Source organism: Mustela nigripes, chromosome 6 (assembly GCF_022355385.1).
Source record: "Mustela nigripes isolate SB6536 chromosome 6, MUSNIG.SB6536, whole genome shotgun sequence".
NCBI classification, from domain to species: domain Eukaryota; kingdom Metazoa; phylum Chordata; class Mammalia; order Carnivora; family Mustelidae; genus Mustela; species Mustela nigripes.
This window is the reverse complement of record NC_081562.1, coordinates 47,654,664-47,782,564: the sequence shown is the minus strand read 5'-3', so window position 1 is coordinate 47,782,564 and position 127,901 is coordinate 47,654,664. Positions and strand designations below refer to the sequence as shown.

At 37.8% G+C, this 127,901-nt stretch overlaps 2 protein-coding genes, 2 long non-coding RNA genes and 2 pseudogenes across 7 annotated transcripts; 3 read left to right on the top strand and 3 right to left on the bottom strand.

The window, feature by feature from the left end:
- Nucleotides 1-9,751, top strand: part of LOC132020268 (mitochondrial import inner membrane translocase subunit TIM14-like) — a 33,174-nt pseudogene extending 23,423 nt beyond the window's left edge.
- Nucleotides 9,752-19,825: 10,074 nt separating this feature from the next.
- LOC132019432 (uncharacterized) lies at nucleotides 19,826-23,693 on the bottom strand. The gene is made up of 4 exons (XR_009404763.1): nucleotides 23,006-23,693; nucleotides 22,802-22,866; nucleotides 22,605-22,668; nucleotides 19,826-19,900 (listed from the first exon to the last, which is right to left on the bottom strand). It is a non-coding gene; the product is annotated as an uncharacterized LOC132019432 (long non-coding RNA).
- Nucleotides 23,694-23,779: 86 nt separating this feature from the next.
- Nucleotides 23,780-58,023, top strand: CPSF6 (cleavage and polyadenylation specific factor 6). Of its 4 annotated transcripts, none has more exons than XM_059402490.1 (11): nucleotides 23,780-23,912; nucleotides 31,679-31,888; nucleotides 33,279-33,382; nucleotides 36,721-36,866; nucleotides 37,722-37,895; nucleotides 38,026-38,136; nucleotides 38,616-39,120; nucleotides 41,481-41,596; nucleotides 42,070-42,223; nucleotides 46,262-46,454; nucleotides 53,125-58,023. In XM_059402490.1, exons 1-10 carry the CDS (start codon nucleotides 23,853-23,855, stop codon nucleotides 46,446-46,448), a joined length of 1,767 nt encoding a protein of 588 aa, XP_059258473.1. In that variant the 5' UTR covers nucleotides 23,780-23,852; the 3' UTR covers nucleotides 46,449-46,454; nucleotides 53,125-58,023. The 4 variants fall into 4 exon arrangements, with proteins under 4 accessions (XP_059258473.1, XP_059258472.1, XP_059258475.1 ...); XM_059402489.1 differs by having other exon boundaries at nucleotides 46,259-46,454; XM_059402492.1 differs by lacking the exon at nucleotides 38,026-38,136 and having other exon boundaries at nucleotides 23,782-23,912.
- Nucleotides 58,024-84,033: 26,010 nt separating this feature from the next.
- On the bottom strand, nucleotides 84,034-111,888 carry LOC132019430 (uncharacterized). Its single transcript, XR_009404762.1, has 4 exons — nucleotides 111,799-111,888; nucleotides 110,527-110,683; nucleotides 89,309-89,485; nucleotides 84,034-87,442 (listed from the first exon to the last, which is right to left on the bottom strand). It is a non-coding gene; the product is annotated as an uncharacterized LOC132019430 (long non-coding RNA).
- On the bottom strand, nucleotides 95,541-97,300 carry LOC132020566 (RNA transcription, translation and transport factor protein-like; annotated as a pseudogene).
- Nucleotides 111,790-117,152, top strand: LYZ (lysozyme). The gene is made up of 4 exons (XM_059402488.1): nucleotides 111,790-111,983; nucleotides 114,160-114,324; nucleotides 115,317-115,395; nucleotides 116,169-117,152. The coding sequence occupies exons 1-4, from the start codon at nucleotides 111,848-111,850 to the stop codon at nucleotides 116,233-116,235; spliced, it is 447 nt and encodes a 148-aa protein (XP_059258471.1). The 5' UTR covers nucleotides 111,790-111,847; the 3' UTR covers nucleotides 116,236-117,152.
- Nucleotides 117,153-127,901: the final 10,749 nt, after the last annotated feature.

Below are 127,901 nucleotides of genomic sequence, written 5' to 3'. Positions count from 1 at the left end.
ACCCACTGGGAGTTCTATTCCCAAGGAATATTTGGGTAAGCAATGGCTATACCCACTTTAGGCAGTCTGAGAACAGAGGTTCCTACTCTTCTTACAATATCTCAAGTGCATTCCCTACTTAGCCTCCAAAGAAAGAGGGTTTCAGGAGCACTCTCCTAGGACATCTATCTAGAAAGCTGGTGTAGTTAGAGTTCTGGGAGCTCAGAATTCTAGTTACTATTCCTCCAATTGTTACTTAGCTTGGTGCAGTGGTGTATAAAAGGAAAGCAAAAGGATCAGATGGGATTTCTTCAAATTTAAACCAGTGCCTAAAATTCAATTTCATGAACATTGTAGGAGGCCTGGGTTTTTACTGTCAGAACCAGTAAAGAAGATAGATCTGGAGACATCATTATTTATGGTCAGCACAAATATACACAAATCTCAGTTGGTAACTGGGGGTCTCCCTTTCTTCCTGTTAGTTTCATGCTAAGACTACATTGAAATTTATAGTTTCTAAGGTTGGTACCCAGGAACATCTCCTCATGTATTCCATTTGGCTAGAAGGCTTAATTTAAATAAAGCAGCAGGTAAAGACTTTCTGCTATCAAAATTATGCAAAGCTTGTTCTAAATTACTTCCTTCAAAATATAGAGCCATCTGTTTGTTAAACATTCCACTTAAACTTTATGCCTATTTCTTCCTTAAAATATGTCAGACTGAGGATTTCTGGATTGATACTTTATACAAGATTCAATAGCATTGCAAGCACAACTACTCTACTATTACTTAATGGAAAAAATTATTGAAAATAATAGGTGAAAGGGATTAAAAGTACACTCCTTGTGATGAGCACAGAGTAATGTATAGACTTGTTGAATCATTATATTATAAATCTGAAACTAATATGACACTGTATGTTAATTATACTTGAACAAAAATATATGTAATGGGTTATTAGTGACCTCCCATTCTTGAAATTAAAAAGTATGACTTTAAAACTTAAATAAATGAATTACAGAGTTGATTTTTCCTGTTTGCCCCTCCTCTTTTCTGACTTTAGTCCTTTACTCTAGGCAAAGCTTCCTGAACACAGTATTAATTCCTAGTTATTGATTTTTTTAAAGATTTTATTTATTTGTTTATTTATTTATTTATCAGAGAGAGAGAGTGCACAAGCAGGCAGAGGCAGAGAGAGAAACAGGCTCCCTGCTGAGCAAAGAGCTCAATGTGGGACTCCATCCCAGGACCCGAGAACTATGACCTGAGCCGAAGGCAGAGGCTTAACCGACTGAACTACCCAGGCCTTCCCTAGTTATTGACTCTTAACAAAAGCTGCATTTTAACATCTCAGCAAGAGTCAGTATCTGTCTTCAGATAGATCTATCTCCTGGAAAACCAGATAACTATACTGAAGGGCCTAAAGCAGGATGACATTTTTCCTCCTTCCCATACTTTCCTTTTAACTGTTCTTTGTATGATAGAAAACCATTCAGTGATCTGGCTGCATTCCCTTCCTGCTGGAGACATGAATTAGGAATGGCTTTCATGTTCAAAAATGAGCTTGCCACAGGAGCATTATGTAGCTTTTTCTCTGTCTGTGGTGAGTGACTGGAAAAAGCTTCCTTGAAAATCTTCCATGCTAAGTCACTTTGCCTACATTCTATGATTTTTAAAAAAACACCTTGAAAGACTTTGATTTATTCACTTACTGAAGGCTCAGAATGGGATCCTTAAGAAAAATTCTGTCTTGGTTATAGGTACTCCCTTAGTGGACCTTTGAAATGAGGAGGGTGCAGCAGATCGTATTTGACAAAAATGGCTACAACAATACTTCTGGTCCCACATGCTCTTCCAAACCCTGCCACTTCCCCATCAAGGTCTCTTGGAGTCTATTTCCCCTGCTCTTGAAACTGGGCAGATTTTCATGCATGCCTCAATGAATAGAATGCTGTAGAAATGACAGTGCATGACTGACTTCCAACACTAGGTCAAAAAAAGATAACATGCCTTCCATCTGGTTCTCTCTCTCTCCATCTTTCTCTTTCTCTCCCTCTTCCTGAATCCCTGGGTAAGAAGTCCGGCTATCCTGAACTCATGCTCTGGAGAAAACATGTGCAGAGTTGAGCATAAAGACTTGCCCACGGAGCCTCACTATTCTAGCTCCCGCTCATCAAGTCTTCTTAACCTGGTACCAGATGGGTGAGTGAACGGGCCTTCAGATGATTCCAGCCCCAGTCACTGTCTGTAACTATATGAGGAAAGCTGATCAAGAACTGCCTAGTTGAGCCTACTCAGCCCCTATAACCATTAAAGATAATAGTAATCGCCATTGCTGTCTTAAGCCACTAAGTTGAAAGATAGTTTGCTAGGCAGCAATAGATAACTGGAACAGAGTGTAGCTGATCGACCATCCTGAAGGTTTTGGTTAGATACCTCCATTTTCATAAAAGCTTGTAAAAAAAATCTCATCTAATGATGACAGTATATATTGCTACTTTAAATGAATGACATAGAACAAGGAACTTTCAGGCCTTGAGAGAAGACACAAAGTCCAATGATCTGCTCCCAACCCTTGTGAAAGGTCTGGTTCAGAGAGGGGATCTCAGTGGGGAAGTGTCTGAAGGACTTGAATCCTCTGGGTTTCCTAGATGTGTTATACTTTTGATTTAGCTAAAATTTTAGAAAGTTTCAGTCTGACACCATATTTCCTTGATCTCCTATAAAATTACTTCTGTGAGTTGCACTATAGGACAAACCTCAGGTCTTTGTGCTATAAGACACAATTTTTAAAAAGCCCTATAGGATTTGCTGTAAGAATGTCATTGAGGACACAGTTTACTACATTACTCACTGTCCCAGATATAAACCTCCACACCAGAAACTTATTTTAGAGCTAAGTTCTAAGAAAAGCTTGAAAAACTAGAATGTTTTGCCTTTGTTGTCAAGAGAATCATTTTTGGTCTTCATTTTTTTTGCAGAAAACTCAGCTCTGACCCTGTGGCTCGGATAATTACACGGAGCCCTATTGCTTGCATACTCGTTCTACTCCACTGACTTGTCTTTTCCTAATGCATGTTTGTAATGACCTGGCTTTATTTATTATTTATATTTTCTACTTGAACATATGTATTCTTATAAGCTTTTGCAAATCCCTTGTGGAACAAGACATAACAGAAATAAAGTGAGAAGTAAATGAATATATAAGTAAATTACCCTTCTGGGACATCACCAAATTATAAACCTTCCACTGGCTTAATGATTCATCCATTTACTTCACAAATATGGATTGAGCATCGGCTAGGAGCCAGGCATTGTATTAGGGAGGGTCAGAGCTGAAAAGATCTTTAATTTTTTAGAAGATTTATTTATTTATTTAAGAGAGAGAGAGAGAGAGAATGGCAGGGAGAGGGAAAATCAGAGGGAGAGGGTAAGAGTCCCAAGCCGACTCTGTGCTGAGCATGGAGCCCAACTTGGGCTCAATCCTAAGACCCTGAGATCATGACCTGAGCCAAAACCAAGAGTCGGTCACTTAACCAAACCCTGCCACCCAGGAGCCCCTGAAAAGACTTTTTAAAAAACCACAGTCCTTGCCCTCGGGAAATATAATGCTTAAGGGGTTCAGAAATTTGGGGCCCAGTAGCAGCAGTCAGCAATTTCAAATACTGACCTCTTTGAGGTTCTGTTGGTCATCATAAAGCCAGAGCTCTTAAGCTTTTTGGTAAATAAGTCCAGGGGCTGGGGGGAGGAAGGGAAGGCTTTGGGAAGGTGGATAATCAATGAATACTCACCTTTAGATTCCTGGCCAGGAACTTGAAGACACCACCATCTCAAAAACTTCCTGTTTTGGAGAAATGGTTGGCAACATTTGCCCCTCAGATCCCAATCGCCACTTGTACACTAACCGATTGAATTCTCCCCTGTGAGACCAACGCTTGTAACTCTAGTTTGTGACTTGGCTTCTGGTTTCCCTTCTTTACTGAGTTTCTGATGCCTACTCAGGTCATCTATCTTTCTATCATCTGGGTAAACTTTTACACCTGTCTCCCAGGACACACCAAGGTCCTCCAGCTCTGCAAGTTCTTGGCTTCTCCGGCCAAGGATGGCAATAAATCTGATCTGCCTTGTCAACCTTGAGCCTTCACTTTTTGACTCATTATTTCTGACAGCGCTACCTGAATGCCTTCATTTTGGTCTTTGCCCTTTCTTGCCAGCAGGGGGCTCTGTACTCTTGTGTCCAGGAGTCTTCTTACCAGTCTGGGTACTTTGTGGTCTTTTCCTAAAAGAGCAGCCCCTTCTTATCCCAACAGTGGGTAATGCGGTTACTAATCCTATTACCCTAGAATCTAGATTCCAAAGAAGATGCTTGATTTGCTAATGCAAATACTTATAAGTATTTTATAATTAAATAATGAATCTCTTCTGGCCTTAGGAAACTCCCAGTTCTGGGTATTTAACAATGAAAATAAGCCTGTTTTTCTACAGCCCTTCTCTATGGAGTTTGAACAAACTGTAGTACTCTGAGATAAATTTAAATAGGTTAAAATATGCTTTTTAAAAAATATTCATATGCTGCCTTCTTTTATCTAATAAGAGATATGTGACCTCAACTAATTTCCTAGGCAAATTGCTTGTCAAAAAGGGTGAGTGTGGGGCACCTGTATTGCTCAGTTGGTTAAGCGTCTGCTTTCGGCTCAGGTCACGATCCTGGGATCCTGGGATCGGGCCCTGCATTGGGTTCCCTGCTCAGTGGAGAGTCTGCTACCACTACTTGTATTCTCTCTCTCTCTCTCTCATTCACTCTCTGTCCAATTAATTAGTTAATTAATTGAAAAAACATGTGAGTGCTCTTCCTGACAGAGTCTTCATGGCTGCCATTTTTTTCTCAGTGGAATGGAAAATGGAAATAATATTCTCCCTTCCACATAGAAAAAAATCATTTAGGGGTGACTTTAGTTATTGTCCACATCATCAGCCACTGAGCACTCTTTGTTTAATGATTACTTAAAGAGTCAGCTGCAGAATGAAACCACATTTAGGTGATGATGGCCCTATGACTTCAACACAAAACCTGAAGGCTGAAGCCATCCCTCATCAGTATGGTACACTTCATCCTGCTTAGGCCTCTGTTAACACCATCTACCCTCCCTCCCTCTAAAGTTTTGTCAAAGAAATATCTGCCTGTAAGAATCATTCACCCCAGTTTGGCTGCTGTTTTGAAGGATGAGGTTCGAAAAAGGCATTATTTTACATCCTCCTGTCCACCTGGTTGTGCGTAGTAAGTCTTAGAGCAAGACCTTCATGTTGTGCTTCTGCAGAGAATAAGTAGATCTATCTCATAAACAAAGCGTATTTTATCTGCAACTCTCCGCATTTCTCTACCCAGAACACATTCTTTCACAGCAGCTGCTTCCACATTTGCTATTTACCCATACCTTTAAGCACTGCCATTACCACCACCTGCTCCCCCCATGGCCCTCCACCCCGTGGCCAACTGGCCAGTACCTATAGAAGCCATTGACAGAAGCTTGCAGGAAATCTACCTATCTGTCAAAAAGCAACATTTTACTGCAGTGAACACGAAAGAAATGTATTAAGGGGAGAACAGCATCTAGCTATTTTTCTTATGCAAATATATCATCTGCTCAGCTAAAAATGAGATGACCAGCACTGGGGTTCCTCCAGGTCTGGAAAAACATTGACCACATAGCCTACTCTTATCAGTCAGAATGTCTTCTATTGCAAGGGATGTGAAATTATTTAAATGATTTAAATAACAAAGGCAAATTAGCTCATAACTCATGTAACTCAGAGGTCCAGAGTGAGGCTGGCTTGAAGAGGCTCAAAGCTGCAGTGCAACTCATGTCACTAAGGACTGGGTTTCTCCCTTGTCTCCACACAGTGTTCCCCTCATTCTCAGTCTCTATAGCAGGGCCCTGGGGTAGTTCTAGAATCCTCTCATGATAATGAAATGACTGCAGCAGTTCTAGCACATTCCATCACACCGCACCATCCAGCCAGATGCAAATAGTTCCTGAAAGAATGAGAGGCTTTCCTAGAAGTCCCAGCAAACATTCCTTGGGTCTCATCAGCTGTGACTAAAATACATGACCAACCCTGAACAAATAATGTATCTAAAAAATGAGATAGGAGCTGAGGAAAGAAAACAAGATGAAGACTGGATTTGGGGGGTAATGGAAACAATGTCTATAAAAACTTCCTACACATGTGCATTTACCCTGTCTTGCATAACTCCCCACACTACTTGATACCAGTGAGAGAAAACTTTGTTCATCTTAAATTGATGTAATTTTTCTGTTTTCAACTCAGGTGACCACTCTCCCCAAGTTAGCTCATCCACTGCCAAGGCCTTAAATATCTTCCACATGAGAGTTGACTATCAGAGCAGTACCTTCAAGCCAGGAAGTTTCTCCTGAAAGTTAGAGATATGTTCGACTCAACTGTCTATCTACATTTGTTTTGTTCAAAAACATTTCAAACTCTCATTTAAAAAAAAAAAAAATCCTATCTCTCAGAGATACATACTGAAATAGTTAGAGAAGAAATGATACGACATTTGGGATTTGCTTCCAAGTCCTCCAGTGGAGACAGGAAGTAGCTCAGGTTGAGCTGAAATAAAATGAAATGGTAGCTGTTGAAGCCAAAGGTGAGTATGCATGAAATTATTATATTATTCTTTCTGCTTTTGTGTATGTTTGATGCTTTTCATAAGAAACTTCCTAAAGGTACTTCAAACTCAGCCTGTCTGTGAAAGTTGAGATATAGATTCAGCCACACAAATAGAGACCAAAAATAATACTGGCTCCACAGAAGAAAAGGTTCTATTTCTCCTCCATGTAAAAGTCTGATATCACTCCACAGTGTCTGGGACCCAAGTTCCTCCCATCTTATTGCCCCACTATCCATCGTATGGAGTTCTTTTGGACTCCATGGACCCAGGTGGTTCAATGTCATCACATTTTGAGCAGCAAAAAGGAAGAGAGGAAGAGAATATGCCACTCCTTTAAGAGTTCACCCCAGATGGGGCACCTGCGTGGCTCAGTCAGTTAAGCTTCCGATTCTTGAATTTGACTCCGGTCATGATCTCAGGGTTGTGAGATGGAGCCCTACCTCAGGCCCAGTCAGGTTCCGTGCTCTGCAGGGAGTCTACTTCTCTCCCTCTCTCTCTGCCCCTCCCCAGGCGCGAGCATGCTCGCTTGCTCTCTCGCTCTCTCTCTCTCTTTCTGTCATAATTAAATAAATCTTAAAAAAAAAAAAATTGTTCAGCCCAGAAGTCATGAACATTACTCCCACTCAGGTCCCATTGCCCAGGACTTAATCATATGAAAAACTGAGCTGAAATCAAGCTGGGAAATTTATTATCTTTCTGGAGAAACATGTGCCAGGCTAAAGACTTCTAATACCAAGAAAGAAGAGAGAAAGATATTGAGGGGAAACTAACAGTCTCTGGCACATTTTCCCCACTGAGTCTCCCGAACTTCCTCTCTAGGGAGACAAACCACCGAAGTTCCGTCCAGTTTCTGCATCCAGCTCTGGGTAATTCTCAGTCCTCTTTATCACGGTCCCGTCATGGTCCGGTCGGCTATAAACTAAACTATAAACTAAAAGACAAGAGGGCTGCCCTCCAATCTTCCTGTTATAAATTGTAGAGCAGGAATGGGGTAGCCAATATGCACATACACTTTAAATCTAGTTGAAAAAAGGAAGAATGGGAAGAAAACAGCAGCCTCTAGTTCATACCAATCATCAAATCCCATAGAGCAGTAACTGCAAAGAATTCCTACCCTACTAGTAGAGTTAAGTTCTGAGGTTATCCCTAGGAACATCTGGCAGTTGGTATTCTTGTTGCCTGGGGGTGGGCCGTAAGGGGGGCGGTCAGTGGAGACCTCTCTCCCTCTCTCCCTTCCTCTCCATGACCCCAGTTTTTGCCCTACAGGAGGTTCTTCTTGTCCGATTGTCTCCAGTGCCACCCCTGAAATACAATTGGCAGAATGTGCCCTACTTAGGTCTCTTTAGTTTTCAAAAGGGATTTCTGCATACAGGAATGGGGGCTTTTATGCAGTAATCAAACAGCCTGGGGGCACCTCAGTGGCTCAGTGGGTTAAAGCCTCTGCCTTCAGCTCAGGTCATGATCCCAGGATCCTGGGATCAAGCCCTGCATCGGGCTCTCTGCTCAGCTGGGAGCCTGCTTCCTCCTCTCTCTCTGCCTGCCTCTCTGCGGACTTGTGATCTCTGTCAAATAAATAAATAAAATCTTTAAAAAATTAAGACACAAACAGCCTGTGGTTTCCTCTAGACATTTAAGTCTACAGACTGATCTTTTATGGAAAAAACATGGAAATAGACTCTTTCCTAAAGCCAGGCAGGCCTATTTCAGACTTCTGACTTCCAGTACTCTAAGAAAATACATTGGGGTTGTTTTAAGTCACTAGGTTTGTGGTCATTGGTTAGAGCAGCCATTGGAACTAATACATGAGCCTTCTATTTATTAACATAGGGAAGCTGTGATCCTACTGAACCGAGGGGCGAGGAAGGTATGTTGGTGGTGCCTCAGCTCCAGACGACCTGAGCACACCTTCTCGGGCAATATGGAGGTACATGCAATAAAGCCTGCATTAAGAGCTTCCAACCAGGTATATAGACAGGCCCAGACTGCAGGCTCTTCATCAGATCTTTTTTCTCCCCTGTTCTGTCCCCTGGCTTTTCAATTCCTGGCACAATTCTCTGACTTCTAATATCTGCCTCTGACCTTCACCCTCAGTCTGAAGATCCAGAATTCTCTTCTGCAGCTCACTCAGCTTGGCAATGCATATACCTCTGTGTTTGACATGCTCCCTTGATTCCTGTGACATTTACAATTTCAGGAAACAGACCTCTCCCCGCAGCCCGCTGGTGCTTATGACTTAGGGAAGCAGGGATTCGGGGAAGAACAATGTTGTGATTGGGGTATCATGTTATGAAAGACTTTGCATCAGATAAATCACAAATTTGACCCATTAAATATAAAAAAATATATAAACAACTAGAAAAGCCTGTAGCACCTAGAAATTGTAATAAGCTGTTCAAGTATTATAAAAGAGAAATAAATGTCCTATCTGCATAGATTTCCTAAGAAGACCAACTACACTATGAAGAATATAATCAGAACATTTAATTCAACATTATTAAATCATACATTTGACTTACCCGGGGCAAATATGCTAATTATATACATTTTAATAACTAATTAGACATTCAATTAATGCCTTGCTGATGACATCCTTGTATTTATAATAATTTCGATGGAAAATCCAGGGGATCCGAATGTCATTAAAGATTATTCTAGAGAGGCGTGGAATGGGCGGCCGTGGCTTTTGGGCTGGGACGAACTGCACTCTCCGTGGAGACCAGGGAGCTGAGCCAGAGCTGTGGCCAGTACAGTGGGAGCAGCTGGACTGATCACAGCTGCCACTGGATTTGCAGGCCATTATATTTTCCAAGCCATGAAACATATGAAGCCTCAAGTAAAACAAGTTTTTAAAACAAAATCTGTCTTCAGTGGTGGCTATCATAAAGGTGGGTTTGAACCCAAAATGATGAAACAGAAGCAGCATTAATAGTAGGCATAAACCCTACTGCCAATAAAGGGGAAATAAGAGATGCTCATCAATGAATTATGCTTTTAAATCACCCACACAGGGTTGGATCTCCTTATTTTGCAGCCAAAATCAATGAAGCTCAAGATTTACTAGACAGCCAAGCTAAAATATGAAGTAATCATGTGGTGAATTTTAAGTTCTTGTTAGTTTATGTATACAAGTGCCAGCTTTTATAACAAAATGCCTCAAAGATACATGCTTTAAAAAAATTATTCTGAAATATGATTATTGTTATAGCAGCTATAAGCGAAACAACTTAATACCATGAATAATTTAAATATTCAACAAGAGAACAATAGCTAAGATGGTTATGCACAGCCATAAAATATCATTTGATCATTCAAATTTATCTTTAGAAAAATATCTAGTAATATGAGAAATAGCTAATTTTATAGTAAATGAATAAAGCAAGATGGGAAATGATATACGGTATCATTTCAACTTTGTAAAAATATGCATTGAGAAATAGGGTAAGGTCACACAAAGGTAATATATACCCATAAAAGTGATATAAAAGGATATTTATTGATATAAAAAGACAACATTATATCCTTGGGTGAAAAGGGGGCACACATCATGACACCATTTTTTAAAACAAATGTATATTTCTACATGTGCATCAGAATATCTGGAAAGATATACATGAAATGTAATAGGATTATCTCTAGTTATAATGCTAATTTTTACTTTCCCCTTTTTACTTTTCAGCATTGTCTACATTTTTCAATAATTACCATACATCAGTTTCCTATGGCATATAAAAAATACACAGTTACTTCCAGTCAGGGAAAGAAGCAAAGGAAAATACTCAAAGAAAATACCCAATATGTTGTTAGTAGTTGCCTCTACACAGTGATTCTTCCTTTTACTTTTTTCTTTTTTATGCATTCCAACATGAAAGAAGATACATCACTAGGTACAGATTTCCAGTTATAGGGTAAGTAAGGACTGAAGATGTAATGTCCACGATGACTAGAGTTAACACTGCCTCTTGGTGTATTTGAATGTTAACAGAGTAGATCCTAAGAGCTTTTTTGTTTTGTTTTGTTTTAAGATTTTATTTATTTATATGACAGAGATCACACGTAGGCAGAGAAGCAGGCAGAGAGAGGGGAAGGGAAGCAGGCTCCATGCTCAGCAGAGAGCTTGATGCGGGGCTCGATCCCAGGACCCTGGGATCATGACCTGAGCCGAAGGCAGAGGCTTTAACTCACTGAGCCACCCAGGCAACCCCTAAGAGTTTTTATCAAAAGACACAAACACTGCTTTTATTTTTTTAATATCTATAAAAGATGGTGGATGTTAACTAAATTTATTGCGGTAATTATTTTACAATCTATGGAAGTCAAAGTATGATGCTGTACACCTTAAACTTACACAATGTTGTATGTCAATTATATCTCAACAGAACTGGGAAAAATAAAAAAAGAAAATACTTTGCTGTCTTTATTTTTATTAATTGTTAAATTCTCTTAAATTTTCTTGTCTGATACTAACATCACTATGCCAGATTTTTTTCAGCTACTCTTTGCTTGTCACATCTTTTTGTATCCATTGATTTTTAACCTGTGAGTCTTCGTATAGGTGTGTCTCCTATGTGATGTCAAAATCATTTTGATTCTGATAATCTAGGTCTTTTAATTAATGAGGTTTTTTAACATACATTGTTTGTGTCCTGTTGTATTTGGACATAAACTACTATCTTGTATTGTGTTTTCTATCTATACTTCTGTTTTTCTTTCTTTTCTCCATTCCTGGCTCCTGTTAGATGAGCAAAAAATTTCCATCTCCCCACAACCTTTCTGGTTCCTGATGTGAAGGCTATAGATCATGTTTCTCTGATTTGGGAGGCCAACTTTAACTTTTTAAATAACATATCTAGCATATATAACAATTCAATATATTTTTTTCTGACAGTGTCTGAAGTTATTCAATAGTTCTTTTTAAAAGATTTTATTTATTTATTGAGCGAGAGAGCATGTGGGAGAGAGCACGAGCAGGATGAGCGACAAAGGGTGAAGCAGACTCCCCACTGAGCAGAAGTCTGATTCAGAGCTTGATCCTGGGACTCCAGGATCATGACCTGAGCCAAAGGCCAATGCTTAACTGACTGAGCCACCCAGGTGACTCTTTAATAGTTCTATCATACTCCAGAACAGAATCTTAGCACAGGCTATTTCCAGCATTCCAGCTTTATCACACTGGCTTTTGCCCACGTTTATTGATTCACAGTGGCAATACAATAGCCCTAACTCCATTAGGTATCAAGTTTACATTCAAAACAGTAAAAAGGAGAGGGGGAGAAAGATTATAGCTATCCCGTTTATTAAGAAAGCAAAAGTTTTCCCATATTCTACTGTGGAAATTTCAACTAAGTTGCATTGGCCAGAACCAAGTCATGATCCTATCCTTGCTGCAAAGGAAGTTAGGAAAACTAAGGCAACAAAGTGTTTGCCAATAGATCAGGATTCTAGTCTTACTTTAGGCAAAACTTGAATACAGCTCTTAAAGGAGGAAGAAAATGCATCCCTTATACCATGACCTGGAGCAAATCACTTTCCTCCATTGTAAAATTAGCACATTGGATTAAGTTAACTATATTGGATATTGGATGATGAAAATTTGCATAAGGATAATAATAGCAGAATAGAAGATATTTGAGAAACATTGAAAAGAAGCAGAGCCTGGGTAACTCAGTCAGTATGGCTCTTGATTTCAGCTCTGGTCGTGATCTCAGGGTTATGAAATCAAGTCCGCTGTTGGCTCATGCTCAGCTCAGAATCTGCTTAAGTTTCTCTTTCCCTCTCCCTTTGCTCTTGCTGCGCTTGTGCTTCTAAATAAATAAATAAATAAATAAATAAAATCTTTTTAAGAAAAGAAATATTTAAAGGAAAATTCAACAAGTCTGAGATTGAATGAACCTAGGCTTTTCAACAATTTGTAGGCTTTCAACAATTTTTTTCAACAATTTATATTTTTTCCCTTTCATTTTTGTTTCAACACTACCTAGTAAACACTTATATCTCAATTCCAGTTTATTTCACTTGCTTATTCAAAGATTTGTGTGGTGGGACCAGCATTGTTTTACTACCAACCTGTTTAGCATTAGGTTTCTCCTTCTGTGGGGCGGAAGGAAGCAAGCAAGCAAGACAGACAGACAGACAGACAGACAAGCAGAAATAGAAAAAAAGGCTGGGAGGGAGAGACTTGGATTCATGGGTCCTTCTTAGTTCTGAAATTCATTGACTCTTTTTTTAACAATTCAATTCAGCCAATATTCATTAAATACCTTATTCAACTAAGGCATTCTTCCAGATGCTATGGGAATATAAAGATGAGGAAAATGTGTTCCTTGACCTCAAGGAATTCAGAGTATAGAAGTTATGATATAAGGGTTTGTCATCATTAGTATCACTACTACCATCTTCATCACCTATGTTCTTTTTCTTCAGACCTGCTTCCTCCAAGGCCAATCTTAACATTGTTGGAGCCTAGTGTAGAGACAGTTTGTAACTTCACCCCCAGTATTTCTGTTCCTGGATCCATGTCGTTGGGGTTGTTTCTTGATGAAGGGAGACAGGGTACAGAAAAAGGAGTGAGTGGCAGAATTAGCTTCATTTTAGGAGTCTATGATAATGAGACGAGCTGGGGATACAACAGCCTGCCAGTCAGAACCCAAGCTCCTTAATAATAGCTTACTTAATGCATGAGATGAAACATTTCTTCTTGACTTTGAGTGAGGAGAAGACATTTTTAAAAACTGGTAATGCTCACTATTGAACAATTTAATCACTCAATTGGCCATGTGGAAAGCTTAACCAGAGTTGACTAATACATTTTAAATCTTATCTCTTTTGAGCTTAGAATTTAGAACAAGGCTGGTTCTGAAGTAAGCCTGGCTTAGAAAGAAGCCTTCTCCAAAGTCCCTGCTCTCCAAAAAGGTGGATGACAGCTTTTTGATACCACAGGTGAACATCTACGGGAGGCAACATTCGCTCATTTCTATACTTTCTGTGCTGGGTATTCTCTTTGCTTCTCCAGCTCTATTTACCACCCTTTCCACCCTGCTCTCTGCTCTAGTAGGTGACCTTTATTGGCCCTAACAATGGTACCTCCTCCCCTCTGACTTCCAGTTGAGCTGAACCAGTGGTAGGCCCCACCAAGAGATCTAAGGTCAAGGGAGATGTAACATTAGAATTTATTTTCCAAGATCTCTCCACTGTATGCATGAAGGCTACAGCTGATTCAGGCAGTCTTCTCCAACAGCTACAAATCTCTCTCTCTCTCTCTCTTTCTGAGTTTTAGTAATTGGTTTTTCCTTTTACCCCTCAGACTTGCCCTACAGTGCTTCATCATCTTCTGTTAGTTTCTCTTAACCCTGTCTAAACCCCCATAAATGGTTACTCTATTACATATTCCATTTCCCCACTGAGTGTACCATCTCTTCCCTGCCAGGTTCTGACTGACACATATTCCCAGAGATTCCAATGTAGTATCTGTACTTCTAAGGATTATCAGCTCCCCCATCTCTCATACTGTATATATACTTTCTAATTTGAGTTGATGCTTATAAAGCATGTATCTCAGGGGCTGGCGCATAATACTATTGCTCAATAATTGTTGGCTTCTTTCCATTCCTCCATTTGAGGTAAATACTATCATCTCTATTTTTTTCAACAGGTCCCATTGAAGTTCAGTAACTCTTGCCCAGAATGGCACAGTTGAGTCTCAAATGACAGAGCTGGGTTTCAAACCAAGATCTGTCACACTACACCTTACCATGCCACCTCTCACTACATGATAATGAATTCTTATTAACATTTGTCTTACTCATTCCTATTTACTACAGTAACACCCATGCAGTAGTTGCAGTAAAAATATTTGTTGGATAGGAGAATAATAAATTCTGTCATCATCGATACATTTATTTAGTTGCTGTGTAAGTTGTTGGGAAAAAGGGTTAAGATTACTAATTTTGAGTCCCATTAGCTCCATAAAAAGCAGTTTTTGAGGTTGCGTGGGTGGCTCAGGTGGCTAAGAATCTGGCTCTTGATCTCAGCTCAGGTCTTGATCTCAGGGTCCTGAGTTCAAGCCCAGGTAGGGTTTCACGCTGGGCATAGAGCCTACTTAAAAAAAAAAAAAGCAGTTTTTGATATTGAAAAATGCTTTCACGCATATTAATGTTATTGTATTTTGCTGAAGTCCAGCTCTTCACATGGATTTTATATTTCATCTTCAGTAATTTCCAGAATGAATCATTCAAAACACAAAGATAAATGCATTTTACATAGCACAGAAAAAGATCACTTGTATCAAACAATACACCTTAAAACCATGATGAGAAATGTCTGTTTTTTAAACACAATTCACACAAGTGCTGAAAAATAGTTCATGGCAAACTACAGCTTAGCCTTCGAATGTTTTTATTTTTCAGTCAGGTGTGTGACTCATTATTATCACAGGTTTCTAAATATCAAGTTCCATCCTGAGTCCAAAGTATGGCTAAACTGCATTAAAAAAATCTTAATTTTAGGCTTTCTATTTCTTAAACATTTAATTTATCATTATTATTATTATTATTATTATTATTTAGTAGGGCATGGAGTCCAACACGGGGCCTGAACTTACAACCTGAGATTGAGACTTGAGCAGAGATCAAGAGTTGGACCCTCAACCAACTGAGCCATCAGACGCCCCTACTATTCTGGTTTTTTTTTTGAGTAAGCTCTATGCCAATGTGGGACTTGAACTCACAACCCCAAGATCAACAGTCACATGTTCTACTGACTGAGTGAGCCAGGCATCTCTATGCTTTCCTATTTTTAAAAATAAAGTTGAAATTCTGTTGTGATAATAAAGTTAATAAATACATGCTGTAGCAATATTAAAAACAGAGAAATGTATATATGAGAAATTAAAATACTCATAATCCCATTATGAGTTCAAATATTAATATATCATTAATATCATTCAAAAATGATATTAACATTTGAACATGTTTCTATGCAGTATTTTGTCTGTACATAATTGAGATGAACTTTTTTTTTGGCCAGTAGCTAATCACCCTGGAAGTGTGTGCATGACCCTGTGCTATAATTTTTTTTAAGATTTTATTTTTTCATTTGACAGAGAGAGAGAAAGCACGCGCATGACCAGGGGGAAGGGCAGAGAGCAAAGTAGATACCCCGCTAAGCAGGGAGCCTGATGTGGGGTTTGATCCCAGGACCATGGGATCATGACCTGAGCTGAAAGCAGATGCTTAACCAACTGAGCCACCCAGATGTCCTGACCATAGGCTATAAATTTAATGTTGCAGCTCTGGACTTTGAATCTCAAGGGAATGTATAAAAAAAGAGCAACACTTCGAGTTGGTACGAGGTGACTGCGCTTAGTCAAAGATGTGGCATCTAGCAATGAGCTGAGCAACCATTAATGGTGGAGTTCAGTAAAGTGACAGCAAAGGTCTAGCAGCAACAATGCCAGCAGTAGCTTCCTAAGTAGTTTATCTCTGCAGCATGATCCTGACTTATTTTGCCTCCTTTGGCTTCTGCCTATTTTCCAAAAGGGGTTCTCAAGGCTTGAGCCAATTTTCTGAGTTCACTGATATTCTCACAAAGCATATCCTTATTGTTTAGGTCAATTTGAGTTTTGTTTCTTTTACTTACAGCCAAATGCAATCCAAATGATACAAAAACAGGGTAAATACCATATACACAATGCCAATGATATGCCAATGTTATACAATTTATGACTTATAAAACCTGTACTTTTATACGGTACCGTTGAAAAGAATTTGGTAACAGGAAGTGCACTGTTTGAAATGTGGAACTGGGGGCACCTGGCTGGCTCAGTCACAGAGCATGCGACTCTTGATCTCAGGGTTGTGAGTTCAAGCCCCATGTGCATGGAGCCTACTTAACAAACAAAAAAATGTGGAACTGACTGATTCAATGAGCGGCAATCAAGGGTGTAATGCCCCATTTCTTTGGCATTGCAATAAGTCTTTCTTATTTAGCCATAGCAAATTGGTTTAACTAATTATTTGGTTTAAACCCATTGGTTTAAGTAATTATTTCTGGAGAGTGCATATGTATTCATTGGGATATGGAGAGATAGCAGAGTATATATTTTTATATTTTTTTTAATTAATTTATTTTTTAAAGGTTTTATTTATTTGATACAGAGATAGAGAGCACAAGTAGGCAGAGCAGCAAGCAGAAGGAGAGGGAGAAGCAGGCTCTCCGCTGAGCAGGGAGCCCAATGTGGGGCTCCATCCCAGGACCATGGGATCATGACCTGAACCAAAGGCAGCCACTTAACTGACTGAGCCACCCAGGAGCCCCTATATATTTTATTTAAAAAACAGAAAAGTTAAGAGTAACTAATATTCAATATAGGAATAGTGTCCCCACTCAATTCATGTCAAATGACTTCATGTTATTAAGGTATGTGGCAGGCATAAAAATAGGTTTCCTGGGGGTTGATATATCCATATTTTGGGAACTTTCTTAAAGAAAAATAACAAAAAATTATGAACACAAAATAACGTATAAAAGCAAATTGTTATTTAGAAGAAGAAAAGAAACAAAGGAATTTCAATTTCATGTGATTTTCTCTTTAAAAGAATATGTAGCAAGTTGAGGGACACCCGGGTGGCTTAATTAGTTAAGTGTCTGCCTTCTGTTTAGTTCATAATTCCAGGGTCCTGAGATTGAGTCCCATATCAGATGCCCCGCTCAGCAGGGAGTCTGCTTCTTCCTTTGCCCCTCCCCCTGCTTATGTTCTTTTTCTCTCTCTCTCTACCATGCTCTTTCACTCTCTCTTGAATAAATAACAAAATCTTTTAAAAAAGAATATATAGCAAGTCGATAATTTTATATGCCTCATTATGTAGTATATTCCAGCTGGTAGAGAGTTCCATTTTGACAAAGCATTAATGAGAACCCAATTTTTCACTTGCAATTTTGCATGTTTCTTTACAGACTAATTTTCGAAAGAACAGTATCTAATTCCTCACATTTCAAACCTTGTTTCTCCTCCAGTACCCATATACTTCTATTGCCTAGCATGGTTGGACACACTCAGATCACCATATGACCTCTGGCTTTGCATTTTCCCATCACAGAAGCTGGATGAGTTGCAAAGTGGGAATAAAAATATTTCTGGAAAGCATTCCTGTGTCAGGATGGTTAACAATAACTTATACACAAATATTTTCCATTAAATCCAAATTAAATGTAATCCCTCATTCAACTTCCACTCAGATGCAAAAATATGGCTGTTGCCGCTCCAACCCCTATCTAAAACAAAGGGGAGTATGTATGAAAGAGAGGAAAGTGGCGTGGAAAGGAATAGTGGTTTTAGACAAATTATGGAAGGGGCCCATGAAAGCAAGGGATTTTGAATCATTAACATTTTTTACTTCCCATGTAATTGCTCCTGTTGGAGGTAGTCCTGAGGAAAGACGGGGACTCTCTCCCCAACACAGAGGATTCTAAAGGGATTCCTTTACACAGGTATTCAGTACACTGTGCTGGCTGTGTATTATGATACATGGCAGCTTATGAGAGCCCAGTTACATAGACTTAGTGATTTTTATTTTCTTGCTTTAACTAAGTTGACCACTACAAAATGCCCAAGTGTTTTAAAAATCCTAAGAAACCATGGTTCATAACTAATACTAGTAATGAAAGTACACGTAAAAGACAAGAAAGTGTCAGAGCCAACACTTAATTCAGATATGAATTCCTGTCAGTCCCATAAGGAGATGAAAACAAGAATGATGTAATGAGATTTGACAAGAGCAGGACCAAAAATTTCAAGGCTATTTGAAATATGGATTTATATCCACTAATGATAATATGAGGCCATTATAAGAGTTATGCATTTAAAAAATCTTATTTATTGGAGTGCCTGAGTGGCTCAGTTAGTTAAGCAACTGACTCTTGATTTCAACTCAAGTCATGACCTCAGGGTTGTGAGATCAAGCTCCACATCAGGCTTCATGCTCAACACAGAGTCTGCTTGAGATCTCCCTCTGCCCCTCCCCCGCTCATGCTCACTCTCTCTCTATTAAATAAATAAATAAATAAAATCTTTTTTAAAACCTTGTTTATTTCGTCCTTCAAAATTATATATTTGTATGGGTGTTTATGGTATAAAAATGTTAATATAAAATGCTTTACAAAGTGATATTTACATTTACATATACTATGGATGCATGTTTAAAATGTTAAGGGTATTTTTTAAAGTTTGGGGAGCAGGGGCACCTGGGTAGTGAAGTTGGTTGGGTCCAACTCTTCATTTCAACTCAGGTGGTGATCTCAGGGTCATGGGATCAAGCCCTGTATCTGGCTCCACACTCAGCACAGTCTGTTTGAGATTTTCTCTCCCTCTCACTCTGCCCCTTTCACTCATGCTCTGCCTCTCAAATAAATGAATAAATATATTTTTAAAAATTTTAAAAATATAAATTTGAGGAGCATAGAGCTAAACTATGACCTATAGTATGTTAAAACCAAAATCGTATTTCTATGGAGATTACGCCATTGACTGACTTGAAGTAAGTCACAGTGATATATATGTGTCAAATATTTATGGATTTGGATTTGCCTTCTCCAGCCATCAGGTCTTTTTCGATGTGTTGTCATCCAATAGGTGGAATGTGTTGGACAAGACTTGGGGTATCTGCTTAGTTCAGAGCAATTGTCTTTTACTGACAACTGTCCACTCTTTCCTAACTCACAGAGTAGATTTTGTAAGCTGTGTTTTTACTCTATGACTCCATCTCCTTAGACTAACTTGATTGGACTAAAAGTAGACTCCTATAAAAATTGAGCTAATCAGTTGCTGTCTCTTTAGATTTTGTGATTGAAACTCAAAACATATAGCCATTTTCCTGAATGGTGCTTGTTTGAACTCTGGAGCTGAGGTTGCCACTGTTGCATAGACATGTGCATGGAAAAGGAGAGAAAGTTCTTCTGTATAGAGAAGGACATGTACAGAAGACCTTAGAACATTATTTACCTCCTCCCAACCTCTTTGTTACTCTTCTTAAATATTTTGATTTTATATTGTTTATATCGTTGGAATGATGTAATTGTGGAAAGGACAGGGTCGCAGACAAAGAATGTGGGCAGCCTCTAGAAGATGGAAAAGGCAAACAACTGTACTTACCTCTAAAGCTTCCAGAAGGAATGCAGACCTGCCGACATCCTGATTTTGGCCCAGTGAGATCCATTCTGGACTTCTGATCTCCAGAACTATAAGATAATGAATTTCTGTTGTTTCAACCCACTACCTTTCTGGTAATACCATTGTCAAGTTGCTCTCAAGGCACTGTGGACTTTGAATTCTGTGTAGATTTGAATAATAGAATTTCAAAACTGAGGGGGACCTTCATGAAGTAAAGGACTTGCCTAAGGCTACCTAGCTGGTCAGTTGTAAAGTCAGGATAAAAACCCAAATCTCTAATCTTTCATCTATGTACATTAATGACTTATAAGATGTCTAACAAAGAGGGTGGTATGTAGAAGCACTGATGAATAAGTGGAGAGTTTTTACTTTTTGTTGTTATTATTATTAAGCATTTTCTTTTGTAAACTACAATATTTCATTTCTTGAACATTGCTAAGTAAGCAGGTACCCTATAACAACATTTTATTTTTTATTGTTATTTTTCCTCAGAGAGAGAGCTAGGGAGGGAGAGAGAGAGAGAGAGAACAAGCGAAGGGGTGGGAGGGGCAGAGGGTAAAAGAATTTTAAGCAGGCTCCATACCCAGCCCAACACAGGGCTCAATCTCATGACCCTGAGCTGAAATCAAGAGTCAGATGGTTAAGGAACTGAGCCACCCAGACACCACTATAACATTTTAAAATCATCAAAAAGCCAGCCAGGACCTGGTGATTCACAGACCTGTACCCCTGGGGATAAAATTATATGTTCATAAAAAATAAAAAATTAAAAAAAAAAACTATTTAAAAAAAATAAAAAAACAAAAATGGTAAAAATAAATAAATAAATAAATAAGCCAGCCAGGGAGTGAGGAATTACCTGGGCAAGATGTAGAAAGGATAGGCCTATACATTCAGAGTGCTTTTGCATTTCAGATTCAAAAGAGATGGCTGAGAGGTTACCCTAATCCAGGGTGATCCATGAGATACTAATACTCATTAGTATCTGGAGATGCCTTGCAGAAAATAATGAAAATCCTCTATGGAAAAAAAAAACTATCCTAGGACTCATATTATTTCTTCAAGTATTTCAATTATCATGTCCTGCACACAGTGATAGGTAATAAGACAACATGAGTGAGAAACAGCATAAGGAACACAACAAATAGGGTTGCCTCAGTGGCCCAGTTGGTAAAGCGTCCAACTCTTGATTTTGGCTCAGGTTGTGAGATCTCTGGGTTGTGAGATTGAGCCCCGTGTTGGGCTGGACATAGAGCCTGCTGAAGATCGTCTCTCTTTCCCCTATGCCTGCCCCTCGCCTCTCTCTCTTTCCAAACAAAACAAAACAAAAAAACCACAACAAATACCTAAAACAAAGAACCAACAATACACTCAATAGGACTCCAGATATTGGAATTAGCAGAGACCCAGATTGTATACCAACAATGACTACTGCACTCAAAGAGATGAAAGCCAGGACTCACTGTTTTGATAGAATGCTATAAAAATGAACATTAACAGGGGCGCCTGGGTGGCTCAGTGGGTTAAAGCCTCTGCCTTCGGCTCAGGTCATGATCCCAGGGTCCTGGGATTGAGCCCCGCATCAGGCTTTCTGCTCAGCAGGGAGCCTGCTTCTCCCTCTCTCTCTGCCTGCTTCTCTGCCTACTTGTGATCTCTGTCTGTCAAATTAATAAATAAAATCTTTTTTTAAAAAATGAAAGTAACAGATTTTAAAAAGAATCAGATAGAAATTCTAAAGCTTAAAATTACCAAAAAACCCCACCCCCAAACCAAAATTAATAGCTAAATAGATGTTTGACATCATGGGAGAGAGAATTAGTAATCTATTTTTTTGTTTCAAAAAATTTTTTTTTATAACACAAGGTCTATACCCCACGTGGGGCTTGAACTCATGACCCGGAGATCAAGAGTCACATGCTCTACTGACTGAGCCAGCCAGGCAACCCAATTTTTTAAAATTTATTTTAATTTCTATTTGAGAATTAATCAAATATATTTTGATTAGAAAATATATCAGAAAAAAGCTATTAAAAATGAAGCATGAAGAGATAAGAAAGAGAAGGTAAGAGAAATAGTGGGTAGTATAGATTTAACATACATTTGTTGAAGTTTTAGAAGGAGAGAAGAGTGGGGCAGAAACAATATCTGAAGAGGTAAAGGCTGAGTATTTTCCAGAACTCATGAAAGGCATCAATCAACATATTCAAGAGGTTCGGTGAGGCCCAAGAATCATAAATAAAAAGAAATACACTTCCAAACATACATAGTAAAGGAGCAGGAAGCCAAAGTCTAAGAGAAAAAAATCTTAAAAGCAGCCAGAGTCGGGGTGGGGGGGAACCCCCCAATGACCTCTAAAGAAACCGTCACACCTTTTTCGTGGGCAATGGTAGAAGTCAGAACCCTGGAATGATTTTTAAGTGTACTAAAAAGAACATAAACTGCCCCTACATCAAATCTCCCCTTTCCTGCCTTCCTTTTTCACTTACAAGGACCCTTATGATTACTTTGGATCTATCAGGAGATGAAGGATAAGCCAAACTCCTTAATTTAATCATACCTGTGAAGCCCCTTTTCCAATGTGAAATAATAAAGTCAGAGGTTCTGGGGATTGGGATATAGACATCTAACATGGGCCTATGGTGCCCACGCCAATCTAAAAATGGGTCTCGCTCCTTATCATGAGTCGCTTTCGTCTTCTATAAAAGCCCCACGGAAAAAAGAGAATCAGTATTTCCAAGAAGTAGAAGAGGATGGGGGCATTTTGCATATTACCTCATTTAAACTACCATGAACCTTCAAGCTTGGTGATGTACGTTTTATTACAAGTCTGAAGATTCTGAAATTGAACACGAGAGAGAGGTTAGGTAACTCGACTGAGGCCATCCAGCTGGTAAACTGACGGACTAGTAATTGGTATCCACATCACCATACTGGTCTGTAAGACTCCAACGAAGCTTCTTCCAACATACCAAGTACAGGTGGATCTTCTTTGGCTTATCATTGTGTGAGCGATTTCTGCATCTTAGCCAACACTCTAATTTGGTGGTTTTTCAAATGGGTGAAAAAGAAATAGAGAAGGAGTGAGGTTTCTAACCGGAGAGACATCTTTGAATAAAATATTGGTGGCAGAAAGCGGTCTCAATTGATCACGTGATCCCGGTTAACTCACTCACCTTCTATTTGGCCTCAGTTCCCTCATTTGAAAAATAGATATTTGGAGCTAATGACGCCTTTTCCAGGTCCCTTCTCGCTCAGACATTCGATGGTTCTAAGAGAGAAGCCCCTTGCCTCAAGATGCCTCTATCGTGCCGGGTGGGCTCTAGGATGGCTGCATTCAAGTTGGAGGCGTTTGAAGTATTCAGAGAAAAACCAACTGCGATCTAAGGGGGTAAAACTGAAGGGCAACGGACGGGGAAAGAGGAGATGAAAGGAGAAGGTGACGGGAGGTAGAGAAGCAAACATAAATGGCATGCAAATAACCTAAGTAGCTTGCAAATTGCCTAAGATAACAAGCCACGGGAATCCAGCGTTTACTAGGCAGATGAAACGGTGGGTCTCTGAGGATGCGGGGATAAGAACATCGTTTTCGCTCTCAAGGCGCTCCCAGAATGCTGGGTTACACTCCGTATGTAATCACGGACATAAAACTTCCACCTCTCTAGAAGCCTTGGCTGTGAGAACCGTGAGAAAAACTGAGAAATGAAAATAGTACAAAACGTTTGAGTGTGCCAGAGGCAACGTGAAAACCCCGTCTCTGGAAAGAGCTGGGATGTGCCCCGCAAACCCCAGGCCTAACCTACACACACAAAAGAAGCCGTCTCCGCCAGCAGAGACGCAGGCTTTTTCTCCGCGCCCGCCGAGCGGCCCGGCCGCTGAGAAGACCGCCGCCCCCGGCCACCCCCGCCTCGTCCCTCGGGCCTCGGAAGTGACGCAGAGCGCCCCGCCCCCGCCGCTAGATCCGCTGCTGCTGCCGCGGCGGGCAGACCTGCAGGAGGCGGCGGCGGCCTCGGCCGAGAGAAGATGGCGGACGGTGTGGACCACATAGACATTTACGCGGATGTGGGCGAAGAGTTCAACCAGGTACGTGAGGGCCCGTGCCCACGCCGCCGAAGCGGGCGGCGCTGCGGTCCGGACGCTGACCCGGGGCCCGCCGCAGGCTGCGAGCCGGCGCCGCTGCAGACCGTGCGCCCTTGCCGCCTGTGGGCCGCGCCGTCCGACCCCGGCGCGGCGCCCCCCTCGCCCCTCGTTCTACCGCGTCGTTTCGCGGGCCGCGGGTGATGCGGCCCGCCGCGGGGCCCGGAGCGCGGACGCGGGCCGCCGTGCAGCCGCCGCCGGCCCCTCCCTCGCCGCCGCCACCCTCCCCATTGTTGGCGGCGGCCGGCGGGCGCTTCCCGCCGCGCTAGGCCCGGGCGGTGGGGCCGCGTGTGCGCGGCGGGAGAGAACGGGCCGCCGCCGCCGCCGCCGCCGCCGCGCCCCCTCCCCCGCTGCCGGGCCAAGCAGGAAGCCCGGCGGGGCGCGCGCCGGCCGCCGCCTCTCCCCCGGCCCTGCAGCTCGGGCTCCGATTCCTCTCGTCGCTCCATTTTGTCTCCCCGGCCGCGCACGGTCGCCTCATGGAAGGCCGCATTCATGGCCCTTTGTATCCCGCGCGCCCAGTTTCCTGGGCTCCTGCTCGCGTTTGCGACAGGTTTCGGCGTGGCGTCTTCTTCCTCCTCTCCTCACACTTTCTGAAGGCGGCTTCGGTGTGGGCACGTTTGCAACAAGTCCTTTGACTTTTGCACCAGCGTTCGTGCTTAAAAGTCGGCGCGCGGGCCTTGCCTCGGTGGTCGAGGTCTTGCAGTGCTTTTGAGGCCCAGTTGTTCTTGGCTTTTGTGATGAAAATACCTGTGAAGGTAGATGGCCTGAGCCGCAGGAAGACTTGGAAGCGTGTTGGTTGGATGGGGGGGTGGGGGTAGCTCACCAAGAGATAAGAGGGGTGATTAAAATAAAAGAACGTTGACCCGAAATTCTTTTAGTATAGTTTAAAGGGTTGTAATTAAGACCTGACTTTCGGAAGCGAATGTAAAATGCCTTCCGAGGGATCTGCTAATTTAGGTTTTGGAAGGTGGAGAAAGTGAGAATGGAAGGTTTTTCCGGTATCTCACAAGCCACAGAAGAACTAGCCGCGGAGCTGTGATGTCTGATGTTGGACATCCTTGCAAAAGATCTCGTTCGTTACTAGAGTAGTGACGTGTAAGCGCTAAGCCTGGTGTTCCCATCTTTACTGCCTTTATGTAGTAACACATTTTTAAAAAATTAAATTGTGCCTAACTGTAGTGCACCTAAATGCTTTATTTTTTTATAGTCCAGGTCCGTAAGAGAAGCTTGATATAAATTTAGTGGTTAATGTGTTTTTCTTTTTTTCCACCCACAACATTCAGGACTTTATTTCTGACCAGAGGCTCAAGATTTTTCTTTTTTTTTTTAAAGATTTTATTTATTTATTTGACTGAGAGAGATCACAAGTAGGCAGAGAGGCAGGCACAGTGAGAGAGGAAGAAGCAGGCTCCCCGCTGGGCAGAGAGCCCCGTGCGGGGCTCGATCCCTGGACCCTGAGATCACGACCTGAGCCGAAGGCACCCAGGCGCCCCAAGGCCTCAAAGATTTTCTTAAAAAAGAGAGAAAGCTAGAATTCCTTAACAGTTCTTATTTTCCGGAATGACTTTGTGCTTTTCTGATTTAAGTATTTTGAAAAAGAAAAATATTTTTCAGGTAGCTGTAAATTGTTCCTACTCTGTAAAAGACTGGATATTGTAATCAAATGCTAAGTTTTAAATTTTTCATTATTTTTATTGTGTTTATATTTTGGATCGGTGAAGCCTGAGTTGTGTCAATGGCAAATCAGAAAATGATCTTGGGCACTGCAATCAGATTGTAATGCTTTTAAGATCAGTAGACAAAGACCTCTAGGAAATGTCTTTTTATTTATCAAATGGGTATAACATTCCATCCAAAAGAGAATGTTCAAGACTATCTTCATCAGGTTTTCTTATAAGAAAATACATTTGCTTTGCCCTTTCCCCCATGATAAAAGAAGAATTTGGGTGCAGTTTTAGAGTTGGAGCTTTCTTCAGGACCTCTTCATTAAAGAGGTTTTTTAAGGCTTTCCCATACTTAATTTGGGATGGCCATTTCTTTAATACATATAGCTGGAAGGAGTGATACTTGTTTATCCTTGTGCAGTAACTAGTGCTGACTGAGCAGGAGGTAAGAAGAGATTAAAATTTTGTGGCCCAGATAAGGAACTATTTTATAGGGTTCTCTTAAAAATGTAGCTCTCTGTTGATGTAAACTTAACAGCGTTTTGTTAACAATATTATACATATTGTATATTAACAATATTACACATATTGTATAATTTTTCCAGTAAAATCTCTATACTTTTGAAAAGATTAATGGGATTAAATAGAGGCTTTGTTTTTGTTATTATTTTGCTTTTATAATCTGCTTGCTGTGGTAATTCCTCTACAAAATATGTCCACAAAAAGATAGTTGGTCGTTTTCAAGGTCCATCCTCTTTATAAAAACGTTACTGTTACTGAAATATTTTTCTGAAAATTGATCAGAATTAGAAGCAACTACAGAATTACTGATCTAATTTTCACTTTATTGTGAGCTGGTGACCTTATTTCTACTGGTTGCTATAGTAAACTATGACTCTTACTGTAGTTGGGTTTTACTAATTATAACCAATCTTGACTTATTTTGGCTTCTAAACTGCTGTAAACCTTCATAAAAAAATCCTTGTTCTTCACTGTGAGCTGCAGATTTAATTGCATTTGTGCACTTTGAAATTCTCTATAGTCTGTATTTTCCATTTTAATTGGTACTTTATGAAGCCCCCCCCCCCCCAGGTGTGTATTTTGGTTAAGGACAGATTAAACTTACATCAGAAAGTATGAGACAGTCAGCTCTCTTAGGAGAAGAGAATTGGGAAATGGGGTGAGAATAAATTTAGTGAAACTGTAGGGTTCCTTTCTTCACCAGATGGATTTAGAATGAAGAATAAAGTTGGAGAAAGAGAGAAGGCACAAGGGACTTGGCTATTCTTTATGGGTGCTCTTTAATTCTTAAAGTAAAGGTCTTTGGATATAACCAAATTGAGAACAGTTAGTTACTCCAGTGGAAGGAAAATTTGAACTACTTCCAAACCTCTACATTACTTGAATTTGGAGTTGAGAAGAAAACAGTTCTGTTTCAGCCTCTGTAGTATGTCTCAGTACAGCTTGAACTGGGATTTGTACTCTCACGTGGTAGTTGGCATCCCTACTATTTAACAAATACAGACTTTAATTTTGACCAAGACCAAATAAAAAATTTTCAGACTCAGTTGTTCAAAATACATTTCTTGATTATCTATTATTATATGCCAACAAAGAGGTTTACTAAATTCAGATAGTCTCTACTCTTAAAATGCGTTGTAGTTGGGGGGTGAGATACATCTACATAACTAAAACACTCTGACAGGTCACATATAAAACTCCTCCTTTGTATCCTTGTAGAATTTTTATTGATGGGGAAAGTAAAAAATACTAGGAACCTGAGGAAAGTTTACACTGTATACATTTAAGTGTGTGTTTTGCATGTTTGGAGATGAAAAGCTCTTACTATAGAATTTAGTTACTGATCTGTCTAGTGGTAGGTCACTGGTAACACAGTGCTTAGTACTTTGACTACTGAGTTTTAAAATGAAAATGTTATATAGGTGTTGCTGGGAAAAAATTCCTTCAGAAATTAAGGACCTAGCCATCCTCGTAAGTCAGCTTGCCTTTATTTCGTGAGTTCAGTATATTTTATATTTAATCATTTATGTATCTACTCAAGCCAGTTGTCTAGCTGACTTTGGAAAATAAGTTTCTTGGGCAAATGTCCGTGAAAACCTTATTTTTAGTAAATTTATATTTAATAGAAAATCCTCTGAGATAAGGCTGTAAGGTTAAGAATGAGATTGACTCAGAAACTTAGGTAGGAATATTTAGGGGAGTAGAGCTCTTCCCATTCAGTTTTACAGTTTATGAGTGTAGTTTATTCAACTGCCTGTGAATTGTCCACCATTTGTGGTTCATGTGGCATATTTTTAGTACCAGGTTGGCTTCTTTACCATTAGTTGACCTTTTTACAGGGATTGAAAACTAATTTTCAAATGTACTCAGAACACAAGTAGATAAAAATAAGAAAATGATGTATTTTCTCTAAAGGTAAATATGAATTAGATGATCTTCTACTGGATATTGCATGCTGGTATTTTTCTTCCTTGGTATAGAATACATTTTGTAAATGTAAATGCAAAATGTAAACCTACCCTCTTTATATTTCTCCAAATGGAAATGGCTTATACGTTCCTTTCTCTTTTTTCTTCTCCTCTTCCTCCTTCTCTTTTAAGTAGAGGGGCTTTAAAACAAGTGGCCCTTGCTGTACCATTACTGGTACTCTTCTTGTAATGCAGGGATGCTATTATTACAATTTAGGATCACCAAAAGCTATGTTGGGCTTGTCAGGGAGATTGAAGAGTTTTGTATGGTTTTTCCATGGTCAGCCCAGTGGTGGTATACAGAATGTATGTATATACAGGACATCTGTGATACTAAAATTTTGTGGGAAGTGATTAAGAAAAATATGTCTAAAAACAAGTGCTTGGAGGGAAGAAGAAACATTGCCTATAGAAGGGAGCTAATGGTTATTTTACTATCTATGTTGTTTTAAACTGTTTTTTCTAATGTGGCAACAGCTACTTGTATATCATGTAGAACATAATCTTGAAGTGTAAAATCTTAAAAGAATGCCGTGCGATTAGAATGATTATAGCAATTTAGAATGTAGGGAAGGAGAAATATTACTGTTTTTTTTTTTTAACGAGCCCCGAGAACTATTATTTTATTGGAAGTTACATGTTATGTGCAGCTCTATCAATAGATAAGTTATTATGAAAAGCAGATAGTTAGACTGAGCAGCATTTGGCATCTAAAATAGTTAGAGGGGCAATGTTGGTTTTTGTTTGTTTTTGAATGCCATTAAAAGTTCCTAAAGATGATAATTGAGAAGATTCTTTCCACAGTAGAACTTGACACTGTTGACCATTTCTCTCTGACACAGTAGAAGCTATTTCCTTTTTGTTCAGTACATGTTCAGAGCTCACCTTCTTTGTATATGACCTGTGATATACATTTTGCATAATTTCAGAATATGTGTTTTTCCCCTTTTAAAAATAAGAACAGAAAGTAGATGTGTTCTGTATCTTTTTTTAATATGGAGGATAGATGTGATATGCTGAAGCTGAAAAGGAAGATTACTGATACCTCAAGAGTATGTGCTTTGAATTGCATTTTTTAGTAATGGCAGCAAATGTATTCAGATTCATTAATATTTTTTCACCACGTCCAAATGCATACCGTTGGGGCTAGAAGTACAGGCTGTGGCCTTGGAACAGAGCGAAGCTAACTAGTCCACATGGATATCAAACCCCAGGACCCTGGTCTCAATTAGCATCATACTTCAACCAATTGGAAGCAGTCCAACTACCAGACAAAATGGCTGATCCTAAATATTGGTAGAATCATATCAATGTGGAAAATTGGTTGGTGTCAACATAGGAATTCGTGGACGGACAAAAATAGTAAGTGATTGTGATTCACCAGGTTAGTGTAGCTGCGATTATGCTTGTAAATTATTGTCTACTTATGTAAACATTTTCCTAGATTAGAACTAATGAAAAATCAAATGATGTGTTAAACCTGTTTCATGAAAATATAAATTTTAAATAATCCTTGCATTCTTTTTTTACTCTCCCTCAGACCATATATTGTGATTGTAGTCTCTACTGAGGAGGATGGAAACACAACTCCCTTTGAATAATAATAATAATTCCACTGGGTGTACAGAACTGGATTGCAAGAGTTTAAAATGCCCACTGCCCCTTGTGGGAATCTTTTTTAGTGTCTTAAGTGTATGGAACCACTGCTGCAACTACGCTGCCTGAAGCTTCAGCTACACTGAAACTTCATAACAAAACTTAAACTCCTTTTTCCTAATTTTTACTGTCACTGCAATTTGAGCATGTTACTTTGTTTAACAAAAATTCAGTTATAAAAGATTATTTTGATATTGCTGTACAAACAAAACAAAATAAAATCAAGGCATAATTTAGTTATTTGTGGTCTTAGTTTTTGCCCATTGCTAAAGATGGCTTTGTTCTGTGACTTAACCTAGAGATCTTGGATTCCTTATTAGATAAGTCTTACAGACATTCTACCTCATAACAAAATGTTATGTAAAGATGCTGTTATGTAATTAGTAAATTGGTTGACTCGGTTATGCAGAAGATTACCTGAAGATGACTTTGTAAATTTCAGATTCCTTTAGCTATGTGTATAATTGTTATTTCCCCTTTTAGGTTTTTTCCACTTTTAAAAAAATCTTTACTGCTCTTCTGGGTAACAAAGCAAAGCTATGTTCTCTTGGGGCCTATAATAACAACATTTTGTTGATCTGTTTATAGTCCTGTTATAAATGCTTTCCTTTGGGTCATTTGTCTACCACCTAATACTTCTTAAAACTATTAGAACTTTTAGCTCCTCCTTATGTGCCATTTATATAGCAGTTCCTCCTTAATAAGTTATATTAATGAGAGGATATAACCCAGGTTCTGGGCTCTCAAGTTTGTTGTTTTTTGATTGTAGTTCTCTTCTTTTATTATCTCAAATTTTCTACCTCATAAGAAAAATGAAATCGTTCACATTGATTTAGATAGATACTTAGTGATGGAAGGGAAGGAAGATAAAAGTAGTTTTTTCTTCTGATTCTGGCTAGTCAAGCCTGTGGCCCTTACAAAGGGCAGTTTAAATGGTGTTGAGTGTTCTGCCAACGTCTGTATTTCATTTTTCTTGTAATTATTTATGGTAGAATCCTTCTTTTTCATTTTTCTCCTGTGTACATTTCTGTTTCTTGTTTGCTTTCCGTTTTTGCTTGCTTACCATTCAGGCATGTAAATGGCATCCACTGGCATTGTATTTATTCTGCTGGTGATACTCAGTGGCAGAGCTTTACTAGATCCTTGTTCATATCATCTTTCTCTTGCTAATTGACTAGATATCTCTTGCTAAATTGACTAGAGATCTAAGCGTTCAGGTAAGCAATAACTCTTTGTTGACTGAGAATAATGAAACTATTGCTGGATACTAATTTGGATAGTTTTATGCATATTTTATTTACTGTTAATCTATTTCTTGTTCATTTGTAATGACATTTGGAATAATTTATGTACCCACATTTCTTCATCTCTTCCTTTGGCTTAGCTCACTGTACTTTTTTCTAAAACTAGTATCTTGCACAGAGTTGGGAAACAAGATACTGAATACCATAGAAAATAATAGTTGTATTTGTCTGCAGTTAAATATTAAAAGATTTATAATGGCTCTGACTTTTGTTTGTGATATTTTTGTGTCATTTTTTTAAAGCCCATCTCTTTGCATTCATGTATTATTACTTCTACTCTAAGAGTATTGTACTAACAAGGAAAGTTTTACATCACTACCTATTTTGTCTATCATTCTTATCCCTGAGGAATGTTATTTTCCATATTATAATATATGTAAGTGGGAAAATAGGATTTATTGTACAGAAACTCACTTTATATAGGTACCATTCAAGAATACATCTATGGCGTGAAGTAAAGAGAAGATTTTTACTGAGATCTTTGGGGCTTTATCTTCTACCAGATTTTTAAAACAAAATAGTTGAATGAATTTGTATTCCAGTCTGTTTAGTGGTAGTCTGACTGTTGTATAATTTAGAGCATTATTTCTGTGTCTCAGGAGGCTGAATATGGTGGGCATGATCAGATAGATTTGTATGATGATGTCATCTCTCCATCTGCAAATAATGGAGATGCCCCAGAAGACCGTGATTACATGGATACTCTCCCACCAACTGTTGGTGATGATGTGGGTAAAGGAGCAGCACCAAATGTTGTCTATACATATACTGGAAAGAGAATTGCATTGTATATTGGAAACCTAACATGGGTAAGTAAACTTAACATATGAATTAAATGATTGGTAGTTGGTTTTGAACTGTTCAAATAGTTAATTTATTCCAGTTTTATAAAATAAAAATTTGAAGATTTGATGTTCTGTATGCTTGTTTATGCAATGAAGAGAGAAATTCAAGTATATTTAAACATTATAAATTCCAAATCTAGTTTTGAATTTTGTGGTCATTCAGCTTGTTTTGGTAGACATTCCATTAAATATAATTCAGTTATTTTGAGTTTAAATCAGATATTTTTTATATTTTACTACTTCTACACTTCTGTTATCCTAGTTTTACAAAGAAAAATACTCACGTAAAGTCTGCAACCAGGATTCAGAACTCTAGGAACAACAGTTTGATCTGGGGTTTTTAAATTTTTCATTATTAGGCTCCTGGCTGGGTCAGTCAGAAGAGTGTGCAACTCTTGGTCTCAGGGTTGTGAGTTGGAGCCTCATATTAGTTGTGGAGATTGCTTAAAAAAGTAAAATCCTTTTTAAAAGAAATTTTCATTATCTAATTTGTATTACAAACTTACTGAATTTTATTTCTGCTTTTAAATTTGAAATCTCATTTATGGAAACACTGCTATATACTTTATATTTTAATTTGGGTTTTTTATGAGATTATTGATTGGGCATTTCATTAACTGGGCATTCAGTGTATATTTATGATTTTATTAGCATTAAATCTTAAAATCATTGAAACAGCCATATGGAATCTTTATATCTCTGCTTAGAAGCATTTAGTACATATATTCGAAAGTTTAAAAGTTGTCTAGAAATCAAAATCTGTCATCCTTCTTTCCTTGGTAGAATTTTAAAATGTTCACATTTTTAAAAAAATTAGTCTCCAACCACTCAGTCTGAGCAGTTTTATAATATTGGAGAGAGTATCAGTAGTATCAATATCAGGAGTGTGATTGCTAAAGAAGGCTGAATCTTAGATTGTCCATCTATTATTTTTGTGATCTTGGACAAGCTTTAAATTTCTCCACTGAACCATGTGTGAAAGGGGAATAGTGATAGGACTTACAGGATTGTTTTAAGAGTTAAATATTTGATATAAAGTATACATGATAGGTACTCAGTACATGTTAGTGTTGTTCTTTAAGAGTAAAAAAAAAAACAACACCTTTTTTTGAAATAAATCTTACCTCCAAGGATATATACCTTCTGATTTCTGAAACGTTTATCAGGGGATGAAGTTAGGTCCTCAAGTGCTTTTATACCATTTAAAAATTAAAGATTAACTGACAGTGACTCTGCTTAGATTTGCACTGAACATTAACTGTCTTGTTTGTTCTGAGTTTTCTCTTAAAACAAGTTTAAACAATACAAATCTTGGCTATGTTTTGATGGTTAATGAGGGGGAAATATCTTGCAGTGGACAACTGATGAAGACTTAACTGAAGCAGTGCACTCTTTGGGAGTAAATGATATTTTGGAGATAAAATTCTTTGAAAACCGGGCAAATGGCCAGTCAAAGGGGTAAGAATTTTAATTTCATTGTTTCCCCTAATAAGTTAGTACCTAGTGATCATAATTTTGGGAGTAATAATTCTTAATGCTAATTGTGTGCGTGCTTTATTATCCACATTGGCAAAAGGATCTTGGGCAGAGATTTCCCTTCATTTCACTTAATTTCATTTACCCTGTGTTCTAACTTAATAAAACTAGTGCAGTTGGAAGTGTGGACAGATTAGATTAGATGTATTTAATTTTCCTGAGTTTGAGTTTTCTCCATTTGTGGTTGAAATGATTATTGAAAAGACAGTGTTGAAGAAGCATTATCCTGTGATTAAGGGATGGGGAAAGATGGGCAACTGGAGAATAATGTAAAATGAATGCTTTGTTTAATTTAACTGTTAAATTATATAAATGAGATAGATCATTAGAGCAGCATTGTAAAATATAGGTACCCAGACATAGGAAAATAAAAAGCCACAAGGTCACCATCCATACATGATCACTCTTAAGATTTTAGTGAATATACTTGCAGGTTTTTCCCTAGTGCTCATAGCGTATATTTAGTGCAAAAAAAATTAAAAGAACAGAATTATAATTCACATGTTTCATAACATGAGTAAAACATATTTATCCATAAATTCACTTCATCGCTAATGTCTTAATTCTTTCCATCATACCTTGTGTGCTACAGTAATTTATTTTACCATTCTTATTTTTGGTTATTTGGGTTTTCAGGCTTACTATAAATAATACTACAGAGGCATCACTATATATAAACTTTTAGGAGCAGATTTTGGATTTTTTTAAGATAAATTGCTAGGTGCAAAATAATAAGGAATATGCCTTAGTCTGCTTTATGTTCAGAGTATCAGTTTACATTAAGAATATTTTGTAAATATATGGGGTATCTAAGCACTTCTTACGAACTTCACTTATATTACCTGGTCCTGACCCACTATTATCTCTTACTGAACCTTTGTAATAGCCTGATGTTCTTGCTTTCACCCTAAATCCCCTGCAGCTTATGTTACTGCACAATGTAAACACTGGAAAAAAGTGACATCAATATTTGTCTGCTCAGATCTTCTTCTAATGGTCCCCTCTCATAGAGTAAAAGACAGAATCTTAACTGTGCCCTAGAAAGGCACTGTGTGATCTGTTCACATGTCTGACCTTAGATCCTACACCATTCTTTGCCGCCTTTATACTGTTTCAGCCACATTTATCTCTGCTGTTCTTCAGATATTCCTACGTAGGATTTTTATACCAATAATATCTTATTCTTGGTTGGTTTTACCCCCAAATATCCACATGGCTCTCTTTCACTTCATTCAGGCCTCTGTTGACAGAGTTCTCTTTCCTCATCATTCTATGCAAAATATTACTTTCTGCTCCTTTCACTCTGTTTTGTTTTTTCTTTATTATAGTGTATTTTCCCAATTGGTCTTGTCTCCCATTAGATCGTAATGTCTATGAGAGGAAGGGTTTTGTTTTGATCACTTCTTGTTCCCTAGCCCTGGATTGGGTCTGGGATATAGGTGGTGGTGTTCTATAAATGTTTGTTAAATTAATGAATTCATTAAATTGTTTCTGAGTGTTGTGACCCAAGATAATCTTGATTCACACAGTAGAATTTGTCAACTAGAATAAGGGATCTAGTTAAAGGGCCATTTTGAACATTAGGAAGAGCTCCTAAGAGCCCTTCTGAGAATAATTTAGAGTATCCTATAACTGTATGAAATTGGTAGCCATTTGGGGTTTTTTTTTTCTCTTTTTTCTTTTTTAAATTTATTTTTCTTAATTGAGATATAATTCACATCCATAAAATTTACCTTTTAAAAATGTTCAGTCTGAGACGCCTTGTTGGCTCAGTTAGTTAAGTGTCTGCCTTCAGCTCAGGTCATGATCCCAGGGTCCGAGGATTGAGTCCTACATAGAGGTGCTTGCTCAGTGGGGATCCTGCTTCTCCCTCTGCCTGCTGCTCCCCCTGCTTGTACGTGCACACACTTTCTCCCCCTCTCTCTGGCCAATAAATAAAAATCTTTTAAAAAATAGATAAAAAATAAAATGTTCAGTCTGATGGTTTTTAGTATATTTATTATCACTGTCTAATTGCGGAACATTTCATCATCCCCAGAAGAAATTGTGTACCCATTAACAGTTTATTTCTATGGTTTTCTTATTCTAAACATTTCATATAAATAGAATCGTAGTAGGTGGTCCTTCGTGGCTGACTTTTACTTAGCATAATGTTTTCAAGATTCAGCCATGTTGTAGAATATATCAGTATTCTTTTTATGGCTGAATACCATACGGATATACTACATCTTTATTTATTCCATCCATCATTTGATAGACATTAGGGTTGTTTCTACTTTTGCTATTGTCAATAATGCCCCTATGAATATTCTTTTACCAGTTTTGTATGAACACATATTCAGTTCTGTTAGGTGTGTGTGTTTATATATACTCAATAGTGGAATTATTGGACTATATATTAACTCTGTATTTAACCTTTGAAGGAATTGCCACATGATTTATGAAAGTAACTATACCATTTTACATGCCTGTCAGTAGTGTATGAAGTTTTAAATTTCTCCACATCCTCATCAGCACTTTTTATCTTTTTGATTATAGCCATCCTAGTGGATATGAAACAGCATCTCATTGTGGTTTTGATTTACATTGCCCTGATAGTTAGTGATGTTGGGCGTCTTTTCACAGTGGCATTATTCATAATAACCAAGAAATGAAACAACCCAAATGTCTGTCAACTGATGGTATCTTTTTTTAAATGTGCTATATCCATATGAAATACTCCTCAGCTATAAAAAGACATTAAGTAATGAGCCATGCTATAGCATGCATAACCCTTGAAGACATTATGCTAAGTGAAAGAAGCTAATCACAAAGGACCACATATAATATCATATATATGAAATATATATGTATAATTTCATATATATGAAATGTCCAGAATAGGCAAATTCATAGAGACACAAAGTGAATTAGTAGTTTCCTAGGGTTGGGGGATGGAAGGAAATGGAGTGACAGCTAATGATTATGGAGTTTGATTTTGAGATATTGAAAATGCTCTAAAATTGCTTGTGGTAATGGTTGTAAAACTCTGAATATATGGGGGGGGGAAACAACCCACTGGATTGTACACTTTTTAAATGAGTGAGGTATATAGTATGTTAATATTTTGAAAAAGTTAAAGATGCAAGAGTGAGCTTGCATATTTTTAATTTAAGAAATATTTTCATTTTTCTTAGATAAAGGTAAATGCACATCATTTCCTTAACAGTAGTTTTGTTAATCTCTCCCCACCTACTCTCACTCCTTTAAACATCTTTTAGGTTTGCCCTTGTTGGTGTTGGATCTGAAGCATCCTCAAAAAAGTTAATGGATCTGTTGCCTAAAAGAGAACTTCATGGTCAGAATCCTGTTGTAACTCCATGCAATAAACAGTTCCTGAGTCAATTTGAAATGCAGTCCAGGAAAAGTAAGCAATCCCTCAGAGGCCTTTATTCAAAGATGTGCATTTTAACCAATGTTGCTAGTATTTGTTAGATACTACACTAGAGAAGTCATCTTAATACTTCATTGGAGAATCCATCTTAGAAAGCCCATCCTTTGGTTTTAAGTCTGGTTTATGACTATGGTCCTGTGTACTGAAAACTATGTCTCAGACCCAGTATTCTACAACAGTGTGCAGGTTCTATAGCCCTTCCATTCTTGTCCTGTCATTCTCATCCTAGAGAAAGAAACTACATTCTAATCCTTAGATTGAAGGGAACTTACGTGGATATGTATTGTGGTGGGGAAGAAGCCACTGGTAATCAGAAAATATTTGTTGATTTTCTGCTTAGCACCAAGACCTTCCCTCACTTGGTTAAGTGAATAAAGGAAAGATTTGCCTTTACACACTTAATGAATGCTGTCACTTAAAGAGATCTAGTGGATGATCATGCAGTTAACAGAAATTCAAGTGGTGGTTTTTCTTTTAATGCCTTAGCACTTAAGACTTAACTGAAGAATAGGATAAAAAATAATCTATGCTTCCTGAAATTCAGATTTCTATTGGGAGAATTTTAGTCTTGGCTGCTGTAGAGTACTGGTATTTTGAAATTAACTCATATTTACTTACTGGAAACACATTTAAGTCTGGATATTTTGAGACTCGATGTGAATGTTTTCTAACCAGTATTTCCTCATGTAGTGTGGACAGGCCCAAGACATCCGCAAGTTAGCCTATAGCATACGTGAACTTTGAAATAGAGTTGTTTCTAATAGCAGTGGTTACATTTCAGAGGACTATTTTAATAAATGCTATTTATGAGTATTTGGATATTTGCAGCTACACAATCAGGACAAATGTCTGGGGAAGGTAAAGCTGGTCCTCCAGGAGGCAGTTCACGTGCAGCATTTCCACAAGGTGGTAGAGGACGGGGCCGTTTTCCAGGGGCTGTTCCCGGTGGGGACAGATTTCCTGGACCAGCAGGACCAGGAGGGCCACCCCCACCTTTTCCAGGTAAAATTTTTCTTAAATTACCATGGATAAAATGTGTCTACCTTAATACCTCTTTTCCTTTTCTCTCTTTTTCAAGTAATGCATTATTAATGTGACTTACTCTCCTTGTTATGCTATTTTTGGAATCCAGGAAATTTGATCAAGCATCTTGTTAAAGGAACTCGGCCTTTGTTCCTGGAAACTAGGATTCCATGGCATATGGGGCACAGCATAGAGGAAATACCCATTTTTGGCCTAAAAGGTCTTTATTTTTCTCCAAACTTGCTTGACTTATATATAGAATATTTACATCCGTCTTATTTTCTTACCTCTTAAAAAATCCTTTCAAGACCATTTTTCCTTGTTTCACTTTCTAGCTTGGCATCAGAGTAGAATATAAGGTGGGTGATTTCACTGTAAGAAATGTGTGTACGCTGAAAGATGGAAACTATCTCTAAGCATTGTAATCTTCTTTATTAACGTTTTTTGTTTCAATAATTTTTCTTAAGCATAAATTGAACTAGTTAAATTTGTAAAGATATACCGCACTTCTATAGTTGTTAGTGTAGCATTTACCATATGGGTTTCATTTAAAGAGAAAGAATCTTGGTCTATGAGTTGTGCTTTAAAAGTATATTCTTGGCATAAAGGTTACAATACCTTATTGAAGTGTTCTTTTCTCTCTCTCTCTCTCTCTCTCTCTCCTCTCTCCTCTCCTCTCTTCTCTCCTTTATTCTATAGCTGGACAGACTCCACCACGTCCACCCTTAGGTCCTCCAGGCCCACCTGGTCCACCGGGTCCTCCACCTCCTGGTCAGGTTCTGCCTCCTCCTTTAGCTGGGCCTCCTAATCGAGGAGATCGCCCTCCACCACCAGTTCTTTTTCCTGGACAACCTTTTGGGCAGCCTCCATTGGGTCCGCTTCCTCCCGGCCCTCCACCTCCAGTTCCAGGCTACGGCCCCCCTCCTGGTCCACCACCTCCACAGCAGGGACCACCTCCACCTCCAGGCCCTTTTCCACCTCGCCCACCTGGCCCTCTTGGGCCACCCCTTACACTTGCTCCTCCTCCGCATCTTCCTGGACCACCTCCAGGTGCCCCACCACCAGCTCCACATGTGAATCCAGCTTTCTTTCCTCCACCGACTAACAGCGGCATGCCTACATCAGATAGCCGGGGTCCACCACCAACAGATCCATATGGCCGACCCCCACCATATGATAGGGGTGACTATGGGCCTCCTGGAAGGTAAGTTATATGTATCTATGACAGTAGACTTGGTGTATTTGTTTGATGAAAGATACTCCACACTCTCATCACCAAGGTTTTTGTTTGTTTTTTTAAATTATGGCCTTTTCCCCAGGTATTTAATATTTTGTATTATATTCTCTCATTAGAAGAGGCAATATCATATGGTGAAAGACATACAAAACAGCTTTGGGAGTAATCCACTTCTGCCACTTGATAAAGCTGCATGATTTAGAGCAAGTCACTAAATTCTGGGGATTCATTTTCATTATTTTTTAAGTTAAAAGAGGTTAATAAAGATAATTTAAGTGAGAAATGGGATCCATAAACTACTTACAAGATGGTAAAATGAATCTCAGTTTACCATTGGGGATACTACACAGAGCACTAAAGTTTCTTCATTTTAGGAATTAGATCAGTTTGTTATATAAGTACTATTGATTAGCTCATGCTGATCAGGAGTCCTGAGTAGCAAATTACCAACTTTTAATTAAAATGGAAATATTCAGTGCTTTACAAGTATATTTGGGTTTGTAAAAAAGTTTTTATGGAAATTAGAATAAGTAATGGTGATGCTTGAAGAAGAGCTCAGTGGAAATCACTATTGAAGTAAGTGATCTCTTAGCGCCCTTTGAAAGTCATTTAAAAACTGTCCATATTCAAAACATAATTAGAGAGCTAGGTTTCTACTCTCCAAGAACTATTTGAATTTGCCCCTTTAATTTCTTCTGAGCTTATATTTTTAAACTATCACTGTTAAACTACTTTGTATTTCATTTTGTCTGATAACATCCTGAAAGAATGGATTTGAGGTTCTGCCTAATTCCATGCAGTTACACAGACACGTGGCAATAACTTTGATATTGTAAGCAAAACTCATTGACCATTATCTTTTTTTAGAGGTTGTATCTATTTGACTGTCAACAATGCTGTTTTGGGGCAGCTGGGTGGCTCAGTTGGTTAGGTGTCTGCCTTTGGCTCAGGTCATGATCTCAGGGTTCTGAGTTCGAGTTTGAAGTTGAGCTCTCTGCTCAGTGGGGAGTCTGCTTCTCCTTCTCTGTCTGACCCACCCCCACCCACTTGTGCTCTCTCTCTCTCAGATAAATAAATCTTTTATTTAAAATGCTGTTTTCTTTAGAAAACTGTTAGAACTGTTGAACTAGTATATAACTTCTGTTCACTTTAATTCCAGTGAGTGACTTCATATTAAATGTTCACAATTAGAATATAAGAGTGGGTTACATGACTTGGTTTGACTGTTTAAAATTTGAGTTTCATATCCTTTTCCTAACATAACAGAATTTCTGCAGTATTAGGTTTTCAAGAATGGTGGGGATGGTTATTAATGACTAATTTTTTATCAAAAATTAGAGAAAACTCATTATTTTAATAAGGGATTTTATTTTTAAGAGGGATAGAATTGGCACAAGTCGTGGCATTTAGTTGAAATTACACCTATATTTTGAACAACTTGTAACTTGCTCAGGATGTTTATAAAGTTTGGGTAATAACAGTAATATTTTAAAAGCATGCAAAAAGTTAGATTAATTGTTTCCTCCTTTCATTGGAATGAACTACTAGTGTGTCCCTCAACTCAGTGTCCTAGTTAGTAACTGGTAACTCAGATGGCAGGACTTTCCTTTTCCTGTACTGTACATGTACAGGTTTTTTTTTTTAATTGAAATATAGTTGACACATAATTTACATGTAGTTTTAAAGTTGTCAAGTAGCTTTAGAAAATTTTGGCACTTAATCCATTTTTTTCAACAGTTTACACTTACTATCTTTTATTTGCCTGATACTCTTCCAGGGATTCAGTGGTAAACGAGATGGTCTAAGATCTTGTCCACATCTGAATTTCTATTCATTAATCAGATTTGTTATCCTTCTGTTGTAAGTTGGGCCCTGTGCCTAGAGGATCCAAACATAAATGTCACCAAACTCCTTAATTGTGTAGGCCTGTATTTTTTGTTGTCACCATTTAAAAATATATATAAATAGAAGATAATAATAATATATAACTTTTATGCTATATATATATTCATCAGAACAATTTATTGTGTCTTCTTTTTGTATGACTCTGAAAAATATTTTATTGTAGATATGTAAATACATTATCTCTGGCCTCCAAAAGGCAAAGTTTCTAAGTTGCTACTTTATTTCAGCTGAAAGATAGTGGAGTAAGAGAATTTTGCTTAGACTTACTCTCTTTGTAGGATAAATAGTGTGCTTCCCTCGGGAAAAATAACTGCTAGCTCTGAGGCATTTGTCAAAAGCAACTAGTATGAGTTGTTTAATACTGTTCTGACTAACTTGGAAAATTTGTTGAGTGCAATTTAAGGTTTATATTTATTTTACAGGGAAATGGATACTGCAAGAACGCCATTGAGTGAAGCTGAGTTTGAAGAAATCATGAATAGAAATAGGGCAATCTCAAGCAGTGCTATTTCAAGAGCTGTGTCTGATGCCAGTGCTGGTTTGTGTATTTCTGTATTAATATTTCTTATTTATGTTATCAGGAATGGCCTAAAACTATGTGCAATCTTGAAGATTGGTCATTTGCATTTAGTATTTATATTCATATTCCCAAATCATATCTGTGTTTATTTAAAAGACATTGAAGGGAACTATGTGTCAAAGTAATGAAAAAAATCCATAATTTTAAATTTTTAGGTATAGATTTAAATTTTAGTCTTTACATTTAATGGCTTAAATTTGACTCTCATATTTACAAATTAATAACCTGCTTTACACAGCAATAATAATAACAAATTGTGCTAATTTCATGCACATAAAACGTTTTTCCAAATGGTGAAACACTGAAAAAATTAAGACATCTTCTGCAGTTATTTTGTTCTTTTATAAAATGATTTATTACTCTTCCTCCAAATGATTAGATGGTATTTTGGAAACAATTTCTTTGATTTCAGTCTCTCCTTTCCCTCTTAGGTGATTATGGGAGTGCTATTGAGACATTGGTAACTGCAATTTCTTTAATTAAACAATCCAAAGTATCTGCTGATGATCGTTGCAAAGTTCTTATTAGCTCTTTGCAAGATTGCCTTCATGGAATTGAATCCAAGTCTTATGGTTCTGGATCAAGGTAAAACTTTCCTGTCTCATGTCTATTTAAAACTGTTATTTTACAAAAAAAAAAAAAAATAATGTGTTTGGGACTTTAACATAGGACTTTGATTTTACTTATTACTGTTTATGCAATAGCTATTATTGATTTTTTTTTCTTCTTACATTGAATCAAATGTAAGGTGTTTGCTTGTTTTTAAAGCCCTTCAAAGGTTTCCGGTTATTCTTAGAATAAGACTCTAAACATTGAGGGCAGTGTGTGATACCTGCCTGTCTTTTTAGCCTCATTGTGTACCTCACCCCTTGCCCACTATTCTCTAGTCATGGTGGTGGTGTCTCTTCTCTTCCTTTTGATCCATTAATACTTAAATACCTCAGTGTCTTTATACCTGATATTCCTTCTGCTGGGAACCCTTTTCCCTGGCTCTTCACATAGCTCACTTCTTATTATCTATGCTTTAACTCAATCTAACTTCTAGAAGAAGTCTTCTCCCAGGTTATTATGTCATGTTCTTTTTATTTCTTTCATAGTATTTGCCGTAGTCACAGTACTTACTGGAGTCTTTTTTAAAAAAGATTTTATTTATTCATTTATTTATTTGTTTGTTTATTTGAGGGGGAGGAAGAAGAAAAGGGAAAGAATCCCAGGCGGGCTCGGTGTTGAGCACAGAACCTGACATGGGGCTCATTCTAATAACCCTGAGATCACAACCTGAGCCAAAACCAAGAGTTGGACCCTTAATTGACTGAGCCACCCAGCTGCCCCTATTCTTTATTGTTACTGCACATTTCTTTTCACTAGAATACATACATGTTGGAAGACGGAAGAGGCCTTACCTGTCCTGTTAATTGTAGTATTTCTAATGACTAAATAGTGTTTGGTACAGAACAGGTGCTAAATAAATATTTAGAACAAGGAAGTTAATGTCTATTCTTAGTTTTCTAATTAGGTAGTTCCTTTTTTTAGTATTATAGCTAACTTTGAAATTTTACATATTTTGAAAAGTAGATCTTTAATCTGTATATGATATTCATAGATCTATCTACAGTATACTTTATCTGGTGTTAGAATCTTAATTAAGTTAAGGGAAAGGACCCTGTCTTTGTCATGGTCCTTAGCTTTCTAATTAGTACCTTTCTGACCCAGTGTAAGTAAGGATTTTTGTATCTAAACAAATTTGTCATAGCGGAAGACCATACCTTACATAGTCTTCTTTTAAATTTTTTAAGCCCTACTAAGTAAGAATTTCTAGGTATTTCAGCTTACGGGCAGTTGTTAACTTCCCTATTGTGAATTTCAGAATTTAGCAGGATTTCTTTCTTACCTTTTTTTTTTTTTTTTTTTTTACATTTTTAAAATTTAAATTCAATTAATTAATGTATAATGTATTGGTTTCAGAGGTACAGACCTGTGATTTATCAGTCTTATATACTACCTGGTGCTCATTATATCACTTGCTCTCCTTAATATCCATCACCTAGTGACCCTGTCCCTCCACCTCTTTCCCCTCCAGCAACCCTCAGTTTGTCTCCTATGATTAAAAGTCTTATGGTTGTCTGCCTCTCTGGTTTTGTCTTGTTTCATTTTTTCCCTTTTTTTCCTTCTGATCCTCTGCCTTATTTCTTAAATTCCACATATCAGTGAGATTATATGATAGTTGTCTTTCTCTTACTGACTTATTTCGCTTAGCATAAGACCCTCTAGTTCCATCCAGGTAATTGCAATGGCAGGATTTCGTTTTTTGATGGCTTTGTAATATTCCATTACACACACACACACAAACACCTTTATCCAGTCATCTGTCGATGGACATCTGGGCTCTTTCCATAGTTTGGCTATTGTGGACATTGCTCCTATAAACATTGGGGTGCACGTGCCCCTTCAGATCACTACATTTGTATTTGGGGATAAATACCCAGTAGTGCAATTGCTGGGTCATAGGGTAGCTCTATTTTCAACTTTTTGGGGAACCTCCATACTGTTTTCTAGAGTGGCTGCACCAGCTTGCATTCCCACCAACAGTGTAGGAGGGTTCCCCTTTCTCCCCATCCTCGCCAGCATCTGTCGTTTTCCTGACTTGTTAATTTTAGCCATTCTCACCGGTGTGAGGTGGTATCTCATTGTGGTTTTAATTTGTATTTCCCTGATGCTGAGAGATGTTGAGCACTTTTTCATGTGTCTGTTGGCCATTTTGATGTCTTCTTTGGAGAACTGTTCATGTCTTCTGCCCATTTCTTGATTGGATTATTCTTTGGGTGTTGAGTTTGATAAGGTCTTTATAGATTTTTGGATATTAGCCCTTTATCTGATAAGACATTTGCAAATATTTTCTCCCATTCTGTCGGTTGTCTTTTGGTTTTGTCAGCTGTTTCCTTTGCTGTGCAAAAGCTTTTTATTTTGATGAAGCCCCAGTAGTTCATTTTTGCCTTTGTTTCCCTTGCCTTTGGAGATGTGTCTAGTAAGAAGTTGCTGCAGTCAGGGTGGAAGAGGTGGCTACCTGTGTTCTCCTCTAGGATTTTGATGGATTCTTGTCTCACATTTAGGTCTTCAATCTATTTTGAGTCTGTTTTTGTGTATGGTGCAAGGAAATGGTCCAGTTTCAGGGGTGCCTGGGTGGCCCAGTTGGTTAAGCAGCTGCCTTAAGCTCAGGTCATAATCTCTGGGTGTTGGGACTGAGTCCTGCATTGGGCTCCCTGCTTAGCAGGGTGTCTGCTTCTCCCTCTGTCTCTGCCTCTCTGTCATGCTTTTGTGCATGTCGCTGTCTCTCTCTTAAATAAAGAAAAGCTTTTTGGAAGGGGGGGGTGATCCTGTTTCATTCTTGTGCATGTGGTTGTCCAGTTTTCCCAACACCATTTGTTGAAGAGATTTTTTTCCACTGGATATTCTTTCCTGCTGTCAAATATTAGTTGGTCTTAGAGTTGAGGGTCCGTTTCCGGGTTTTCTATTCTGTTCTATTGATCTTTGTGTCTGTTTTTGTGCCAGTACCCATACTGTCTTGATGATTATAGCTTTGTAATAGAGCTTAAAGTCCAGAATTGTGAAAAATTTAGAAGAATTTCTAAAAGTATTTTAAGCAATATATTTCAGTTAAATTACCTGGTTTTTGTTTTTGTTTGGTTTGGGGGTTTTTTGTTTTGTTTTTAAAGATTTTATTTATTTGATGGAGAGCATGTGCACAAGCAGGAGGAGAGGCAGGGAGAGAGAGAAGCAGACTCCCCGCTGAGCAGGAGCTTGATTTGGGACTTAGGACCCTGGGATCATGACCTGAGCCGAAGGCAGACACTTAACTGACTGAGCCACCCAGGTGCCCTTGTTTTATTTTTGAAGGCAGCTCATGAATTAATTCTTTTTATTGAGTAACAATGTGAATTATATCCCAGTGTTTTCTGGTGGTCATAAGTTTTGAACTTGTGAGTTTTGAACTCACAAGTCATAACTTTTGAACTAAGTTTTGAACTCTGCTTCCCACCATGCCCCCCAGGTCTCCACCACACACCCCCTGCAGCAAACATATATAAGAAAGTTTCTTAGTGGAGTGGGACTCATGAACAATCATATTTGGGATAGTTATAAATGTAAAATTGATATGTTTATCAATTATAAAATTGATAGGCTTAGGTCACCTCTTGATGGTAATTTTTATGTATTTAAGTTTCATAATTTCATGACTTTTATGTCTAAGAAACTACCTTCTGTACAATCTTTAGTTTGAAACAACATGTTTTTGAAACTTTTTCTCCTTTATCTTTCTGTTTTTTGTTCAGTTACTATGTGTCTGGTTTAGGCTATTACATGTTACAGATGATAAGATGTATTGCCCCTGTGTGTCTGGTTCTTCGTTTGGGGGTAAATTTTTTTTTTGCGGGAGGGAGGTATGTGACTATTTTTAAAAATGGAATTTCTAGTTCAAGCTTATAGGTGTGTTGGTAAATCGTTATTGGTAGTTCAGGATATCCTAAGTCTAAACTAGGTTTGTGAAGAATTTTTTGCCTTGGGTACTTTTAACCACTGCTGTTCATTTACAGAGAGCATTAATCCAGTAATTTCTTTTAGAAGACGTGAACGATCAAGAGAGAGGGACCATAGTAGATCACGAGAAAAGAGTCGGCGTCATAAATCCCGTAGTAGAGATCGTCATGATGATTATTATAGAGAGAGAAGCAGAGAACGAGAGAGACATCGGGACCGGGACCGAGATCGGGACCGAGAACGGGACCGAGAGCGCGAGTATCGTCATCGTTAGAAGAAGGTGGGTATTCCTTGTTCCTGTTATATTTAGCATATGTGTTATTAACAGTAATTATAACTCCAAGGCTATTGTTTATACAGTATATACCTACATTTTAAGTGGTCCAACTACTTGTTCTGAATTTAATCTTCTGGAAACATCTGAGACAAAAGACAGGTGAGTAATGCCAGGTAAAAAAAAAATTGACCTTTTATCCTTGAATATTGTATTGCTGAGTTAAAACTAAGATTGTTGATGGTCTTTAGAAAGCAAGAAAACAATCAAGAGGACTCATGTCTACTTCTAAAATCTGAAAATTGGAATTGTCTTAATTATACAGATAGTTTGCATGTTATTTGAAATACAAAATACGGGAAGTTAATTCATAACACACACACACACACACACATATGTATGTATAGTGCTTGGACTTGTAAAAGTAAATTGAAAGTTTCCCTCCTTGAACTGACTCCCTAAAATTTTTAAGACAATCTAACACTATAATAGCTTATAATACAGGAGGATGGTAACAGCATTGAAAGAGCTTTTGTACTTAAAAAACTACTCTTTAGAAAAGATACTTTTCTTGGCATCTGGTTTTTGTTTTAAAATAAAAGAAAACATATCCTTTAATTTGCAAAGAAGATATGAAACTTAATTAAAATGGATTCAGGGTACTCCATATCTAAGAATTTTAAGTTGTATCAAATCATGCATCCCAGGTTAGAATAACCTTGAAATAATTTTCTTTGATGTTTCATTCATAAACCATAATCATGTGTCTTTTTTTCTGTATTTTAAAACTATTTCTTGTGTACATTTTTCATAAAGCGGGAATTTGTCTGTTTATACTTCATTTTCACGTGTTTTTATTTTTATATTTGTGAACAGCATTTATTCATGTGAAAAGTAGGGGGAGGGCACTGTGAGGCTTGTGCATGTGACACAAAGGATATTCTGTAAACAAATAATTTTTCTTTATATGTTGGTGGTATATCCAAATTAAATTAGGCTTAAACAGATCCCTTACAGGTAACTACATTTTACATAATTATTTTCCATAATCATGGGAAACCCTGAATTTAGTCACAGTAATTGTTAGTATTTAAGTTGTTATGGGCAAAAGCAAAGACTATCAAGTATATGTAATTTTGTGGCAGAATAGCAGTTTCTTTAACTGTAAGAGATACATCTTAGCAAATGAGATCCTTTTTGAATAATACTATTTATAAAATAAACATGTAAATCTTATTTTTATGGTACATTAGCTATTACTTTATTCACAGTTTTATGGGCTATTTGAAGTGAAAAGCCATTTTTAATACTTCCCTAGCATTTTGAACATGCATCTTAAATATTTATCAAAACTTGAATTTTAAAATAGTTTTCCATGTATTGTATTATAGAACTTAATGTAAATCCCAAAACATTTAGTATGAAGCAAAACATCTCTCACTTTAAAACTGAGCTCATTGAAATTAATACTGCTTTTGGATGTAAGGATTAATTAAATGTTCTGTCATGTAAACACTAAACATCTAAACACTAAATTTTTAAAGATAGAGTTTTTTCCCCTTTGGGTTGAATAAATCTTAATCCCATTTTAGGAAAAAATTCTCAGTATCCATCAGTTGCTTAAGGTGAATTTTAGCCAACTTACTTGAAATGCTTAGCTGTATCAGCCATTTCATTTATAGTAAGGTACAGGTGTATGAGTTATATCTTTATTTAGACTTTGCCAGTTATCAGCAAGCTTCTAATTATTGAGGGCATGATAATGAAACTTCCATACATTTTTAAACATCTCCACTATTGGATGTGCCCATCAAGGAGCTTCTGAACCAGATTATACCCAACGTTAATGATTTTTCTTCCTGGTTTCAGCTAAACTAGCATAGTCAGCCAGGTAAACTCCTTGAAAAGTCCACTGTTCATTTTAAAACTTTGAATTAACTAACATTACATTCTAGTAATGGGTACACCTAACTATATCATGGCTTGAGTTTCATTACATTCAGACATTAACTATGAATTCCTAACTTGAAAACTATGGTTGACATTTTTTCTTAATCACTGATGTGTACCATATCAGAATTCCCATGTTTTGTTTGTACATTAATCAAAATTGAGTTGTAATATTGTTATGTGCCTTCATCCAAGCAAAATTTTACATAAGCATTTCTAGGGCAAAAAATTCTGTTATCCTGGAATATTGTACCTTTGCTATACCAAACAATATTTATTGCAAATGTAGATGTGAATTTACAGGGTTGGGGACTAGGATTAAATATTTTCAAGTGAAAACTTCTAAACAAATAAGAAAACTATCTGCACATTTAATTATTATCATAATAGGGTCTGTTGACCTTTTTAGAAGTTTTTAAATATGAGTCCTTTTGAGCTTTCATGTAAATCTTAAATGGACTAAATGGAGTACAAGTAACTGGGAAGCTAACTTGAATGTCAGTAAGCGTGTATATAAATAAAACAATAATGTAATTTATTATTAAAATGATGAATGGCTAAAAGGGCAAGTTCTTAACTGGAAACTTAATGATGTTGGCAAGCTGTTAATGTCTGTCCCATCTTAATTTTTTTTGTGTTTGAACTGTTGGTAATGTTAATTGCATTCTCTCATTTAAAATATGTATTAATTTTTCTAAAAGCATTCAGTATCAAGTTCAAATAGGTAATATTTTAATGGGAATATCAGTATTGTAAATTTTCAATATGTAAATACCTTGTATTTCATATTCTGTAATTTCTGCCTCTATTCTCAGACCACTCTGAGCAAAACAAAAGTAGTTCAGTGTTTTAAAATTGTACACTTTTTACAAGAATAATTTTCACAGTTCTTTTCTTTTAGATTGCATTCTTCTTATTGTTTGGAACAATGCCACACAGCAAATTTCTGTTAATGATTCAGGTTTTTTTGTGTGTGTGTACAAAAAATAATGAATCCAAATTATTTTTTAATATACTCTTTATTCATGCTTTTTCTCTCCCTGAAAAGAGGTTTTAATATTTTCAAATCATTGTCCATTTTTTTGATAAAAATTTTAAGCATCTTGTGTGGAAAATGGATTAAATAACTACACTTCGTTGTAAGACTTAATCATAGATACCATAATCTCAGGTTGTGTTGTTATTGCGCAAGATTTAGGGTGGTTTGCATTCTTTACTTAGTTTATAGTTTTTCATTAATTTAGGAAAAACAAAGCCAAAAGAATAAAAAAAGGTTTTTTTATATGTGTTTCAGCTCCTTAAGATTTAGTGTTACTTTGAGGCCAATGTGAAAATTAAGTTCTCTTAACCATCCAATGAATGATACTGGTGGTGATGATACTTAAAAATTATTTCTGCAACTCTTAGGTCATCTGAGATCTGCCTAATATTATCCAGCCTTGTGTGTGTTTGTGTTCTACCATATGTCCTAACTGCTGTGCTTCATCTGGATTTGCTAGTTTTCACTTCTTTTGCTCCAGGTTTTCTTTTAATATTTATAAGACCTTATTACACAGCTATCTTAACTGAAGTGGCAGGAGGGTAGGAAGTAATCCTGAGAATAGATGTATAGTGTGTTTTTTGCTCACTGTGGTTTAAGAATGGGTTTTGTTTACAAATGATTAATGTTCCCTGTTAAAAGAAAATTCAGTGCCAATGTGAGTCACCTTGCTCTCACCTTCATCTCAGTGTGAAATTTACTACCATTGTTTTAGTTTGTAAATTAGATCACTCTGAATAAGTAATGTTTTGAATGAATATTTAGTTAGCATTGTTTTAAAGAAAACTTAATAACCAAAAAGGGGTAAGTGTGTCATATATGCTATGCATATTTACTAATTTGCCTTCTGTGGTAGGGTGTTCTAATCCTCACAGGAAATTCTCAATCACATAAGTAGCTTATTTTGAAATGTCCATTTTGTGAAATTTGGGGGACAAAGATGAGTTTTCCTTGACTGTGGTGAGGTTTATTTCTATAGTGAACTGCCCTAGAGCAACAATCTTGTATCTGTTTTATAATATAATGAAAGACTTTAGTTAAAATGAGGTAAGGTAAGTACTGTGACCACAGGTAGAAAGAAGGAAATTTACCAGATGTTGTGGTAGGAAGGGAAGATTTGTAAATACCTATAATAAACAGAATTTTCATGTACTATGTTTTAGCCACTGCGAAAAGGAATTTTAATTTATAAGAGTTGACTTATATTCAGAATCTTCTATTTCTTTTGCCCGCTCCATCCCCATTCCTCTCATTAAGGAGAAATTTTCAGAAAAGAGAAACGTGAATTTTGTTTCACTGAGTTAATGGAAGCACATCTCTAAAAGTATATTGAAATTTTTTTCAATTCAATATTCACTTCTTTTAATTGATTATTAATGTGAAAGCCTGTGAAAGAGCCATATCAGATACATATTTGAATTTTACTAAAAAGGTGAATTGGCCATGAGCATAGAAATACTGATGCTAACAAATTTGCTTAGATAAGTTTTAACAGAAATGCTCAGAATTTGAGCTGTTAGTATTGGCTTGATCTTACATTATCTCAAAATACAGGTGCTTCTCTGTATTGAAATTTTACTTAGTGCTTACTTTAGAGACTTCATTGAAGAGCTGTAGATTACATTTGTCTTAGTTTTTTAACAAGTGTCTACATAGATCTTCCTTTTATATTATAGCTAAAACTGTGTGACTTTGACATTAACATATTCAACTAAATGGTATTCTGAAAACATGAGCATTGAATGTATTTGTCACTTTTAAGCTTTTTTGGTATCTTTGTTTATGTAGATGTCTAACTAGAAATTTGAGAGTATCCTGTGGGATTGGATTATTGGAAATGGGTTGTATTGCCTTCAAATTTGCTTCCGTTTGAGATTGTAAAATTTGTATTTCCAAATGGATAAATGTAAAGTGTTTAGAAAGAGAAATAAAAACTGTCAGACTACCCCCAGATTTTATGTCTGTATGGTGAAAATGAGAGAATTTTAATAGTAAAGATATATGAAGTATATTCAAGCAAAAGATGAGTGTATTTGTCCTGCAAACAGATGTGTGTTACAATTTCACAAACAGGATTCTCTGCAGAAATAGTAGTAAAATTCTCCTTTGTGGAGTGATGAATGAGTAAGTTGCAGTGTATGCCACATGTTTTTTGGAAGGAATGGGTATTTTTTGTTCGCTGTGACTTTAATTTTTCCCTCTTTAATGACCGATCTCTCTCTCGCATCACAACAAAAGGGTTAGAGAGATAACATACTTTTTAAAGTAAGATTTATTAATTTCCCAGCATCTTTTCTGGTTAGAACATATTCCTTATCTGTCTTTAATACCAGTTTTTAAAAATACATTGCGAAGAACAAAAATAAAACCTATGAAAGCTGCCTTTCTAGATTTTTTTCCCATGAAATAATTCCACCTAAAGCTTCATCAACATAAGATAAAAGTACAACAGAAGGTAACAGAAATGGCTTAAGTATCTCATTTAAAAATGCGGGGAAATAGAAACTATTTAAAAGAGAAAGTTCAGGATTAAACATCTGGGGTTTTTGTTTTTTGTTTTCTTTTGCAGTTGTAAAATTTAGGTTTTTACTCTAGGCAGTGTGAGTGCATATGTGTATTGATGCTCTGAAGACGCTTACAGCCTAGTTGGGGAGGAAAGGACATAAAATACGACATTTGTAGTTGTGACAGAATATTAATTACTCTTAATTACAAAGCAGAGTACTTTCCAATTTTATGGCAAGAATATCACTAAATATTGTGCCCTTTACTTCTTGCTACATCATCTTACTAAAATGCTCTCTTGGAACTTAAATTTTAAATATCTGGTGTTTCAGTGATGACTTACATGCAAGTTAATTGAATGTTTCTTTTGTGAACCTCTACCTGAAGTTTGCATATTTTTGTATTCTTGAAATTTTAGCTTACCAAATTGATTTTTTTTTTCTTTGTGTGAGTTTTCAATGAAATTTATCATTGTAGATTCTTTTTTAGCTTGTTTTTGGTTAGCTTATATACCACATTAGTTATTTCACTATAGGTGGAATAGAGTGAAAGTAAAGTAAATGTTTTAAATTTGTATTACGTCTAAAGATTTGTATGTGGATGTCATATTTATTTAAATGTGCATACTGAGCTATATATAAATTTTATTTATAAATTTTGTAACATGAAACAGTTTGATTTATAACATTTGCAGAAGTTCCTGTATGCTGTCAAATAAATACAACTAATTTGTAAAATAATTGCATTTTATATTCAGTTCACATTTAATTGTTAATGAGTTCTTTAGAATTGATATGTGGGTAAATGAAAAAATTTACATTAAAATCATTCAAGCATTTTTCCATTTATTTTTGTAGTATGCATACTTTAGAAAATGACTTATAAATGTTTCCATCATCACAGAAACAGCAGCTGCTATATTTTCATTTTTGCTTGTCACTAAATTAATAAGGCAGTAATAACTAAGAAGCATGAAATCAGAATGTCTCAGTTTTAATCAGCACATAAATTGGGAGCATTTCTCCACCATAAAGGCAGCTACTGTTTCAGTTAATGCTTATTGTGTTAGAATACGTAACAGTGAAGTAGATGCACGACATGTGTATGTATAGTTAAGCCAGCGTTTTTCTGTGTATTATGGGGAATAGCAAAATCTACATCACAAATTTTGACACATTACAGCTGAAGGAAGAGGAACACCTTCCAAGACAAAACAGTCTTCATGGGGGAAAAATGACGCTTGTCCAGCAGTTTGCTTCTTGTGATTGAACTGAACCTGTAAGGATTCATGGATAAAATGAACAGGAATAGATCTGAATAAAGCAAATCTGCATAAATGGTAACCAGTAGCTCTACTTTTATTTTTTATGTTGCTTAACTGTTTTATTTGAAGGAAACCTGTGTGATTTAAAAAGTTATAGCTTTTGCAACTTTATTACTGGTTATATACATTTGGCCATTATAATGTGCAAGCAATTGGAAAAAAAACGTCAAGTAAATGCTTGTTTTTATAGTAGTTTGTTCTTGTTAAAAATGTTCATATGATAATGTCTGTAAACAGCACCACTTTGATTACAATAGATGTAGTGTTGTAATAAACTGTTTAATGGGGCTGATGTGTAAAGCTGTTCAAGTTATTTGATGTTTACACCTCAGGGAAAGTCTTGTGTTCAGCAATATCTAAAGATAATGTTACTATGACATTTATACTGTCCTTTAAAAAAGCATTGCAATAGCGTTTTTGGATATGCACCAATCTAATCTTGCGTTCAGTGAATTAAACATACTAATTAAGTGTCTCTTGCCCTTGATTTTGATATTAGAATAGGTGATTACATGGATATTTAATATTTCTATATTCTGCTTTTCTAGCTGTTTTTACCTAGTTAGCTTGTGATTTTGCTGAATGGTATGTAAACTTGTAAAATTTCACAGACGTAGCAATCCAGTCAATGTGTTAGGGGTCAAAAAAAATTTGTGGTTTTAACATTTTAGTAAAAACCCATACGTTATTTGCTACAGTAATGCAGCTTAATTACAACACAGATGTACTGAAACGCTTAATTGTAAACTGCTAGCATTGAAGAAATATTTTGACAATTCTGATTGGATGCGGCAGTTATTTGCTGTTTTATATTAATAGTGCTTATGGTTTATTTTTGAAGCCATAGGCAGTGTAAATACAGCCGTGCAGCAGACAAATGGGAGTAAGGAGAGCATTAGTTTTATTTTCTGGTTACTATAGATTTTGGAAGGCCGTGATGCTTACTAATACTGAGTTGTAATCTCCTGTATGTGTAATGGGTGATAATAGGTGTACCCTGTCACCAGTTCAAGGAATCTTACGTGTATTCATGCAACCTTCTGATTCATGCTAGAGTTACTTAATCAAAGATTTTTTTCAAATCTGCCTTGCATATAGACCCACATTAAAAGCACTTGGCTGGCATGTGTTCTTAATTACAAAATTAGCATAGGCAGGGTGACAACTTGATTAGATACTTTTATAGGAAGGTCATTCCGAATCACTATTTTAAAAATTTGAGTTGAAATCCTAGGCAAGTTTAATTTGTTTTTGATCTGATTATCTTTTGAGTGATCTGATAATACACAGTGATTTTTTAAAAATACAGCCAAATTTTAGGGCAGTGCTTAAAAGTATTTAGTTACCCTGAATATTATGTCATTTGCAACTTACAGAAGCCCTCCAGATATTTGCAGTGCAGTTCTTCCCTTCCGTTTTGTCCACTATCACACTAGTTCTTACAAAATTAGCTATTTCAAGTTATTCCTATTATTGCCAGTTTTATTTTAAAACATTTTGTGATTAGAGTATTTGTGCATGGGATCACTGGCGTTTATCAGAACTGTTTGCTCTCAGAAAAATTTTTCAAGTGTTCTGTCTTGTTGAAAATGCAGTTGCCTTTTTAACATTATTTGAGAATTGAATCAAAATAGTTTTCTTGTTTTGTATGTAGGTGTTTTGTCATTCGTTAGCTTTCTTATACTTTAATCACAATGTCCTAATGTGAAGAAGTATGGACATAAATATATTACAAGGGAAATTAGTTAATAGTAAGCTTAAAAGGTAAGTAAATGTCCATGAGAATAAGATACTTTCTGACATTTTAAAAATGGAATTCTAAAAATCCAACCGCTTGAACTTGAGATGAAACTGGAAATTTTGTACTAATTAAATCATTTATCTTTTCGTGGGTTTTTTTTTGTTTGTTTTGTTTTGTTTTGTTTTTTTATCAGTGGAACCCTTTAATTGCTCATTCTATATATCACTCTTCTCCCTATGTGGCTGATTTCATTACATAACTTTTGTTGCAGACAATGTGAGTGTCCTAGAATTGTTTGCTGCTAGTCCGTTATTTTTAAGTGTTGTCAGAAGGAAATACCTTTTTGGTTTGTCCATTAATTTTTACGGTCATCTTCTACCTGATAACACATGAATGTATAGCACTAAAGGTGAAAATTGCAAGCCTTGTTTTATTCTTCTTATCCCTCTGTCATTTTTGAGCTAATGTTATTTGAAAACTCTTTCTTTTTTTTTAACATACAAAAACAATCCAAAGAGATAAATCATTACATAGACACCAAAAAAAAAAAAAAAAAAAAAAAAAGAGAAAGAGAGTTTCAGAGACTTTTTCATTTCTTTTTACTAATAATTGTAGTGGACACGAAAACACATTTGAGTTTAACTGTAAACCATAGGCATTTATTAGTGCTATGCGGTCACATTCCTTTCAGCCAGTAGTTACGAATGAGTGATGCAGCACCTCTGTGGTATTGCTTCTGAAGCAACACTTTGAATTGATTTTGCTGCTTATAGCTAAAGGATATATGTTTTGGAAAGGATATTCCAATGTAAATTTGGAAGTGTTCATTTTGTCAGTTTTCATAGACAAGATTTGGAGTAAGTTGCAGTGGCTGTTGATCATAGTTTAGCCCATTTAATGGCCCCTTTACCTAGAATATTTTTAAGCAGTTAACTACAATTTGGAGTTCACAGATAACTTATGGATTGTAGCTTAAGGTATTATTTTCATTTAATTCTCCTGTGGAGAATACTGCTTTGTTTTTTACTAGTTTAAGGTCAGTTCTTAAAATAAACACGGGATTTTAATGAATGTTGTATAACATTTTATAGTGAAAGGGGAAAATTGTTGGAAGGGTAAAGACTTTCTCTTTCCCTTATGTATTTAAATGTGCCAATAACCTAAATACATACTGTTTTATACAATGAAATGCTACTATGAGACTTTCTGTTGGAGTGCTCTCAACATTTTGGTTTTCATACCTGAATGATCATTGCATTTTCTGTATTTTATAAGATGGCTTCAATTTTGTGTTTTAAGCTTCAGCCTGTTATTTTAAGAGGAAGTTTATGTTCTGATTCTTTACTGAGAATACAGTATTGAGAGTCTTACTGTTTTACAGATAACTGCCTTTTAAATTTTATTCATTAAGTTCATTTGCATCCCATAGCCGTCTGTAAATGTTTCCAGCAGTTGTATGTACTTAAATGCACGCTTCTCCATTGTACATATTAGATGTTTTTGTGCTAAAATATATTAAGTGGGATTTTTGTAGCAAAGCATTCTATTTTTCTGTTCTTACTCTGTGTGTGTGTTGTTTTTTTTACATTAACCTTCAGTTTAAACACTGGAGTATTTATTTCATTTTTTTAGCAACTTGACTCTTAGAAGCCTTAGACTAATTTTTTAATAAATATTCAACCAAAAATTATAAATTTCCTAAGATGTGGCCTTACATATAGCATTCCTTGTGTTTGTAATGTGAGATTTTTGACTAGAGAAATCAAAAGATTCTGATTTAAAGTTTCCTTGTAAGTTGAAATAGAAAATGTGTTAAAATGTCTAGGCTTCTGGGAGGAAGTTCTTACATTCTTCTTTCTTGGCATTAGAAAGAAGCAATATGAATTTTTACAAATATTCAAGCAATTGTATCCAGTTTAGATTGATTTAGGTTTGTCTTAACCAATGTTTCTTTAAAATTTCAGGTTGTTGGCATTCACTCTGAGTATGCAGCTACTGTGGTTTTTGTATGGGACATATAAACACTTGGTTAGGTATAGACAGATTTTAATGTTTTAAAGACTTCCTGCTATATTAACGTATTGTAATAGGAGTCTTAAAATATTAGGTAGCATTTAATTGAAGTCACACAAATCCTGAAATGGTATCAGCGGATAGTAAATACTACAAAAAGTTTTTCATGTGCGAGCATCCTAAAATTCTGCCATGGGTGTAAATGTTTTGCATTAATTTCATAATTGGACAGACCCTGCATTTAGTAAAAACACTTCATTTTGAAGGTGTTTTCTTTTTGTCACACTGTTACTTCATAACACTTTTCAACATTCTGTAAGTTAAATTATTTTAAAAGACAATGGTGAATTCGTGTTTATTTTTTTACTTTGAAAATTGTAGTACTCAGGTGGTATTTAATGGGAAAGGATCCTTGGGGTAAATCATAATGTATTCTAAGGAATGCATCTATAACATTGATGACTTTAGCCTTAAAAAAAGGTCTATTCTTACTCTTATTCCTCTTCATCCCATGGTATATTAGCAAAGTAGTTTACAGCCTTGTACAGCCTTACAAAGTTGTTTTACAATTTTTAATGGAAAGCCCTTAACAAAAAAATTGTATCATATTATCAGTATCCATGAATTAACTAAATCACGGTTTGTAAATAATTTGTCTAATACCAGAAGGCCAAAGAAAGTCTTAAAATTTTAGCTATTGACTCTGGTGACTTCACAATAAGATTTCTGTGCAAAAGGTAAGGTGATATTTGATCAAATAGACATCTTTTTGGTGTCCATGAGAACTAGACTTCCATATTAGCTTCTATTAAAAAGCTCATTCCATTTTATTAAAATGTTTGTAATTGCAATTTTGTGTTTAATGTTTACTTTGTCTTTTCTTTCTTTAGCATTTAGGTGACTGTTCAGCAGTTTGCTATATGGCCATTGTTGGCCCTAAACTGCATTAGTAACAAGCATGGTATTTATCTTGTATTGAAAATAAAACACAGTTTTGATAATACTTTACAGTTTGTCCTTTTTATTTGGCTCATAATTTAACCATTGTGTATGGTATGAATAATTCTTGTCTGTTGGTAACATACAGTATAACAGAAATTGGACTGTTGTCTGTATTCTTTAAGCCAGCCTCCTAACCAGTGGTGGTTTTCTTCTATATTGAATGTTGATGGTTTTTAAAGCAGATGATATCTGGCTTAAAATTAGGCTTAAAACATAAAAACAGCTCTAGGCTGTTTTATTCTCAAACCTTAGGTTCAGAAAACATTTGTTTAGTTTTAGAGGATTATTAATCTTAGTAGACTTGAATCAAGGAAAAATGTTTCTAGATGACAGCAAAGATATTTCACCTGCTAGTTTAGAAACAACATAGAGTACTTTCAAAACCGTAACAGATTGTGATTTCAGTAAGGATTTGTATGCCAGCTATTATAATCAGGCCCAGGATTTCTCACCTGTAGGCTTCAGAGTGTGGTGAAAGTAACAGGTCTGTAAACAGTAATAACCATATGAGAAATAATAAGTTCTTAACTATTCCTAGAACCCTTTTCCATGCCCCACTAAAATTGTGGTTCAGGCTTTGTTTCCCTTACTCTGTTACATGTTTACATTTTGAAGAAGATTGCATTCGTTGATCCACCTTTCACTGAGTTCATTGAGACTCCTGCAGAGAGTATTTGAAAGATTACTAGGAACTTTTTTTTAACCAGATGCCATACAAGACTCCATAGCAGTCAGTCAAGGCCTGATGTAGTGAAAGATGGACTTTTTTATGAAGGATTGATAGAATTTATCCGATCTCCTAGTTTGATTACCTAATCATTACTGTGAAACAAGAAATGTTATTAGAAATGGTTTCCGATGTTTCTTGTTCCCATCTTGTCTCTTTTATATTTCACTAACAGAGCTGTTGGATTTTTATGTTATAACAGTTCCTGTCAGCTGCTGTTGTCCATGCCCGATAAGGGATAAATATACATGATCTTAACTTTAAAAAATACATATTGGGCTTTATAGAAAACTTTAGGAAATAGAGTTTACTTCCTTAATGATAACATTGAGACTTGAAGAACAAATAAGACTTGGTGAAGAGAGAAAGGACGTACCTTCTAGTGAGAGACCATTGCATAAAAGGGCTTTTGTGTCAGGAGGGAGTATATTAATAGGAATTGGAAGAATGCCAGTTTGACTGAAGTGGGTAGTGAGAATCATTGGCCTATATGGGTTTTAAGAAAGGGCAAAAGCCAAGACTGGGGCTTGTAAATCACATAAAAGATTGTCCCAAGAATGAATGATGTGAAATCATCCAAGTGTGTGAAGGGTTGATTGTTAGCATTTCAAAAAACTTAACTGGCTATAAGTTTAAGTCAGGAAAAGAATAAGGTAAGCCAGTGAAACTGTTACAGAAGTCTTTGACTATAGGGAGATAGGATAATAGAGATAAAGAATCTAAGTTGATTTAGTGACTTAAGCTAAATTGCAAACATCTAGTAAGTTTGGGTATGAGGTGAGAAAGGATGGCTTTTAGACCTTATGTAATGGTATACCATTCCCCAACTCGGGAAATTTTGGGGGAAAAATGTGGAGATAGTGTGGATTTTGTGCCTTTGAGAGCCAAGAAATGACTAGTGACTAGTTATATGGCTTTGGAGTTTTGAAGATGGGGGTTAAAATCATAACTTTGTAGTAACAGTTAAAATAGAAAAGAAACCATCAAAACATGGGGAGGCTGGGGAAGTCTAGTACAACTTCCAGGCTTTTGGTTTGGGATTCTATGCTCATTTATCAGTATTATGAGAAGAAATAGCTTTGGAGACTTTTTGTTTAGTTTTGCTTTAAAGTAAGCTCTCTGCCCAACATGGGGCTTGCTCATGACCTCGTCAATCAGGACTGCGTTCTTTATCTAATGAGCCAGCCCAGTGCCCAGAGAGGAAGTAGCTTGGCGTTAGAAGAGAACTCCTTCCTCAGGAGGGGAAATGTAGATAGATAAAAATATATGGAGGTTTGTGAGCTGAAGGTAGGTGGTAGTCTTAAGATGTTCATCTAGTGACTTTAAAACAGTTGAGGGCATTGTGGTTTGTGGTTATTAAGTTTGGGAGAATGAACTGAAGTTGATCAGTTTGTTGGGACTTGGTTAGTCTAGCTGTAAGAGACTCCCGTTTTTGTGGTGGCAGTCCACTTCACACACATTCAGTCACCTGGAAGGTAGGTAGATCAAGCTCCCGGATGGGGACAGCATTAATTATTGTCATCACTTTCGTGTTTAAGGTTGTCAACCCACCTGCAGAAAAGTCACCCACGGCCTCTTGATGACTGGTAGTTTTGATGGTGGGGGAAGGATGACGACAGCATTTTTTAAAATTGCTGTTGGACCTATTCTCTCAGTTTCTTAAATCACCCGAAAGACAGTATTCTCCTTTATCAAGTGAGCCAGTAAGCTCTGAAGAGTTAGAGGACTCCTAGCAGAATGCTGAGTCAAAGTTAGAATGTGTTAGTGATTCCAAGTCTGCTTTTTTCAGTTACTTGCTGAATGTCATCAAACTAAGCACCCCCCCCAGTCCCACACTGTAAGTGCTAACTTAAGCTTTATTGATACCTGAATTGTAAGAATTTATGAATATATTACTTTAAAATGTTACACTTCCACAAATAAAGAGCTTCCTACTCTGCATAAGATACTGTGCTGGATACTTCTGTGTTAGGCCTTAGTAACTTAGTGGTATATATATTTTTTAAAACTTGGCTGCTTGTGTGGGTTCTACCTCCATCATAATTACTATAGCTATCCTATTAGATATAAGAGAGATGCATATATTTGTGAAATGTTAACATTCTGGACAATTTGGACATTAAGAAGTTGGGCTTCACCCTCGTACAGTATAGAAACTTGGATACAAACCACTGTGTACCACTTTAGGTTTTTTCATCTCCCAAACTGCCTAAATCATTTTACATTATTTCCTCTTTAGATTTCCCCAGCTAGGGGGTGGGTTAGATGGGGAATCCCCTTAAATGAAAACACAAAATGCAAAAAATTTACTGAAGCATCTAACTTATCCCAAGAACATGCTCAGTATATTAGAAGGTGATTTGCAGAATGTGAAGACTAGAGGTAATCATTACTCAATGAATTTGATTTTTTTTTTTTTTTTTTTTTTTTAGTAACTGTGATGGCTGGCTTTTCAGTTAATAGTATATCCTTGGTAAACACCTGTCTGTTCAAGTTATTTTTATGCAACCCGGAAATTATTTCAGAATTGCTGGCATCCATTCTATCCCAAATGTATAAATTTATGCGGCTCCTGGGTAGCTCAGTCGGTTAAGCACCTGACTACAGCTTGGGTCATGATCTCAGGGTCCTGAGTCAGCTTCCCTCCCTCTCTCTGCCTCTCCCCCAACTTGTGCATGTGTGCTTTCCCTTTCAAATTAAATACTAAAAACCACAAACTAATCATAAAGGAAAAAAATGGGTAATTGGGCCATAATAAAACTTAAAACTCTAAAAAATGTGTAAACTTAAGCTGTTTAATATTTCACATTACTTGTGAACATGCTGTATATATATATGTGTGTACTAGGAGACTGCCTGTCTAAAGCTTATTGCAATCTGTTCTGTGTTGTCCCTGATTTTTTACATGATAGTATATAAATGGCACAACTTCTCATTTCGAGGACACCCAGGCAGTAATCTGTCTAAAGTTATCTTCTATCAGTTGTTACCCCTGTTTATGTAAATGCTGAGAATGGAACATGCCCCCGTATCAGTTAACATAAGTAGGCAGATAAAGTAGAGAGTTAAAAATGAAGATTTTAGGGATGCCTAGGTGGCTCAGTTGGTTAAGCGACTGCCTTCAGCTCGGGTCATGATCCCAGCGTCCTGGGATCGAGTCCCACATCAGGCTCCTTGCGCGGCAGGGAGCCTTCTCCCCCTGCTTCTGCCTGCCATTCTGTGTGCCTGTGCTCGCTCTCTCCCTCTCTCTCTCTCTGACAAATAAAATCTTTTTTAAAGAATGAAGATTTTAAATTTTACTTTTCCCTACATCCTTAGTCTCCTTTGCTGTTTTTCTTCCCTAGATCTTTAATTTTGGGGTACTCTGAGGAGGCTTAGCCTCCCTGCATGTCTTGGTGCTCTTTTCCTGTCTCTTAGCTTTAGGTGTTAGTATGCTCAGTTTCTAAGTTTATATTTCCAATTCAGACCTTTTCCCTAGATTGTCTACTAGAAACCTTAAGTATCTAATAGGCATATCAAGCAGCATGCTGAGCTCTTCATCCTCTCACACTCCCCCACCATCTGCTAAGCCCACAGTCTTTCTCAGTAGGCAATACCCAGTACCTTCATTTCAATTGCTTAGATGCAAACTTTGAAATTACTCTTGGCTTCAACACCTCACATCCAATACATCAGGAAATCTTTTTTTGTTGTTAATCATCAGAAAATACCTAGAATCTGGCCACTTGCTATTTCCATGACTTTGATCATTTGCCTGTTAAATTATTGCTATAGGAGCACCTGGGTGGCTCTGGCCGTTGAGCATCTGCCTTTGGCACAGGTCATGATCTCTGTGTTGGGCTCTCTGATCAGCAGGGAGCCTACTTCTCCCACCCCTCTGGCCCTCCCCTCTGCTCTCTCGAAAAACAAAAACAAACAAAAAAAACACTTTTTTTTTAAGATTTAATTTATTTATTTGACAGAGATCACAGGTAGGCAGAGAGGAAGGGAAGCAGGCTCCCTGCTGAGCAGAGAGACCAACGCGGGGCTCCATCCCAGGACTCTGGGGTCATGACCTGAGCCTAAGGCAGAGGCTTTAACAGGCGCCCCAAAAACCACCTTTTTATAAAAAAAAATAGATTCCTGCAATAATTCCTATAGTTCTCCCCATTTTCTGCTCTTGCCTACCTACAGTCTTCCCAACACAACTCTTGGGGTTTTTGGTTTTTGGTTTTTTTATCCTATCTTCAAAATCCTGCAGTGGCTACACATTTCTATCAGGAAAGCTCCTGTCTTGTAAGGTTTCTCCATAATTTGGCGCCTAAATGTCACCTTTCTGACCACATCTCCCAAAGCCACTCTTCCCTCTCCCTGCTGATTATTTTCTAGTCATTCTGGCCTTGTGTTGTGTTGTGTTGTGTTGTGTTTTCCAACAGGCCAGACATGCTTCTGCCTCTCACCCTTGCAGGGCCATTTCCCCTGCCTAGAATGCTTTGGATATCTGCATGACAATGTCATCTTAATGAGGTTTATTTTCACCTTTCTGTTGAAGGATGAAAGAGTCTGCTAACTCCCTTACTCTGCTTTATTTTCCCAAGTGCTTATTAACACAATGTATAATATACTCCCTAACACAATGTATGGTATGTTTGTTGTCTTTCAGAATATGACTTGTTTCATTTTTTTGTTTTTTTAAAGATTTTATTTATTACTTATTTGACAGAGATCACAAGTAGGCAGAGAGGCAGGCAGAGAGAGAGGAAGGGAAGCAGGCTTGCTGCTGAGCAGAGAGTCCAGGACCCTGGGATCATGACCTGAGCCAGAAGGCAGAGGTTTTAACCCACTGAGCCACCCAGGTGCCCTGACTTGCTTATTTTCTAAGTCCTAAGTTCCTACATAAGCGTGTGCCACATACATGTTCATTAAATGAATGAGTGAATGTCTTCTAAATTCGTAGCTCTACCACATCATCTTGTTAAGCTTATGGTATACAGGTATTCCTGAAAACAGGCACTGTTTTCAAAAGTTTGCATTTATGTCACTTCTATGAAATTTTACGAAAGTTAGTGCCTTGTTTTTGTTAAGCAAGAGGAAAGAGGATTTTTGGCTTTTATGGGAAAAGGCAAAAAGTAAAAGTGTCAATCACTTTTTTGACCACCAGCTGTTACAGAGGCTGTGTGGACCCTGAGCAGTGAATGGCACTACCAGGCTCCTTCCCTGGAAACCACTCAGCGTCAAACCACCATAGCTTTGCACTGTGAGCATCTGAGCTTTATCTTGATTTATTTTGTACACCCCTTAGCAAAATGTGTCCTAACATATTAGAAAAGCCTGAGGTTATTTTGGGGGTCTACTTTTGGTTGGCAGGGAAACCTGCAACAATAGTTTTAAGAGCTAATTCACGAGCATCTTTTAAATGGTAAAACATGTTTAAAATGTCATTTTAACCATTTTTAAACATGTATTTCAGTGGCAGTAAATACATTCACAATGTGCAACCATCACCACCATCCCTTTCCAGAACTGTTGGATCATCTCAAGCAAACACTGTACCCATTAAACAATAACTCCCCATTCCTACGTCACCCCCAGTCCTTGACAACCTCTCCCGTACTTCCTGTCTATCAGTTTGCCTGTTCTAGGTACCTCATATAAGTGGAGTCATACACTATGTGGTCTTGTGTGACTGGTATATTTCACTTAGCATAATATTTTCAAGGTTCATCCAGGATGTAACATGTATCAGAATTTGATTTTAATGGGTGATTGATCCATTGTATGTATATACCACCTTTCATCCATTCATCTGTTGGTGGGCATTAGGGTTTTTCCATCTTTTGGCTGTGGTGAATAATGCTGCTGTGAACCTTGGTGTATGAGTCCTGCTTGCAATTCTTTGGGGGTATATACCTAGCAGTGGAATTGTTGAATCAGATGTGCTGATTCTGTTGAACCCCAAAGACTTTCCCATAGCAGGTGCATCATTTTATATGCCCACTAGCAATGCATAAGGATTTCAGTTTCTCCACACCCTGACCAACACTTACTTTTCATTTTTCTGATGGTAGCCGTCTTAATGGATATGAAGTGGTGTCATTGTCAACTGTGATTTTTAAAGTGAGTCTTCTTTATTGAGTCTTTCCAAAATATTAAGCTTAGTTTTCATTGAACCAATTCTATTTACACTCACTTCACTGATTTATATAATAGCCATGAAATCACAGGAAAATAGTACTAATGACATAGTTTAAGAGCAAACACAACTGAATATTAAGAGCAGAAGTTCTTGGGCTGGCTAAGTAGGAAGAACATGTGACTCTCAATCTTGGGATCCCAAGCCTAAGCCCTGTGTTTTACAGAAAATGTACAGGTAGTTCTATGGGGGCCACTTGAGTGCTAACACAGTATCAACATTTTCTTATTTCATGGTCTAAAAGCTACTAAAAACGTGGTCTATAGCCCACCAATGTGAGCATCACAGGAGTGGAGAACTTGTTAATGACTGCTGAATCAGAGCCTCCATCCCAGACTTAGGGAATCAGAATTTGCTTTGGGACAAGATGCGCAAGTGACTTACATACAGTAATGATCAACATATTGGGGTTTTAAACTTTTAGTGGCTACCTGGTATTTCAACTTAGAGTTTAAATCAGTTCTTGTCATTGGGTATTCAGGTTATTTCACTTGATTTTGGACTAGTAGGAAGGACAGACACGGCAGTGAATATCCTTGTAAATAAATCTAAATATATATCTCTGTTTTCCAAAAAGTAGTTTCTTAGGATGCTTGATTAAATGAATATGAACATTTGAGGTTTTTTGACACATGATGTTGCCCTCTCATTTACCTTCACCCCAGCTGTATGTGAAAAATCACATTTTCCCACATACTTTGTAATAATGGTTTAAAAAATATATTCATTTTGGAGGTAAAAACTTATTTTTAAATATCTTGTGATTTTTATAATGACTTAAATAGCATAAATGTCTAAATATTTTAAACTGAAAAATATTTTAAAAGGTTAGTATGCTGCCATCTAGTGATAGCTTTATGTAAGGACAGGGTAAGTCATGATTGAGTAATTGAGTTCAGTGTATACATCAGCCCCAAACTAATACGACTAGTAAAGAGCAGACACAAGAACTGAATGATCCAAGCCAAGTTCCAGTATCAAGAAATATCTGAAAGATTCTTTTCTAATCCTGTATCTCTGGTAAGTCACAACAGTATAGTCAAACCAGAAGGAGGTAATAAAAATAATACCTTGATTTTTCTGATGGAGTTCGGTTATAAAACCAGTTAGTAAACTAATAAAATCTTTTTCATGTCCATCCCTACACTGAAAATATTTCTGAATTTGCTCAATGCACACAGTTAAGTCATTGGAAGGGAAGATATTTTGTACCTGCAAATTTTGTACTTCTACAGAGACTGTTACTTTAATTAAAGAATATATTTAATGTTTCTTTGAAGAGGTGTATACAGTTTCCTAAAGTCATTCTAAACAGAATTCTCATGGTAGGTTTAACAGTAGACTTACCTTTATTTAGTTACATAATACCGTTTTGTTTTGTTTTTTAAACAAAAGATTTAAAGATTTTAAGATTTAAAGATTTTATTTCTTTATTTATTTGACAGACAGAGATCACAAGTAGGCAGAGAGTCAGTCAGAGAGAGAGGGAGAAGCAGGCTCCCCGCTGGGCAGAGAGCCTGACACAGGGCTCTATCCCAGGACCCTGGGATCATGACCTGAGCCGAAGGTAGAGGCCCTAACCTGCTGAGCCACCCAGGCGCCCCAATACTGTTTTTGTTTTTAACCCTAGGTGAAAGCCTATCTTCTTTAGAATTTGAGTGCCTCTTCTCTGCTAAGTATGGGATTCAGGAATGAGTTATAATCCAAGGAATATTCCTTCTGTTTTTGTGAGCCAGGAAATAGAATAATTTCTATTCAATGAATATTTAAAATTATTGCAATGTGCAAAATACCTTGAACATAAAAAAAAAAAAGCAATGTGCTGTCTGGAAAAAAAGAGTTGATGAGACTAATAGATGCTGGCCACTTCCCATGTGTTATTTCATGTAAGTGTCAAAACAGTATTATTAGGGTTCCTCATTTTATAGACAAGGAAACAAATTTAGAAAGATTCAGTAGCAAAGCAGTGATCTCTACTATGGAGTCAGAGGAGTCACCCTAGAGAATGTAATAGTGGGTCTCGTTAGTGGTCATTATTTCCAGGTGATAGGAGATGATATGAAAGACCGAAGTTAAATTATTAGAATTAATAGGTTAACAAGCTCTGTGAACACAAAATATAGAAATCAGATGTAAAGAGCTAGTATTAAATTTAATCAAAGATGTGGAAGCCCTCTTTTGGAGAGTTTTAAGCCTTTACTGGAAGATCTTAATTTAGATCCAAATTAATGGACATACCATGTTCATGAATAAAAAGTATTGTAAATTTGACAGTTCCCCCAAACTGATCTAGCATTAGTACAAATTCAATTAAAATTCTAAGAGGTTTCTTTCTTTTTGTTATTGAACTGGATAACCTGTTTCTCAGCCTTATGTGGAAATTAAAGGCAGATGATGAACAACAATGAGATGTGGGAAGACGCCCGTCAGTCAAAACTTCTAATAAGAGAGTGCAGTGTACTAAGTCATAGTGCAAGAATAGATAAACAGACTATGGAACAATATGCAGAGGCCAAAACCACATGTATGAAAGCTAGATTTATGCTAGAATGCAAATTACTCTGGACTGTTCTGAGAAAAACTAGGATTTTTGCCTATTGCTATATGTAAGTACCAGTTCTAGGTGGATTAAATGTGGACTGAATCTGAGAGGCAAAGTTAGAAAATACAGGAAATACAAGAAAATCTGGAAAGTAATTTTATGACTAGATTAGAATTTCTTAAGGCAAGGTACACATCAAAGGGCAATATTGATAAATGTGAATACATTAGGAACTTCTTATTAGAAGATAACCACAGAATGCAAAGAGAAGCTGCAGTCTGGAAGGACTAGTATCAAAAATATAAAAACCCAGATCTGTAAGAATGACAAAAACCCAACAGAAAAATGGGCAACAGACATGAACTGACATTTCACAGAACATTCCATAATTATGTGAAATTATTTCTAACTTCATTAGTTATCTAAGAAAAGCATATTAAATTCACAGGTGTCATTTCAATTGAAATATCTGCAAGATAGGCCAAACATGTTTAATTGGTTCTAAGTATTAGCTAGGATGTGATCCAATGAAAAACACTGCTGGAAGGGGTGTTAATTGGTATATCCACTTTGGAAGACAGTTTAGCACTACTTTTTAAATGTGCATATATACATTAGGAAAACTTGAATCTCTGCACTAGGAGGCATATAAACAAAAATGTTTATAGCAACATTTTTAATAGCAAAAGATGGAACAGCTCAGATGTCCACTGACAATAGATAAATAGGACATTTGTACAATAAAGTACTAAAGCAGTGGGGCCACAGTAGTGTCCACATTAACCAACCCTTGGGAAGAGCCCAGATTCCCACTGACAGATGAATGGATAAAGAAGATGTGGTGTATATAAATGCAGTGAAATATGCAGCCATCAAAATCTTGCCATTTGCAAAGACATGGATGGAACTAGATGGTATTATGTTAAGCAAAATAGGTCAATCAGAGAAAGACAAATACATGTTCTCATAGATATGTGGAATTTAAGACACAAGGCAGAGGATCATAGGGGAAGAGAGGAAAAAAATGAAACAAGACAAAACCAGAGAGAGATAAACCATAAGAGACTTTTAATCTTAGGAAATAAACTAAGGGTTGCTGGAGGGGAGAGGGGTAGGAGGATGGGGTAACTGCATGGTGGACATTGGGGAGGATATGTATTGTAATGAGCACTAGGTATTATATAGGACTGATGGATCACAGACCTGTACACCTGAAACAAATATGTTATACTTCACTGAATTTCAGTTTTAAAAAATGGGAAGAAAAAAAAAAAGGCCAGGTAAGATCAGCAAGAGGGTGATGATAAAGAGAAAAGGTCAGCAAACTGAACTCTACGGTGCTTCTATGGCTAGAAATAGGGAAAATGGAATGATGCAGCAAAGAATACTGAGATGGGGCAGACTGTGAGGTGAGAGAGCCAAAAAAAAAAAGGGTGAGGGGTCCCCTGAGTGGCTCAGTTGTTGAGCATCTGCCTTGGGCTCAGGTCATGATCCCAGAGTCCTGGGAAGAGGGGAAAGAAAGAAGGGAGGAACAGAAGAAGGAACAAACAGGAGGGTGTCTCAAGCCAAGTTTCACAAAAGAGAGTGTGAAGTGTGTCACATGCTACTGAAGGGTTCAGTAGGATGAAGACTAAATCGACCATTTGATTTGACAACCCAGAATTCATTGGTGTCTTAGAGTAGTGTGATTTAGAGGAGTGGTGAGCATTAAAAGATGAGTGGAATGAACTTGGAAGGGAGTGGGAGACAAGAAAGGAGATCGTCAATTTTTAAAAAATTTTTTGTTGTTTTTTTTAGAGGAGATAGTCTTGAAAAGAATACTGTGAACAGCAAATAAACGGGGAAGTAGTTGGATAGGGATGTTACTAATTGATAGATGTTTGGAGTGTTGCACAAACCAAGTGTCATGATGATTTAGAGTGACCAAGCCCTCTGCACTTGTTTGAAAAGCCCCTTCCCCTACTGCCTTATATAAACTTGAAGTCCCCAAGAAGTACACAGTTTTGCAAAATAGGCATTTTTCAATGAGCTGTTACTGGTCAGGGACTAGCAGAAGAATCTAAAGTTCTAGATTTGTGACCTCTATGAGGCTTCCATCGTCCTAACAATGGAGCTTCCCATTTCTCTCACACAGTAAGCTTGTGTCTCATATGGGACTTAGAAGGCATAATGACTTTTACCAGAACTTACTGTACATCTACCTATAAAGAGCCTTTGTTCCCAATAATGTAAGCCCTTGGCAAGGACACAAGCTCACAGTCACTCAAAAGTCTTCCATATTGCAGTCACACTTATACTGTGGAGAAGTTTATTTGCTTACATGTATGAAAATACTCCTTGTCTATATTTATTCAGGATCCTTTGTAGGTTGGTAAGCAAAAGGAACACATTCCTTTTGGGGTAATCACGTAGGGAATTCTAGTGACAGAGTTCTTTTGTAAGTGTGGAGAATGGTGGGCAGTGAAATTTATGACCGCTTAGATCCAAAGTTCCTTCCACCTTCTAGACACCTACCAGAGCAACAAGCAGGCAGTATTTTCCTAGCACTGCTGTCACGGAGTACCATCACTAAAACAAATTTATTGACTCACAGTTCTGGGGACTAGAAGTTCAGAATCAAGGTGTTAGTAGGGTCATGCTCCCTCTGAAAACTGTAGGGCAGTACTTTTCTCTTCCTAGCTTCTGGTGGTTTGCTAGCAATCTTTGGCACTCCTTGGCTTGCATTTGCATGACTCTAGTCCCTGCTTTCATTATGACATTCTGCCTTAGTGTCTCTGACTTTTCATGACTGTAAGGACACTAGTCATATTGGATTAGGGGCCCACCCTACTCTAGTGTGACTCACTCTTAACTGATTCCATCTTCAATATTTCTATTTCTAGACCCTATTTCTAAGGTCATATTATAATCTACCTGGAGTTAGGACCTCAACATATCTTTTGGGTGGGGTAGTTTGCAGAAGGGGACAGACGATTTGACCTATAAATCTGGATTATAGACCCAAATCCACAAATGGCAAAAGATGTAAGTGGTATTGAAAACAAGTACGAATGGAGACTATTGGAGTAGTGGGGGAGAAGGGATAGATAACAGCTTTAGAAAGAGCCAGCAAACATATATGGTGACACTGCACTAATACAAATATACTACAGAGAAAAATGTGAGTAGAGCAGTAAAACTTGGCATCAGACCAAAAAAAAAAAAGTAACCAGAAAAATTTTTGTGCAGAAGATGAAAATTATAACCAAACTCCAGCACCACCCATAGATCTAGACAAATAGAGTCCCTGTTCTGGGTCCCACACTTGAGAGGGACCCACATATCACAGGCACACAAATATATTAAAGAACACACAAGGCAGCACTGTCACTTTGACTCCAATGCTAATTGCCAACACAGTGCAATTAGTAACTACACTTCTGCTCTTGTGAATAACCACATTCAGACCCTAGGGAAACACTTCTCCATATCCTCTGCCTAGTATCTTCAAAAGACAACCGTGTCCAAATATGCAGGTTTGTCGGTTGTGTTGCTACAGACATTGCTTCACGGAGCAAGGAGGATTTGAGTATCTGAAGTTTGGGGACACAGAAAAGACTAATTGTCAAGCTCTTCCTTAGCACAAGTGTAAAAGATTCCTGCATAACAAAGCAGTTTCCCACTAAGGGCCAAGCATTGATTTTCTTCTCTTTATGTTCAAATTTGTACTCTACAAATTTTGTATACTTTGAATAAGCTTTTGTTTAGGGTGGGCTGGGTGATGGACATTGGGGAGGGTATGTGCTATGGGGAGTGCTTTGAATTGTGTAAGACTGCTGAATGACAGGCCGGTACCCCTGAAACAAATAATACATGTATGTTAATTTTAAAAAAGATTTTGTTTGGGCGCCTGGGTGGCTCAGTGGGTTAAGCCGCTGCCTTCAGCTCAGGTCATGATCTCAGGGTCCTGGGATCGAGTCCCGCATCGGGCTCTCTGCTCAGCAGGGAGCCTGCTTCCTCCTCTCTCTCTCTCTGCCTGCCTCTCTGCCTACTTGTGATCTCTCTCTGTCAAATAAATAAATAAAATCTTTAAAAAAAATTTAAAAAAAAGATTTTGTTTAAATTCATAGTCTTGAAGATTGTTACTGTCAGTGAAATGCAAATTATGTGGAAATAGGATAACACGATTAATGATTGTGCTGAAATAAAGGCAAAAAAATAAAATTGATGGGATAAGTAATGTAACTTATGAAATAATGTGCTTATTTTATGCTGTATGCAAGCATTGCTGGTCCCTCAAGAGAACACTAGACAGGTACAGTAATAGTTAAATGTAGTTATCTGGTATTTACTAAATTTCAATCATATAAAAACCATAGCTTTACACATCTTTCATTGTTTTGAAAGTATATTTGTTGCGATAGAAGGGCTGAATATATTTTATTTCATCATTTTAAGGTTTAATAACTCTTAAATTTAGACATATGGTTAGGGGCTCCTGTTTATATTCTTGCCCCAGACCCTGCAAATGAAAGGAGTCAACCAGTCAAACATTTACTATGAATTAAAGCTGCAGTCAATGAAGCAGTTACTACTGTGGTAGAAGAAAACAGTGTCAAATACAAAAATACAGATGGCCAGATAATAGAAGATGAAATATGAAATGACAGAATGAAAAAAGAAAAAACCCATCATAGAAATGAAAATAAAATGAAAAGAAGCACAATAAGTGTTTTTTAAAGGTTTAAAAAATAATTGCTTTATTAAAATTACAGAAATAATGGGGTGCCTGGGTGGCTCAGTGGGTTAAGCCGCTGCCTTCGGCTCGGGTCATGATCCCGGGGGCCTGGGATCGAGTCCCGCATTGGGCTCTCTGCTCAGCGGGGAGCCTGCTTCTCCTCATCTCCCTCTCTGTCTGTCTCTCTGCCTATTTGTGATCTCTCTCTCTGTCAAATAAATAAATAAAATCTTAAAAAAAAATTACAGAAATAAGAGGCAGGCAAAAAAAAAAAAAAAAAAAAGCCTAACGTAATTGAAGTTCTAAATAGATAATCAACATAGTTTTCTGAACTGAAGATTCCAATCTCTACATTGAAAAGGCACACTGTGTACTAGGTTAGTACAAAGAGATTTCTGTTTCCATTGATGACAAACTGAATGGATTGCGCCTACTTTCTCACCTAAAACAACTGGGAAAGCTGGAGAAATTGTAAATCTGTTTCAATGCATCAAAAGCAAGCATGCATGAAGAATTGCAGGGTTAAAATCTAGGAAAGGAGTTATGAGTCTGCCATGTGAGATTCTGAAAAACATTCTAAAATTTCAATTCTGGAAATAGAGCCCAAGAGGACTAGAAGCTAAACACAATTTTTAGCATGCATGTGGCTAAAGGAACACAAATTAGAATTGAAGGCTGCAAGGAAAAACTATACATATCAGGTTTTTATTTGGGATCCCAGAAAGCTTATCCAGCTTCAAAATTGTCTTAATCCCTATATGAATGAAAGGTGCTGCAAGTAAGTCTGCCTGCCTGGCAGAAACAGAAGTGAGTTATCTGGAGGAAGATTGACATCATCCAGAGTTTCAAAGTCTGCACTCGAGTGCAGTTCTGTCCCTCAATCAAAAATAACCTGATTTAACAACTGGAAGACAAAATATGAACAAAAGAGAAATGACAGATAATGGAAACATAATAATGGTCTAAGCCAGGGGCCAGCAATATATGGCCCATCCGTCAAATCCTGCCCCCTGCCTGTTTTGGTAGATAGATGTATTGGAACAGACCTACGTGCATTCATATATGTATGTTTGTGGCTGCTTTTGTACTCTAACAGCATAAAGAGAACTACTCGAGGGCTCACAAAGCCTAAAGTATTTACCAGGAATATTCACAGAAATTTGCTAGCTGCCAATTTAAGCTACCTTGATAAGATACCAGAACAACAGGAAATTTTAAAAGGAATAGAAGGCAATTGTAGAGATAAATGCAGAACTTAGTAAATACTAAACAGAGAATCAACACAGTCAACAATTGGGTACTTTGAAAAGGTAATTAAAAAGCTTAGCCCTTAATGAGACTGATAGAGTTTGAGAAAGAGAAGGTAAAACTAACCAGTGTCAGGAATGAAAATGGGAAAATTAATACGAGTTCTGCCAGGCAAAAACCAATTTACCAAAACTGAATTGAGAAAAGTGAGTAGTCCTTTGTCTGTTAAAGAAATTGAGGGGCACCTGTGTGGCTCAGTTGATTAAGTGTTTGACTTTTGATTTCGGCTTGGGTCATGATCTCGGGGTTGTGAGATCAAGCCCCACATTGGTCTCCGTGTTCAGAGCAGAGACTGTTTGTTCCTCTCCCTCTGCTCCTCCCCCTCCTCACACACTCTCTCTCATTCTCTCTCTCAAATAAAATCTTTTAAGGAGAAAAGAAATTGAATTCCATAATTCCCACAAAGAAACCACCAGATGAATTCTTCCAAACATTTAAGGAAGAAATAACACTAATGACATAAAACCTTCCAGAGAATAGAAAAAGGCATCCTGGTCTCACCTGAGCAGGATGAAAAGGGGCTCCCCGGTAGCTGGTCTAGTGTGTGATGCAGAGCCAAGCAGGGTGATGAGGCTGCCCACATGGGGGCAGCCTTACGTAGGCTGTTGGAGCCCAAGTGCCATTAGCAGGGCGTCCATATGGAAGGAGTAGCCTGGATGGGGGGGCGTGTGTGGTGCGGGGAGATAGGGAGGCGAGGTTAGAGTCCAAAGTGCCCACACTGTGGAATAGCCTTTTAGAGCATAACAGCCCAGAGTAAAAGAAGAAAATGTTCATGATGGGCTACACCTTGGCATGGAGAGCCAGATCCTGAGGAAGGTAAAGAACGCCTGTTAAGGGTTGCCACAGCCTGTGCAATTAGGAGAACATCCATGTATGGAAGTAACCCAATGTGGGGAGTCAGAGGCTAAGCAGATAAGAGGAGGGCATCCCTGCAGGAGTGTGGACTGGTGTAGAGTGGCAGAAGCCAACCAGGGAGATGAGATATTTGTGTGCATAAGAGTTGGTAACAATAGGGCGCCTGGGTGGCTCAGTGGGTTAAGCCGCTGCCTTCGGCTCGGGTCATGATCTCAGGGTCCTGGAATCGAGTCCCGCGTCGGGCTCTCTGCTCAGCAGGGAGCCTGCTTCCTCCTCTCTCTCTCTCTCTGCCTACTTGTGATCTCTCTCTGTCAAATATATAAATAAAATCTTTAAAAAAAAAAAAAAGGAGTCGGTAACAATAGAGATGGGAGATTAGTTATATGTAAGGGAACTGAGTAGACAGGAAAAGGGAGATAGAAGACAGGTTTCTCACTGTCTGAGAAGGGAGTTAAAAATACAGAAAGGATGAATTACTGAATGAACCCTGTGTTTGTTTTTTTTAATTGGAGTTTTATGTAATATATTTCCTATATCTATCTACTCAGAGGGTCTGGGAACAGTGACACTTTAATACCAATGAGGATATCTAGTGTCTGGATCTTGACTTCTAAATGTCATATCCACTAAAAGGAATTAGGGCTGCTTAGAGAAATGACTGGTTTTGAGGCTGTTACAGGCAAAGTGAATCATAACAGAGTAGGGGTGCCTGGGTGGCTCAGTTGTTCAAGTGGTCGACTTTTGTTTAAAGTTCAGGTCATGATCTCAGGGTCGTGAGCTGGAACCCTACTTAGTGTTCTGAGCTGAGTGTGAAATCTGCTTAAGATTCGCTCTCTCTCCTCCCTCTGCTCCTCCCCACCCCTGCTTGCGTGCACACGCACTCCCTCTCTCAATAATAATAATATGGGGCACCTGGGTGGCTCAGTGGGTTAAAGCCTCTGCCTTCGGCTCAGGTCATGATCCCAGAATCCTGGGATCGAGCCCTGCTGAGCAGAGAGCCCGCTTCCTCCTCTCACTCTGACTGTCTCTCTGCCTACTTGTGCTGTCTGTCAAATAAATGAATACAATCTTTAAAAAAATAATAATAATAATAATAATTGTAATAACATCTTATGTCAAAAAGCAAGGAAGTTCTCAGAAAATGGGAACAGATCAAAATGACCCAGAATCCAGTAAGAATGGGTGCTCCCCTGTCCAAACTGAGAACAATTTTGCAACAACCACAAAAAGGTGATAGTACAGACACATAGACCAATGAAACAGAATAGAGAATTCAGAAATAAACCCTCACATGTATGGTCAAATAATTTTTGTCAGGGTGCCTAGACCACAATGGGGAAAGGACAGTTTATTCAACAAATGGTACTGGGAAAACTGAATATCCACATGCAAAAGAATGAAGTTGGATCCTTATCTTACACCATATGCAAAATTTAACTCAAAATGGATTAAAGGCCTAAAGTTAAGACCTAAAAAATTTTATAGTTTTAACTATAAAATTCCTAGTTAAAAACATAGGAGAAAAATTCGATGGCATTGGATTTGGCAATGATTTCTTGGATATGATACCAAAAGCCCCAGCAAGAAAAGCAAAAATATGTTAATGGGACAACATCGAACCTAAAAACTTCAGCACATTAAAGAAAACAATAGAGTAAAAGGACACCATATAGAATGGGAGACAGTTGCGAATCATATGTGTGATAAAAGGTTAATATCCAGAATAAATAATTCTCAAATATCTCTCAAAAGAGCAATGAACCCAGTTAGAGCATGGGCAAGGGACCTGAATAGACATTTCTCCAAAGCCGATATGCAAATGGCCAATAAATATATTAAAAGATGCTCTACATCACCAATCATTAGAGAAGTGCAAATCAAAATAACTATGGGATATCACTTCATACACATTAGGATGGCCACTATCAAGAAAAACAAAATACAAATGGTGAAGATGTAGAGAATTTGGAACCCTTGTGCACTGCTGGTGGGAGTGTAAAATGGTGCAGCCATTATGGATATCAGCATGGAAATTCCTCAAAAAACTGAAGATAGACATACCATATGATCTGGCAATTCCACTTCCGAATATATATCCAAAATAGTCAAAAGAATGATTTTGAAGAAATATTTGCACACCCACATTTATTGCAGCAGTATCCACAATATCAAAGAGGTGGAAGCAGCCCAGACATCCATCAACAGATGATTAAAGCATGGTGGAGGTATACAGTGGAGTATTAATTCAGATTTTAAAAAGAAGGAAATCCTGTCACCTGCTACAACGTGGATGAACTGGGAGGACATTATACTGTGTGAAATAAGTCAGTCGCCAAAGGACAGATACTGTATGATTCCACTTACATGAGATATCTAGAGTAATCCTCAGTCACAATTGTGATTCCAAATTTCCAGTTACAGTTGTGGAAACAGTAGAATTGTGGTTGCCAGGCTTGGAAGAGAGAGAAATGGAGAGTTGTTTACTTTGTGTATAGACTTTCAGTTTTTCAGTTTTGCAAAATGAGAAAATTCTAGAGGGGCACGTGATAGGCTTAGTCTGTAGAGCATGTGAGCCTTGATCTCAGGGTCGTGAGTTCAAGTCCCACATTGGGTATGGAGCCTATTTTAAAAAAAGAAAGAAAGAAAGAAAGAATTCTAGAGATCTCTTATACAAGATGTAAATATAGTTAACTCTACTGAGCTTTACACTTAAATTTTATACTATGTATTTTACTATAATTTTTTAAATTGCAAAAAAAGTGATAAAAGATTTTAACACATTGTAAACATAAGAGTGAGCCTATACAGATATAAACAAATAAATTGAAGAGTGAGTTGATGAAGAATGGGGTGTTTGCATAATTTCAAATATCTCCCCACAAATTACTTACTACTTATAAAGGAGAAAACATTATTTTCATAGTAATGATGCCTTGTGGACGTGACCGTAATCAAATGATCAAATGGATATTATTAGTAATGGGACAAATGGATACCATGTGCCACCTGATGGGATGCATTGAGGAGAACACAGTCTCGTATCTGTAATATTCCGGCCAACGATACATCACCTCAATCTTGTCATGAGGAAAAATCGGACAAGCCAAAATTGAGAGACATTTCTACAAAATAAGTTACCATGATTTCAAAAATTGTCAAGACCACAGACATGAAAAAAGGACTAAGGAACTGTTCTAGCCTAAAAGGACCAGAAAGATGGGACAATAGAAGTCAATGTGCGATTGTAAACTGAATTATTTTGCTCTACAAGATATTATGGGGATAATTAGTGAAACTTGAATGAGGGCTGAGGATCGGATTAACATATTAGTGTTAATTTTCTAATTTTGGTTGTGGTAACGTAAGAGAATGTCTGTTGGAAAGAATACACCTAAAGTGATGGACATCTGCTCAGAAATTTATTTTCAAAGGATTCAGGGAAAGTTTATAATATTCTTTCAACTTTCCTATAATCTTATAATTATTTAAAAGGAATTTAATGGTGTACTAGGGCTTTATCAGCTATTAGGGAAAAAAATATGCTGCAGCTTCATGATTCGGTTTCTTTTCAAATCTTTGAAAAATATATTTTGGAGCCCTTAAAATGTTTTTGAGCCCATGTTGCAAAGTTTGAACAGCTTCATCATGGGCAGATCATCTAGTTGGCCCAGGTATTTTCAAAATAGTTCATCTGTGAGATGACTCTGAAAAGAATACAAACAATAGTTGCGAAATGTTGTATCCAAGTCAGTAAATCCCAGTAGCGAAGAAGCCATATTTTCCCCAATGAGATTTTAAAAAAATAGCTTGACAGAGCACATATTGTGTGCTTACTTGTGTTTTTAAAGAATGCTTTGTTCACACCTGTCATTACAGTTGTGTCCTTATACAACTGATCACAAATGTCTTTTAACAGTAGGTTCCCATCATCCAGAACTTGCTTCACTTTGTTGAATAAAGCCACAGCTAGATAGTTAAAAATTATGCCTAGGGTTTTTTTTTTTTAAATCATGACTATATTACATAATAGCAGTTGACCAGAGTTGTCATATCTGAAAATCTCCAATAACTCCCTATTAATTTCTGCTAATTTGTTTTATTAGCAGAATTTAATTAGGTGTAATTGTTACACCTAATTTTATACATATTTCTCATTTTTTAATTAACTCTTAAATTTTTTTTTGTTAAATGCTAAATTTGTTTTTCTCATTTTAATATTTTTTCAAAGGCTCATGGATTAAAAGCAGCATTATTTTGATGAGCTTCATGAAATTTAAGAATGCTAGTGTTCAGAGTGCCTGGGTGGCTCGGTGGTTTAAGCCTCTGCCTTCAGCTCAGGTCATGATCTCAGGGTCCTGGCATCGAGCCCCATATCCGGCTCTCTGCTCAGCGGGAAACCTGCTTCTCCTTCTCTCTCTCTGTCTACTTGTGATCTCTCTCTCTCTGTCAAATAAACAAATAAAATCTAAAAAACAACAACAAAAAAAAGAATGCTAGTGTTCAGTATAAACTCTGAAGGGGAATTCTCTATTTTGTTTTTAAAATCTTAAGAGCCACAACTATTAGCACTTCAGAATAATGCTTAACATTCTTTCTTGTCTGTGTTATAATGCTCTGGGCTAGTGCATTTTTATTTGATTTATGTGTAAACCAAAGAAAGATAAGGAGACATGGAATCAAGTGCAATATGGTGTCCCCGGTTGGATCCTGAAACAGAAAAAGGACGTGAAAGGAAAAGCTAGAGAGATCTAAGTACAGTGTAAATTTAGTTAATAGTAATGTACTAATGTTAGTGGGTTTTTAAAATTTTTTAAAAAGATTTTTGTTTATTTATTTGACAAAGAGAGATAGCGAGAGAGGGAACACAAGCAGGGGGAGTAGGAGAGGGAGAAGCAAGCTCCCCGCTGAGAAGGGAGCCCAATGGGGAACTCCATTACAGGACCCTGGGATCATGACCTAAGCTGAAGGCAGACGCTTAATGCCTGCGCAACCCAGGTGCCCTGTACTAATGTTAGTGTTAACATCTTACATAACCCCAGTTGGTTTGTCAAAACTAAGATAGTAACATTAGGGCAACTTGGTGATGGACTTCTTTGTTCTATCTTTGCAGCTTTTCTGTAAATATAAAAAATGTTTTAAGGGCACCAAGACAATGCAGAGGAAGGATAGCTTTTTAACAAATGGTGTGTTGGGACAATTAGACATCCATGTGCAAAAAATTACCTTGAACCTATATATCACACCACATACAAAAAATAATTCAAAATGGATCACAGACCTTAATGAAAAACCTAAAACCACAAAAGTTTTAGAAAAAAAGATAGGAGACAACCGTTGTGACCTGGATGTTAGGCAAAGACGTCTTAGAGCACAGTCAAGAAAAGAACAAATAAGTTGAACTTGAACATAGTTTATATATTATGATGCTTTTTAAAAGACACTGCTAAGATAATGAGAAGACTGGGAGTCTGGGTTGTATGGATGTACATCATGGGTGTATGGATATGTACAAACTTAACCAAATTGTATACTTTAAAAAAAATTTTTTTTAAGATTTTATTTATTTGAGAGAGAGAGTAAGCACAGGCAGGAGAAGGGGGAGGTGCAAAGGGAGAGGGAGAGACTCACCACTGAGCAAGGAGCCTGATAGGGAACATGATTCCAGGACCCTGGGATCATGACCCAAGCTGAACGCAGACACCCAACCGACTGAGCCGCTCGGGCACCTCAAAGAGAGTGTTTTCAACAAATGGTACTGGAGTAACAGGATATCTCTGTGGACAAAATTGAACCTCTACTCTCATGTCATACATAAATACTGACTCAAAGTACATTCTAAACCTAGATATAAAAACCAAAACTATAAAACTTCTTGGAGAAAACAGAAGAAAATATCTTCAACTTTAGGATAAGCATGGATTTCTTAAAGACAGAGAAAACATTAAAAGTTGATAAGTTTTACATCATAAAAATTAATAATTTGCTCTTTGAAAGACACTTTTAAAAACAAGGCAGACTACAGGCTGGGTGAAAGATTCCCAGTACATACATCTGGCAAAGGGGTATTATCAAGAATTCTTTAAAAACTAATCAAAAGTAAATACCCCAATTTTTAAAGTAGGCAAAAGATTTGAACTTGCACTTTCTGAAAGAAGATATATGAATGACAATACCTGAAAAGTATTTTCATCATCATCATTTGCTATTAAAGAAATACAAATTTAAAACTATAATGTGGGGAACACCCAGGTGGCTCAGTCGGTTAAGTGTCTGCCTTCAGCTCAGGCCATGGTCCATGGGTCCTGAGATTGAGTCCCTGCATCAGGCTCCCTGCTCAGCAGGGAGTCTGCTTCTCCTTTTGTCCCTCACTCCACTCGTGCTCTCTCTCTCTCTCAAATAAATAAAATCTTAAAGAATATACAATGTGATGCTGTAATATACACACTAAAAAGACTAAAATTGTGAAGTCTGACAATATGAAATATTATGAGTTGTCAATGCTGTTGGGTATGTAAAATGGGACAACCACTTTGGAAAACAGTTTAGCTCTCTGTTACAAACCTATACCAGTGTACCAGCAATTCTCATCCTAGAGGAATGCAAATAATATCCTCACAAGACTGGAACAGAAATTTTTGTAGCAGATTCTTTCATAATAACTAAAAAAAAAAAGGAAACTATCAAAGTGTTAATTGAGGTGAATGGATACATTATGGTATAACCACACAATGAATTACTACTTCGCAATAAAAAGCAATAAACTCCTAATACATTCATCAACCTGGACAAATCACAAAAGCATGCTGATATAAACTAAAGAATCCAGATATAAGAGTGTCTATAGTATGACTCCACTTCTAGGAAATTCTAGAAAAGAAAAAACTGTCCTTAGTGACAAAGAGCAGGTCAGTGTGTACCTATGGCCAGGATCAGAAGGTATGGACTAGAAGGGGCAGAGAACCCTTTTGGATGATGAAAATGTTTTATATTTTCACTGTGATGATGATTAATCAGGTGTTTACATTTGTCAATACTTATCAAACTGCATTTAAGATGAGTACATTTTATTTAATGCAAAATATGTCTTAATATAATTAATTTAGAAAAAAGAAAAGTAGAAAAAATTCTTGATTTTCTCATGTTCCTTTCTCTCTTTAACCAACTGAGCCACCCAGGCGTCCCGTTCCTTTCTCTCTTTAACACTTCAGCCTGGCTTATATCACCAGGACTCCCTAAAAATTAATCCCACAGAAGATCACCAATTGCTTCCCAATTGCAAATTAAATTTCTTGCCTTATATGACACCACATTGTTCTCACATACTTTTCTGCTCAGTCTTTCTCAGTCTCTCTTGAGAGTTTTGGGGTTTTTTTTTAAAGAATTTATTTATTTAGGGGCGCCTGGGTGGCTCAGTGGGTTAAGCCGCTGCCTTCGGCTCAGGTCATGGTCTCAGGGTCCTGGGATCGAGTCCCGCATCGGGCTCTCTGCTCAGCAGGGAGCCTGCTTCCTCCTCTCTCTCTCTCTGCCTGCCTCTCTGCCTACTTGTGATCTCTCTGTCAAATATATAAATAAAATCTTTAAAAAAAAAGAATTTATTTATTTATTTGACAGACAGATCATAAGTAGGCAGAGAGGCAGGCAGAGAGAGAGGAAGGGAAGCAGGCTTCCTGCTGAGTAGAGAGTCCAAAGCAGGGCTTGATTCCAGCACCCTGGGATTAAGACCTGAGCTGAAGGCAGAGGCTTTAATTCACGGAGCCATCCAGTCGCCCCATCTCTTGAAAGCTCTTGATAATAATCCGACTGGCTATAAATGATGTTTCCCAGAGTTTTTCTTAGGCTTCTCTCCTTTGACTTTCTTTGGGTGCTCTCATCTACTCTTAGTGTTTCAAAGTTGCCTTATAAGAACCCTGAGATGTTCACTTCTATCCCGGATTTCTCTCTTTCCAGATCCCAATAGAAACCTCTTCTCTTTGAAATCCCGCAAGCTACAAAAATCAACATGTCCAAAACTGAGCTCATAATATTTATTCCTAAATCTATCCCTCTCTCTCCGTGATGGTACTCGGTCTTGTTAATATCATCTTCATTTATCTAAGTTAGAGAACCAAGAATGACATCTACCTTTCTTTCATTTCCCAAGGCCAACTGGAGAGCAAATCTTGTTTAGTCTACCTTCTTAAAGTTTCTAGTATTTCTTTTGATCTTATTTCATCTTATTCATGCTTGCCTTAGTTACCAAAGTCTATAAATTGTCCTCCCATGACTGCATCCCAGCCCTTCCTCTTTTCCAAACCATCATCCACACTTTAGCCAAGGAAGCGCCGTATCTGACAGGAGTAAACCCACCCAAAATTTCTTGAGTGAATGAATCGCACTTCCTCTTCCGTGGCTATTCGTGGCAGTAAGAATAATAATAACCCTTTAGGAATAATGAACAATGAATGAAAAATTACGGACTCTCTCCCTAGAAAAAATGTACATTATGCACATGTAATATTTTGCACGGAGTTTCACAGGGTCTCATGAAACTCCTGATGCTCATGTAAAATTAAGAATATTGTAGGATAAAACGGATACTCCTTAGCCCGACCCTTCATTGTCGGACCCCCACCCCCCCCGTATTTCAGTACCTTCTCTGCCTGTGCCCCCTTTGCATCCTACCCTCTAGCCACGTAAACTACTGGCATTTCACTAAATGAATTGAGCTGTTTAAAGTCTCCGTGTATTTACATTGTGCTGCTTCCTTTGCCTGGAATAAACCAAGATGTTGTTATGAATATTTTGACACTCCTGTGCCACCATATTAAAACCTTAGTTTTTACTACCAAACATTTACTGTAACAGATATCTATGATATGAGCTATTTGGGGGATGAGAGTGGTGAAAGATGGTGTGAGGACCAATACCAATGTGAGGCTCAAACGTGGAATCAGAATGGCTTTTGGGGGGAATATATTACTTTAAAATAAAAAAGATATAATGAAACGATTTATGAGTGATATGAAAATATTTAGGCAAATGTATCTAAACTTTTACAGGTGCAACAACTATAGAGTTTGATGCCAGGTCTAGAAATCACTTTCTAAAAAATTTTTAAATAACGAATGATATTGGCAGCATTAAGTACATTTCTGACAGCAAAGAGCTTCTATTTTGACATGCATGTGACTAATCCTCTGGTTACAACTGTATTCTGACTCCTGGGAAAAAATATCCCAGATGGTCTTGTGACTATGGGTTTCAAACCTGTTTCTCTTACCCATATACTTACGGTGACACATGTGGTAGGACATGTGCATTGTGCAATATAAGTTCCATCCATGCACCTTCTTATTGCATTGCCAGATGCACCGGTGCAGTGGATAATAAGAGTATCTCTGGAAGTTACTTCCAACACCAGATCAACTAGCAATAATCTAACTGCAAGAAGTGAGGGTTATCCACAGAATCCAGCTACAAGTATCTCTTGAGTCTACATTCCCAAAATGTTTACAGCTAGATTCCTGCTTCTCCCTCCCCCACACATCACATAAAAGGGGAAGTGAAAGGAGGGGAATTTGGAGTGGAAAGAACCAGCAGGATCAACGGTTTGAAGTTAACATGTCACATTTTTTGCAAATTTTACAAAAACATATGACCATGTAAACATATTATTAGGGTCCCTCCTAGGGCCTTATGAAGGGCCCAGGTAAATGAGGGGTCCCAAAGCTTAAACTTCATTAACTTTTAGTTAATGCCTATTAAAACTGTACATGGTACAAAAGTCAAAAAGTGCAAAAGGATAATACAATGTAAAGTTTCTTCGAAATGGGTCCCTCCGATAGTAGTTCTCTATTGCAGACAAAAAAGAATATTCAGTTTCCTGAGTCCTCCCTGAAATATTACACATAGGTAAGTAAGCATTTTGTGCTGAATATTTGGCACCCCCCCCCATCTTTTCTTACACAAATACTAACCTGCTACATATAATGTTTTGCACCTTGCTTTTTTTTTTTTAAGACAGTTTTATTGGGTATAGTTCACACTACAATTTACTCCTTTAAAGTGTATGCTGAGTGGTTTTTCGTATATTTCGTATATATTTCGCGTATTATCATACAGATAAGTATATCCATCACCAAAGCTGATTTCAGGACATTTTCATCATCTAAGAAAGAAACCAGATACCTTCTAGCTATCACCTACCTGTTAACATCTCTCCCTGCCCATGCCTACACAACCACTGATCTACTTTCTATCTCTCAATATATTTCTCTGGTCTGGACACTTGATATGGAATCCTATAATATGCAGTTCTGTGACTTGCTTTTTTTTTTTTTTTAAGATATTTATTTATTTATTTATTTGTCAGAGAAAGAGAGAGAGGGAGAGAGAGAGAGCACAGGCAGGCAGAGTGGCAGGCAGAGACAGAAGGAGAAACAGGCTCCCTGCGGAGCAAGGAGCCAAATGTGGGACTTGATCCCAGGGCGCTGGGATCTGGACCTGAGCTGAAGGCAGCTGTTTAACTGGCTGAGTTACCCAGGCGTCCCATGTGACTTGTTTCTTTCACTTATCATAATGTTTTCAAGGCTCACTCTTGTATCAATACTTATACTAATCAGCACATGTATCAGAATTTAGTTATTTGTGTCTTCTTGCTCTTTTACTTCATTAGTCTAGTAGAAGTGTATCAATTTTACTGACATTTTCAAAGAACCTGATTTTGGTTTTGTTGATTTTCTCTATTGTATCCTTGTTTTCAATTCCATTGATTTCTGCTCTAATTTATATATTTTTCCCTCTGCTTACTTTAGACTTAAATTCTTCTTTCTCTAGTTTCCTAAGGTGGGAGCTTAGATATTTTATTTTAGATATTCCTTCCTAATATATGTGCTTAATGCCATAAATTTTTCTCTCAGCACTGTTTTCACTACATTCCATAAATTTTAATAAGCTGTATTTTTTTTCTTTTTTAAAAAAATTTTAAAAGATTTTATTTATTTGTCATAGAGAGCACAGGCAGGGGAAGGGGACAGCAGGCAGAGGGAGAAGCAGTCTCCCTACTGATCAGGGAGCCTAATCCAGGGACTCCATCCCAGGACCCTGGGATCATTACCTGACCTGAGGGCAGACTAACTGACTAAGCCACCCAGGTTCCCCTGTATTTTTTATTTTCACTTAGTTCAAACTGTTTTTAAATTTCTCTTGAGACTTCTTTTCTGACTCAAGTATTATTTAGAAGTGTGATGTTTCACATTCATTTTTGAAAGATATATTTCTGTATTTAGAATACTAGATTGATGATTTTTGCCTTTTAGGAGTTGAAATATGTTGTTCCAATGTCTTCATTGTTTATATTGTTTCTGACAAGAATTTTGACATCATCTTTTGTCCTTCCATATGTGACAAGTCTTTCTCTTTGCCTACTTCAAAAAAAAAAAAAAAGTAACAGCTTTACTGAGACACAATTAATATCCCATATACACACTGATTTAAAATGCATCATCTGGGGCACCTGGGTGGCTCAGTCAGTTAAGCATCAGCCTTTGGCTCAGGTCATGATCCCGGAGCCCTGGGATCAAGTCCTACATCAGGCTAGGAAGCTCAGAGGGGAGCCTACTTCTCCCTCTCCCTCTCCTGCTCCTTCCTCTGCTTCTCCTCTCTCTCCATCAAATAAAATTTTTAAATCCTTAAAATAAAATAAAATGCATCAATTGATGGGCATTTGAGCTGTTTCCAGTTTTTGCCCATTACGAGTAATGCTGCTATGAACACTTGTGTACAAGTTTTTGTGTGAACGTGTGTTTTCATTTCTCCTGAAATGAAACCTGAGAGTTGAGTTTCTGGGTCATAAGGTTTAACCTTAGGAACTGCTAGACTATTTTCCAAAATGATTACACCATTTTATATTCCTACCAGCAGTGGGGGGAGGTTCCAGTCTCTCTAGAGAATATTTACAGTTTGAACAAATAACAAAATTGCCAAAATTATCTTACGGGGATTGTATCAATTCACTCCCCCCCCCCAGGAGTGCACAGGAGGGTCCATTTCTCCACACCATTGCCAATATAGGGTCATATCAAGATTTTTTGTCTATGACAATGTGATTAAATGTGGTATCATTCTTTAGTTTTAATTCACATTTCTTGTATTGAGTGTCATTAAGGATCTTTTCAAAGTTTAAAAGCCATGTATATTTCATTTTTGGATGATTTTTTGGTACTCACTTTTTATTGGGTTGTTAGTCTTTTCCTTATTGATTCATAAAATCTCTTTATAATTTAGGAGGTTAAGTGCTTTATTTGGGGTATGAACAGCAAATATTTTTCCAGTTTGTCTTTTGTCTTTATCCCCAATGTTTTTGCCATGCAGAAAGTGTGTGTATGATCAAAATTTTCACTCTTTCTTTTATGGTTTTTGAATCTCCACTCAGAAATGTTTTTTATTCTCCATAATTTATTTTAATTCTTTTTTCATATTTCATATTTAAGTATTTGATCTGTCCATAACTCAGTTTTATTATAAACTGTAAAGTATGGATCCAGCTCATTTTTCCAGATGGTTCTTCAGTTGCCATCTTTCCTCCTATTGATTAGAAGCGTTGCCTTTACCATCTACTCCATTTTCACATGAATGTATGTATTTATAAACTTTCTATTGTAATTCTTTGATCTGTATGCCGATTCATATGCCAGTAACATACTGTGCTAATTGATGAAGCTTTAGAATATGTTTTACTATATGATTAGGTTAATTCCCTTGTATTATTCTTTATTTTTAAGATTTCATGACTGTTATTACTTATTCTTCAGGTGAGTTACCTATTGCTGTATAACAGATTACCCCCAAATGTAGTGACTTCTGTGGTAAACAGCTACTAATTGCCTCGTTTTTGTGGGTGAGGACCTTCAGGGCAGCTTAGCTGGGTTCTTCTGGAGCAAGATCTCTCGTGAGGTTGTGGTCAGGATGTCGGCTGAGGCTGGAATCATCTGAAGGCTTGATGGGGGCCGAAGGATTTACTTCCAAGTGGGCTTTGGCAAAAGACTTCACAGTTTTTCACTACACAGACCTCTCCATAGACCTTTTTGAGCATCCTTACAGTGTTGTGGTTGATTTCCTCCTGGGCAAGTGATGTTAAAAAAAAAAAAAACAACAACAAAAAGGAGGCCACATAGCATTAATGACAGTCTCAGAAACGACACACTGTCACTTTGTCATGGTCAAGGACGGGAGTTAAGCTCCACTTCTTAAAGAATTTGTAGATATATTTTAAAAACCACCGCTCATTTTTTTCTGTATGAACCTTGGAATTAGTTTATCTACTTTCCAAAAAATAATATTAATGGGTGTAATACTAATATATTAATAATATAGTAACAATATTGATTAATATTGATATTTTTATTATAATACTTTGATTTGCAGGCAGAGAACTTCCTTTTTGAAAGACAATTCTATCACCTTTTTGCAACATCTCTGTTTTTTTTTACTGTCATAAAATAAAATAGGGATGCCTGGGTGGCTCAGTCAGTTAAGTGTCTGACTTCAGCTCTGGTCATGATCTCAAAGTCCTTGGATCAAGCCCATGGTAGACTTGGCACTTAGCAGGGAGTCTGTTTCTCCCTCTGCTCCTCCCTCCTGCTCCTGCACTCTCTCTCTTTCTCTCAAATAAATAAATGAAATGTTAAAAAATAATAAAGAATTAATAAAGCATGGAAACAGTATTGAGGTTCAAGCAACCTGCACTATGCACAGGAAAAACTTTAAAGATAAAAGTTATGGGGCGTCTGGGTGGCTCAGTGGGTTAAGCCGCTGCCTTCGGCTCAGGTCATGATCTCAGGGTCCTGGGATCGAGTCCCTCATCGGGCTCTCTGCTCGCGGGGAGCCTGCTTCCTCCTCTCTCTCTCTCTCTCTCTGCCTGCCTCTCTGCCTACTTGTGATCTCTCTCTGTCAAAAAAAGAAAAAAAAAGTTACATTTTCATGCCCAGCTTGTTGTTTTCTTTTTCCTAAATGAGAGAATGTCCAGCCCATTTATGGACACCTGGAAACCATAGAAGTATACTTCTCACTGGTCTGTTTTATCCATACCAGCTTCTAAATTGTCAAAATAATTCTGTTGAGAGATTTTCAATGGAAAGAAGAGAAGGAAGTGGGTTTTAATTTCAGGAAAATTTAACAGATATAAAACTCTTTTCAGTATATCTTGCAAAACTATTTATGAGAAATAAATTACATGTATTTTAAAGGTTCATAGCAGCTTTTAAAAAACTCTTTATTTTGGGGCGCCTGGGTGGCTCAGAGGGTTAAGCCTCTGCCTTCAGCTCAGGTCACGATCTCAGGGTCCTGGGATCGAGCCCCACGTCGGGCTCTCTGCTCAGCAGGGAGCATGCTTCCCCTCCTCTCTCTGCCTGCCTCTCTGCCTACTTGTGATCTCTGTCAAATAAATAATTATTTTTTAAAAAGCTCTTTATTTTGAGATAATTATAAATGAATAGGGGTTTGCAAAGAACATACAGAGGAACTCCATGCACTTGTCCTCTAGCTTCCTCCAGTGTTCACACTTTGCACAACTACAGTACAACACCAGCATCAAGGTTGTTGAAACTCATACCATCTGTAGAGCTTATTTAAATTTCACCAGTTATACATGTACTTGTGTTTGTGGGTGCGGCCTGATGCTGAATTCTTTCTTTCTTTTTTCTTTTAACTCCAAAAAGAATTTTTTTTATTATGTTCAATTAGCCAACACATAATACATCATTAATTTTTGATGTAGTGTTCAACAGTTGCGTATAACACAATGCTGTTTTCTCACATAGAACCCTTGGACAGTCACTGCCACAGCCATGATTTTCAACTGTACCCATCACCACAAGACTCCTTTCCTGTCACCACATATAGCCACGCCCCTCTCTTCCCTACCATCTCAAACCCTTGACAATTACTACTCTATTCTGCATCTCTACTATTAGGTTATTTCACCAACCTTCAATAAGTGAGATCATCCAGTATGTATCCTTTTTAGATGGACTCTTTTCATCCAGCATAATTTCCTTGAAGTTCCTTCAAGTTTATGTTGTGTGTATCAATAATTTGCTCCTTTTCTATTACTGAGTAGTGTTCCATAGGGTAAGACGTGCCACAATTTGTTTAACCATTCATCCTAGAAAAGAAATTTGGGTAGCTCACAGATTTTGCCATTAGGAATAAAGCTGCTATGAACATTCATGTACAAGTTCTTATGCAGAAATAAGACATTTCTCTGGGATAAATACCAAGAGTGGATTGCTGGATTGTATGATAAATCCATTTTTAATTTGATAGGAATTGCTGGGCTATATTCCAGAATAGGTGTTAGATTTCATATTCCCACAAGCAATGTATAAGTGAATGGGTTTCTCTGCATCCTTTTCAGCATTTGCTACTATTACTATTTTGGGGCTTTGCCATTCTTTTTGAAAAGTTTATTACTTTTTAAAGATTTTATCTATTTATTTGAGAGACAGAGAGAGCACAGCAGGGCTGGGTGTGGGGAGCAGAGGCAGAGGAAGAAATGTGCTACCCCCTGAACAGGGAGCCCAATGTCGGACTCAGTTGCAGGATCTTGGGATCATGACCTGAGCCAAAGGTAGACGCTCAACCAACTGAGCCACCTAGAAGTCCCCAGTTTTGCCATTCTTATATGTATATAATCATATCTCATTGTAGTTTTAGTGTGCATTTCTGTAATGGCTAATAATGTCAAAAATCTTTTCATGTGTGTATTTGCCACCTGTACATTTTCTTTGGTGAAATGTCTATGAATATCTTTTTTGTATCAATATCCAGTTTTCTAATTGGATTTTTTTTATGTTGAATTCTGAAGGGTTTTTTTTAATATATTCTAGATAAAAAGCTTTTGTGTGGCAGATGATCTGCAAATATTTTCTCCCAGTCTCTCATTTTTCGTTTCATCCTTTGAGTGGGATCTTTGGGATAGGAAAAGGTTTTTATTTTGATGAGGTCCAATTTATCTATTTTTCCTCTTAAGAATTACGCTTTTGGTGTTAAGTCTAAGAACTCTTTACCTAGTCCTAGGTCTCAAAGATTTTCTTGTATATTCTTTTCTATGAGTTCCCCAGTTTTACATTTAGCTTATGATCCACTTTGAGTGTGCTTTTGCATAAGGTGTGAAGTTTGGGTTGTGTTCTTTTTAAATTTTACTTATTTATTTATTTTGGCTAATGGATGTTTGATTACTCTGACACCACTTATTGAAAAGGCTATGCCTTCTCTGTTGAAATGCTTTTGTTCCTTGGTCAAAAATTAACTGAGTATATTTGCTTTCTGTTTCTGGTTCTCTATTCTGTACTTGATCTATGCGTCTATCTCTTCTTCAACACCATACCAATCTCGTTTACAATGATCAATTTTTACCAGCTATGTTTTCAGCTGTATCTTCTTATTTTTTTTTCCTCAAAAATTTCTAAAATTACCTAATAAACAGATGCTATGAAGGTAACAAATTTTCTCTGATTTTTCTCATTCTTATTCTAGTATCAGATTGAGTCAACTGTGATAAAAATCTTTTCATCTCAATCGTGTTTATTTGGGTTTGTGGTTTATTCAGATGGTCAGGAGAGTGTTATATGTAAATGCTATGGCATGTAATATACTCAAAGTCTGGAATTTTTCTCAAGAGGTTATTAAATTCATAGATTCATGAGATCAGACACATACGTACTTAGAATAGTCTGTGACACATGGTATGTGCTCAGTTTATGTCAGTGTAATTGTTCTGGTTATTTTATAATAACTTATATTTATAGTTTGTAGAAGAGAGGGAGCTAGAGTGGGGAAGAGAAAGAGTTGTCATTTCTTGACTTTTAAACTTTGCCGTAATCTTCCTGGTATGAGTTAACAAAGTACAAAGCAAACGTTAGTACTTCCAGTGTATACAGGAAGAAAGTGAGCTTCAGAGAGGATGGATAACTGGCTAGGATCATACAGATGGGTGCAGTTTCTTAATCTCTCTTTTGGAGAGGTTACTTGGGCAAATACGTTCTCTGTTGGTGCTAATTCTGCCATGGCCAAACTCTTCATGGTAAGGTGAGTTGAAAAGAAAAAATATTTATCAAGTACCTGGGTTTCATAATTCGGATATCCTGAATGATGTCCTGTCTTAGCACCTTGGGAAAGCACCCTTGACATTGAGTGGTGCTTTACCAGTTAAGGTTCTACTTGGTCAGTTTGACAGAAAATTATGTTGCTGTCATATACAAACATCTTCTTCTTTTATATTTAAGGAATCCAAGGACACTTATTCACTCTGGAGTATCTATTCTGTTTACCCCTACTTCCTCCTGAAGTTGGACAACCCAGACAACTCAAGAAAATAACCAGTTCATCATAGCTATTGCTAAGCCTTAGTCCTTCTGGAGGGGAGGCTAACAGGTTGTCCCTTTCACCAGTATGGAGAGAAGTTGTTGCTGAAGCATATGGGCAGCTTAATCAAGGGGAATAGATTTTCTGCCTGTCTTCTCTATTGCTGGGATGCTGATGCGTAGTGACCTGTGACTGACATCCTATGGGACTTCAGAGTAGGACTCCCTTTCTTCCAGCTCCAGAATAGGGATGTCTATCCCTTAACAATTAGGCCCCTGACAGACTACTGTTATTCCCTGCTCTTGTCCTCCTACCTCCAACATGGTCTAGAAGGGCTTCTTCTTAGTAGGGCTCTAAGCCTTACTCAGAGAAGGTGCACCAATTGTGGCTATGAGAAAAAAGTCCGAGATCACTCAAAGAAAAGTGAACCATCTTTCAGAAGCTGCTGAAGTTAGAATGGGGTTGACAAAGGAGGGACTATGAAAGAGAGAGACAAGCACTCATAAAGCCTATACTCCAGGGGCACCTGGGTGGCTCAGTGGGTTAAAGCCTCTGCCTTCAGCTCAGGTCATGATCCCAGGGTCCTGGGATTGAGCCCCGCATTGGGCTCTCTGCTTCGCGGGGAGCCTGCTTCCTCCTCTCTCTCTGCCTGCCTCTCTGTGATCTCCGTCTGACAAATAAATAAATAAAATCTAAAATAAATAAATAAATAAATAAAAGCCTATACTCCAGTATCTAACTATGAAAATCTGGAGATGTGTCAGGAGTCCTCACAAGCACTCCAGACTTCCAACTACCAAAGCCTGAAAACTTAGCAGGTGGGCTGGGAGAAACCCCCATGGGTTTCTGGACCTTTATGGAGAGAAAAACAGTTTCCCTCCAAAGGCCAGAGGATGGGCAGTAAGACTGAAGGAGATCTCTAAGCACAGAAGGAACCTAGACTGAAGAACAAAGAAAGCTCCAAGCAACCCAATAACTGGCAGAGATAACCCTATAGTGCTAACAACTGAACATGGTTATGAAGCCCAGATTGTTCTTTAGGATCTTGTTAGCTTTCAGGTCCCAGGCTCTGCTGAAAATAAAGTCCTGGTCTCACTCTTATAAATTTGAAGCCAGTGATGAGCTGAATCACACGAAAACCATAACACAGCCAGACACAGTTCAGCTACAGATCAAATTAATTTCCAATAGCCTGACAGAGAAGAGGAGATGCATCTGGAAATGGTCCTCAGTGGCCATGACCAGAGGCCAGAAATGAATTTATTTTTTGAATTATAGTTTTATCTCTGGGGGGGGGTACCTATGTAAAAAAGAAAATCAGTTTGGGTTCATATATTGTAGCATATCACCATATAAAAATCATGCCAAAATGGATCATAGATCTAAAGGTGAAACCTAAAACTGTCTAGAAGAAAACAAAAGAAAATCTTGGACCTTAGATATAAGGTCAAAAGCACAATCCATAAAAAAAATTGATAAATTGGACTTCATCAAAATTTAAAAATGTTGTTTTTCAAAGGACCATATTAGGAAGCTAAAAGACAAGCCACAGATCTCAGATGTGGAGATAATATTTACAAAGCAAATATCTGATAAAGGACTTGTATATAGAGTATATAAAGAATGCTCAAAACTCAGCAATAAGAAAACAACCCATTTTTTAAATGGTGCAAAAGAATTCAGCAGACACTACCAAAGAACATGTACTAAAGATGGCAAAGGATCACAAGAAAAAATATTCTCTCTCACTAGTCATTAGGGAAATGCAAATTAAAAGCAAACTGAGATACCACCACATACCTATTAGAATGGCTAAAATTGAGAAGATGGACCATAACATGTATTGACAAGCATGCTAGCAGTGGGAATTTAAAGTGTTAAAACTGTTTTGGAAAACAGTTTGGCAGTTTCTTTAAAAGTTAAACAAAGGGCCACGTGGGTGGCTCAGTAGGTTAAGTGTTGGACTCTTGATTTCAGCTCAGGTCATAATCTCAGAATGCTGGGATCAAGCTGTGCATCAGGCCCCATGCTCAGTAGGAAGTCTGTTTGAAGATTCTTTTATTTTTTTTTTCCTTAAAGATTTATTTATTTATTTGACAGAGATCACAAGTAGGCAATGGGGCAGGTGAGGGGTGGGGGAAGGCAGAGAGCCCAATGCAGGGCTAAATCCCAGGACCCTGGGATCATGACCTGAGCCGAAGACAGAGGCTTAACCCACTGAGCCACCCAGATACCCTGTTTGAAGATTCTTTTCCCGCCCTCTCCCTCTGCCCCTTTCCCTGCTTTCTCTCTCAACTAAAAATAAATACATCTTTAAAAATTAAGAGGTTGGGATGCCTGGGAGGCTCAATTGGTTGAGCGGCTGCCTTTGGCTCAGGTCATGATCCCAGTATCCTGGGATCGAGTCCCACATCAGGCTCCTTGCTCAGCAGGGAGTCTGCTTCTCCCTCTGCCTCTGCTTACCACTCTGCCTGCCACTCTGTCTGCCTGTGTTCACTCTCTCTCTCTCTCTCTCTCTCTGACAAATAAATAAATAAAATCTTTAAAAAAAAAAAAGAACTACATACAACTACCATTAATCCCAGCTTTTTTTTTTTTAAAAGATTTTATTTATTTGACAGACAGAGATCACAAGTAGGCAGAGAGGCAGGCAGAGACAGTGAGAGGGGGAAGCGGACTCTCTGCTGAACAGAGAGCCCAATGTGGTGCTCAATCCCAGAACCCTGGGATCATGACCTGAGCCCCCCAGGTGCTCCTATTTCTGGCTTTCTAATCCTAGGTATTTACCAAGAGAAAGAAAACAGATATTCATACAAGGACTAGACAAGAGTGTTCATAACAGCTTTTTTTTTGTAATAACCCCAATTTGGAAATAACCCAAATGTCCATTAACAGATGAATGGAATAGCAAATTGCGATATAGCCATATGATGGAACAGTGCTCAGCAATGAAAATAATGCACTATTGATACATGCAATGATAAAGATGGATGTTGAAATAGCTATGTTGACCTAAAGAACTTAGACAACAAAAAGCACGTATTGTGGGGATTCTATTTACCTGAAACTCCAGAAAATGCAAATGTATAGTGACAACAAATTAATTGTTGCTTGGAAAAAGGAAGGTGAGGATGAGGGGAAAGAAATTACAAAGGGGCACAGAAAATGTTTGGAGATGATGGATATGTTCACTGCCTTTGTGGTGATTATTTCATAGGTGTATACATATGTCAAAATTTCAATTTGGACATTAAAAATGTGAAGTTTACTTTATGTGTGTTATACCTCAAAAAAATATGTTTAAAAAAATGAGGGGCTACCCTGGGTGGCTCAGTCTGTTGAGCATCTGGCTCTTGATTTTGGCTCAGGTCATGATCTCAGGGTCGTGGAATCAAGCCCCCTATGGGGCTCCACACTCAGTAGGGAGTCTGCTTCTCTCCTTCTCCCTCTCCCTCTCCCTCTTCCACTCTCCCCATTCACACTCATTCTCTCTCAAATAAATAAGTAAATCTGAAAACAAAACAAGACAAAAAAATGAGATCTACTTCCTACCCACCAGATAGACTAACATGAGAAGTTCTGGTAATATCAAGAGTGTGAGAAATGAAACGTTAATCACTGCTGATAGGTAGCCTGGGGATGCACAGCTATTTTGGAATACTGACAGAACTTACTAAAGCTAAACAAACAGCTGTGCTGGGCACAACAATTTCCTTTCTTGGATGCTCTCAAGAGAACAGAGTGCATATGCCTACCAAAAATATGTACAAGGATATGCATAGCAACTTTATTCACATTTACACAAAACTGAAAAAATAACCCACCAATAATAGAATGGACAAGTTGTGGTATATTATCCCCCCACCCCTCTGAACTTTATGAAAAAAAAAAACAAAAACAAAAACAAAAACAATGATGGTAAATCCTGAGAATATTGCCAATTTTCTAGAATTCTTCCCTTGAAAATGGGACATTTGATTTCCAAATGCATGCTAAAGCTAAAGCATACAAGGTTCCCAGTCATATTAAGTAGGTGAGAAACTAAAATCTTTCAGTGTTCATCTTCCAACTTTCCCCTGTCTGTGGTCTGTCTTTGGATCAGCCATAATTACCTGCACAGCTACCATGGATGGCTTCATGAATTTTTTGTCAGTAGCTCATCTCTATGCAGCAACTGCAGTATTCAGGCAGCTTCATGAAGAACTGCATCTCCTATGTCAAAACTAAGAATATGTTTGTCTCAAGCAACAGGCAAGCCTTCCTTTGTTTGATTTGCTTTAGCACCTTCATCCTGGGTCAGGTGCTCCTGGATCAAAACGCGCTTTGCCTTAAGCATTATCAGGTAATTATAATGACAGCTGAATCTGGAGAAGGTTAGCCAAAGCCATTACACCAGCCTTGAAACTGGGATTATTTACATTCAAATGGTCAATGGCTCTGCAGTCTTAGCTGCATTGTCAGCATTTTTTGGTATTATCAGTTACCAACTTGTATTTTTCAGCATTATCTCCATATTCAAGTCTAACAGCTAAACCAAGAAGCCTGTCAGTTGCTTCTTGTTGATCTTGAATCTTGGTTCTTGTCCAAGATGGTGAAGGAATAGGAGACCTTAGTTGTTTCTGGTCCCAGGAATTCAGCTAGAAAGCTATCAAATCATTCTCAACACCTGCAAACTCAACTGGAGAGCAAAGGAAAGAATAGCTGCACCTCTACAAATAGAAAAGTGACCACTTTCTGCAAGAATGACAAAACAGATAAACTCATTTAAAAAGAGAACAAGATGCAGTACTGACTGCCAGGGACCTAATCAGTATGGACTTAAGTAGGATGTCAGAATTAGAATTCAGAATAACGATTATAAAGATACTAGCTGGGCTTGAAAAAGGCATAGAAGACACTAGGGAATACCTTTCTGGAGAAATAAAAGAATAAAATCAAATCAAGTCAAAATCAAAAAGAATATTAATGAGATGCAATAAAAAATGGAGGCTCTAACTGCTAGGATAAATGAGGCAGAAAAGAGAATTAGTGATATAGAAGACCAAACAATGGCAAATAGGGAAGCTGAGAAAAAGAGAGATAAACAACTATTGGACAAAGAGGGGAGAATTTGAAAGATAAGTGATACCATAAAACTAAACGATATTAGAATTGGGTTCTCAGAAGAGGAGGAAAGAGAGAGGGGGGCAAAAGGTATATTGGAGCAAATTATAGAGGAGAACATCCCTAACCTGGGGAAGGAAACAGGCATCAAAATTGAGGAGGCACAGAGAACTCCTCCTTGAAATCAATAAAAATATGTCAACACCCCAACATATAATAGTGAAACTTGCAAATCTCAGAGACAATGATCTTGAATCTTGAGTTAACATCAGTTAACATCAGTTACTCTCAGTTAACTGATGTCTCATTTAACATCTCTGAGATACTCTTCAAAGAACTTGAGCTAGTCATTGCTGTGGATATTTCTTAAATTACCTCTGTCCTCAATCTTGTAGTGTCTGATTCTCTGGTCTTCAAGCCAAACAATAAAGTTCCTAAATTCTCATTCATTTTTGCAGTTGAAGCCAGCAGGGTTGTGGTATTCAAGGGCTGTGAGCTTGTGTCGTAACATGGTCCCCATATCTCACTCTGGTGCCCAGGGCTTCCACCAGGAGAAAAGAGGTGAAGAGGAGCTTGTGATGTGGCAAGAGGGCCAAATTGTGGTATGTTTATACAAAGTAATATTACACAGAGAAAATGAACTACCACAACAAAGAGACTCACATGAATGAATCTCAAAGACATACTGTGAGGTGGAATGAGGTGAGCCACACATGATGAAAACATACTCTCTGATTCAATTTTTATGAAGCTCAGAAAAGGACAAACTAAGAGATCTAAATAGTGGCTAGCTTTGGAGAAATATTGATTAGAAAGAGACATAAATGAACCTTCTGGGTTGCTGGGTCTATCCTATAAGTTGATCTCTGTGTTGGCTACACAGAAATATGTAAAAATGCCTTCAGCTGTACACTTAAAATGTGTGAACTTTGCTAAATGTAAATTATATATCAATAGAGGTATAATAAAAACATTTTAATTGGAATTCCTATTTATTATTTTAAATGAAAGAGAAATCAGACTATAATATGAATGTTTTACTTTCCTAAGTTAGGAACTTATAGCTCCAGCCCAAGACCCTCTTTACTGAACTGAAAGATCCCAGGATCCAGCTGCCTACAAGGCATGTCTACTTGGGATCTCAAACACAACATATTCAGAATTAGACTCATCATCTCCCACCCACCCCATCCTCCTCCAGATTTATCCACTATCCTGCATTCCCCATATTCTGTTCACCAAAAACCAAAAATGTCAAGCTAGCTTTTCCACTCTACCTTGTAACTTCCATCCAAGCAATCAAAAAATTCTGCTGATTTTGAACCTTTGAGATGTCTCATCTGCCATCTCCTCTTTGTACCTCCTACCTTCTTCTATCTTAGACACTTATTTCTCTTAAAGATTGTTAACAGTGGTCTCTCAAAGAATGATCTGGTGTCCATGGTCCCCCTAAGAGTATTAATTGATAAAAACTGAATTTTTTTCTTCATTTTTATGGACTAACAATGCACACTCACAACCTGAATGCTAAAGTAGATGTATATACCATTCCACCAAACTTGTTTTTTTTTAAAAAAATGACATTTCATCCTAATGACTCCATTCTTTTTCCTCAGGAAAGTGGTAACAGTATGGTAAGTTAAGTTATGGGATCATTTCTTTCTCTTGCGAAGTGGACCATGATCAAAAGTTTTTGAAGATCATTGTCTTTGTTATCATCTTGCCTTTATACCTGCCTTTCTTTTTTTCAAACAGGCACACACCATCACTATAGTCTGTACTACCATAAAGATGATTTTTATGCAAAAAATATAATTGTGTCATTTTTCTTGCTCAGAATATTTCAGAGTATCTACATCAACTTCAACAATGATCATTAACATATTTTAGGTACTTTTCCCCTTAAGAACAAATAAATAATAAATAAAGCTTTTGACTGCCTTCTGAGAAGAACATACATATAGACAACATAATTTCATAAAATTTCAGAGGTTTTGTAATAGTCCTGAAACCTAGCCATAGATTTTCTAGAGATTAGTCACCTAGCCTATACAATTTAGGATTTTCAAGGATTTATAAAAATCCTTGAAAAGCATAAAAGATCTTTTACTTACCTACTCAAACTCATCATCTCCACTCCTCACTTTATTTTTTTTTAAAGATGTTATTTATTTATTTGACAGAGAGAGATCACAAGTAGGCAGAGAGGCAGGTGGGGGGGAGGGTGGCAGGCAGCAGGATCCCCGCTGAGCAGAGAGCCTGATGTGGGTCTCGATCCTGGGACCCTGAGACCACAACCCGAGCCGAAGGCAGAGGCTTAACCCACTGAGCCACCCAGACACCCCTCCACTCCTCACTTTAAAAGGAATTTCCAGAACATACCATGCTCTCTCTTACATCTTCTTATTAAAAAAAAAAAAAATTAGAATAGTTGTAGATTTAGGTAAAAACTACAAGATAGTACAGATAGTTTTAGTATACTCCATGCCCACTTTCCCCTATTACTAACATCTTACATCAGTATCGTTCATTTTTTATAATTAATGAACTAAGAGTGATAAGTTATATTAACTAAAGTTCATACTTTATTCAGATTTCCTTAGTTTTTACCAAATGTCTTTTTTTCTGTTCCAGGATCCCATGTGGGGTGCTACATTACATATAGTTATGTCTCTTTTGGTTCCTTTTGGCTATAATAATTTCTCAAACTTTCCTTGTTTTTATAAGGCAATTCTTTTTTTTTTTTTAAAGATTTTTTAATTTATTTATTTGACAGATCACAAGTAGGCAGAGAAGCAGGCAAAGAGAGAGAGAGGAGGAAGCAGGCTCTCCGCAGAGCAGAGAGCCCGATGTGGGGCTCGATCCCAGGACCCTGGGATCATGACCTGAGCCGAAGGCAGAGGCTTTAACCCACTGAGCCACCCAGGTGCCCCAAACTTTCCTTGTTTTTGATGACCTAGACAGTTTTGATGAGTACTGATCATGTATTTGATAGAATGACCCTTAATTGGCAATGACTTATCTGATGTTTTTCTCATAATTGGGCTAGGTTTATGTATTTTGGGGAGGAAGACAGCAGATGGAATGTACCATTTTCACATCGTATCTAAGATGCATGCTATCAATGGAATTTACCATTGTTGATATTAATTTCCATCCACTGGCTGAAGTAGCATTTGTCAGATTTCTCCACTGGGAAATTAATCCTCTGTCACCTCCCCCACCTCCCACTTCTTCTATGCTGCATTCTTTGGAAGGAAGTCACTATGCACAACCCACACTTAAGGAGGGCACTTCCTGGAGGGCACAAAGTCTTTTGGATGGGCAATTTCTCTATTCTTCCTTTCTTTTATTTTTTAGCTGTGTTACCTCTATCTGAAATGCTGAAATAACAAAACAATCCCCAAACTTTAATGGCTTAACATATGATTTATTTTTTTGTCTGTGTCATAATGCCTATCACGGTTCAGCAAATGGCTCTGCTCCACAAAGTCATTCAGGCACCCAGGCTGACCGAGTTTCTGCAATCAGATAACTACACCTTCTGACACATAAAATGTCACTGGTTGTCAAGGCAGATAAGAAGTACTGGAGAGTTTTGCACTAGGAATTAAATGCTTCAGCTTAGAAGTGATAAATGTCATTTCCTCCCATAGCTCACTGATAGAATTAGTTACATAGTTTTGCTTAACTACAAGAGTAGGGAAATATGATCCTCTTCTGGAAGGAGAGAGAACCTGACATGAGTGAGCACTGAAAGTTTCTAGCATGGGGTGCCTGGGTGGATCAGTCAATTAGACGTCTGCCTTGGCTCAGGTCATGATCTCAGAGTCCTAGAATCAAACCCCTCATTGGAGTGGAGCGTGCTTTTCCCTGTCTGTCTACTGCTCCCCCTTCTTATGCTCTCTCACTCTATCAAATAAATAAAATCTTAAAACAAACAAAGTTTTTACAAGTCTCCTAATCCAGCTGCCCACCAAACCTAATCCTACTCTTCCTCTAAATCTTATTTAGCTGAAATGCTATAAAGCCATTACTGTCTCTTCCTCACAGACTTCAGGTCCCCTCCACACTCTATTAGTACTTTGTACAGACTAACATTAGAGCAACTATTATAGGGACACCTCAGTGGCTCAGTCAATTAAGTGTCTGCCTTGGGCTCAGTTCATGATCCCAAGGTTGTGGGATGTAGTCCTACATCAGGCTCTTTGCTCAGTGGGGAGCCTCCTTCTTCCTTCACCTGCCGCTCCCTCTGCTTGTGCTCTGTCTCTCTGACAAATAAATAAATAAAATCTTTTTTAAAAAGCAACTTTATATTGGATTGTAATTATTGATTTTCATGTCCTGAAGAAGAAAACAATCAGCCTGCTAGCCTCAGTATTGGTATAGTGCCTCTTACATAGAAGATAATGAATCAACCCTTATTAATTATTGAATTAATTGAAGGACAAATTATTAAATTTTATCCTCAAATGTTACATAGGAATTTCTTACATAATTCAGTTACTAATATATAATTTTTTGGCAAGTGAAGTGGAGACTTTTTCCCTAACTTTAAGTGTGGAATCATACCTTCAAAAATGTTTTACCTACATTGACATGAGGAATCCTGTATCTCAAATACAGGTCTTATTTCTAATTTATTCCAGCTTTCAATTTTTAAAAAATCCCTCTTTTTAAAATTCCAGCCTTTCTAATTCTTCTCTAGAATGTTCAAGAGGAACATCCTTTCGTAATTTGTGGTTGGCTTTTATTTGTAAGTGTGTGTTACTTGCATGGTTTGTAATGCCAGAAACCTGTTTTAACATGTGGTCAAGAGAGGAGAGTAACACCTTAACTGTAGGTGGAATGCACTTTTTACACGGTGAATTTATCAATCATGTTGAATGTCTATATTGTACATACAAGTGAGCTTCTCACTGAAAAGGAAGAGGAGAAGCCTTGTCAGGTGAGTAAGCTCTTAAAGAGCTCATGATGGTGAGTATATAGACAATTTGACAGTAAACCACAACAAAGTCATAGATAACATGTGATTGACAAGTGTATGTTACAAACACCAAGTCTTATGAGCTCAAGGCTGACATGTTCTGGGTACAGAGTGGGTTGGAGAGGAGAGAATCTGGAGGTTAAGGAGACTACTAAGAAAGGCTTGTCAGTAGTCCCAGCATGACATTTAGGTCTATATTAGATCTCATACACTGCAGTGCACAGTGTAACTTGCATTGATTTCATTTATTTTTTTTTTTAAGATTTTGTTCATTTATTTGCCAGAGAGGGAGAGGGAGAGATCGAGCACAAGCAGGGAGAGCGGCAGGCAGAGGGAGAAGCAGGCTCCACGCTAAGCAAAGACCCCACCATGTGGGACCTGATCCAGGATCCTGGGATCATGACCTGAGTCAAAGGCAGATGCTTAACCAACTGAGCCACCCAGGTGTCCCACACTGATTTCATTTCTTACATAAGAAAGATATTTTAAGTGCAGTTTTTCTATATTTAGGTTTATTTTATTTCCATTGTATTTTCACAAAAGTTAGTAGTCATGTATATGGGTATATGTCAACTTTTTTATTTTAGAAGGTAGTATACTTATATGAGGAAACTTAAAATATCTTAAGTTCCTAGATGTTAAAACATTTACTTTTTGTTCTTTTTCTTTTTCTTTTTTAAAAAGAGAGGGAGCATGCAGGCATGCATAAACAGGCGGGTGGAGGAGCAAAGGGAGAAGGAGAGAGAATCTCAAACATGCTCCACATTCAACATGGAGCTGATGTGGGGGCTTGATCTCATGACCTGGAGATCATGACCCAAGCTGAAATCAAGAGCCAGATGCTTAATGGGCTGAGCCACCCAGGCACCCCTTACTCGTTTTTTAAAGCAGGTTCAGTTTACCATCCTATATTTTTATAACATTTCTAACATTTTTTGTAACATTTACTAAGTTACTCTTTAATTGCAAATTATTTTGAATCAGCAGTCAAGGAAACTATTTTCCAAAATCAATACATAAGACAATAATATAGCCCTCATTATCTTTTCACTCGTCAGGTCATTGTGAGACCCGTGTGTAAATGGCACAATATTTGTGAGCAGTTCCTACTTGACTGTTTCATGCAAGCAACCAGCTACCTGGCGGAGGCAGCTGACCTGGGGGTGGGAATGGAGGGAAGAAAAGATCGTATGGCTGCATCCAAGATATCTTGGAGTGATGCCAAAGGGAAGAAAGAATTGCATTATCTTCCATTACATGTACACACATAAATTATTATCAATTTGTTAAGCATATTACCTTATTTGCTTGCTAAAGGTAGCAATAAAATTTCAGTTTGTCAAGAGGTGAGGAAAGTACAACCCAAGTAGATGACCTCATTCTCCTATTTGCAACAATTTTTTCTCCTTCTCCAATGTTTTGTGATTTTACAGAGCTAATTTACAGGTTGAAATCATTGATTTCTAGTCCAGTGAAAGAAATTTTAATGGCATTGGCACAAATGAAAAATCACACAGAATCTTAACCCCAAAGATTAAGAAAATGAAATCGGAATGCTCTTCTGGAAAGCGGAAATCAAAATGGGAACATGTCTTTGCAAATAAGACTAGATTTTATCACACATTGGAAAGGTCAGTTCAGTATTTCACCATAATTTCTCAATGCTGAGTGCCCAATTATTGTGTAAATTGAGAAAAGATTTTTGTAACTTGACCAAAGTGGGAAGGAAAATAATTGTTTCTAATGTGAAACAAGGAAGTGAGATCCAGCCAAAGTTCTAACTGTATTTGCGCTGGCAGCTTAAAGATAGAAAGAAATAATAGTGTATTCAGAGAGTATTCACAAAGAATCAAAAGCCATCCAGAATTATGCTATTAGTTGTTCACACACCAAACATATTGATTTTTAAAATAGCTTCTAACCGTTCAATGGCATCTAAGAGGTGTTAGACCAACTTCTCAGAGATAACTCATACTTTAAAAATAAATGTATAAAATAGGTTTGCCAAGCTATAAATGGATTTGCAAAACTATTATCAGGAACCAAAGTTAGACAAGGGATAGACAAAGAATTTATGGCTTCGTCAAGGGATGAGAAGTGGGTCTCAATATTTAGTTCCTTCTCTTTCCCCCTCAGTTTTTACAAGGTAGAGTGGTACACTGAAAAGGCCATGGAAATGAGTTGAGTCTAACTCCCCGCTCTGTCCTTCACCAGCACTATTTCTCTGGGCAAGGGACTTACTTCTCTGGGACACATACTTTTTTCAACTGTAAAGTAGAAATAATACCTACCTCTACAATCCCTGTAAAAATTACAGGTAGTGTTTATTTCCAGTGATTTTCAAACCTCTGGCCCCCAGTTGTCTCCACCCCCGACCATTGTCTGCCATCGGAATGAACTGGCCATTCTCTAGCAACAGTCCCTGAGTCTAATCTAGAGTGATTTTTATAAAAGATTTTGATCCTGTTATTCTCCAGTTTAATACTCAAAAACAAGTCTCCCCTTGTCTTTCAGATTATGAGCTAAATCTCACTGTCTTTGGGATGAAGCACCTATCTGGCCCTGCTCACCCCTCGAGCCTCATTGCTCTTGGCCTTATTTCACCAGACATCCTGGCCCTTCTTTCGGGATCTGCACAGCAGATTGCAGAAATGGTGGCATGGAGGCAGAGCAGAGAGTGAGTGCACAGCAAATACCTAGGACGGCACATTGCCTCTGTAACTGCTGGTAGCATATATGGCAGACCTTCCAAGGCCAGCCCTGTTTATTAGATCTAGGGATGGTTCCATACTCAGTAACTCATGCCTCTGTCTGTGCGAGAGCCCAGGAACTAGAGACTCATGTAGCACAGTATTGGCACTACAGTAGAAATAATTCTCCAGTATATGTTAAACATTATTTCCTCTCAGTATGGATCAGTTACCTCCCTCAAAACACACAACAGCAAGGCCATAGAGTAAATTAAGTGCAAAAGTTAAATGATATCCAGAGTTTCGATGGTGTCAGGAGACCCAGGAAAGAAATTATCTTGCTTTTTGATCTTGCAAATTGCAGGAGCTTAAATCACAGGGATACTGAGAACTAAAGGAACAAAAAGTGATCACCAAGCCACAGGGGAATAAATACACTGGTCTAGATTAGGCAAACCCAAATTATTCACCATTTGCCAATGACCCAGGGATTCCGGGGCCAGCAAAATGCCACTTTTGGATTGGGGTCAAGCCCCGCTCCTGAAGCAGGAAATGTTCCCACAGGAAATCACGCTGCCCTGTGGGTAGGCTGCGGAACTTGCAAGGAACAGCTGCTAGGGCTCCTGGGCCCATTGCCGAGGGTGCTGTGCAGCTAGATGATGCCCCACTAATTGAATGAGAAAATACTTCACCTTAACCTTTCAGCACTTGCCCCTGGAGCTCCTGATGTGTTCTTCCCCCTCTACCTCCCACTGTTTCCCTTCCATCTCTCCCATCCCTGCATATTCTCCTTAGAGCCATGCTGCTCCAGCAGAGATGAGACTAGGTCCTCTGACCCCTGGGCCAGACTCTGCAGAGACAGCATCAGCTGAGTAAGGAGGCGAGTACAGCTACTCTGCTCATGGTCCCCCAGGGTCCTTCCCAGCTTCACGGATATGGCGGTGTTTCACTGGCAAGTGTTACCTAACACCCTCTGACCAAACCCAGGCTAATGTCTTCCTCCATTAATATAAACAGGTTTTTTTAAAGTATTAATTAATTTATTTAAGTAATCTCTATCCCTAATGTGGGACTCAAATTCACAACCCTAAGATCAAGAGCTGCACGCTCTTCCAAGTGAGCCAACCTGCTGCCCCAATACAGTTTTGATTTACCAATGTCTGTTGCTTTCTGAGGCTAAATCATTTTTTAAAAACATTTTATTTATTTTTATTAAAAAAAATTTTTTTTTTTTTAAATTTCCTCCCACCCAACAGGGAGCCTATTGTGGGGCGTGATCCCAGGACCTTGAGGTCATGACCTGAGCCAAAGGCAGATGCTTAGCAGACTGAGCCACCCAGGCACACCTGTGTGTTTATTTATTATTTTGCTAATGGCAAAAGTAACAATTGCTGGAAGAAGAAGAAAACTTAGAATACGCCAAAAAAAAACCCAAAAAACAAAAAACAAAGTAAATAAAAATTCTGTAAGGTTTTCATAAATAACCACTGTAAACATTTTGTTGTATGTCTTTTAGTTCTTTTTCTCACACCATATACTTTTTAAATTTCACTTTTTCACCACAAAATATATGTGTTTATTTTTAGAGTAAAATGAAATGTTATAAATTTAATGAAAACCGAATGAAATTAATTGAATTAATTAATCAACTTAAATGAAAAATTGCCCTAATCTTTCTCATCTAATACCCAACACTAGGGTAATCTCTTTTTAACTTCTTTAGCTATTTATTTTTTCTAGTATTTACTGCCATATATCTCAAGAGCATGTTTATTCTACTATTTCTTGATTTTTAATCGTAAACGTTTCTCTTTATCTCCACCGCAGAAGATAAAGATTTAGGTCTCTCTCAACTCTCCCTTCCCTTGTTGTTGTTGTTTTTTAAGATTTTACTTATTTGAGAGAGAGAGAGAGAGAGAGAGAGGTAGAAGCAGACTCTTTGCTGAGCAGAGAGCTTGACATGGGGCACCATCCCATGACCCTGAGACCAAAGGCAGTCATTTAACCAACTGAGCCTCCCAGGCACCCCTCTCCCTTCCCTTGTTCTTCTTTACAAGCAAGCACCAACACTTGCAGATGACTATAATATCTACTAACTTGGTTTTGTTTCCATTCTTAAGTGTTTTGTTTTTCTTAGTATTAACAATTGCCTTGTTTTTCTGTTTGCTTGGTTTTTCATGTACTTATACATGTATTAAATCATTACCCAAAGTCTCGGACAAAGTTGCTAAACTCCTTTCAATAGGTTCAGACATTCCAAGCCATCTCTAAGTGTGGATCCCCCCCACCCCCCAGAGTCCACACTCCTAGAGCCATTCACGCTCTTGCTATAATCTGAAATGGCTTCTCTTTAACCAGTCGCAAGGCTGTTGTTGTTGGACTGGACAACACTTCTTCTTTTGTCTTGTACCTTCCTTCATCTCTCTCCTATGAGATCCCTGTTTCCTAGATCCCACATCTTTTTTCTTATTTGCTCTTTCCTAACACATCTGAGAATGTTTGGGGGTCTTTTCCTCCTCTCACGCTGGATGGTTTGACTGCCTGTAGGACTATGGGTTGAAGATCACTGCCCTTAAGTATTAAAATTTTCTCTTTATCCCTGTTGTTCTGAAATTTCATGAGGATGAATTTATACTGGTATAAATTTTATTCCACACCACTGTGTCAAGCACTTGGTTGCCTTTTGATGTGGATATCTGTGTCCCTCAGCTTCGCACATTTATTGTGTATACATATATATATATATATATATACACATACATATATATATATATATTAAGATTTTATTTATTTATTTGACAGAGAGAGAGAGAAATCAAAATAGGCAGAGTAGCAGGCAGACAGAGAGGGGAAGCAGGCTCCCTGCTAAGCAAAGAGCCCAATACTGGGCTCAATCCCAGGAGCTTGAGGCCATGACCTCAGCCGAAGGCAGAGGCTTAACCCACTGAGCCACACAGGCGTCCATATATATATACATGTATACATATATACATATATATGGACATATACATATATGTATATATATACATATATATGGACATATACATATATGTGTATATATATACACATATATATGGACATATACATCTATGTATATATGTATACATGTATATATAAAAATATATAAAATATATATTTATATTTTATATATATTTTATATTTTATATATAAGTGTATAAAATATGTATTTAATATATCTATTAAAATATATATATATATTTAAAGATTTTATTTATTTGACAGAGAGAGAGCACACAAGTAGGGGAAGAGGAGGCAGAGGGAAAGGGAGAAGCAGGTTCCCCAAGGAGCAGGGACCCCAATGTGGGACTCAATCACAGGACCCTGGAATCATGACCTGAGCTGAAGGCAGCTACTTAACTGACTGAGCCACCCATGTGCTCTATTTTATATTTTTTTCTTCTGTAATTCCTTTAAAGAATTCCTATTAATTGGATGTTTGATTTCTTCATTCTCTAATTTTCTCATCTTTTCTCTCCTGTTTTTCACCTCAATCTTTTTATTCTATTTCCAAGAATATTTCTCAAATATATCTCATAATTTTTCTATTAAATGTTTTATTAATATGGTCATATTTTTAAAAGTATTTATCTATTTATTTGAGAGAAAGAGTACACATGCATGGAAGGGGAAGGGAAGAAGGAAGGGGAGAGAATTCTCAAGAAGACTCTGCTGAGCGTTGAGCCCAAGGAGGGGCTCAATCTCACAACCCTGAGATCATGACCTGAGCCAAAATCAAGAGTAGGATACTTAACCTATTGAGTCACCTAGGTGCCCCATGTGGTCATATTTTTTAAATCTCAAGGGCTCCTCTTTTTAAATTATCTGATTATTTCATTACTATATATCCTCTCTTGTTACATAGATATGATATCCCCCCCTTTTTTTAAGATTTTATTTATTTATTTGTCAGAGAGAGAAAGAGAGAGCACAAACAGTGGAGCAGCAGGCAGAGGGAGAAGCAGACTCCCTACTGAGCAAAGAGCCCAACATGGACTCGATTCTAAGACCCTAGGATCATGACCTGAGCCAAAGGCAGACACTTAACCGACTGAGCCACCCAGGCATCCCAGAGAACCATTTTTTATTGTACATTTTGTTCTTTGGTTGAATTTATAATTTTATAATCTCAAATAATTAGTACAGATGGTGTAAGCTAATTTAACTAGCCTTAATTTATGTAAGTATATATATACATATTTATTCACTTGTTTGTTTTAGTACTTTTATTTTCTTTAAGGCAATTAATAGAACTCTTCCACAAGTTAGTTTTTAGGACTACCTTCCAGAGGGAGAAAAATACCATATATTATGTGACATGCATACATTGCCACACATAAACATCCAGACAGATGCAGAGACCTTGTAGCTTTCATTTAAAAATTTTAGCCGCATATCAAGTACAATAATACAAAACTCACCTAACTTATAAAAAAATAGTTCGATCTAAACAGTGTTTCTGGCAAATGGAATAAGATATTATGTTCAACTGCTTAGATAGTTAAAGATTTTACCAATATTTGTGGAGAAAACTTTTAAGATTTTTGTTTTTCTCTAGTAGATAATTCTATGGAGACTGTGGACTAAATTTTGGGCCAGGAGCCTATAGAAATATCAAGTAGCGGATTGTTTTTTAAAAACCTATTTTTCCAGTCTCAGGAGTTGCTTTAACAAATTTTCTCCGTGGATACTTACATTTCAAAGATATGATAACATGAATATTTCCAAGGGACTGAGAAAGGATATGGGGTTTATCTAAGAAGGAAATCAGGGGTATATTTGCCTACTATCAAACCGAGGGTCATTACTATGAAGTTTTTCTTCCTTTATTAGGGGTAGGACAGTCCGATGAATTTTTTTTTTTTTTTCCTGCAGTGGAGGCCAGAAATATGGGAAGGCCTAGACCTCGTGGGATCTGCTTACAGAGTAAGGAACAATAAATCAAGCCTTCTTGGGCAGAAGGCTTATGTGCTTTTGTCAAATCTAATTCTTGGCTATCAGTATTTTCATGTTTCATACCTGCTTGAGTGTTATTTGCAGTTTTTAACACTTGCTCTGAGTCTGATCTCTATCTCTTAATCTAGTTAAGGAGGTGTATGGGTTTTTCCCCCATCATACTAGCCAAGGTTTTCTTCTGTATCTATTTCTTTCTTTCCTTTTCTTTCTTTCTTTCCATTTTCTTTCTTTCTTTCTTTCTTTCTTTCTTTCTTTCTTTCTTTCTTTCTTCCTTCCTTTCTTTCCTGATCTTCCTATAGGTATTCATGAGACATTTGTTTAGGATGAGACTTCTCTTAAAAATCCTTTTAGAAATAGAAGTCTAAATCTTCAAAGGTATACCTACTTCAACTGTGACTCCAAACCAGTAAGACTTTTATGGCTTAACCGTGGACAGAGAGAGAGTGCAAATGAGGGTGCCCTCTTGAGATGCAAAGCCTCCCAAGATGGCTTAAGAAAGCAAAGATTTTCACTGTCACAGGTGGAAAAGAAAGTTCTGTCTCCTACAAAAGAGACACTATAATTCACAGATCCACTAATTTTTGTTACCAGAAACTTACACCGGAATAGGAATTTTCCCAGCACAAAAGAGAAAAGGAAAACAGAGATAGCAACAGCCCCCTAGCCTGCTGGCCCATGACCCCTTGTAAGCCTGCCACAGTGGACTCCCCTCAACCCCACTGTGCACTCTTCCACTTGCAGAGTGGAAGAGACCAGAGAATATTCTCATTAGTTACAAAACCAGGTTTCAGTACCTGAAACAAGACAAATAAAGAGTCTCATCTTACAATTTTCATCCTTATGACAAATAATACCGAAGTCAGACAAAGGAAAACATGACTATTTGGGGGAGGCAAAGAATCAATAACCTGTAGGTACCCAAAGCTAAATTCACGAGTGTCATGATTCGAGACCTGTTTTTAGAAATGTTATTCTCCTCCCGTGATGAATTTGGGAAGGAAGGGACAAGGAGAAAATTTTACACTCTTCTCTTGGCTGGAAACTATAGTCAGAGATATGGGAGGCTCACGTGGTAAGAACTCATACCTTCTGCTGGTCTGTTGTCAGTTACCCTACAAGTCAACTGCAGTCTTTGTGGAGAGAAGAGTTTTCCAGCCTTCTACTTGCCCATCCTCATCACTAGAAATGACAGGAGGAGGAAATTCTTTGTCCTTCTACTCTTTTTAGGGTTTCAGCTGGGGCTCTGTAACAAGAGACAGATTAGCAAGAGTAAAATCAGCTTATTAACAGGGGTATCTCATATATATTTGAGAGATATGCAGGCATGAGTAACTCAAAGAGGTGGCTAAAATTTGGGCTTACATACCATCTTAACCAAAAGACAGTATATTTTTAGAAGAATGACAAGATAGAGGAAAAGAGTTTTAGGCTTCCACGGGCCACAAACCGTGGGAAGATAAATAGTGGCCACTGGAAGATAACAGGTAGTGAGTAAAATTTGTTATATGACGTCCTGCAGTGCTATATTGGGGCTGATAAGCCTGTAGGATTGTCAGTGATTAATGACTGTACAAAGCTAGGTTCTGTTTTCAGGTATATAGGGGAAGGGCAGAGAGCTTTCCTGGATCTGCTTCTTCTCATTTGCCTTCAGTTCAAAATAATCCTAACGCCAAAAGGAAAGATTTTCAGGTGGCATATTCTGTTACTCTTCTTAAGGTTTGATTATAAAATTCCCTTGCTTTATAATGACCCCTTATATTCTAAGATTACAATGTAAGATTAGGCACTGTCAAAAAGTTGTCAAAAAGCCATGAGGCTTATCTGAAACAGTAAAACATTGATTTATAAGCAAAATGGATAATAGCAACAAAAAACTTAGAGTGGAAATATGGCTGAGCAATATGGTATGCTATAGCTATACCCATTAAAATCATAGGCAACATGTTATGCTTTTGAGGAAAGAGTACAGAAAATAATTTTAAGTGAAAAAGATAAGGACAACGTAGTGAATGCAAAATCAAAAATTGGAGCTCTTTTTCTGTTGTGTGAAATGTTCATTCGGGATTTTTTTTTCTTTGTATTTGTTCAAATTCATAATAAAATAGGAGACAGTTCCTGGTTTGGAAACTGTCCAACTTCCCATTTCTTCCTGAGCCAGGTCTTTAAACAATGCCATTTCATCAGTTTCCTGTAGGTTAATTCTTAGAACATCAGAATAGCTCCTTTCAAATGTTAAAAAAAAAAGAGAGAGAGCTTTAATGTCAGTGAACCAATAAAGAGTTCCTGTTTTTCACATCTCCCAAAGGGTGGAACCCCCAAACCACCAGGAGAAGAAGGAAGTTAAAAGATGTTAAATACCGAGGACTGCTCTCCCTGGTCAGCCCGGAGGTCTGGCTTCCCAGTCAACATGAAGGCTCTCCTTCTTCTCGGGATTCTCTTCCTTTCCGTCACCGTCCAGGGCAAGATCTTTGAAAGGTGTGAGCTGGCCAGGACTCTGAAAAGACTTGGGCTGGGTGGCTACAGAGGTGTCAGCCTGGCCAACTGTAAGTTAACTTTTTCCTACTCGCAAATGATTAGCCAGGTGTGGGACAGATAGAGGATGAATAGTAGTAAAGAGGCTTTGAATATATGGGCTTCTTTTATTTCTTCTGAGGGTCTGTATACTTACAGTGGTGAAAAATATCAACTTGTTTCTTTAGAATCAGATATGCCAGATGAAGGGATGAAAGCAGGGGAGGGCAAAAGCCTCTGCCATTCCAAGTACAGCAGGACCCCTTGTGCTCTTCTAGTGCCACAAAATTTGTCAGTTGCCTCAGACTCCGTGGCCCATGTAGGCTGACTGGAAGGTTTGTCTGAGCTCCTGGAATATCTATCAAGTCCTTGGTACTTGATGACGGGCCTTTCCTTTTTTTTTTTTTTTTTTTAAGATTTTATTTATTTATTTGACAGACAGAGATCACAAGTAAGCAGAGAGGCAGGCAGAGAGAGAGGAAGGGAAGCAGGATCCCTGCTGAGCAGAGAGCCCGATGCGGGCCTCGAACCCAGAACCCTGGGATCATGACCTGAGCCAAAGGCAGAGGCTTTAACCCACTGAGCAAACTGGGCGCCCCGATGACAGGCATATCCTGTGTGGAACTTGGTTCCTCGGGTGATGAGTCTAGAGCAATGAATATTTTTCTCTGCCGTGACATTGGATTTTTAGCAGCAACCCTACCTTGAACTCTCAGTGCAAGGGCAGTCGGAAACTATTTCCCCTCGATTACTGTTTATATAAGAATCCCTGAAATGCAGCTTGTAATGGTCTTTTATTATTCTTTTTTTTTTTTTGATGATTTTATTTATTTATTTGGCAGAGAGCACAAGCAGGGGGAGCGGCAGGCAGAGGGAGAAGCAGGCTCCCTGCTGAGCAAGCTGAGCCCGATGTGGACTCCATCCCAGGACCCTGGGATCGTGACTTGAGCCAAAGGCAGATGATTAACCAACTGAGTCACTCAGGCGTCCCTATTATTCTTACTCAGTATAGTTTATTAACTATTTTTCACTCTCTTCCACATAATTCAAGATATGTCTGAGCAAAAGTTACTGTATATTTTAGTTCATATTTGTCAGTGTGATCACTTGTATTTTCCAGGTTGAATTCAAAAATTTCTTCTCAATAACTACTTTTGAATGAACGAGTGGATGGATGGATGAAATAGTCTTTCCTATTGATATCTCTTTTTTTTAGATTCTTGATTTGATAACCAAATTCACCTTTAGATATCTTAAGAAAATTTATTTCTCCCAGAAAATTCTTCTTTTTCCTAATACAAAGCAGGTTTCCATCAGCGTATGTATGTATCTGCTATTAATTATAAAAATCCACTCAACAACTCTGTTGCTTTTTCCATTCTAGGCTAAATCTTGCCTGAGGGATGGGAGCAGAGGAAGGGTAATAGCAATGGAAGAAACAGCTATTTTAATTTTTTAAAAAAGATTTTACTTATTTATTTGAGAAAGAGAGAGAGAGAGAGCAGGAGTGCAGTAAAGGGCAGAGGGAGAAGAAGACTCCCTGCTGAGCAGGGAGCCTGACGTGGGGCGCAAACCCAGGACCCCAGGATCATGACCTGAGCCGAAAGCAGACCCCTTATCTGACGGAGTCATCCAGGTGCCCCTATTTTAATATTTTAAAAGTATGTTATCTAGTTCATCAGTATTACAAAATGATCTGCTAACAAAAGGATTCTCCCTAGAGGGTTAAAATATATTGGGGGGCACCTGGCTGGCTCAGTTAGTGGGGCATGCAACTCTTGATCTCAGGGTTGTTAAGTTCAAACCCCAGGTTGGGTGTAGAAATTACTTTAAAAAATAAAACCTTAGGGGCACCTGGGTGGCTCAGTGGGTTAAGCCGCTGCCTTCGGCTCAGGTCATGATCCCAGCCAGGGTCCTGGGATCGAGCCCCGCATCGGGCTCTCTGCTCAGTGGGGAGCCTGCTTCCTCCTCTCTCTCTGCCTGCTTCCCTGCCTACTTGTGATCTCTGTCTGTCAAATAAATAAATAAAATCTTTAAAATAAAAATAAAAACTTAAATATAGATATATTTTTTTTTACAAAGAAAACACACCTTTCTACTTACAAAATAAGTCATTAATGAAATAGAATAGCAAAATAGAACGGATTATGGTCTGTGAAATACATAATGTGGTGTTGATGTTTCTTACTAAAAATACATTTTTTTCAGGGATGTGTTTGGCCAGATGGGAAAGTAATTATAACACAAAGGCTACAAACTACAATCCCGGAAGCCGAAGCACCGATTATGGGATATTTCAGATCAATAGCCGCTACTGGTGTAATGATGGCAAAACGCCCGGAGCTGTGAACGCCTGTGGCATACCCTGCAGTGGTAAGAGACACTATGTCTGAGTCACGGCACAGGAATCATCTAGTCACACGTATGAGAACAGAGGTTCAGTGCAAATGAACAAGTCTTAAAAGATTCATCAGGGTCCAAGAAAAACTTTATTTTAGTGCCTAGAAACTCTTTAAAATTCCTTTCCTAATTCCTTAAGAAATTAAATAGCTGATGATATCATAAAAGTTCGTGTTTTCTAATGTACACCAGCTTCTAAAATGATCTATTAATTTACCGTAAATGAACACATTGATGCTTTGTTGAAAACAATGCCGCTTCTCCCACTTTCTTTGGGGAGGTTTAGGGATAATTTGGATGTGTGGCTCTTTTCTAAAAATTGTTTTTACTTTTTATTTTGAGATGTCCTAAATATATAGAAATTTGGGGACTTTAGTATAAAAAACAGTCATATGCTCATCACATACTTGAACAGTTGTTAACACTTTGTCATTTTTACCTTTTTTATATGTATGGTGGTGGTGATTTTTTTGTTTTTGTCGAATGATTTTTTTTTTTTAAAGATTTTATTTATTTATTTGACAGAGACACAGTGAGTGTCTGTGTCTGGTGCCCCATTGCTATGAAATGTCTTGTGCATACATCTTTGGGTACATTTTAAAATCATTTCTTTCGGCTAGATTTCTGAAAGTAGGACTCTGATTTAAAAATTACTAGTCTGTGTTTGGTTTTTTTGTTTATTCTTTTGTTTTTACAGTGCCTGGTGAACAGAGAACCTTCTGTCACATTAGTTAACAATTCCAGAGCTTCCCATGACTTTGGTAAATGAGAAACAAAATGTTTTGTTCCATGCCAAATGGGATAGAATGAAGAAAAAATTTCCCCCAACATCTACAGATAAATGGACTCTTGGAAAATAATTTTAATGTTCTTTCCTCCTCCTAAGAGAATAAAGCTGACTAAATCTTAACTTACAATGAAATTTCTATGGCAGTTGTTTTCATTCCTCACCACCTCTTTTTCAGATTTGCTGAAAGATGACATCACTCAAGCTGTAGCATGTGCCAAGAGAGTTGTCAGGGATCCAAATGGTATTCGTGCATGGTATGTTTAAGCATTAAGGTCCGGGGGTGGAGAAGGGGGTGGTGTAGAGAGGGAGGGTGACTGGGTGGCTCAGCTGGTTGAGCTTCTGAATCTTGATTTCGCTCAGGTCATAATCTCGGGGTCCTGGGGTGGAGCTCCGTGTTGGGCTCTGCACTGGGCATAAGCCTGCTTAAGATTCTCTCTCTCTCTCTGCCCTTCCTCTTCCCTCACTCCACTCTCTCTTTCAAAAGATTAAATAAATAAATAAGGACAGCTATTTTGCCCTAGTGGTAAGAGAGAAGTGAGAGAAGATTTTCAAAGACTGAAGTATGGTAATGAGAACTGAACGTTGCAACTTTAGACTTGACCCTAAGCAATGAATTAGGTAGAAAAAACTGTTTCATCTGATTTAGAATCTTAACTCTTTTCCTCTTCGATTTATTTTAGAGGATTTCTGGAGTTTTTAAGATTCTCAACATTCTACCAGTTCGTTGTCTTATCTTGAAATTACTTTCGGAGTTAAGTAAATGTGGAAAGCACTTTGCAGTTGCTATTATAGAATACGTAGATCAACGTTCATGTTCAGCATCCTGTTCTCTAGTGAGGGCTTTGAGGGGAAGCAACATACTTGGTGTACATACCTCCCTTTAATAAATAACAATACTTGAATCTTTCTGTAGCCTGTTGTCCCTTTACCGGTAAAACACTCTGTTCTCCGAGAGGATTTGAAGTGTATCTATTACAAGGAAGATATGTTCTAACCTTACCAGCGTTTATTTCACTTTTCTCCACAGGGTGGCATGGAGAGCACACTGCGAAAACCGAGATGTCTCTCAGTATGTTCGGAATTGTGGAGTGTAACTGTGGAGTTTTCCTTCTGCAGCTCATTCTGTCTCTTTTTCATATTAAGGGAGTAGTAGTAGTTGAGTAAAAGGTCACATTACCATCCTGTCAAACAATAACACTTCTACAGAAGCAGTAACAAAATATAGTCTTTCTTCTAAAAGGCTTCATGTTTAAGAAATGTGTTTATTATTATTTGATAGCCTGTAACATTTTTCAGTTTGCTAATAGAAATAATGCTGGTGAAAACTTACCTAAAGTCTTGCCTATCAAATACATCTCCAGTATATTCAGTTCTTAAAGAAATAAACCCAACTTAATCTTTAGTACTCCCCAATAGTTCATAAAAATGTAACAAAAGATTATCTTAAAAATAAACTGATCTTAGGCAAAACTCTAGCTAAATAGGCATCTGTTCAGTCATCTCCAAAAGCAGGAAAAAACAAAATGAAACAAAACAAAACAAAAAAACCACAACAAAGCAAACTGAAAAACTACAAAACAAACAAAAAACACACTCTCTGTTGGGCAATATAAAGTTTGAAAAGGAGCAGAATGCCAAATGGCTAAAAGTGAAGAGAGCCTGAATTAAGAATTTTGTTTTTCTAAAGAGTGACCTTGGATTAAATATTTTCTCAGAAGTGTTGCTTTCCTACTGCTTTAAAAATAAGTTGACAGTTTATATGTCAATCTATTTTGGCTCTTTAAAGAACTCTTCTATGCATCTTTCTGATCATGAAGGAATATAAAGAAGGATTAGAGGAGCTGTTGCTGTTCTCTGATTTTATTAACTTAGATTCGTGCATTATGACTAAATGCTGAGGCAAATGACTTTGCAAGTATTGAAATAATTGCTGATTAACCACTGGTGTGAAATTATGCATTTTATGTTATAAAAATAATACAAACATCATTAAAAGTTTTGCAACTCATAACTTGTCTTTGTTTAGACCCAACTAGTGTCTATGAAGAAAAAATATGTGTATTCAAAAAAGAATTATTTGGTACTCTTAATATACCTTATATCTTTACCTATACCCAAACAGCTGGATATTGCTGGGGGAAAATTCTACACGCATTCTGAGGGATCTCACTTTACTTTTTTTAAGATTTTATTTATTTATTTGAGTGAGTGAGAGAGAGCAAACATGAGCAGGGGCGGAGGGGTGGCCAAGGGAGAGGGAGAAGCAAACTCCCCGCTGTGTTAGGAGCCCCCCGTGAGGCTTGACGCTGGGCTCGACCCCAGGACTCTGGGATCATGACCTAAGCCAAAGGCAGATCTCACTTTGATAACCACAAATCTTACATGGGCCCTCTGTCTGCAAGGTCACCTGAGTCACTCCTCTGCACTCCTGTGTTGGTGTCCCCACTCTCCAAAGGGGAGAAGCAAACTCATACGAAATTCTCCCCTCCTTCCCACTGTGACAGCGGTCACACTTCCCCTGGGCCCACCCTCTCTTCCTTTGCTTTGGCCAATGGCAGAGTCTCCACATGCAATCTTGGATTGCATCCCTTTCACAGCTCCTTTAGTGGAGTGTTTCCTGCACCCTGAGTTTCTCTTTGCTGGATATCCCCTGCCATTGTACAAAACGTGCTGGAAAACTTGCATCTTAAAAAACCTCCATTACCCCCACACAAGCGTCTAACTACATCACTCTGACTTCTGGGATGACAGATCCATGCCACACTGACTGCATATCCTCATCTCTCATTCTCTCTTCGAACCTTCTTAACCTGGCTGCTGTCCTCAGTCAGTTGAAACCTCTCCCTTCAGCGCTCCTCCTGTGACTCCCTGGGGCCAATTCTAGTGATCTCTGTTCATCTCACATGATCTTAGAGCAGCACTTGGCTAAGTGAACCACTTCATCCTTCTAGAAAGCTTTTTCTCCCTCACCTTCTCCTTCTGGTTCACATCTCGTCTCACAGATTCCGCCTTCTCAATCCTTGGCTGGCCTTCCTTCTGCTATTTAGATTCTAACTGAGGCATTCAAGACTATAGCCGTTTGATAGACCACATGTCTTACTCATTTATTTACTTGTCATCTTTTTTTTTTAAAGATTTTATTTATTTATTTGACAGACAGAGATCACAACGAGGCAGAGAGGCAGGCAGAGAGAGAGGAAGGGAAGCAGGCTCCCTGCCTAGCAGAGAGCCCGATTCGGGGATTGATCCCAGAACCCTGAGATCATGACCTGAGCCGAAGGCAGAGGCTTTAACCCACTGAGCCACCCAGCCACCCCTATTTATTTGTCTTCTTGCTACAATATCACTTCTAAAATAAGAGATGTTTCTCACTTTTTAAGGACATTGAAATAACTCAATTTTCCTTAGGACTTATAAGTACAATACAAAGGCCTTAATTTTCCCAAGCAGTTTGAGGGTAAATTCATGCCCATGTGACCCTGAGTCCTTCAATGTGTGATTCCTACATAACCTCAAAACAGCACCCAAATCTGGAAGTGAACATCGATACATTATTACACCTAATCTTTAGATTCCATTCAGTTTCATCCACTGTTCCCTAAGTTTTTCACAATAGAAAGATCTAATTCAGAATTATGTGTTATAGGGGCACGTGTGTAGCTCAGTTGGTTAAGCGGCTGCCTTGGGCTGGGGTTGTGATCCTACTATGGGCCTAGGATAGAGTCCTGCATCGGGCTCCTTGCTCAGCAGGGATCCGGCTTCTCCCTCTCTGGCTGCCCCTCCCCTTGCTCTCTCCCCACTCTGTGTCAAATAAATGAAATCTTTTTAAAAATTATACGTTGCTTGCCATTTTTTTTTTCACTTTCTTCATTCTGGATCATTTCTTCAGTTTTTTTCCTTGACTTTGATGACTAACAATTTTGAAGACCGCAGAACAGTTACGATGCAAAATGTCTTAAAATTGTTTTGATGTTCTCTTGGTTAGGTTAGGTTGTGCATCTTTGGCAAAAATACACAGAGGTGATCTGGGCTGTTCCCATTGTATCCTCTCAGGTACCACGCACTTTTGAAATGTTCTATTACTTGATGGTGTTTACTTTGGTCATTTGATTATGTGACCCCCTCCGTGAAGTACGTGGGAAGGGGTAAGTTACTTTGAGATTGTTCCTTATCAGGTTTTCAGTTCATGCATTTATTTATTGTATCAATATGGGCCCATGGCTTCCTATTTTATTCAAATTATAGTGAACAATCATCTATTATTATCATTTATTTTGATGTTCATATTGTTCATAATTTGGCTCGTAGAGCCTCTCTGCAAGCTAGCTTCTGCGTCATTTCGCCATGTCCCCATCATTCTTGAGCACTTTCTTGTTTTGCAGTACAGGATATTCTAAGACTCTTCCTGTTCTTTACCTGCTCCAGCCCTGGAATCAGCCATTTCTCCACAGAGCACTAATTCCTCATAGTGGATAATGGTATTTATTTGTTTATTTATTTATTTATTTCTAAAAATTTAAGAGAGGGTATGTGGAGGGGCAGAGGGAGAGGGAGAGAAATCTCCAACAGTTTCCCCGCTGAGCGTAGAGCCAGATGCAAGATTTGATCTCATAACCTAGATCATAACCTGAGCTGAATCAAGAGTCCAGTGCTCGACTAACTGAGCCACCCAGGCACCCCTGGACAATGGTATTTGAAAAACAAGATCTAGACACTAGAGTGTCTCTGTTTCCAGGCCACACCTGTGGATGGAACTAGAGGATATATGTATTTACACAATTGATCACTTTATCTATTTATATTGAATTCTTATCAGTATCTCCAATTCCAGTCCCACACCACAAGGTTCATTCTAGTTTTCTCTTTCTCCACACTTCTCTGATAGTGAGAAACCTGGCTTCCATTGTTCTTTCAAATGTATCCTTAGGACATGTGTGTATTTGATCAATTTGTCTGTATGTAATCAATCTCCCAACACTGCCATGCCATGGAATAGACCCTCTCTACTCAGGCTGTGATATCCTTCTTGGCTACCCCTTCCTCCACATCTGTACACTCTCTTAATCATGTTACCCTCTGACACACCATACTGGGTCACTGTCCTAATAGGAAGGAGGGCAGAGTTTTTTACTTTTGTTTATACCCATATTCAAACACCTGGAACATAATACGTGCTCCATAAACAGTTGAACCCATGATCCTCTTTCTGAGGTTCCATGATGACCCTCTCAGGATTTTTCTTACTCTTCAGGCCTACACGATTCCAGTAAAACAGCTTTTGGGATCCCAAGGGTCAAGTCTAAAGACTATGTGGATGTAATGGGTAGATCAGCCATGGGAGGGCAGTAGAGGTCCCCAACACAGGCGCAGCCTTTGGCTTTCAGATTCTGGAGCCATTCTAATATGATGAAACTCAGAAAAAATACGGGTTTGTTCAGATCAGGTCACCCAAAGGTGTATAAAGAATGGGCCAAGGTAGGGGAGAGAGACTTGAGAGTGACAGCTCAGATGCAGAGATGGGTTATATCCAGGAAGCACGAGATAGCTCGGATAACAACACAGGATAACCACTGGATAACAAAAGAGGCTGATTGAAGAAACAAACACAGATTAGCAAAAAAGTTGGCTGAAGAGGGAAAGCAATGCTTGTTGGAGATGTTGCTTAATGTTTGTGATAACTGTCATTTCTTATTTACACCTGTTATTTTCATACAATCAAGTTCTCGAACTAAATTTCTAATTTGGGAATGGAATAAAAATCAATATTAATGTTTGATTTTTTTTTTTTAAGATTTTATTTATTTATTTATTTATTTGACAGAAAGAGAGATCACAAGTAGGCAGAGAGGCAGGCGGGGGTGGGGGGCGGGAAGTGGGCACCCCGCTGAGCAGAGAGCCAGATGTGAGGCTCCATCCCAGGACCCCGAGACCACGACCCCAGCCGAAGGCAGAGGCCAACCCATGGAGTCTTCCAGGTGCGCAAATGTTTGATCATTTTTAAGAGAAACTCATTTTGTATTTACTTAGTTTTACCACAGGGTATTATTTGAAATGCAGAATGATGCTCCAGATGATAACTTAGCTCTTTATGTGGCACTAATTATAACTAAGCCCTGAACACATTTCTTGTACTTCTATTTAGTGGACTCATTTATTCTTTTTTAAGACTTACCTATTTTAGAGAGAGAGAGAGCACAAGCAGGAGGGGCAGAGGGAAAGGGAGAGGGATTTCAAGCAGACGCCCTGCTGAATGCAGAGCCTGACTTAGGGCTCAACCAGTGGGGGTCGGGGGGTGGGGGGGTATCAATCTCACAACCCTGATATCAGGACACCAGCTGAAACCAAAGTCAGGCACCCAACTGATTGTGTCACCCAGGCGCCCATAGTGGACTCATTTAAAAAATATTTACTTAGAAGTTGTGAAAAGAGGGCACCTGGGCGGCTTAGTTGTTAAGCCACTGCCTTCAGCTCAAGTCATGATCCTGGAGTCTCCAGATCAAGTCCCACATCAAGCTCCCAGCTCCATGGGACATCTGCTTCTCCCTTTGACCTTCTCCCCTCTCATGCTCTCTCACTTTCTCTCTCTCTCTCTCAAATAAATAAATAAATAAATAAATAAATAGAATCTTTTAAAAAAAGGTCGTGAAAGTTGTGAAAGGAAATTAATAAAAATTGTAATTAAGAGTGATTGTCATTCATAGTTTTCCAATTAAATGCATGTCTATTATGCAATTGTATTTTTTCAATCATTTTTAAATTTTTTTAGCTTTTCTTTTTAAAGATTTTATTTATTTATTTGACAGACAGAGATCACAATTAGGTAGAGAGACAGGCAGAGAGAGAGGAAGGGAAGCAGGCTCCCTGCTGAGCAGAGAGCCCTATGAGGGGCTTGATCCCAGGACCCTGGGATCATGACCTGAGCCGAAGGCAGAGGCTTTAACCCACTGAGCCACCCAGGTGCTCCTCATTTTTAATTTTAATAAGGTTATAAATCCTCAATATTTAGAGTCAGCTCCACAAAATTTATGAAAGATGTACCTCCTCATTTCTTCCCCCTTACATGCAACTGCTTTCTGCTCTTTTAATGTTTGTGTTTTTTTTAATATTTACCATCATGCTTTTAAGTGTTAGGCTTATATTGCTTTTTCTTGGACTATTAGGATGCTGACTTTCCTGGACTATTAGGATGCTGACTTTCCACTATGGAAGTTAAGGATTAGGCTCTATTTCCTCCTCCTCAATCTCCATCATACATGGCACCCTTCCCCAATGCTCATCCTTCCAATGTAATTATACATTTTTGTTAGGCAAATACTCAGTATTTACATAGTCACAAATACAATTATTTTCTTATCTAGTGAAAGATTGTATTTTCCCTAGAGCTAATAAGTGCATGGCTCTTAAATTTGCTCAGTATTCTATGTATCTCATTGGTTTACTTCCCAAACTCTAGATCTAATATTTAAACGTTAAGTATTAAGTATTTTTTTTTAAGATTTTATTTATTTATTTGAGAGAGAGAGCAGGAGAGAGGAGAAGGTCAGAGGGAGAAGCAGACTCCCCATGGAGCTGAGCCTGATGTGGGGCTCAATCCCAGGACTCCGGGATCATGACCTGAGCTGAAGGCAGTGGCTTAACCAACTAAGCCACCCAGGTGCCCAAATATTAAGTATTTAAATATTCTCTGAAGCTTCAGAGCAGCTGGAATTTTGTCAATTTTATCCTTTTCTTCTTGTTTATTAATTTATTGAAGGTATCTCTACACCCAATGTGGCCTTGAACTTATGACCCCGAGCTGGAGAGTCACATCCTCTTCTGACTGAGCCAGCCAGAAACCCCAATTTCATCTTTCTGAAGCAGTAATTCCCAAAGATTTCCCACCAAATCTAACTGGAACTGGTTTCTGTCTTTGCTATCATCCTGGCCTTGCTCTTTCAGCATCATCTTGGGACTCTCTTATCTCCGTATTTGATATTTATTGTGTTTCCTGTATTTCACAATTGCCTCCTTAGTTTATTTCTTCCTTCTGGTGGGTCATACCTCCAGAGTCTTCCTGAGAAAGGGTTCATGAAAGGTACTTTTTTGGAGACTTAGCATGTCTGAAATTATCTTTGTTCTATTCACACACTTGGTTGATAGTTGGCTGGACATGGAGTATTAAGCTGGAATTAATTCTCTTTAGAATTTTGAAGGTGGTCTATTGAAATGGGACTACTTGCAGAACTGAGTCTAGGGAAATCCGTTGCTCCCTTAGATTACAGGGTTGCTACTGAGCCATCTGAAGCCATTCTGAATCTATAACCTGGAAGTATCTATGATCTCTTTCTCTCCAGTGTTGTGAAGTTCGAGATGATGTGCCTTGATGTGGATCTGTTTTCATTTTTTGTTCTGGGTGTTTGGTAGGATCTTTCAGCTTAGAACCTCGTAACAGGAAATGTACAAGAAAAACTTTCTTGAATCATATATTTATTATTTCTTTCCTTCCAGTTTCTTCATTCTTTTTGGAATTCCTAGCCCAGTCATCTGATGTAGTTATACGGAATGAATCGTATCCCTCTAAAATTCGTATGTTGAACGCCTAAACTCCCTGTGACTGTATATAAAGATTAGGCCTTTGAAGAGGTAATTAAGGTAATTAAATGAGGTCATAAGGCTGAGGTCCCAATCTAGTAGTCCTTTATAAGAAAAGGAGGAGACATTAATTATGTGTATGCACAGATAAAAGGCCATATGAGGACATATCAAGAAGGTCACTGTCTGCAAGCCAAGGAGAACAGCCTCAGGAGAAACCCCATCTGACAATGACTTGATCTTAGATGTCTAGCTTCTACAACTGTTAGAACATAAATTTCCATTATTTAAGCCACCGAGCTGGTGGTATTTTGTTATGGCAGCCCTAGCAAACTAATACAGATGTTCTTGTGTTTTCTTCCCTCTTTTCCATTTCTTGTTTTTTTGTTCTACTTTCTGAGAGATTTCTTTGATTTTATCATCTGACCTTTTTTTTTTTTAAATTTTATTTGTTATTTGTTTTTGGAGAGAGAGAAAGCAAGCACCTGTGGGGGGTGGGAGGGGCAGTGGGGATGGCAGAGGGAGAAGCAGACTCTCCGCTAAACAGAGAGCCCAATGCAGAACTCAATTCCAGGACCCCAGAATCATGATCTGAGCCAAAGGCAAACACCTAACTGACTGAGCCACCTAGGCACCCTACCATCTGAACTTTTAACTGATTTTTTTTTTTCATTTCTATCATATTTTAAATTTCCAATAGCTCTCTTTTGTTCTCTAAATGTTTTGTGTCATATTTACTATTTTTTATTTTATCTGAATATAGTAATAATAATGGTTCTGTTCTGTTTGTTTTTACATTACTTCCCTATGTTTCCTCTAATACACCATTTTGTTTATTTTGAATTGTATCTTTCATATTAGAGGCATTTCTCAGTAATTTGGTAATCCTTGGTTGTCTGCTTATTAGGAGTGGAAAACTAAAAGTTTAATTTTGAGTTCTAAGAGCCTATATGGATTTGACTGTGCATACTTTGCTGAAGGATGATCAAGCTGTGTTGAGTTAGTTTCATCGGGATCCTTAGATCTCATCTCGTAGGCTGTCAGATTCCCCAGAAAAACCTCTTCCTATTGCCTGCTACAAAACAAAGGCCTGGTTGCTAGCATTTTAAAAGTTAAGTGAAGGACAGAGGTCCTGGCCTGGCAAGCCTATGTTTCATTAGTCTACCTATTTTCTGTATGGTATTCCTCCTTCAACTCTACCTAGTGTTCTCCAAAACAGAGACCATGTTTTTCCTGTTTTATTCCTTGGTGGTAAGTAAATAACAGGTAACTGCTTAATTATATTAATATTTCTTTTTAAAAGATTTATTTATTTATTTGAGAGAGAGAGGGAGAGACAGAGCACACGTGGGAGGGGAAGAGGGAGAGGGAGAGAGAATCTCATCTAAAGCAGACTCCACCCTAAGCGTGGAGTCCAAAGGGGGGCTTGACCTCAAGACCCTGAGATCTCCACCTGAGCTGAGACTAAAAGCCTGAGGCTTAACCAACTGTGCCACCCAGGAAACAGACTCTCAATCCGTCTTTGTTAGCTTCTATCTTCCATCTCCTTCCCCTCATGTCCAGAGATTCCCCACAACTACAAATTCTTGAGACCTGGCGGGGAGGAGGAATGGTAATTAGCTTTGACTGCTCAGCTCTCAGAACTGCCCTATACCACCATTTGTAGTCCAGATTTCAAGATTTTGTGTTGCCTTCTCTCTCATTCTTCTTTTTTTTTTTTCCCTTCATTCCTCTTATCCTTACAGGTTTATGCATTTTTGAAAATTTCTTCACTTGCTTTAAAGGAGTTTTGGGAGAAGGCAAAAGTTGTGTAGTCAATTCATTATCTTTTCACCAAATTTCCCAGTATGTTTTATGTATTTGCTTAATTTTGCTTTGTTAAATGTTATCTTACTTCAAACATACCTAGGGTAAGATTTTAAGCAAAGAATAAAAAATCCTCTGAGAAACAAGAGAAAAGCAGAAAGAAGAAAGCTAGAGTAATAAATTTAAAGGGCAAATTTGGTTTCCAGAGATCATTCTGATAGCCACAGTTTGAAAAAGATGAAATTTAGGTGAGGGTACAGGGGACAAAATATCCTGTATTGTGACATGAAGGATTTTGTAGGACAGTGTGCTTTAACAAATCTCACTGGTTTCAACCACCTTTGGAAAGTAGCCTCAAGTCTTCTTGACTTCTCCATTTTTCAGTTATTTACTATTCAACAAACTGATTATTAGGCACAAGAAATATTCACTAGGGCATACAAATACTAAGGTGAATAAGATACAATTATAGTCTTCAAAAATTATTATTTTTTAAAGATTTTGTTTATTTATTTGACAGAGAGAGATCACGAGTAGGCAGAGAGAGAGAGAGGAGGAAGCAGGCTCCCTGCTGAGCAGAGAGCCCGATGTGGGACTCGATCCCACTCAGATCATGACCTGAGCCGAAGGCAGCGGCTTAACCCACTGAGCCACCCAGGCGCCCCAAAAATTATTAATATAGAACATGGTAAGTGTTACAATCCCTTAGCCACTATGGGAACATGGAGAAGAGAGTGACTAGCTATCTGTAAATCAGCTGGCAGAGAAACAACAGAAAAGCCACAAAATGGTTATCACAAAGGGAAACAGTGGATAGCAGAGTCAAATCCTGCCAGGAAGTCAAAGGAATTAAGGGAAAGTGGTTGATTTACTAATAGAGAGGTTTCAGTGAGGATGAAATTCAGAAGGTGATGGACTGAGGAACATATGGAAACAAATAGGAACTATGGAGAGCCTTTTCAAGGTTGACTTTTAAGGATAATACAAAAATAGAGATAGGCAGGATTAAAAATGGTTGGTAGGTTTGTGGGGTTTTTAAAAGATTTTATTTATTTATTTATTTAACAGGCAGAGATTACATACAAGTAGGCAGAGAGGCAGGCAGAGAGAGAGGAGGAAGCTCCCTGCTGAGCAGAGAGCCCAATGTGGGGCTCGATCCCAGGACCCTGGGATCATGACCTGAGCTGAAGGCAGAGGCTTTAACCCACTGAGCCACCCAGGCGCCCCGGTTGGTAGGTTTTTAATAAGAAAAGTTTTTTTCAAGTTTTTATTTAAATTCCATTAGTTAACATACAGTGTAATATTTAGAATTTAGTGATTCATCATACATACATATATCATACATACACACAATACCCAGTGTTCATCACAAGTGCCCTCTTTAATACCAATCATCTATTTAACCCATCCCCTGCCCACCTCCCCTCCAGTAAGTTTTTTCTCTAGTTAAGACTCTGTTTCCTGGCTTGCCTCTTCCCCCCATGCTCATCTGTTTTGTGTCTTAAATTCCACTTATGAGTGAGATCATATGGTATTTGTCTTTCTTTGACTGACTGAGAGGGAACGAGAGTGAGCGTGTGCACACAAGCGGAAGGAAGAGCACAGGGCAAGGGAGAATGAAAATCCTGAAGCAGACTCCTTGCTGAGCATGGAGCCCAACAAGGGCTTGATCCCCGGACCCTAAGATCATGACCTGAGCTGAAATCAAGAGTTGGAGGCTTAAAGGACTGAGCCACCTAGGCACCCCTATACCACATCTTCTTTATCCATTTATCAGTTGATGGGAGATTTGGGCTCTTTCCATAATTTGGGCTATTATTGATAATGCTACTGTACACATCAGGGTGCATGTATCCCTTTGAATCCATATTTTTGTATCCTTTGGGTAATACCTGGTAGTGCAATTGCTGGATTTGGATATTTTTTTTTTCTTTTCAGCGTAACAGTGTTCATTGTTTTTGCACCACACCCAGTGCTCCATGCAATACGTGCCCTCCTTAATACCCACCGCCTGGCTCCCCCAATCTCCCACCCCTCGCCCCTTCAAAACCCTCAGGTTGTTTTTCAGAGTCCATAGTCTCTTATGGTTCACCTCCTCTTCCAATTTCCCTCAATTCCCTTCTCTCCATCTCCCCATGTCCTCCATATTATTTGTTATGCTCCACAAATAAGTGAAACCATATGATAATTGACTCTCTCTGCTTGACTTATTTCACTCAGCATGATCTCTTCCAGTCCTGTCCATGTTGATACAAAAGTTGGGTATTCAACCTTTCTGATGGAGGCATAATACTCCATAGTGTGTATGGGACCACATTTTCCTTATCCATTCGTCCGTTGAAGGGCATCTTGGTTCTTTCCACAGTTTGGTGACCATGGCCAT

Bases quoted from the DNA above. Each gene is read 5' to 3' on its own strand.
- LYZ (XM_059402488.1), top strand. From the start codon at position 111,848: ATGAAGGCTCTCCTTCTTCTCGGGATTCTCTTCCTTTCCGTCACCGTC. The intron at 111,984-114,159 runs GTAAGTTAACTT...CATTTTTTTCAG, and splicing joins AGGTGTCAGCCTGGCCAACT to GGATGTGTTTGGCCAGATGG. The intron at 114,325-115,316 runs GTAAGAGACACT...CCTCTTTTTCAG, and splicing joins CTGTGGCATACCCTGCAGTG to ATTTGCTGAAAGATGACATC.
- CPSF6 (XM_059402489.1), top strand. From the start codon at position 23,853: ATGGCGGACGGTGTGGACCACATAGACATTTACGCGGATGTGGGCGAA. The intron at 33,383-36,720 runs GTAAGAATTTTA...AACATCTTTTAG, and splicing joins GCAAATGGCCAGTCAAAGGG to GTTTGCCCTTGTTGGTGTTG. The intron at 41,597-42,069 runs GTTTGTGTATTT...TTTCCCTCTTAG, and splicing joins TGTGTCTGATGCCAGTGCTG to GTGATTATGGGAGTGCTATT.